The 144,179-nt window shown below is 42.2% G+C and overlaps 1 protein-coding gene and 2 pseudogenes across 2 annotated transcripts; 2 read left to right on the top strand and 1 right to left on the bottom strand.

Moving 5' to 3' along the window:
- The first annotated feature begins 40,850 nt into the window (after window positions 1–40,850).
- LOC145096167 (protein OPI10 homolog) lies at window positions 40,851–63,569 on the top strand (annotated as a pseudogene).
- A 23,422-nt stretch (window positions 63,570–86,991) lies between these two features.
- On the bottom strand, window positions 86,992–88,950 carry LOC145096166 (peroxisomal membrane protein PMP22-like). Its single transcript, XM_079033932.1, has 4 exons — window positions 88,879–88,950; window positions 87,575–87,676; window positions 87,397–87,472; window positions 86,992–87,115 (listed from the first exon to the last, which is right to left on the bottom strand). Exons 1-4 carry the CDS (start codon window positions 88,948–88,950, stop codon window positions 87,033–87,035), a joined length of 333 nt encoding a protein of 110 aa, XP_078890058.1. The 3' UTR covers window positions 86,992–87,032.
- A 7,173-nt stretch (window positions 88,951–96,123) lies between these two features.
- On the top strand, window positions 96,124–98,655 carry LOC145093866 (low affinity inorganic phosphate transporter 1 pseudogene; annotated as a pseudogene). Its single transcript, XR_013703119.1, has 2 exons — window positions 96,124–96,183; window positions 96,816–98,655. The product of XR_013703119.1 is annotated as a low affinity inorganic phosphate transporter 1 pseudogene (transcript).
- Window positions 98,656–144,179: the final 45,524 nt, after the last annotated feature.

Genomic DNA, 144,179 nt, shown 5'->3' with positions numbered 1-144,179 from the left:
GTTATTGTCATTTCGACATTCGTCAAATGGTTTTCTTTCGATTTATTTCATTCTGACGATTTGTTCATTTCGACGATCAGCTGTATCTAAATGGGCAACAAATAGTAATTTCTATCTATTACTCTTTATTTGGCAATGGACAACGATTATTTTCCTTTCAACGAATAATATTAAGATGATGGTAAATTTTCATTTTATTTGTTTCATTTCGAATTAAAAAGATAAAAAAAAAATATTATATTAAATATAAAATATTAAACTACGTTTAAAATAAAAATATTACATGTTTTTCAAAACTATAGATGATATGAAAATATAAAAAGTTAAATATTAAATTATATATTCTTTTTTCTTATTTTTTTCTCATTCTTTTGCAACACGCCAGTTAAATATTAAATTATATAACTAAAAGGATTTACATGTAAGATATCTTTTCAAATAAGTTTATGGGGATAGAGAAATTAAATTGATAAATTGATATTTTGTTCGCAATATCTATCTTTCTAATAAATGAAACTTAAAATTGACACGTGACATTTTCCTAGGCTTTATATTTGACACTTAGCAATTTTTTATTCACCTATGTTTTGAATTCCCGTTCATTTTCATTCTCAATTAGATCAATTCATATCCCAAATAATCAGGAAATATTTCTTTTATTATTTTCCAGTTTGTTTCGTAATCTCTAAAATTGGACTCCTTCAATCTATCCCACAAAATCAGGAATGATTTATCAATAACGATCTTCAATCTAATATCAATAAATCATTATTGAAATCAAAGTTATTAACAACCCCTTATTATGATCGTTTTCTTCCTTTACTTTGTCCTTCGACTCCCCTGTTACACCCATCAATTTAATCTCTCTCCATCTCTATGAAAATACTAGAAATTTCAGTGAACCACCACCTTACCTCCTACACCCATCAATGCCTTTGCTAATCTAAACCAATACCCAAAACATCACAACCAATTCTACCACACCACATCTCTTCCACCATCTCACGCCTTCCATCGCTCCTTGACTTTCTATTGTCGTTTGTATCACCTCCTTCTCAATCTCTTTTACTTCCGATTTGGTTCCCTTCTCAAGCATACAGCTATTGAAAAAATACAGAAAATAAGCAACAAATGATTGGGTTTGTGTAACATCCATAAAATTCACACCAAATTTAAACTTTTTCAATCATAAATAAAAACCACATAGCATTGCTTACAAAATGTTTTCAAATCATATTTCCATCAGAGTGTCCAAAAATCATAACATAAGGATGAGGAGTGATACGGTCACGCCTTCGCCTTTCCACGATCTCCTGAAGTACCGGAAACAGTAAACTGAAAACTGTAAGCCCGAGGGCTTAGTAAGCTACCCCAAAAATACCAACGCCACAATGACAATACCATAACAGTAACAATCAATCAATCAACATGCATACTGGGCCATTTGTAACACCGTAAAAATTAAAACAATTTTTAATTTTCAAAACACATTTATTAACAAAATCTCATTGTATCATATCTTTGTTTCACAAAAACATTTCCCAAGATCGAAATACATAAAATCCCATGTGTATGTACGAATCATGTCGGCGCCTTCCCGCGATCATCACTGGTACCTGAAACACATAACACATGACATTGTAAGCATAAAGCTTAGTGAGTTCCCCAAAATACTACATATAACACATGTTATCCACTCGAGGCTATAACTCTGTGGCCCCCCTGGCCCTAACTCTGTGGACCCTCTGGTCCTAACTCTGTGGACCTTCCGGTCCTAACTCTATAAACTCTGGAATACACACAACATAAATCACATAGAAATAATGCACTGCAACACATCACATACATAGCATACAAGATACTCTGTCACATAAACCTACTTACCACTCAAGGTAAAGTATAGTGAGAAGACTCACCTCAGATGTCTCGGTAAATCTCTGACTCTGTAGCAATACGGTCTAGCCTCCGCCTAATCACATAAAGTAAAATACTCTCATAAATATACCTCTAGAGACTAGACTCAACCCTCTCTTTACACGAAAACTCCATTGTTGACCAATCCTCAAAGTCAACAAAGTCAACGGTCAGACTTTGACCCGACTCGCCGAGTGCACTTAGGTGACTCGGCGAGTCTACGTGTGTCCAATAACCCTCTAGTCCCACATGACACGTCGAGTCTTTCCCCTGCTCGACTGGTCACACCTGGCATGAGTCACGGGGCCACACCGACTCAACTCACCAAGTCCCAATATGAACTCGACAAGTTCCGCCTTGAACTCCAGCCCTCTAATTCCTGCGGACTCACTGAATTATTCCCCCAACTCGGAAAATACTTGTTGAGTGAACTATGGGGAAACCCTAACCCTACTCGCCGAGTCTACTCTTGGTACTCGGCGAGTTCATGCCATGCTCGAGCTCAAATGAGCTCCTAAGGTCAGATCCGTTCCTCTAACTCATAGATCTGGCCTCCTTAAGCAAAATAAATACGTAAAGTTTGGATCTTGATGCCCATGTAAAGAACCAATGACTCTATTTGAAGAAATCGCCTCAATATGCCACCCTAAGCTCATAAATCTCCATGACACCCATAAAGATCAAGAAGTTAAGGTATCTGGACCTCTTTGGATCCAGATTCGAAGCCTCAACACAAGAAGGGACCAATTGCTTCACAAATCATACTCAAAAAGGGGCTAGAAACCCTAACTTTCAAAACTTACACCAAAACTAAAAGGGGATCGAATATATACCTCAAGATGAAGTCCCGAAGCTCTGAAATCCACAGATTAGCACCCTCTTCAGTTTCCTCTTTCCTTGGTCACCTTCTTCTTGCAAAATCACCCACACAAGGATCACAAATGGCTTCCTTTATCTCTCAAAACGTTCACACACTCTAGGGTCTCTCTATCAACTGGTAGCCACAAATGAAGGCCATAAGGGCCTTTAAATAGGTCTCAAACCTCGGAAATTAGGGTTTCATTAAACAGCGTGGACTCGCCGAGTCCACTAGTCGACTCGCCGAGTCCGGTCATTAACCCGGATGGAAAATCGCGACACTACTCGGCGAGTCTAAGCATCAACTCCCCGAGTCCCTCCCAAAATCTCCAAAAATGAATGAATAAATAATGTACCTGGAAATCTGGATGTTACAATTCTCCCCCACTAGAATCAAACTTCGCCTCGAAGTCTCTTTCCACAAATAACTCTGGATGCTGCTCGCGCATCTCCAACTCCGGCTCCCAGGTCATTTCGGAACCCTTCCGATGTTGCCACTGGACCTGAACCAATGGCACTTCCTTATTTCTCAAAGTCTTGATCCTTCTATCCTGAATCGCGATCGGCCTCTCAACATAGTTTAAGCTTGCATCCACCTGAATGTCCTCTAATGGGACCACTGCTGACTCATCAGCGATGCACTTTCTCAGCTGAGACACGTGGAAGGTATCGTGAATCTGATTCAACTCCGCAGGTAGCTCCAAACGGTACGCTACCCTGCCCACCCTGGCGGTCACCTTGAAAGGACCAATATACCGAGGCCCCAACTTGCCTCTCTTCCTGAATCGGATCACTCCTTTCCAAGGAGATACCTTCAGGAGTACGAAGTCACCAACTTGGAACTCGAGCTCCGAGCGACTCCTGTCTGCATAGCTCTTCTGACGACTCTAAGCCGTCAGTAACCTCTGTCGGACCTGCTGAATCTGCTCAGTCGTCTGAAGTACTATCTCTGTACTACCCATCACACACTGACCGACCTCACCCCAGCAAATAGGAGTCCGACACCTCCTTCCATACAACAGCTCAAAGGGTGGCATACTAATGCTCGAATGATGGCTGTTGTTATAGGAAAACTCAGTCAAAGGCAAAAATGTGTCCCAACTCCCTCCAAAGTCCAGTACACATGCCCGAAGCATGTCCTCGAGCATCTGAATTGTTCGCTCGCTCTGCCCATCTGTCTGTGGGTGGTATGTGGTGCTAAAATGCAGCCTCGTGCCCAACTCCTCATGAAATTTCTTCCAGAATCTGGATGTGAAACGCACATCTCGATCTGAGACGATCGAGATCGGCACCCCATGCCGTGATACCACCTCTTTCACGTACAACTCTGCTAACCTCTCATCGGAAGAGCTCTCACTGATAGCAAGGAAGTGAGCGCTCTTCGTCAACCTGTCCACAATCACCCAAATTGCATCGACGCCCCTAGCAGTCCTTGGTAATTTGGTGATAAAATCCATAGCAATTTGTTCCCACTCCACTCGGGAACCTCCAACGGCTGCAACTTACCATGCGGTCTCTCGTGCTCGGCCTTAACCCTGCGACAGGTCAAACACCTCTCAACGAACCATGCAACATCCCTCATCATACAGGGACACCAATAGTCTTTCTTCAGGTCCAAATACATCTTAGTGGCCCCGGGATGGATCGAAAACTTCGATCTATGCGCGTCCTCCATCAAGATGGTACGCGTTCCGCCCACAAACGGCACCCAAACCCGTCCCTGAAAGGTCATAAGCCCTCGGCTATCGGTGACGAACTCCGATACCTGCCCGATAACCCGCTCCCTCCTATAGTTCTCTGGTCTCATGACCTCAGCCTGGGCCCCTCGAATGGCGTTAAATACTGGGGTCATCACTGTCAGCCTCATACAAACATCCCGTATCGGGGCGCTCTCCGCCCTACGACTCAAGGCATCGGCTACAACGTAAGCCTTGCCCGGGTGGTACAAGATATCACAATCATAATCCTTCACCACATCCAACCATCTCCTCTGCCGCATGTTCAGGTTGGGTTGATCTATCAAATACTTCAGGCTCTTGTGGTCCATGTATATGGTACACCGAACCCCATACAGATAGTGACGCCAGATCTTGAGGGCGAACACTTGCCCCCAACTCCAGATCGTGGGTGGGATACCTCATCTCATGAGGCTTCAGTTGCCTCGATGCGTATGCTATCACATAACCCCTCTGCATAAGCACCGCTCCCAACCCCGATATCGACGCGTCACAATACACTATGAAGTCCTCCATCCCCTCCGGAAGGGCTAACACCGGGGCTTCGCATAGTCTTTGGCGAAGTGTCTCGAAGGAGGCCTGCTGCTCTGGGCCCCATGAAAAAGCAACACCCTTCCAGGTCAACTTGGTGAGTGGCACGGCGATCTTGGAGAAATCCCTGATGAATCTCCTATAATAGCCATCCAACCCTAGCAAACTTCTGATCTTAGTGGGGGATCTCGACACCTCCCAACTCATCACTGCCTCGATCTTGGCCGGATCGACCAATATCCCATTCTGGTTAACTAGGTGCCTTAAGAACTAGATCTCCCGTAACCAGAAATCACACTTGGAGAACTTGGCGTAAAGCCTCTCCGATCTCAGAACTCCAAGGATCTCCCTCAAGTGCTCCTCATGCTTCTCTCTGGATTTCGAATACACCAATATATCTGTAACACCGTGAATTTCAAAATAATTTTTCGCATAATATAAAAACATATTCATTTAATTTTCATAAAACATCAATGTTTGAAACTCCAATCCATGTCATACAAAAATCCCAAGATCACATATCATAAAAATCCCATGTGTGTGTACTGATCAAGTCGGCGCCTTCCCACGGTCATCACTAGTACCTGAAACAAATAACACCAACACTGTAAGCATAAAGCTTAGTGAGTTCCCCAAAATACCACGCATAACACATATTAACCACTCGAGGCTATAAATCTGTGGGTCCGTAGACCCTACTCTGTGAACCCTCTGGTTCTAACTCTGGGAACCTTCCGGTTCCAACTCTATAAACATGCACAGCATAAATCACATAAAAATAATGTAGTACAACACATAACATACATATAGCATACAAATACTCTGTCACATAACTCTGATTACCTACTCAAGGTAAAGTATAGTGAGAAGACTCACCTCGCGTATCTCGATAACTCGCAAATCCCGGAAATCACTCGCGCTCGATCCTCCGAGCTATAATCCTCCTATAACACAATATATCTCTAATTAACACTTTCTCAACTAAGGTTGACTACCCCTATCAAGTCAACACTGGTCAACTCTGGTCGACGGTCAACGGTCAACTTTGACCGGACTCGGCGAGTGCACTAGAGCGACTCGGCGAGTCTATACGTGTTCACTGACTCCCTAGGATCCTCTCTTGACACGTCGAGTACTTCCCTGACTCGACGAGTTCCACCTGGCATGAATTGCGGGGCCACCATGTCTCAACTTGCTGAGTCTCAAGAACAACTCGGCAAGTTCCAACTCGACTCAGTCCACCTGTCAACCCTCTCTAACTCTCCCTGACCCACTGAGTCAACCCCTTAACTCGGCAAGACCACTCGCTGAGTGGTTAGGGACAATTTTCATGCTACTCGCCGAGTCTGTTCTTCGGACTTGGCGAGTCTAAGCGATGCATGAACTCAAACTCACTCCTGAGGTCAGATCCGTTCCATTAACTCATAGATCCAGCCCTTCCAAGCACATTCATCACGTAAAGTTACAATCTTGGCTACCATGCGACGCCTACAAGGCTTCTTTTGGTGAAATGACATCTAAAATGGTAACCTAAGTCCCCAACTCAAAAGGAAAGGCATAAAGCAAAGCATTTGGGACTCTCTGGACCTACTAAGGTCCAGATCTAGGTACCATTTCCCCATGGGACCTCTCACATTCCAATTACAAGGCAAACAAGGCATGAAGAAACCCTAGATTTGACCATATCAATAAAAACACGAGAATAAGCTCTGAATATTACCTCAAATAGCTTCCTCTGCCGAAATGGAAGTAGATCCAAGCTCCCCAACTCTCCTAGCTTGGCCTTCCTCTTCCTTTCTTGTAAACACACACAAAGATGGTGAATAATGGCCTCTTATCTCACTCACAAGGACTCTCAGATGCTCTGGTGCTCTCAAGGTCGAAGGTAGCCACAATGAAGGCTTATAAGGTCCTTTAAATAGGGCTCAGGGCCGGGAAATTAGGGTTTCATTAAACAGCGTGGACTCGCCGAGTCCACTCTTGGACTTGTGGAGTCCGAACGCGAACCCGCGTCCAAATCCGCAATCATACTCGGCGAGTCTATGCTCCAACTCGCCGAGTCTCCTCACAAATTACCAAAATAAATAAATGAATAATACCTGGGAATCCGAGCTGTTACAATATCGTCGATGAACACGATCACCGAGCGGTCCAACATCGGCCTGCACACTCTGTTGATGAGATCCATGAATGCCGCCGGTGCATTGGTGAGCCCGAAAGGAATCACCACGAACTCGTAATGCCCGTAACGAGTCCTCAATGTTGTCTTCTGGATATCCGCATCTCGCACCCTCATTTGATGATATCCAGACCTCAAGTCAATCTTGGAGAACCAAGATGCTCCCTGTAATTGATCGAACAAATCGTCGATCCTTGGCAACGGGTAACGGTTCTTGACCGTCAACTTGTTCAACTCCCGGTAATCAATGCACATCCGGTGTGAACCATACTTTTTCTTGACAAAAATGATAGGCGCTCCCCACGGCGAACTGCTCGGCCGAATAAAACCCTTCCCCAACAGCTACTAAAGCTGCGAGGATAACTCCTGCATCTCTGGAGGTGGAAGGCGATAGGGCGCCTTGGCGATAGGTGCTGCCCCCGGAACCAAATTGATATAAAACTCTACCCGCCTCTCAGGAGGCACGCCCGACAAATCCTCCGGGAAAACATCCGGGAACTCTCGCACTATCAGAACCTCATCAACTATCCTCGGCCTCCCTGAATCAACCCTCGTATCCATCACATACGCCACAAACCCACTATAGTCCTGCTGTAGACTCTGTCTCGCTCTAGCGGCCGAAGAAAATGCTGACCCAGATCGTGTACCCTCGCCGTACACTGTAAGAACTCCCCCACTGGGGTCTCGTATAGTCACCAACTGTCTCTCGCAGTCAATGACCGCTACAAATTTGCTTAACCAGTCCATGCCCACGATGACACAGAAATTTCCCATCGCAATAGGAACTAAATCAATCGAAAACTCAACGCCGAAAATCTCAAGTACACACCCTCGGATCACTTCGGTGGCATACACCGTCCTCTCGCCAGCTATGGAAACTCTTAGAGGTCGACTCAACACCTCTCGGCTAATACTGATGTGCTGACTAAAAGCCAAAGATACAAAAGACCGACTCGCACCCAAGTCAAATAACACCAAGAAAGGTACAGAACTCACAAGAAAAGTACCTACGCATAACATAAAATAAACACAATATCCCAAACATCAAAATAAATACATGAAAGGATACATACCAGCCACGACATCAGGCACTGCACGGACCTCCACCGCAGTCAACTGAAAGGCTCTCCCTCGCGCCTACGGTACCTCGGCCTTCACTGGCCGACTCTCAGTAGCTCTGATAGCAGTAGGGGCAGATCCCTGAGATGCTCCCTGGGCTGTCCCTCGCAACTGTGGACACTCTGCCTTCCGGTGTCCGGTCTGGTTGTAGTGAGAGCATACTGCAAACCCCTTGGGGCAATCCTTGGCCATATGCCCCTCCTTGCCACATTGTAGCAAGACCCCGTCTTGCACACCCCATCATGGCTCTTGCCGCACTTGCCACAAGTGCGGCCCTTCTGACTCCCATATCTCAAATCAGCGGGCTTGGCCCACTTGGCTGTCGGCTGAGACTACGCCGGTCGCCGATCCCTCCCCTGAGACTCAGCCTCCTCCCTAGCCTGGGTCTCCAACTCTATCTCCCTCTTCTGAGCATTTGCCTGAAGCTCAAGAAATGTCCGGTACGTCGAGTTCGGCACGAACTCCCATATATCCCTCCTCAAAATGCTTAGATATCGGCTCATACATGCCTGCTCAGAGGACACGTGCTCTGGGTAGAACATCGCCCGCTCATGGAACATCCTCGTAATCACTGTGACAGAATCAGTACCCTGCTTGAGGGTCAGAAACTCCTGGGCCAAACGCTCCCTCTCTACCTGGGGAACGTACTCATCTCGGAACATAGCAGTGAACCTCTCCCAAGTCACTACATAAAGCTCAGCAGGTGAATAATGCGCCGTCACAAACTTCCACCAGTCCTTCGCTCCCAAGCGAAGCTGGTTCAACGCGAACCGGACTCTCAAATGCTCTGGAGATGAGCAGGTGAAGAAACACCCCTCAATGTCTGAAATCTACCTCATCGCTGCAATCGGGTCCTGGGTCCCATCAAACTCCGGTGGTTTTGTGTTGCTGAACTCCCGGAATAGCAACACATCACCACCCTATGGTCTAGCCGCAGCTATAGCTGCAGTGGCCGCAGTAACAGCAGCATCAGAAAGAGCAGTGTATCTCTCGTCAAATGTCTCTATCAGGGTGGTCTTGATAGACCCGAACATCTCCGGAATCTCAGCACGGCTGGCAGCAGCCACCACATTATGAATCATCTGGTGGAGCTCCTCGCCGCTCACACCCCCCACTAGTCCCTGGTCTGTGGCGTGTCCTCACCATGATGCCTCTATGAAATACAACACAAGATATTAGAGACTCGCTCGGGTGTACACACACTCGATATCCCAATCCTACTTGATCTCTGGTACCCTAAGGATTCTTACTTGGGCTGCGCACTGACCCGGTGCCTTCGGTAGTACGGGCCCAATACTACCGACCACACCGCCTCAACATTCATCCCAAGTCCTCCTCCTAGAGTTCCAAATTCCAAGCACTCTACTCTCTTAAATCATATGCTACTCACTAGCTGATCCCTCATAAGCTCCTCGCTGCTATCTAAACACTCTCAAGCATCCCTAGCAGCAAAACTCCTAGACTAAGTCATCATATATCAGGCCACTCTAGTCCTAATAAGGATACCTATTCTACTCTAGCATGCATAATATAGCTCATCATATAACATAACATAATATATCTCGTAACACGTATTACAAGGGTATTTTGGGAAATCACCGTTCGGGCGCTGGCTGGTCGTACACACGGCTCTGCTCTGTTTGTCTCGAAACTCGTTTTTACTCTTTAAAAATTGTTTTGTTAATAAAACTTTTCTCAAATCCTCGGTTTGAGTTCAAATACGGCCGAAGATGCAACCGAATCCCTCAAACCAAGGATCTGATACCAACTTGTAACACCGTAAAAATTAAAACAATTTTTAATTTTCAAAACACATTTTCCAAACAGATTTATTAACAAAATCTCATTGTATCATATCTTTGTTTCACAAAAACATTTCCCAAGATCGAAATACATAAAATCCCATGTGTGTACGAATCATGTCGGCGCCTTCCCGCGATCATCACTGGTACCTGAAACACATAACACATGACATTGTAAGCATAAAGCTTAGTGAGTTCCCCAAAATACCACATATAACACATGTTATCCACTCGAGGCTATAACTCTGTGGGCCCCCTGGCCCTAACTCTGTGGACCCTCTGGTCCTAACTCTGTGGACCTTCCGGTCCTAACTCTGTAAACTCTGGAATACACACAACATAAATCACATAGAAATAATGCACTGCAACACATCACATACATAGCATACAAGATACTCTGTCACATAACCCTACTTACCACTCAAGGTAAAGTATAGTGAGAAGACTCACCTCAGATGTCTCGGTAAATCTCTGACTCTGTAGCAATACGGTCTAGCCTCTGCCTAATCACATAAAGTAAAATACTCTCATAAATATAACTCTAGAGACTAGACTCAAGCCTTTCTTTACACGAAGACTCCATTGTTGACCAATCCTCAAAGTCAACAAAGTCAACGGTCAGACTCTGACCCGACTCGCCGAGTGCACTTAGGTGACTCGGCGAGTCTACGCATGTCCAATAACCCTCTAGTCCTGCATGACACGTCGAGTCTTTCCCCTGCTCGACGGGTCACACCTGGCATGAGTCACGGGGACACACCGACTCAACTCGCCAAGTCCCAATATGAACTCGGCAAGTTCCGCCTTGAACTCCAGCCCTCTATTTCCTTCGGACTCACTGAATTATTTCCCCAACTCGGCAAATACTCGCTGAGTGAACTATGGGGAAACCCTAACCCTACTCGCCGAGTCTGCTCTTGGTACTCGGCGAGTTCATGCCATGCTCGAGCTCAAATGAGCTCCTGAGGTTAGATCCGTTCCTCTAACTCATAGATCTGGCCTCCTTAAGCTAAATAAATACGTAAAGTTTGGATCTTGATGCCCATGTAAAGAACCAATGGCTCTATTTGAAGAAATGGCCTCAATATGCCACCCTAAGCTCATAACTCTCCATGACACCCATAAAGATCAAGAAGTTAAGGTCTCTGGACCTCTTTGGATCCAGATTCGAAGCCTCAACACAAGAAGGGACCAATTGCTTCACAAATCATACTCAAAAAGGGGCTAGAAACCCTAACTTTCAAAACTTACACAAAAACTGAAAGGGGATCGAATATATACCTCAAGATGAAGTCCCTAAGCTCTGAAATCCACAAATTAGCACCCTATTCAGTTTCCTCTTTCCTTGGTCACCTTCTTCTTGCAAAATCACCCACACAAGGATCACAAATGGCTTCCTTTATCTCTCAAAACGTTCACACACTCTAGGGTCTCTCTATCAACTGGTAGCCACAAATGAAGGCCATAAGGGCCTTTAAATAGGTCTCAAACCCCGGAAATTAGGGTTTCATTAAACAGCATGGACTCGCCGAGTCCACTAGTCGACTCGTCGAGTCCGGTCATTAACCCGGATGGAAAATCGCGACACTACTCGGCGAGTCTAAGCATCAACTCGCTGAGTCCCTCCCAAAATCTCCAAAAATGAATGAGTAAATAATGTACCTGGAAATCCGGATGTTACACCATCGGCCAGACTGGACCGCCCTACCGGGCATACAGTCTGTTTGGATCTCTCCCGAGCCTTCGACATGACTGATCAGCCACGTGGGCCTACAGTCTCCCCGGACCGCTCATAGGGTATGTTATGATATATGTCATAGTAGCAGTACGGGGTGGAATAGTCCCCGAGGGTCGGTTGTTAGGACCGACGGGTAGGATTTTGTAAAAGTTAAGATAAAAAAGGGTTCTGAGAAAGAACAAGTGTGTGATGTGCGCAACCGGCCATGCTCAAGTAAGTATTCCCCATAGTACCGATACCAGTTATCTTGTGCTTATCAGTTTCAGTAGAACAGCATGCTAGAATAGGACTACGAATCTAGGAATGATGCCTTATGTGCCTACTTTATGTGCTTCAGCTTATGAGAATTGCTTGCTTGTATTGAGTAGACAGTAGTAGGATAGCCTGTTAGGGTTATGCCTGGTAGTATGAGCTCAGAATTATATGCTAGTTCAGCTTCTCATTATAAGGACAGATTTGCTTGAGTAGTTTTCTTGCGTCCGAATGCTGCTTGCTTTGTGCCTTGTGGGACTTGAAGTGATGGGAGTTAGGCATTAGGTGAATACGTCATGTCACATGTGATCAGGGTTGAATAATCTCAGAGTGCTGGATTTGGCCCTATTGCGCAGCTCTCGTCTGAGTCTAACCGTTGTAGGGACGAATCTGTTACTCGAAGGATTATCTGAGCCTCATCACATGTGATGGTATTCAGGTAATGGCTAATTGGCATTAAAAAGAGGTCTTCTGCAGCTGAGGACCAGTTTGGATGGAGTTAGAGATTTTCCCTAGGGTAAGTCTAGAATGGGAATGACAGAGAATCAGCAGTGATGAAACGAACTTGGTGGAGTCAAGGCAGTCCTTGAGGAAGGTACGGATAGATGTGGAAGGTAGTATGGGCCCGAACTAATGAAAGTAGAGGATCCGTACCTAAATTGAGGAAGGCTGAGGCGAGACCAGGGAACTTGTAGTAAGTGTGATCCCTCTAGATGTATCCGTATCGCTAACGGTCGGTATTATGTTTTGCAGAATGGTGGTACTACGACAGAGGCAGGTAGTTGGCAGTTCAGGAGAGGGATCGGGTTCAGGTTTAGGCTCTGAACTAGTGGACGACAGGCTACAAGAGTACATCGCGTCTAAGATCACGAGAGGCATCCTTGAGTGGACCCCCATCATCTTCGGGTCGATCAAGGAAGGGATAGTTGAGCTGATGGAGGATCGCCTCAGGGCGTTCAGGAGTGATATGGCGACTGGCCAGTCAGGATCCCGCACACTGTCCTTTAAGGAATTCAGGAGCAGTGTTGCACCAGATTTCCATGGGGAGAAGGACCCCATTGCTGCCAGACGATAGATTGCAAACATTAAGTCCGCGCAGCTGACCAGCTTCTGCCTCGGGGGGTTGAAGGTACGATTTGCAGCAGGTTGTTTGAGGGACCGGGCTAGGGATTGGTGGGAGTCGGTTGGTGACTCTCTGAGAGCCTCGGCTGTTGAGGCTATGATATGGTCAGATTTTGTGACCCGGTTCCGAGTAGAGTTCGCGCCAGCTGTAGAGTTTCAGCAGTTGGCTAGGGAGTTTTTGGACATGAGACAGACTATAGAGACTGTGGCGGAGATCACCGCCAAGTTCCGGGAGAGGGCACTGCTGGTGCCCCAGTATGCGGGGGATGAGGATATGAGGAGGACCCGCTATCATGACATGCTGCGAGCCGACATTCGGGAGCATGTTAGTTTTTCAGCTTGACCTACCCTGGATTCCATGATTGCCAGGGCGAGGGAGAGGGAGATCCATCTGGAGCATGTCCGGAAGAGGAAGATGGAAGAGATTCAGACGACTGGGGCTTCGGGGAAGAAACCCAAGGGATCGGATAGTAGGCCGAAAGGCCAGTCAGGACCGGGCCGCTACAGGAAATGCGGCAGGCCACATGAGGGGGCATGTAGATTGGGATCGTCGCGCTGCTACAAGTGCGTCAAGATGGGGCACTTCAGCAAGGATTGTACTGCCCCTGCACCGGTTGTTCAGACGTTTGAGTTGCTATGTTTCCACTGCAACCAGAGAGGCCACAAAAAGGCCAATTGCCCCCAATTGACAGCAGTATCAGCGCCAGTGAAGGCGTCAGCTCCAGCGACCCTACAGATCACTGATGGCCAGAAGGGCAAGGCAGAGGCTCCAGTGGTAAGGATCAGGGCATTCCAGTTGACTACCAAGGAGGCATGCGCTGCACCCGATGTGGTGACGGGTATGATTTCTTGTCATTATGCTTTTATGATACGCTGCTGTGATTTTGATATGTTATGTATGTGCTCTGTTTAGGATCGTTCCATGTGAACGGTATCCAAGTTCAGGTCCTATTTGATTCAGGGGCTACCCGATCATTTGTCTCTCTTGCACTTAGCAAGAAGTTTCCTGAGTCTTCGGGCATGTTGGATTTCCCTTTAGAGGTAGAGATTGCAGATGAGCGAACGGTGCGAGCATCGATGGTATTCCGAGACTGCGTGCTGAGATTATTCGAGGAGCATTATCTAGTAGACCTGCTTCCTATTCCGTTGAGAGGAAACAAGGTGATTATAGGTATGGATTGGATGAGCCTCAATGGGGCAGTGATAGATTGCACGCAGCAGCTAGTTCGGATCAGGACCCCAAGTGGGGGAGAGTTGGTAGTTTAGGGCGAGAGGCCACAGCGAGGACCAGCGGTATGTTCGGCAACGAGAGCTAGGTGTTACCTTCAGTAGGGTTGCACAGGATATGTCGCTTATGTCATGGACACTTGGGAGGCGGGTAAGGCAACAGTGGGCGATGTGCCCGTGGTACGAGAGTCTACGGATGTATTCCCCGAGGAGTTGCCAGGGATACCTCTAGAGAGGCAGGTGGAGTTCAGGATCGACCTAGTCCCTGGTGCGGCTTTGATAGCCAAGTCACCATATCGGTTGGCTTGTCCTGAGATGTAGGAGTTGTCTACATAGCTGCAGGAGCTGTTAGACAAGGGATTCATTAGACTGAGTAGTTCTCCCTGGGGAGCCCCGATTCTGTTTGTGAGGAAGAAGGATGGGTCGCATCGGATGTGTATAGATTACCGGGAGCTGGACAAGGTAACGGTGAAGAACCGTTACCCACTCCCGAGGATTGATAACCTTTTTGATCAGTTACAGGGAGCATCTTGGTTCTACAAGATTGATTTGTGTTCAGGATATCATCAGATGAGGGTCAGAGAGGAGGATGTACAGAAGAACGCATTTCGGACATGCTATGGTCACTACGAGTTTGTTGTGATGCCCTTCGGGCTCACCAATGCTCATGTCGCATTCATGGACCTCATGAACCGCGTGTGTAGACCGATGTTAGATTGGTCTTTGATAGTGTTTATTGATGATATCTTGGTTTACTCCAAGACACAGGAAAAGCATGAGGAGCATCTACGACAGGTTCTAGAGACTTTGAGGATGGAGAACTTGTATGCTAAGTTCTCCAAGTGTGAGTTCTGGTTGCGCGAGGTGCAGTTCCTTGGACATCTTGTCAACCAGAATGGGATTTTAGTAGACCCGGCCAAAGTGGAGGCCGTGATGAGATGGGAGGTTCCGAAGTCTCCATCTGAGATTCGGAGTTTCCTAGGATTAGTCGGCTACTATCGGAGATTCATCCAGGATTTCTCCAAGATAGTCGTACCCCTGACCAGGCTAACAAGGAAGGTCATGGTCTTTTGTTGGGGGCCTGAGTAGCAGGCCGTGTTCGAGACTCTTAGACAGAGATTGTGCGAGGCGCCAATCTTAGCCCTACTAGAGGGCGTGGAGGATTTTGTTGTATACTGCGATGCGTCCATCTTAGGTTTGGGCATAGTATTGATGCAGAGAGGGCATGTCATCGCCTACGCATCCAGGCAGCTGAAGCCTCACGAGGTGAATTAACCGAAGCATGATTTGGAGCTGGGGGATGTTGTGTTCTCCCTCAATATTTGGCGTAATTACCTCTATGGGGTTCGCTGTACCATCTACACGGACCGTAAGAGTTTGAGGTACCTCATGAATCAGCCGAATCTGAACATGAGGCAGTGTCGGTGGATGGACGTGATAAAGGATTACGATTGCGAGATCCTTTACCACCCGGGTAAGGCCAATGTGGTGGTCGACGCGCTTAGCCACAAGGCAGCGCCGATCAGAGATGTCTGCCTGAGGATGATAGTGGTGACTCCGTTGTTGGAGCGAATTCGGGAGGCCCAGCAGGAGGCCATGAAGGAGGAACATCAGAAGAGTGAGCGGATCGTAGGGCATGTTTCCTCCTTCGACTATGACAACCGAGGATTACTGAAACTACACCATAGGGTGTGGGTGCCATACCACGGGGGTGTGCACCAGGTTCTGATGGAGGAGGCGCACAAATCTCGGTTCTCCATTCATCCCGGGGCGACGAAGATGTATATGGATCTTCGTATGGACTATTGGTGGCCCTGCATGAAGCGGGATGTAGCTGATGGGTTTTGGTCATAAGACATCCTATATGCTCATACAAACCCTAATGCTTGGATCTAGGTTTCTCTATTGTACATGCTTTGAATCCAAGACTATAAACCCTAATTCTAGCATATGGAAATCAGAATTCACATGTAAATAGGTTTAAGAACATACCTTGATTGTTATATAGCAATAACAATCCAACTCCTCCTTGAATTGACCTTGGAAAGCAGAGAGTCACAAGTGTCACTCCTCTAATGGCTTACAAACACCATAAGCAAGTGGAGAAGGTATAAAGAGAGAGGAGAGAGGTTAGAATTCGTATCTAGGACCTCTTGGGAAGGGTTACACGAATTCATGACCCTAGGGGTGTTTATATAGGTGTAGAGATAGGGTTTCAGTCATTATCCTTATCTAGTTGCTTATCCACCAAGCAACCAATAAGATAATCCTTGAATCCTTATCATACTCGAATTCTTATGGATTTACACCTCAAATTCGTTCACCATATATATAAGATAATCCTTACCTTATTTTGTAACTATCACATAATTACAATTCAGCCCCTCTAGTTTAATTAATTACACTTGATCACAAAATTAATTCTTAATTAATTATTGACCAATATTAATTAAACAAATATGATTTCTCCTTTAATATATTATTCTTATAACATATTAATAAATCATAATAACCTCTCTCTCTATTTATTTCTCCAATCAAGTTGCTTTGGCGAAGGCAACCCAAAAGGACCATGCACCATCGGGTCAAGTACATACCAAAATAGTTATGGACTTAGACACTAATCCAACAGTAGCATGGTTTGTGGAGCGGTGCTTGACCTGTAGGAAGGTCAAGGCTGAGCATCAGAGACCTCACGGAAAGATGCAGCCGTTGGATGTTCCGCTGTGGAAATGGGAAGACATCACGATGAATTTTATCACCAAGCTTCCTAGGACCGCACGGGGAGTGGATTCGATCTGGGTCATCGTCGATCGACTGACCAAGAGCGCCCATTTTATCTCGATTCAAGAGAGCATCTCGGCCTAGAAGTTGGCCGGCATCTATATCCGGGAGGTGGTGGCATGGCACGGTGTGCCAGTTTCAGACAGGGATGTACGGTTCACATCCAGGTTTTAGAGGAAGTTTCATGATGAGTTGAGTACTCGTCTGCATTTTAGCACCGCCTTTCACTCGCAGACGGATGGTCAGAGTGAGTGAACCATCCAGACCCTGGAGGACATGCTGCGAGCATGCGTATTAGACTTCGGAGGAAGTTGGGATACCTACCTTCCATTGGCAGAGTTCTCCTATAACAATAGTTATCATGCGAGTAGTGATCGTCCTCCCTTCGAGATGCTATATGGAAGGAAGTACTGGCCCCGATATGTTGGGGTGAGGTTGGACAAAGGGTAATGGGGAGCACTGAGGTAGTGCTCAAGACGACATAGAAGATTCAGCAGGTTCGGTGCAGGCTTCAGACTGCTCAGAGTTGGTAGAAAAGCTATGCCGATAAGCGTCGGTCAGACCTGGAGTTCTAGGTAGGGGATATGGTTCTCCTGAAGGTTTCGCCATTGAAAGGCGTTATTCGATTCAGGAAGCGGGGCAAGTTGGGCCCCAGGTACATTGGGCCATTCAGGGTTGTAGCCCGAGTGGGCAAGGTGGCATATAGGCTGGATCTACCAGCCGAACTCAGTCAAATTCATGGCACCTTTCACGTTTCCCAGTTGCAGAAATGTTTGGTGGATGATTCGGCAGTAGTGCCTTTAGAGGACATTCAGGTTGATGACAGCCTGAACTACATCGAGCGGCCAGTGGCGATCCTTGACAGGAAGTCAAAGGATCTGAGGAACAAGAGAGTGGAGCTGGTAAAGGTGCAGTAGCAGCACCGAAAGGGCTCGGAGTGGACCTGGGAGCCGGTGGATGAGATGATGGAGCATTACCCCGAGCTGTTTCAGGATTGATCCGTAGACTTTGAGGACAAAGTCTAAAATAAGTGGGGGAGATTTGTAACACCTGGTTCCTGGTACGTATTTGTAAATAAATTATTTTGCATTTTGGCCTGGGACTCGGTGAGTTGGTGGCCTAACTCGTCGAGTAGAAGCGCATTGGACACGAGAGTTAAGTGGATGACTCGGCGAGTCAGGGACTAGACTCGACGAGTTCGTGCTGTCTGGACAAAAACCCTAATATGAGGGTTTGTACCCCATATAAACACATTAACTCAGCCTCCCTTGTCCCTAACACTCTCCTAGAACTGCATAACGAAACCCTAGCTGTTTGTATGTGTGTTAAGGCCTTTTTGGTGCTTTTGTTGACTTGTGAAGCTTGGATGGAAGAAGAGGAGCTTGAGTATTCGACTTGGGGCTTGTAGATCCAGAAATCTCATTCCACCTTCAGCTTAATGAAGGTAAAATGCCCCTGCTTTGTGAAGACTTAAGGAACTCTTTGATCGTTTAGATCTTTGAACAGGTTAATCACAGAAATGTTAAACAGTAATATCAAGCACAAGAATGAATCAAAATATGTCAAATGATTCAATAGATTCAAGCCTCAGTAGAGCTCGATAAAGAACTTCCGCTATAGAGGCTATTAGGGTTACAAACGATAAAGATAATATCTTTGAAATAATCGACTTCTAAATCTTACGTACTAAGATGCATGCAAGCATCTATAAATACTAAACCCTAGAAATAACTCACGGATGGACAGGCCCAATCTGGAGACAAAATGGACTGAAGAGCGAGCCCAAGACGCAACACCTTTCAAACCCAACAATCTCCCCCTTTGCGTCAATTGGAGCGAGACTATTACTTCGGCTTGCTGGGACCAGCTGCAGGAACTTGCTTTGTGGTTTCAAACAAACGTGGAATGAGGGCAAGGATGGTCTGTCTAAAGCGAATGTACCACTGGATCATGTCGTCAAAATACTTCTTGTCATCTGCTGAATTCTGCTTGCATCGATGAATGATCCCCAGAACATGTTCCAAGCACGCAGTGGTGTATAGGTGCTTATCTGCCAAGGCGAACATGCATTTTTGGCCTTCGTTCCTGGTGAACATGACAGAATTCCGCTTCGGGTCAATTCTCCCCATCTGCATCATGTTCAAATCACTAGCAGAGCCAACAGGAGAGATAGTAGGCTTCTTCTTGAAGATACTTGCGATCTCCTGATCCATCTTGGCGACTTCCATGATGTAGCGTACAAGCATCCTTTTGAAGTGATCGATGATAGGCTCATACTCAGCTTCATTGGTGAAGAGGATGTTATGCAAAATAATCCAATCATGTTGATTCAGGTTGGGAAGATCAGCAAGTGATATAGCGTGTTCAGTTTTAGCAGAACCCCTCAGCACTTTGAACCGAACGTTCGTGAAGTTCCCCTCACAAAACGGTTTGAGGACCCGAACATTGATGATCTTCTGAGCACTCCATGTCTGATACTGAGGTTGAGCAGACCTCAGATAGAATTCAACAAGCTCCCTATCAACCTTTGGATGAGGATGAGGGACATCAGCAACATTATCAAAAGCATGGAAGATGAAGGCCTTTCGGGTCAGTGGCATATCGAACTGAGAGTCAACAGAATTGATTCGATCTAAGGAAATCACTGGTTCGAGCCACAAGATGCCGGGAGTTTCAATTGCTTCTTTTATAAGCTTCTCGAGAGTCCACAGAGGAAAAAGAGTTTTTCGACTCTCAAGAAGATCATAAGCCTCCTTCATTTTTCGTTCGTTCGCCTCGAACTCTCTGGCAACACGAGCGCTCATGTCAGCATCTTTTTCCCTGCCTTGTTTCTTCAAGAGATCAACGATGGTCTCTTTATCATCATCATCACTGTCTTCAATAATATTCTTTCCTTTGTCTTTGACACCTGAACCTGAGGCTTGACCTGCTGGAGGAGATTCGGTTGCTTTAGTTGCTGTGGAAGTGGGAGGCGGTTGAGACACATCTTCTCCCCCTTGTTTCGGATGGGCCACGAACTGAAGAAGCCCTTCAAGTTTGCTTAGTAGGGCAAGGGCAGGAGCAAGCTTCTCTGCTAGAGTACGCCTCACTGAGTAGTTCAGGATAGGATCATGTGCTTCGATGATGTTGGACAGGGCAGCGTGGACATCTGAAACACACGATGAGATAACCTCACGCTCAGATTGGAGAGATGCAACTTCCTTTTCAGATTGGAAAAGATGAAGACTCTTGACCTTGAGAGCAGTAGTCTTGCGAGCAAGATCATCCATCACTGGGTTTTCTGAAGCGAGATCTGCTTGCAGCTTTGTCAGGCGCTCCTCAACAGTCGCCTGGAATGATTTGTTGTCATTGTTGAAAGACTGACGAAGACTGGCAAAGGACTGCAGTTCGGAGGCAGTGGCCAGCTTGTTGACAAGAAAGTCAACCTTCTCTGCATTGGAGTTAGCGGCTCCCTGTAAAGACTGCAAAAGAGAATTAGCATCAACAAATAGTTTTTCGACTTTTTCGGTCGCAGCAGCACACGCCTTGGTAGAAGCGTCGATAGCGGCAGTGGCAGAGTTGATTGAGGCTTCATGAGCCTTGGTGAACGTATCAACAAGCCCCTGAATAGCAGCCTCTGAGATAGTGGACCGAGAGGAAGAGAAGGAGGAAGCAATGAGATTATCGATTTTCTCATGAAGCTCCTTGAGATGCTTCTTGGTGCTGGAGCATCATCGTCATCATCACTTTGCACTTGATGCGGACTGTAGTATACCAAGTCAAACGTCATGTCCTCTCCTCCAAGAAAAGTTTCAACATCTTCCGCTGAGTGATCACGAGATGAAGGCGAGGGTGGAGGCTCAGTTATGGTAGTAGGTTCGGGTGTGAATGTATGTTCGGTAATGGGAGTAGGTTCGGGTGCTGAAGTAGGAGCCCCCGTATCAGATATGTTGGTTCGAACACCAGCGGTGGTTGTTGTGGTAGCTTCGATGAAAATAGGAGGTGGTACAGGGATAGAGGGTGGTGGTATTTGAGTAGTGGAGGTTATGGGGGAATGGAAATAGAGATGGAGATTGATGGAGGAGAGACAGGTTTAGAGGAAATAGGTACCTCAGGGGAAGGCGAACGTGGAGGAGCATTACCTCGAAGTGACTCTTCTGAGTCTGAACTCTCTTCCTTAGATTCACTAGAGGAGGAGGCAAGAATAAGTTTACGCCTGGGTTGAGTCTTCCTCTTCTTTGGTGGAGGTGATTGAGGTACCTTGGAAGGTTTGCGCTTCTTTGGAGAAGGACCTTTTGCTCCTTTGACAACTTTCTTGTCTTTTCCCTTGTCTTGTTTCTTTCCCCTGGGATCATGCCTGTCAGCGTCATGGATTGATTGAATCATTTCAGGAGTGAGCTCTCTGGGACCTGAGCGACGAAACTCCTTGTAAGTTTTGATAATGCGACTGTCCTTTGGAACACACGCATACATTAACTCAAGGATTGAGCCAACGAACTGAAATTTGGAGGAATCAGACACTATGATCTTCGTAGTGTGGAAAGTTCCTATCGAGGTGAGTGGAGAATCAACAACAGGGACATGATACTTGTCCATTACCCACTTTGTGACCAACGTCCAGAATCTAGCATAAGAGATTTCAGAATGGCGAGAAGTGGAAACAAGGCTCTGAATCAGCTGTTGCCATAAAACCGATCCATAATCGAGATTGATGTCGTGGTATAACCCATAGAGAATTGTCATAAACAGTCGACTCGCCCCATCTGAATCTGCACTTCGTTCCGATAGCCCTTTGAACAACACAGTGAAGAAGCCATTCCACTGAGGAGGTAAGCATGATTTCTTGAACATTGTAACGGTGGTAAGAATTTCAGTGTAACCCATGTTGTAAAACATGGAGAACAGCTGTCCCACGAGAATAGATTCAGGGTTAACCCTAGACTCATCAGGTTCAAACCCTAAAAGCGAACATAATCGCTGTTTGGAGATGGAGGACTTGTTATCAAGAATGTCGAAGAAGATTCGATCGACAGACTTGTCATAGTGGGTTGTTGAGAAGATTTGTGACAAACACTCCGTTGGAACGAGTTCGACCTTGGTTAGTGCTGGAACCAGTGGAGAGTACTTGAGGCACTCCACGATTGGGAACATGAAAGCATCGTAGACTTGTGGGATGAGATCAATGATTAGGATTTGTTGAGGACGGATGGGCAGAATGTGGGAGGTAGCATGAACTGAAGAGGAGTCCGCCATTGAAGAGAAGTTTTTGGGGAAGATGATGAACAGTAGGAGAAAGTGATCGTTTCTTGCTCTCTGAATATTTGGTGCAGTAAAGAGGTAAAGGACTGTAGAATTTACCTTTTATGCCGTGGTTAGAAGAGAGAGAAGAATCTGTTCCCAAATCTTCAAAAAAAAAAAAACGAAGCGTTTCCTTAGGTGATTGACGCGTGACAGTTTAGAACCCCGATGATTACGCAGGAGAGAGAAAGATTGTTCCGTTTCACACGCCTTCCCATTAAGCGTCGTTTGAAATACCAAAAACGATTCCGCTTCACACGCCTTCCCATCAAGCGTCGTTTGAAATGTTAAAGCGATTAGACTTTCGGCTGAGTCAACAACTTATCCTTTTAGTATGACTTGTTGTCATAGATCAAGAGAGGCACGTGTAACATTACTAACCACGTCTCGTTTATAACATTAAATCCCATAGCTAAAAATAGCTTATAATTAACGAAACCGGATTTATGGAAAATCAAAAAGATTTTCGTGCATAGAGTGTCAAAGAAAAAGAAATAAAGCAACACATATGTGGGAAATTGTGATGTCAATAAAGACACGAAACAGTGGATCCCAGGCACGAATCTCTTCCTTCAAAGTCAAGAGAGACCTTAAAGTGTTTGTGTGGATTCCCGTTGAATTACGATCAGACACTAATTAAGAAGTGTTGAAAGGCATCTTTTAATAAGGCTAATTTGGTAGGCTTTCGCTTCAGTTCAGAATTTCTGATCTTGACATAAGACAGAAATCGACTGAAGTACTTGTGAGACCAATGTGTTCTGTTGAACAAGTAGGTGTGGAGAGAATTCAAGTGACATGTTGAAAATACTTTTAGGTGAAATCTCAAAAAAAAAAAAAACTAGATTCTAAGGGAAGAAATGTTATGGTATTTAGCAATTTCATAAGAATCACACAAAAAGAAAAATTAGAGATTTCATGGTACAACCACTTGGGTGAATTCGTTAATTCATGAGTGAAAACTAGAGCAAATTTAATTGTTCACCGTCAATGCATAGTACGTATTGAATTGTGGGTTTCACTTAGCACGTAGTGGCACGAAGCTAAGATTATAAACACTGGAATTGTGTAACCATAAACCTCAGTGGTAATTTCTGAGAGTCTCAAGGGTTACGTGTATGAAGCGAATAAGATGGAGAAAAATATAGGAGATGGTGTGAAGAAACCAAAGTACCTCTGTTATTAAAATAAGGACGAAGCAGAAAACTCTTATCTCATATGAGAAGAGAGTAAGGTAGCTCATGATTAGAATAAATGTAATAGCCTGATTGGGAAGACAAAGTTTGTATATACCAAGTCAGTAAGGCTTTATTCAGAATCAGTTGAGGCTTTGGACAACATGCAGCAGCATGCTTCTAGGGACACTTAACTATTAAAAAGTGTGAGAACAATACCTGCCCCATCGATCATCCAAAAATGATAAAAACGAACAGAAGTAAAAAAAATATTTTTGGAGTTTATGAAATTTTGATTCAAAGAGAAAAACAAAAATAAAACAAACAAAATTTTTTTTTGGAACCGAACCCGGAATAGACCGAACGCTCGATTCATTTCAGTTTCAAAAAAAATTGTTTGAAAAAGAAAAATAATTGGGAAATAAGTGTACAAAATAGTTTACAACCAAAGAAACTACCTTTTAGTGATAAGCGAAGACAAGTGCAATAGGACCGAACCCGAGCGCTCGGTTCATTTCGGTACCTATGCGAACCGAACCCGAAATAGACCGAACGTTCGGTTCATTTCGCTTCCAACTTTTAGTTTTGAGAAGGGGTTTTTGATACTGACTCTGATTCCATCATACCTAGTCCTTGTAGAATTTTATTGAAATTTGCTTCAGGAAGAGCTTTGGTGAAGATGTCAGCCAGTTGATCAGTAGTTCGAACAAAGTGAATCTCTACATTTCCGTCTTCCACGTGATCTTTAATGAAGTGATACCTCAATGCAATGTGTTTGGTTTTGGAATGTTGCACGGGGTTATGACATATCCTAATTGTACTTTCTGAGTCACAATATAGTGGGATCTTTTTCATATTGAGTCCATAATCCTGGAGTTGGCTTTGGATCCAAATCACTTGAGATGTGCAAGAAGCGGCTGCAATATACTCTGCTTCGGCTGTAGATAGAGAAACACATGTTTATTTCTTAGATTGCCAGCTCACCAACTTCCCGTCGAGGAATTGACAGCCTCTTGTAGTGTTTTTCCTGTCTAAACCACATCCTCCAAGGTCTGCATCTGAGTAGGCTTGAACAAAGAAACCTGAGTTTGAGGGATACCAGAGACCGAGAGAGGTGGTTCGCTTCAGATATCGGAGTATGTTTTTCACCGCTAGCATGTTTGGTTCACGAGGATTCGCTTGAAACCTAGCACAATAGCACACAGAAAACATTATATCAGGCATGCTAGTTGTGAGGTACATCAGGGAACCAATCATTTGGCAGTATAGCGTTATGTCGACTGCCGGTTTTTCCAAGGATGGTGTGAGCTTGGTGTCGAATGCCATAGGGACTTTGACCTTTGAATCTCCCATCATGCCGAATTTAGCAAGAAGAGTCTTGGTATATGCTTCTTGGTTGATAAAGATGCCTTCGGGTCCCTGTCTAATATTTAAACCAAGGAAAAAGTTAATCGGACCCATTGAGCTCATTTCAAATTTTGTCTCCATCAACTTTCTGAATTCAGCTGTTAACCTAGGATTCGTTGAGCCAAAGATGATATCATCGACAAAGATCTGAACAATCATAAGGTGGTTACCTTCCTTTTTACGAAAGAATGTTGGGTCAACCGAACCTTGTTTGAATTTAAACATCTTTAAAAACTTAGTTAGTGTTTCATACCATGCCCTAGGTCCTTGTTTCAGATCATAAACTGCCTTGTCTAGGATGTAGCAATGATTTGGATGCTTTTCATTCACGAAACCAGGAGGTTACTCCACGTAAACTGTTTCTTCAAGTTCCCCATTTAGAAAAGCGCACTTCACATCCATTTGGTAGACCTCGAAGTTCTTGTGTGCAGCAAAGGCAAGAAATATTCTAACAGATTCCAGCCTTGCTACCGGAGCAAATGTTTCTTCATAATCAATCCCTTCTTCCTGGCAGTATCCTTTTACCACAAGACGAGCTTTATTTCGAATCACATTACCCTCCTTATCCATTTTGTTTCTGAATACCCATTTGAGACCAACGACTAAGGCATCTTTCGGTGTTGGGATGAGATGCCATACCTTATTTCTTTCGAACTCATTGAGTTCATCCTGCATTGCTTGAACCCAATCAGAATGATCAAGAGCAATATTGACGGTCTTCGGCTCAATTTTGGACACGAAAGAATTAAACATGCAGAACTCTACTTTGGAGAATAGGGAAGTTTCCTTTGCCTTCACTTGAGATCGAGTAAGGACCTTTTCAGATAAATTACCCACTATCTGAGATACAGGATGACCTCTAGTCCATTTGGTGAGTGGAGGATAGTTTGGATCGTAGGATGGATCTAATTCAGCATTGACCATTTCTTCCAACTGTGATTGAATATCATCATCATAGAACATATCGGAATTCTCCCCCTTGATAGATGATGAATCATTTGGACCTTCAGGTTGATTTGGGCTTGCGGGTGCTACAGGACTTTCGGGTGCTACAGAACTTTCGGGTGTACTCGGGCTTTCGAGTGCTACAGGACTTTCGGGTGTAGCCAGGCTTTTAGGTGCTTCAGGGATTGGATTCTCCCCCTGAATTTGTGAGTCATGTTGTTTTGAAGAGAATTGATTCTCCCCCTCAACCGAAGTGTCGTGTTGAGCTTCTTCTTCTCCCATTTGTTTGGCTGCATCTTCAACAATTTGCTTCAAATGATCGATTTTGTTGTCTGCTGCCTTGGCTTCCGAGAGAGTGGCTTTGTCAGGTTCATCAAATAAGTCTACGAAATGATCAAATAAATTATCAATTGAGGATGTGACTTGACCTGTTTGAGAGAAAATCTCTCCAATTGCTTCTACAGAAGTTTTTAGTTTCTTGACGTAATTTTCGTCGAACGTCACATAATAGGTTTCTTCAATTCGTCTAGAACGTTTATTTAAAACCCTGAATGCCTTTGAAGTAAGAGAATATCCCAGAAAGATTCCTTCATTAGCTTTAACATCAAACTTGTTGCGATGTTATTTGGACTTGAAAATGAAGCACCTGGAACCGAACACATGGAAGAATTTCACATTCGGCTTCCTGTTGTTGATGATCTCATAAGGAGTGAGAGAGAAACGCTTGTTGAGATAAGACCTATTCTGCGTAAAACATGCTGCAGCAATAGCATCAGCCTAGAAATATAAGGGAAGAGAAGCAAAACTTAGCATGGTTCGGGCCGCCTCACACAAGGATCGGTTTCGCCTTTCGACAATTCCATTCTGTTGAGGTGTATAAGGGGCTGAGAAGTTGTGACTGGTTCCTTTTTCTGCCAAGAAGTCTTCGAATTCTTTGTTCTTGAATTCCAGTCCATTGTCGCTCCTAATGTTTCGAACGACTTTCCTCAGTTGCACTTCGACCTGCTTGATAAAGATTTTCAGTTTGGGAGTCGCTTCAGATTTGTGCTTTAGAAAGAATACCCAAGTAAAACGTGAGAAGTCATCAACAACAACAAGAATATACTTCTTACCGCCAATGCTCTCGATTGATGATGGACCACATAAGTCAATGTGAAGCAACTCAAGTGGTTCAACAACTTTTGTGTTTATAATCGATGGGTGACTTTGACGACTCTGTTTCCCCATTTCACATGCATCGCACAAGTGTTCACGATCAAACTTGAGCAATGGAAGACCCCGAACATGACCGCCGGTGACAAGCTTGTTGATGTCTTTGAAGTTGAGATATGAAAGCCTTCGGTGCCATAACCAACTTTCGTGTGAATGAGCTTTGAACAAAAGACATATGGCTGGATTCCCTTTGATTGGTCTGAGATTCAGAGGAAACATTTCGCCTTTTCGATCTGATTTGAGAATGACCTTGTTGGATTTCTTCTCTATAATTTCTGAACCTTCGTCGTCGAATGATACTTTGAGACCGGTACCTCCCACCAGTTGAGATACACTGATGAGATTATGTTGCAACCCTTCTACATACGCCACCATCCTTATTGTGAAATCTCCATTGGTTATCATCCCATAACCCTTTATTGTTCCATAGGAGTTGTTACCGAACTTGACATTGCCACCATTTTGAAGTGATCGAAACTCCCTTAGCTCTTCCTTCCTTCCTGTCATGTGACGTGAGCAGCCACTGTCAATGTACCATTCTTCGCCAAACTGCTCGTCACTAATAACCTGCAAAAATTAAGCAGATTTAGGAACCCAAAGTTTCTTGGGTCCACGTGAGCCTTTCACAGAAACAGGAATGGTAAGAGAAACATCAACGAGATATATTCGTTTTATTAAGGTTGTTTCATCTTTTCTTTTAATAGTAAACACTTTGATTTTATTAGAATTAGTTGCAGGCGTTTTGGATTCAGATTCTGGCATTTGGACTTTAGCCTGCTTTCGGTCTTCCTTAGCTGAGGAAATAACCCTTTTTCCTTTCAAATCCCTTGACGATTTTGAATTTTGTGTAGGAACAGAATTGGGCTTAGAAAAAGATTGTGAACGAGAAGAATTAGAGGAAAAGAAATTAGAATTAGAATCTTTCCTGACTTGATGTTCGGAATGACCCTTTCGGTTGTGGTCATTTGGGGGACCGAACTTGGACCTTCGGTAGCCGTTTGATGATGAACCGAAGTTGGATTTTTGGGTGTTGTTGGTTGGTGGTCCGAAACTGGGCCTTTTATTGTAAAAGCTTGATAGACTGAAATCAGGTCTTTGCCTGTTGTTATTTGGCGGACCGAAACTAGCTTTTCGGTTGTTGTTGCTTTCGGGACCGAACCTATCCTTTCGGTTCTGCTCTTCGTGTGGCCCGAAAGTCTTCCTCTGGCTCCTTTTAATCGGAGATCCGAAGTTCCTTTGACTTTTGTTCTTCTCCTTTTGACTTAGAATCTTTATCAAGGTAAGTGTAGTGAGGATTTTGTGAGCGCCAAAATTGCTTTCGCTCTGAGAGATTTTTCTTGTATCTCAAGTTTCTCTGCTGCTTTTGATTTTTCACCTGTTTCGGTTGTCTATGAATATTTGCCTTTTGTTTCAACTTCTTAGAAATCAGTTCACTCTTCATGGATGAGGTTTCGCTTGTGGAGGTGACTTCTTCCACTGGAATCTCTTTTGTGCCACTGGTACTTGGTACGTCAAAGTTGGTAGGCTTATTCAGAGGTTCGGGCACATATCTACCTTTGGCCTTCCAGGATGTTCGCTCCGACAGACCAACTGTTTCTTCTGCGTTGTCTATCGGTGCTGACCAGAAAAACTCATCACAGCCATCTGCATTATCTTCGTTCACTATGGCAGTGAGTTCGGCTGTCTGATGTTCAGTTACTCCTGTGACCTTATACACCTGATTGGGAGTTGTTCTAACCTTCTGAAACACGACGGCCTTTTCTTTAAGGAATGGGGACTTAGTTTTGGACAAACGAGCGAATTCCACAGAATTTTCAGAAATCAGCTTTTTGTGGTTTTCGGGTTCGCTCCCGACGAACTCGGAACAGTCAACTTCGTCCTCTACAGAAATTTCACTCATATCATCGTCCTCATTAAGTTCAGATGCGTTTTCAACATCAATTTTGTTTTCTGAACTCAAATTGGTACTCAATGACTCGAATTTTTGTATGGTTTCGGTCCTGAGTTTCAACTTATCATTTTCATCCAAGAGATTTTTAAGCATGTCCTTATGGTCTTTGGACTTTATAAAAGATTCTATTTTGTCCAGACCATACATGTATGTAGGATTAATACCATTGGAAGATACAACACTTTCATAGTTGTATGCTTCGACATCAATTTCATCCTCCTTAAACTCAAGGAAGGGCAGAATCATGCGATGTATCTTCTGTCCTATTTCAAAATTTAGATGTAGTTGAGTAATGTTAGCATAAAGCCTTTTGGCAATCAAACAAAAAACATTCCTTTGTTTTAACAATTTGAGATTGTCTCTTTGCAAATAAATGTTTTCATCCCTAGACTTAATCAGCTCCAACTCTTTCTGCTCTATCCACATCCTTCGCTCCTCACTCTTGGATGACACCCTGCTTATTTCGTCAGTTAGATTAGAATTTGTGACCCGTGTTTGCGTTAAACAACTATCTAGATTTGAAATTCTTGAATTCAAGTTATTTAATTCCTTTTCATATGATTTTTGTGGAATTTTAAATGAAACAAAAACAGATTGTACCTTCTTGATCAGTTCATCAAGTTCACTGATCTGCACACTGAGAGGTTTTGCTGTAAAGCATAAGTGCACTCGCTCCTTGGCCTCTTCATTTCCACCATCAGTGTTGTATCCCCTCACCTGAGATACATCGGTCACCATAAGACATCTTCCATCAGTTTCACCACCTTTTGCAACATAAGCCTTTCCATGAGAAGGCTTTCTCACTTCATCGTCTTCTGATTCAGTCGACCACACCTGCACGCCACCGAACTCATCATCATCTACCGAACCCTGCACAATAAGTGCATTTATAGAGGAATTAGTAGCATCTTTCTTCCTTTTTATCTCTTCCAGTCTTTTCATAAGACTTTCTTCTTCATCTTTCTCTTCATTTTTCTCTGTCATCTTCTTCAGCACGCAATCTTTTGCGTAGTGATTCTTCCCACCACAGTAGAAGCAACTGGCACCAGAGTCAGCTTCACCCTTCGCTTCCTTTTTCGATTCCTCAACCTTTGGTTCATCTTTCACCTTTTCAGAACTATAGCTCCCCTACCAATTATGATTTTTGTTGGAAGGGAACCTTTTTCTTGATGAACCTTCTAGGATTTGACACCATCGTAGCATAGTCTTCGGCTGTCAGATCGTGATCTCCCAGATTTAGATCCTCTTCGTCTTCTTCTACACTTTTACCCTTGGACAGAAGCGCCAGAGACCCCAGATTTGAAACCACGCTTTTCTCTTGCAGCACTATCTTTTCTTGGGATTTCAAAATCCCCATCAGTTTCGCCAGCGAGTACGATTTGAACTACTCGTGTGCTTTAACCGTTGACACAACAGCTCTCCATTCGGATCTTAGACCATTCAGAAAAGTGACCTTTTGTTCGATGAGCTTCCTTTCAATATCATGTTTGATCATCTTGCTGAGAAGATGTTTGAAGCGATCAAATGTCTGCGTAACAGACTCATCAGGATTATGCTTGAACTCTCCAAATTCAGATAGAAGTAAGGTCTGAATTGAGTGCTCCATATCTTCATCTGTGGAATACAGCTCTCGCAGCCGATCCCAGATTTCCTTTGTTGTACTGCAAGAACTCACCAATCTAAATGTGTCAGATTGAAGAGAGAATAGAATTAGTCTCAATGCCTTAATGTTGCACTGAAACTTCTCCTTTTCGTCCTGAGCAACATCTTTCACATCTTTCAACAAATCATTATACTCCTTTTGATTTTTTATGATTATGGATGTTCCTGAATGAGCAAATGGGCCAGATATAATAGCTTCCCATATCAGATATCCATTATCTTCAGATGCAATGACGTAGTCTTCAAAGTGGTGCGTCCAAACCTCGTAATCTTGAGTGTAGAGAATTTGAATCTTGGTTGTAGATCCTATACTGTTTGAGATGTTAATAGGATTAGATTGAGAATCATCCATGCTTGATCGTATAACCTGTTATAAGATCAGACTTTGTAATACGTAATATTTGGGCAAGATGAATAAATAATGAGATACGTCAATTATGGAGTGACGGCTCAATAAATATCAATAAATGCGGAATAAACCCTAATCATTTCTTTCACAGAAGAGATGTGTATGAATTACACAGTCTCCTGCTCTGATACCAATTAAAGAGTTAAGGAACTCTTTGATCGTTTAGATCTTTGAACAGGTTAATCACAGAAATGTTAAACAGTAATATCAAGCACAAGAATGAATCAAAATATGTCGAATGATTCAATAGATTCAAGCCTCAGCAGAGCTCGATAAAGAACTTCCGCTGTAGAGGCTATTAGGGTTACAAACGATAAAGATAATATCTTTGAAATAATCGACTTCTAAATCTTACGTACTAAGATGCATGCAAGCATCTATAAATACTAAACCCTAGAAATAACTCACGGATGGACAGGCCCAATCCGGAGACAAAATGGACTTAAGAGCGAGCCCAAGACACAACACCTTTTAGACCCAACACTTTGGTCTTTCATTTGGTTTTTCATCTTTAGAATGTGGATCTTGGGTGCATTTAGGGATTTTCAAGCCATTTTCGGACTTAAGGAGTGTTATGTGGACTTTAGCTTTAGATCTGGGCCTTAAAAGGGGTCTCATGGCATAAAGGTGCCAACTTTAGGGCCATAAGAGCCCCATGCACATTGTAAGACACTTTATATGGATTTTTGAGCTAAAAACCCCATGCATGTGCATCAAGTTTGGAACTTTACGTATAAAATGGACATTAACACACCAGATCTATGGTTTTGGTGTGTTAGACCTCATTTAAATCGACTGTATGGAGTTGGTCAAACTTGGACTCGGGGAGTTGCTCTTGGCACTCGACGAGTTAGTGACCATTGTGCATCAAACCTTTCCTGTGAATGGGTAAATGATAGGAAGGAAGTCCCTTGTGGGTTTAGACGCGAAAAGGGACCTGGAAGCCATGAGACTCGGCGAGTCCATAGCAATCTACCAATCTTTGAAGATGGACTCGATGAGTTGTTCATACAACTCGGTGAGTCATAGACTGGACAAGTTCTTATGTTGGAGATGAACTCAACGGGTTGAAGAAGGAACTCGGCGAGTTGGATGAAGATAGTCCTGATATTATGATTGAAGGAGAACCCATCGAGTTTTTGCTAGACTGGACGAGTGGAGCCGGGGTTTTGTGTGGGATTGGTGAAGCATGGACTCGACGAGTTGGTAGGCCAACTCCCCGAGTCAAGTCACTAGAAGTTGACTTTGACTTTGACCTTGACTTTGACTTGGTCCGGGGTAAAATGGTCATTTTACCCTAAGAGTAAATATCAGTTCTGACTAATTTTTTTGTGGGAATTATAGCCGGAGGATTTACGGAGCAGCAGCGGCAGCAGTTAGAGGATTCCCACGCAGATCAACAGCTACTACGAGGTGAGTTATCTTCCAGTAGTGGTGGATCTACGGCCACAATGTCGGCCCACCTGTAGGAGTCATATGATTAGATGATTGTCTTTGTGATATCATCTAGGTTTGCTACTACCTGATATGTTATATGCTAGCATGATATGTTATATGAGATGGTAGTAGAGTTCGGTTGTTAGGACCGAAGGGTAGGCCAGACACCCCAGATATGTCTGATAATATGTGCTGATATGTTTATATGCTGGCATGATATATTATATGAGATAGTGGTAGTTGGAGGGGAATAGTCTCCAAGTTTGGTTGTTAGGACCGAAGGGTAGTTCGGACACCCCAGATATGTCTGATAGTATGTTTATGTTATGATATATGTGATAGTAGCAGTACGGGGTGGAATAGTCCCCGAGGGTCGGTTGTTAGGACCGACGGGTAGGTCAACACCCCAGAATGGCTTGACATGGGTAGGACGGCACCCCAGAATGGCCGCATGGGTTAGGTCGGCACCCCAGAATGGCCGTACCCGGTAGGTCGGGCACCCCAGAATTGCCTGACAGTATGTATGTTATGTGATTGTGTGTTATGTGGTACGATGGGGGAACTCACTAAGCTTCGTGCTTACAGTTTACAGTTTTGGTTTTAGGTACCTCTTGAACGAAGGGGAAGGAGCTGGCGCGGTAGTGGCACATCATACACACACTCTTGTTTTCCGCATCATGAGTTATTCTGGGATTTGTACTCTGACATTATTATGATTTTATGTTTTCGGTTTGTAGACACGAAATATGTTTTAAGAAATGATATAATCGAATGTCGTTTATTTACAAATGTTTTACAAAGTGTTTAATTAAAAATGAAATTTTTTGGACTCGAAAATTGGGTCGTTACATGGACTTAGAGACCCAGATCTATTGTTTGGAGTAAAGGAGTAGCTCTGTGACTCGATATTATGGGAATGCACGTATGGACTCGGCGAGTCTGGGAGATGACTCAGCGAGCCGGGCTAGACATCAGACATTGAGTCGCGTAGTAACTCGCCGAGTCGTATGGGTGACTCGGCGAGTCTTATGATGATGAGCTTTGACTCGACGAGTTGGAAGAACAACTCGGCGAGTCTATTGAAGATTGTCGTGAACTCGGTGAGTCTGTTCATGGACTCGGCGAGTCTGCTCGCAGAACCTAACCTCTTTCAGTTAAAGCCTTCGATTAGTGATTCGGTTGGGGACTTAGTGATTTGGTCAGGATGATACTCAGAGATCGTTGGACTTGACGAGTCTTGGGGCGACTCGGCGAGTTAAGTCGTGTTATGAGAGTTTTCTGAATATGAGAACTCGGCGAGTCGGCAGGCTGACTGGACTTTGACTTTGACCATCAAGGGTATTATGGTAAACTGGATATTTATGTCAATGGTTATTAATGGATATAGGTGTTGGAGTTTGAGGCAGTGCTTCGGGATTTTGCTCTTGTGATTCGGTTCGGCAGTTACGAGGTGAGTTATCCTCACTATATCGACAGGGTCTACGGCACCAAGGCCGGCCCTTTATCGGATGGAAATTCGGGTATTATTTGTTATGTTATTGCCTTGCTAGATCTGCATCCTGGTATTTAGGATGGTGTTATGTTAGTGACATGGTTAAGGTCGGTACCTGGTATATAGGGTAATGTTATGCTAGTGACCGGTTAGGTCGGAATCCTGGTTAGGATGTTGATATGCTATGTGATATGTTAGACTGTTTGTCTGGTTAAGGCTTTGTCATGTGATTAATTGTTTTATGTGCACATGTTTGTTTGATGGGGGTTGGGTTGAGGTGGGTCCTGCTGTGTGTTGTAGGCCAACATACCCAGGGCGGACCGGATATTCAGAAGGCCCAGCGAGCGGTCCGGATAGGCTGAAGGCCCTAAGAGGGCAGACCAGTCGTGCCGAGGCTCGGAGAGTGGACCAGGTGGACTGAAGGCCCAGTGCGGACGGACCAGTCACACGGTGGACCCGATGTACATGGTTGTTCTATTTGTGCTATGTTATGAGTATGTTTTTGTGTGGTTGGTATTTTGGGGGTAACTCACTAAGCTTTCAGGCTTACAGTTCAGTGTTTTGTTTAAGGTACTTCAGGAAATCGTGGCAAGGCGAAGGCGTGATCGTACCACTCCTCATGTTTTATGATTTATGTGATATGGTTCTGGGAAATACTCTGATGTTTAAACTATTTTGAAAACAAGATGTATGAACTTAATGGTTTTTGAAAGAATTAAAATGTTTTGATTTGGCTCGAATTTTATGGTCGTTACAATAAGGCTCTCAAGGGTTCTTTGGAACTGTAAGGAGGTCCAAGGGAGGCTAAGGTCCCTTTAAATAGGGGTGCAAACCCCGACAATTAGGGTTTCACTTGCCAGCTCCCACTCGCCGAGTCCCATTATAGACTCGTCGAGTACGTCACTTAACCCGCGATCCTTCTCACTGCTACTCGACGAGTAGGTAAATCAACTCGTCGAGTAGGGCCTAATCCAAAAACTCATATTAACAATACCTAAGAATCGGGGCGTTACAGTTTAAAGATAAGGTATCTATGTTTCCAAATTTTCATATAAGGTATTTGTTAGAAATTTTATAAAAAGAGGGTGTGTACAATGATTCAACATAAGAAACTTGCAATTAGTTGCTTAATTAACTGGATACCATTTTTATATAAGAAATTATTGTACGAAGCTAGCTTCAACATGCGTATATATAATTTGTTACCCTTTTATCTAATTAGTTTTTTGTATAGTTAATCTATATTTATATTCAAAGAAGAAGTCGGTGAAGGTTAGTATTGTATATGTTCTTTTTCCTTTCCTCCAAACAGTTAGTGTATTGACATATGGAATTATGTTAATTATGCAACCCTTTTAACATGACTATTGTGGCATAACAACAGGTTCTTGATTTGAGCTTTACATGACTATTGTGGCCTAACAACATGTTCTTGATTTGAGCTTTACAAATTCAATGGGACGGTAATCATGGGATTTCTACTCATGTTTTAAGTAATTGTCGAAAGAAAGGTGCTCATTGGTGGAGATTTTGAGACCTATATTGGTAAACTTTCACCTCCATTAAGCAATTACTTAGTTTTTCTACACTGTAAAATTTCATAATACAACATGAAGACACTATAGAGAAATTGGTTAGTTCAGAAGATAGGATCCGCCAGCTGGAATCCAACTTTCTCACAAGCAACATGTTTCTTTTGTTGGTAAGAGTATGAAAATATTCTAGAACTGCTGTTAAGATATATTTTATTTTGGATTCTCATTTATATTTAGTTTTTCTATGTATTAAGTGGTTTATAATTATACAATATGTGATTTTGCATTTACAGAAAGTACAAGAATTTGAAAATGAAACTACCAATTTAGAAAAGAACTTGAATGTGAAAAAGGTAAGGATCAGTCTATAATTTTTAGTTTGCTTTCTTTTTATTCTCTTATGAAGTTCTCGTGCTATTAGACAATGCATTATAATATTTTCTTTGAACCATTTATGAAGGGTTGAATACATGAAAGATACAATGTTCCAGTTTTAAACTTCTTTGTATGAATAACATTTAGCTTTAATTTTTCAGAGTACATTGATGTTATAGAAGTAAAGGAAAGTAAGACGCATTGATAAATGATTGGAAGTATGATGTGATTTCTTTGGACTTATTTTGATTAAATACTTTTAAATACAAAATAATTTTACTTTTATGAAGAATTCAAACACAGTCAACACGGTTTCAAAAAGCAAAGTTTGATGCATGGGATGTGACTTCATGATGAAAGAATGGGATAATATGTACTTTGGAGGATATTGGTCCAGACATTTTTAGACAATTTATTGAAAATTATACTTTAATATGCATTTTTTAGAAAAAGAACGAAGAAGATGAAAAAGCTGCAACATTTTTAAGAGGATATACAATATAAAGGTGATAAGATATTAAGATTATATATGTAATCTCAAATATAAATTATGCTAAACGACTAAAATAGTGAAATGCCATTAATATGGATGTTTTAGTAATTTGTTTTTTTTTAATAAAAATATTGTCATCTATTAAAATAGCTCATTCTTGAAATCATAATCTTGACATTTTTTTATCTATATAATTTTTTTAAAATACTAACCGTAGTTTCCATGGGTTATAACCTAGTCTTTCCAATATAAATTGATAGAATATAAAACATTTAAATTAATTTTATATTTTAATCCCAACAAAATCCTAGACACATAATGTCAATTTGTCATAATAATTGGTAAGAAAATATATTACCAAGTATGTGAAATATTGATTTTAAACCAAAGAGCTTGTAGCCCAGCGGTATCAGGTGGTGCCCTCCCTTTTTAAGGTCGAGGGTTCAAGTCTAGTTGTGGACATAAATGGAATAGGTGTTGTTAGCTTAGGAGTAGATAAGATTTGCCGGTTAAAAAAAAAAAAAAAAAAAAAAAACTAAGTGTGTGTAAGTCTACTAAAAGAATCCAACCGGATCATTAAACCCACTTTTTCCAAATTTATAATAAAAGTTTTGATATTATTTTTAGTTAAAAACAGTAAATATATATATTTTTTATCTTTTTAAAATGATTATGAAAAAAGATATTTAGATCCAAAGGGATATTAATAGTCTCAAAGTTAATAAAACTCTTAAATCAATATTGTAACGTAAAAGCAATCATTTACGAATAGTAAATAATATGACAAATTAAGTATTTTCTTACCTTTTATTCCTACAAACCCTGCTAATCATTTAAATAAAAACATACATTTTATTCCTACAAATTCAGTTACTTATTTAAATAACAACATGTGTCATATTATTATCCTAAAATATCTTTAAATTTTATTAAATGAACATTAAATGTTACACGTCCATTTAATTGAGTATGATGATATATAGGAACAAAAGGTACCAGCATATTTAATTTCTCAAATAATATAGATAGTAAATAATACAAATCACAAGGATCAAATGGTAATTTAGATATATTGTTATACTGTTATAGTAACCCTAACCCTAATACCATTTCCTTCTCCATGTGTAGAGCCGCCTTAAGCACCTTCCACTGCCATCATCATCAGTTACCACCTCTTCCGAGTTCTGCCTCCATTACCGGTGTTGCCACATACTCAACCTCTAACAAATGGACGCCACACTTCCTCCACCTCTATAACTGATGCTACCACTTCCTTCCCCTTTAACAGACGATACCACCATATATTCTACATGCATCGCCGATGCAACTACCTCTTCTGCCTCGCTAACTGAAGACACCATCTGCTCCCCGATCCTTGTCTTTTTACATCTTCAGTCCCCTTTCTTTATTTTACAACATTAAAAATATATCATCGAAATTGAAGTCCCTGGTTTGACGACGCCAACACATACATCAACACTGCAAATATTTGTATTTGACGTCTTTGTATCTACCCGACTACCCCTAGAACCAATCTCGCTCCAGCCGCACTGAATTTACTCCATATGGGTTCTCACCAACCTGGTCTAAAAGAAGGCGGAAACAACCAGCGATAAACATAAGTATTTTTTTATATATATTTATTTGAGGAGATCAATCAAAATTTTCTATATTTTTAGTAAAGAATCTTTAGACAATAATCATTCTTATGCATGTTTTCTTATGTTTTTTTATTTGGTTGAGGTTCTCATGTTTTTTGTATTTCGAGAAAATCAAAGTTTTATTTAAAGATTACCTTTTCTACCTTTTTTTTTTTCTGTTTAGTTTAGTGTTGAATTGTTATTGTTTTATTAATTAATTTTTTATATATCAGGGTTTGTCATATCCGATCGAAGCAACTACTTTTTTTCATTCAAATCAACTTTCAAAATGTAGAAGATAAGGTTTCTTTCATATTTTAACCTTTTGGTTCTTCATATCTAAAAGAAACTATGTATGAACAAAAAAAGGAGTTTTGAAATAAAAAAATAAGTGGGTTTAGATATTTATTTTAAAAGATTGTTCAATAAAGAATAATTTAATAAATTGTTGTAACTCAACATAAAAATAAGAATGTGTAAATTAAAAGAAGACAAGATAAAGCATGATGATCTCTTTTTGAAAACTTTCAGATGATAAAGAACATTAAATAAAATCAAAGCAAATGAAGGGTAGAAAAATACTGCCAACATGAAGCGCCGATTAGAATTCATGCGTTCTTTTTCTAGAATTTAATCACAACAACTTATAAATACCAATTTATATGCACTGATTTACATGTATTTGTAATATTCCTTATTATTTAGCCTTCTACAAGGGACAAAGCAAATGAATGAAAGAAACGATGATTCAAGAAGCTTTTTTAGTTTACAAATTTTCGCCTAGAAAATAAATAAAGAAAAACATGAAAAATCAAAAGAAAAAAAAAATATATAAATCAAATACACATGAAGCAAAAATACATAAGTGTTCAACTCTGGGTCTGCAAATATGAGATTCGAAAATACAAGAAAGCGACGACTACCAAATAATCAAGCTTTAAGATTTACAACAATTTGTAAGAGTGTGGGTTTTTGTTTTGAATAAAAATGAATGCTTAAAAAGAGAGTTTATAAGGCTACCCGGTATTTGGGGCTTCTTCACGCGTCTTGGGTTGAGGTGGCAACCTCTCCAACGCGTGAAAACCGCCGTGTGAGGCTGAAGACGGACGAAGACGGACTATTTGATTGGCTAATAAAATTCGAACGTTACAATCGAACGTTATCTTGCATTAACAAAAAAAAAAAAAAAAAAAAAAAACTTTTTTTTTATTTTTTCAAATTCTCTATATATACATCCACTTTATTCACAATTTCCACTAAACCACACCTACATTTTTTCAAAACAAACACACACATCAAACCAAAAAATGGATAATTTTCCACCTCCAATTATTTCGTCTTCCAATGATAACGATTCCGATGACGATTTTATTTTGTATACGCAGTTATCCGCGGCACGAGACGTGGTATGTGAGAGGGGCGAAAGTTCAAACGTCGACAAGAAGCATAGAAAATGGATCAACCGGGATCGAGAGGCGGCACATGAACTTTTGGTACGTGATTATTTTTCCGTTCATAGTTTATATGATCTATTTAAATTCGAAGAACGTTTTCGTATTAGTAGAACTTTATTTTTACGTATAGCTAGAGATTTGACACGTAATTATGAATTTTTTTCAACTACGATGGGATGCAAGAGGTAAACGCGGTTTTACTACAATACAAAAATGTACGGCTGATCTTAGACAGTGGGGATATGGTATAACCGCAAACGCATCAGATGATTATCTGAAAATGTCTGAGAGGACGGGTCGAGAGTGTACATATTTATTTTGTGAGTATGTCATAGAGTTTTACCGTGACATATACTTGCGACATCCGACTAAAAGCGAGGTCGAACAGTTGTATGCCGCACATCAAGCGAAACATCGTTTTCCAAGGATGCTTGGTAGCATTGATTGTACACATTGGGAGTGGGAAAATTGTCCCAACACGTGGCGTGGCCAGTTCACGCGAGGTGATCATGGGGTGTCGACTGTTATTTTGGAGGCGGTGGTTTCAAATGACCTATGATTTTAGCATGCATTCTTTGGTATGACCGGGTCAAACAATGACTTGAATGTGCTCCAAGCGTCTCCGATATTTAACGATATTTTATAGGGCAAAGCACCATAAATGCCATATGTTGTCAATGGAAATGAATAGAAATATGGGTATTACCTAGGTGATGGGATATATCCAGAATACGCTACATTTGTCAAGTCATACACATTTCCGGCCGACGACAAACGGAAAATGTTCAAGTTAGCACAAGAATCTGCAAGGAAGGATGTAGAACGGGCGTTTGGAGTCCTCAAACAAAGGTGGCACATAATCAAACATCCGACATGAACATGGGACAGAGAAAAATTGAGGACGGTGTTGACTGTTTGTGTTATTTTACATAACATGATAATAGAAGAAGAGCGTAGGGCTATTTGCTCATATACCACAAACGATATACTTAACCCACCCACAGTAATACAAGTTGGCAGTCCGGCATACTTCTCAAGGGTTTTGGAAATACAAAACCGTGAAACACATCACAATCTACGATATGATTTAACCGAATACATATGGTAACGACAATTTCAAGGGCAAAATGACGGTGAAGACGACGATGGTGACGATGGTGACGATGGTGACGATGAGGAGGATGATGATGGTGGAGACGAGCTGTCACACCCCCGAACCAGACGGCGGAAACGTCCGGGGGCTGTCGTGACTCAATTGAATACCATAACATTGAATATATATGAAACAAACAACATTCGTCACCATTCATCAACATAATACAACCAGTAGTGTTTACATGTCATACATTGTTTGAGATATTACATTTCCAAAAATTAATATTGTTTGGTTCATTCAAAAATAAACTGCAACCGTCACTGAGCATGATTTCCCTTGACTCACTGGTTTCCTGAGAATACAAGTATTTTGAAAAACGTCAACATATGAAATGTTGGTGAGTTCATAAGTAGTGTTTGAAATCGAATGTTTATATTGCTTGAAAAACCACCAGAAAATCCGATATTTTCTGAAAAGAACAGCTTTCGAAAACGTTTGTGAAGATCCATGGGTATGCTTGTTTGTTTCTATACTTGTAAAAAAAAATGTTCATTGAAGATGTATGCATTTCAAATCTGTATGTATTGAAAACCCTAGGAAAACCCGATGTTCTCCTAGTTCCTTGAATTACATGAAGTTACATTGAAACCATTGCATAGCGTATAGTGTCAGTCACAGGCGACGTTGGAAGGTTCTCGAGCAGGATTATTTACTACAAACCCGCGTTACACAAACGCCCAGTTTATAGTTATACTAACGAACCCGAAGGCGTCGTCAGTACTAATCGCGTTATCCAATCGCCCTGACTAGGTGTAGTCCCACATCCGAAGAGAAAGAGGTCACGAAGACCCCGGTGACTCCATTAACCGGTTGGGGATATAGTGTACGAGGGGTCCCAGACCCGCCTCGCAAAAAGGCAGACTCCACTGGCGACACTAAAGGACCCTTGGGGACCAGTAGTCTACAGCCATTGAAGGTCCGGTTACGTCGTGTCGGAGTGGTAAAACCCAACACTTCGTAAGATAGAGGTCTTCGGGCCTTAAGATCAGGTCATTGGGCTAGCTAGGCTCAACGAACAAGATTTTACACTTTTGGGGCCCGAAGATGGTGCGTAGACGTCTGTGCACACTCGTATGTATAGTGAATTCCAAATCGTTAGTTGTATGAATCGTAGTGTCGTAGTGTCATAGCGTCGTAGTGTTAGTAGTTTTCGGATTTTATTGGTTCGAGACCGAACCAATTCGTTTAACAACGACTTTTGGTATTGTAGTGTACTGAATTTCGTCGATAGCCGCGATGCCATTATTTAATCAAGTTGTGTATATTGAATTAGCCTTGAAATATTCCTGTTTTCAGCCCCTCATTATTTGTAAAATTTATATTTTCAACCCTTTTATTTAAGTATTTTCCGGTTTGGTCCTTAAACTATTTTTCTTGACATTTTAACACCAAAAATTATTGAAATTAATATTTTTCAGCATATTTTTCATAGAAAACAGTTTAAGACCCTAAAAATGCAGTTTTCTCGGTTTTAATCCCTTATTTTCGCAACTTTGACAATTTTGGCCCAAATTGGAAAATTTTTGCAACTTTGGTCCTTTTTAAATTTAAAAAGCATTTTAAACCTTTGAAAAGGATTTGGGACACTTATAGTCCACTGTTTTGCAGAAATTCACAGTTTTGACCCTCCAAAACAGAAAAATTCGCATAATGGGCCTTATTGGGCCGAAATTTTCATTTTTAGCCCATTAAGCTTGGAATTTGTATTTTTAATCCCCCAAATGAGTATAATTACAGAAATTTATTTATAGAAACTGTTTTGGCACACTTCATCCATCAGAATCTGTGAAATGTCAATTTGGGCCCTTATTTTTGCATTTTTCTCATTTTAGGCCCAAAATTTGTGTTTTTAACCCAAAGAAAATTATTACTAAACCACTTAGCCATTTTTCTTGAAGCACTTAGTGTTTAGAAATATATTTGAAGTTAAAATCATTTAGCACAAGTTATATCTCGGTTTTGATGGGTTTTGAGGCTAGATCCAACATAAAAACACATAAAAGCATACATATAAGCATGGAAATCATACAAGGCATACAAACACATATAGATCTACACTTTCACTTGTATTCCCCCCCACAAAAACTCTTAAAAACAGAAAATAGGGGTATGAATCTCACCTTGGGGTGTTGGTTCGGTTTTTGCAAGGAAAATGGAAGGAAAAATGAAGTGTTTTTGGCCTTGGCTCCCTTTGGTGAAGATCTTGAGTTTTGAGATGATTCTAGGGTGTAAGATCACGATTTTTGTATAGATTAGGAAAGGATTTTAATAACAAAAGAATTTAAACCATAGATCTATGCATAATCTTACCTTAGATGATGATTTACTTGCAAAATCCTCTTGGAAAGTCCCTAAATTTCGAGATTTTTGGAGAGGGGAGGGAAGGAGAGTTCTTTGAGTGTTCTAGAGAGAAAGTTGAGATATTTTGGTGTGTGTGATGATGCTTGGCCGAGAGTGAGAGAGGAGAGAAGAAGAAATGACTTTTGAAGTGATTTGCATGGAGATATGGACTAAGATGCATGGAGACATGTTGGGTAATAATGAGGTGGCAAGCAAATAGTCAACCCTTCTTCTTGGGCTTTTCTTTTGGGCCGAAAATGGGAAGGAAAAAAAAGGTTTTTGGGCTTTTTGCTCCTAAGCCCAACATTAGTGTTAATTAGGGTATTTATTGGACTTATAAAATAAAATTGTGATTTTTGTGCTTTATTAAGCTAGGTTAGGTTTAATTATGGATCAAAACTTGTGTTTTATTTCCTTCTAGGTTCTACCTAGCCCAAAATATTGAAATAGACGAATGTGGGTCCAATTAGAGCCCAATTAGGGTCCTAAACCCATGATAGTCCAATTGGAAGCTTATTGGTCCATTTGGATCCAATAAAGAAGTCTTAGTCCAAAATGGACTTAACCAAAACTTCTAGGGTCTCCAATTGTTTGATGACTATCTATAGTACTTGTATCTTGTATTTGGTTAAAGTTTTTGATTCACATTAACTTGAATGTATAGATTACATAGCTTAAAATTCACAGTTGTGACATCATCCCCCCCGTTAGAGGGAATTTCGTCCCGAAATTCTGTTTGAAAGCTAGATTTGAGAATTATTAGAATAGGTGAGGGTACTTTTGCTTCATTTGATCCTCGCGTTCCCACGTGAATTCTGGCCCACGCTTTGCGTTCCACCGTACCTTCACGATCGGGATGCGACTTTGTTTAGTACGCTTCACCTCCCTGTCCATGATTTCGATTGGCTCTTCGACGAACAGGAGATTCTCATTGATTTCGATTTCGTCAAGAGGAATGACAAGGGTTTCATCTGATAGGCACTTTTTCAGATTAGAGACGTGAAACACGGGGTGTACACCGTTTAGCTCCGCGGGTAGTTGTAGTCTGTAGGCTACCGGACCTATTCGGGCGACGATTTCGAAAGGTCCAATGTACCGTGGGTTTAGCTTTCCTCGTTTTCCGAAACGTATAACCCCTTTCCAGGGTGAGACCTTCAATAATACTCGATCACCGACCTGGAACTCTAAGGGCTTTCGCCGTTTATCAGCGTAGCTCTTTTGCCGGTCACGCGATGCCTGTAATCGAGCTTTGATCTGGACAATCTTTTCTGTGGTCTCGCGAATGATTTCCGGTCCTGTCATTGCCCTATCCGACGTATGTGTTCTTGCTAGCTGGGTGTCACCTACTTCAGCCCAACATAACGGTGATCTACATTTACGCCCGTACAGTGCTTCGAAAGGGGCCACCTTAATGCTCGAATGATAACTATTGTTATATGAAAACTCGATCAACGGTAGGTGGGTATCCCAAGACTTTCCGAAGTCTATCACGCATGCACGAAGCATGTCTTCAAGCGTCTGAATGGTTCGTTCGCTTTGACCGTCCGTCTGTGGGTGATACGCGGTGCTCATATCAAGATGAGTTCCCATTGCCTTGTGGAGCGACTGCCAAAAGCGTGACGTGAACCTACTGTCCCTATCCGAGATGATAGATTTTGGCACTCCATGAAGTCTTACAATCTCTCGTAGGTACAAACGTGTCAGCCTTTCCATCTTGTAGGACTCTTTGATGGGCAGGAAATGGGCAGATTTCGTCAGTCGGTCGATTATTACCCATATGGTGTCCAATCCGTCCGACGTCTTGGGCAGCTTGGTCACGAAGTCCATAGAAATCCCCTCCCATTTCCACTCAGGGATTGCCGGTTGTTGTAACAATCCGGAAGGTTTCTGGTATTCCACTTTTACTTTGGCACACGTAAGGCACTTACTAACATAAGTTGCGATTTCCGCCTTCATGTTAGGCCACCAATAGTGCTGTTTAATGTCCAAATACATCTTGTCCGAACCAGGATGAATGGAGTATCGTGTCTTGTGGGCTTCCTTCATAACGATCTCCCTGAATCCTCCGATTTTTGGAACCCAAATACGGTTCATGAAGTAGTATACCCCATTCTCTTTGACTTCCAGGTTCTTCTCCATTCCGCGTAATGCCTCGTTAGTTCTGTTTTCCGTTTTCATAGCCTCTGCCTGGGCTGATGCAATTTGAGTGGTCAGATGAGACTGAATGGTTATCGAGTGCGTTTTCGTACGGCGATTTGTGTATTCCTTCCGACTTAATGCGTCAGCTACCACGTTGGCCTTGCCTGGATGGTACTTGATCTCGCATTCGTAGTCGTTTAACAATTCCACCCATCTTCGTTGTCTCATGTTCAGTTCCTTCTGATTCAAGATGTGCTGGAGGCTCTTGTGGTCCGTAAAGATGGTGCACTTTGTACCGTACAGGTAGTGCCTCCAAATTTTTAGAGCGAAGACCACAGCTCCCAGTTCTAGGTCATGGGTTGTGTAATTTACTTCGTGCGTCTTTAGTTGACGGGACGCATATGCTATTACTCTTCCACGTTGCATGAGAACGCAACCTAAGCCCTGATTTGACGCGTCACAGTAAACTACAAAATCTTCCGTTCCTTCGGGTAGAGATAATACAGGAGCGCTACAAAGAGCTTGCTTCAAGGTTCGAAACGCAATCTCTTGTCTGTCTGTCCACTTGAATGGCACACTCTTTTGCGTAAGCAAGGTAAGTGGCTTGGCGATTTTAGAGAAGTTTTGGATGAATCTCCTATAGTAGCCTGCTAGGCCTAAGAACTGACGAATTTCTGTGGGCGTAGTCGGAGTTGCCCATCCTTCCACAGCTTTGACCTTAGAGGGATCCACATGAATTCCATCTTGGCTAACTACGTGACCTAGAAAATTCACGCTCCGTAGCCAAAACTCACACTTAGAGAGTTTGGCGTAAAGCCTTTCCGATCGCAGCGTCTCTAGGACTTGTCGAAGATGTTGGCCATGCTCCTCTTTGCTTCGAGAATAGACGAGGATGTCATCGATAAACACAATGACGAAGTTGTCCAAGAACGGTCGACAGATTCGGTTCATTAGGTCCATAAATGCGGCGGGTGCATTTGTTAGACCGAAGGGCATTACGACGAATTCATAATGTCCATAGCGGGTTCGGAAAGCGGTTTTAGGAATATCCTCTTCTCGGACTTTGAGTTGGTGGTATCCGGACCGTAAGTCTATTTTAGAAAAGTAGCTAGCTCCTTGGAGCTGGTCGAATAGATCATCGATTCGCGGGAGTGGGTAGCGGTTTTTAACAGTGAGTTTATTCAACTCTCTGTAATCGATGCACATTCTGAAAGATCCGTCCTTCTTTTTGACAAAGAGCACCGGAGCTCCCCATGGCGAGTAGCTAGGTCGGATAAATCCCTTGTCCAGAAGCTCACTGAGTTGGCTGGACAATTCCTGCATTTCCGCAGGAGCCAGTCGATATGGTGATTTAGCGAGAGGAGTTGCTCCTGGAACGAGGTCGATTCGGAACTCAACCTGTCTCTCTGGGGGTACTCCCGGAAGATCTTCGGGAAATACGTCCGGATATTCACACGCTACCGGAATGTCTTGGATGTTAGTTTCTTCTTTGGCCTTGTCCACTATGTGGGCCAAGAATGCCAAATTGTTCTTTCGCAAGTGTTTTTGCGCTTTGATGCACGAGATGAGGCGGAGATTCGTACTGGGTTTGTCTCCGTAAATTACTAGGGTTTCGTGATTTGGGAGACGAAGGCGAACGGCCTTCTCGTGGCACATAATCTCAGCATGGTAGAGGCTTAACCAATCCATGCCGATAATCACATCGAAACTCCTAATTGATACTGGCATTAGGTCTATTCGAAAGACGTGTTGGTTAAGGGTTAGGGTACATCCGATGTAGATCTCCCTAGTGGATTCGGTTTTCCCATTGGCCATTTCCACCGTATAGGTTTCATTTAGCTTCTGGGGTTGTTGTTTTAGTAAATGTTTAAACTTCTCGCTTACGAAACTTCGCTCCGCTCCGGTATCAAATAAGATGCATGCATAAGTGTGGTTTAGGAGAAACGTACCGGTCACAACTGCGGGGTCCTGGACTGCATCACTCTGACCCATAGTCAGCATTCTTCCTGCTCCTCTGTTTCCTGAGTTGTTGTTAGGGCATTCTCGGCGAAAATGTCCCGTCCTTCCACACCCGTAGCAGGTGTGGCTAGACCCTGCATTACTGCCGCCGGCATTGGTGTTGTTGTTATTGCGGTAGTTGTTGTTGTTGTTGTTGTTCTGGTTGTTCCCCTGACTCTGGTTCTGAGAAGGATAAGTCCTACAGAACCTTGCAGTGTGTCCCCTTCGGTTGCAACTGGTGCAATGGAGTTCCCGGCATTCTCCTTGGTGATGGAAACTGCACTTGTTGCATTTGGGAAGACTACCGGAATAGGGCCTTGAAGCATTTGAAGCAGCTGAGGCTGGAGCATGTGGGGTGACTGGAACCGGCGCAGTGACAGCGTGAACTGCCACCGTTTGTTGCTTTTTAGAGGTCTCGGGGCCTTGACGCCCCTTCCTCTTATTGTTCCATCCTTTCTTACCATCGCTCTCCTTCTTCTTCTCGGTCTCTACCGGTTTCTCGCTCTTTTTGTGGTTATGATCATACAGCCTCTTTGCCAATCTCTTCGCACTGTCAAAAGTTTCAGGGTTCGCAGCTATCACATTCCCTTGAATGGGGGATGTCAGTCCCCAAATGAATCGTTCAATCTTCTTCCCCTCTGATGTGATCATTCCCGGGCACAACAGAGATAGTTCGCTGAATCTCGATATGTAAGCATCGATGTTCCCATTCTGCACCGTGAGATTCCATAGTTCCTGCTCCATCTTCTGTATTTCACCTCGGGGGCAGTACTCAGCCGTCAACATCTCTTTCATTTCCGTCCAGGGAATAGAGTTGGCGACAGGGAGTGTCATAGCTTCTATGTGACCATTCCACCAAGTGAGTGCTTGGTCCACAAAAGTGCAGGCCGCGAACTTCACCTTCATCTGCTCGGGGCACTCGCATATCTCGAACACCGACTCTACCTTCTCGATCCATCGCTTTAGGGCGATCACTCCCCCAGTGCCGTTGAAAGATCGGGGTTTAGCGTTCGCAAAATCTTTGTAGGTGCACGTTTTAGTGGGTCCTTGGTTCGTCCCGTTGTTCGAACTTCCGGATCCTTGCCCGTTACCTCCTCCGTTGTTCCCTCGGTGAAGTTGTGCCATAGCTGCCGTGACCGCAGCAGACACGGCTGCCTGGAAAGCAGTGGAGTCAACTTCCGGCGGGGTTGGTTCGGGATTTCCGCGAGTAGCTGGGCGAGGCATCTTTCTGTCATGAAACGGAAAGATGTTGAGTGTGCGTGCTTTCCGTGAGGTTGTGGTCCTACTGACTAGGGGTATGGTACGGACTTAAGAACTCCTATCATTTAGCACACAATCCTAGATTCGCAACACATAGCAAACACGTAAAAGTTCACTAATATTATCCTATGTCTCTTTCACTATTGCAGACCAAACATACGTTCTCTTTTTGGTGCTAGAAGGGTATAGTTTTAGGTTCCCTTGCTATCCCGATCTCATCAAGACGTGTTTTAGTTTTACTTTGGAGGGAATGTAGTTGATCAGGCTACATTCACTCCTTGGTATCACTAAGAACAGTCCCGAATTAACCGAGATACCAGTGTTATTGTGTTTGATTCAGCGTTGGGTCTTTATTCCTAATGCAAGCAAGTATGTTTTATTTATTTGTTTTGTTCAGAGTTATGTTAGTCCTTCTTTTTGGTTTATAGTTGCATATCAATGTATGGCTCGACATGCTAGTTCACTATAAACAAAGCTCTGATACCAACCTGTCACACCCCCGAACCAGACGGCGGAAACGTCCGGGGGCTGTCGTGACTCAATTGAATACCATAACATTGAATATATATGAAACAAACAACATTCGTCACCATTCATCAACATAATACAACCAGTAGTGTTTACATGTCATACATTGTTTGAGATATTACATTTCCAAAAATTAATATTGTTTGGTTCATTCAAAAATAAACTGCAACCGTCACTGAGCATGATTTCCCTTGACTCACTGGTTTCCTGAGAATACAAGTATTTTGAAAAACGTCAACATATGAAATGTTGGTGAGTTCATAAGTAGTGTTTGAAATCGAATGTTTATATTGCTTGAAAAACCACCAGAAAATCCGATATTTTCTGAAAAGAACAGCTTTCGAAAACGTTTGTGAAGATCCATGGGTATGCTTGTTTGTTTCTATACTTGTAAAAAAAAATGTTCATTGAAGATGTATGCATTTCAAATCTGTATGTATTGAAAACCCTAGGAAAACCCGATGTTCTCCTAGTTCCTTGAATTACATGAAGTTACATTGAAACCATTGCATAGCGTATAGTGTCAGTCACAGGCGACGTTGGAAGGTTCTCGAGCAGGATTATTTACTACAAACCCGCGTTACACAAACGCCCAGTTTATAGTTATACTAACGAACCCGAAGGCGTCGTCAGTACTAATCGCGTTATCCAATCGCCCTGACTAGGTGTAGTCCCACATCCGAAGAGAAAGAGGTCACGAAGACCCCGGTGACTCCATTAACCGGTTGGGGATATAGTGTACGAGGGGTCCCAGACCCGCCTCGCAAAAAGGCAGACTCCACTGGCGACACTAAAGGACCCTTGGGGACCAGTAGTCTACAGCCATTGAAGGTCCGGTTACGTCGTGTCGGAGTGGTAAAACCCAACACTTCGTAAGATAGAGGTCTTCGGGCCTTAAGATCAGGTCATTGGGCTAGCTAGGCTCAACGAACAAGATTTTACACTTTTGGGGCCCGAAGATGGTGCGTAGACGTCTGTGCACACTCGTATGTATAGTGAATTCCAAATCGTTAGTTGTATGAATCGTAGTGTCGTAGTGTCATAGCGTCGTAGTGTTAGTAGTTTTCGGATTTTATTGGTTCGAGACCGAACCAATTCGTTTAACAACGACTTTTGGTATTGTAGTGTACTGAATTTCGTCGATAGCCGCGATGCCATTATTTAATCAAGTTGTGTATATTGAATTAGCCTTGAAATATTCCTGTTTTCAGCCCCTCATTATTTGTAAAATTTATATTTTCAACCCTTTTATTTAAGTATTTTCCGGTTTGGTCCTTAAACTATTTTTCTTGACATTTTAACACCAAAAATTATTGAAATTAATATTTTTCAGCATATTTTTCATAGAAAACAGTTTAAGACCCTAAAAATGCAGTTTTCTCGGTTTTAATCCCTTATTTTCGCAACTTTGACAATTTTGGCCCAAATTGGAAAATTTTTGCAACTTTGGTCCTTTTTAAATTTAAAAAGCATTTTAAACCTTTGAAAAGGATTTGGGACACTTATAGTCCACTGTTTTGCAGAAATTCACAGTTTTGACCCTCCAAAACAGAAAAATTCGCATAATGGGCCTTATTGGGCCGAAATTTTCATTTTTAGCCCATTAAGCTTGGAATTTGTATTTTTAATCCCCCAAATGAGTATAATTACAGAAATTTATTTATAGAAACTGTTTTGGCACACTTCATCCATCAGAATCTGTGAAATGTCAATTTGGGCCCTTATTTTTGCATTTTTCTCATTTTAGGCCCAAAATTTGTGTTTTTAACCCAAAGAAAATTATTACTAAACCACTTAGCCATTTTTCTTGAAGCACTTAGTGTTTAGAAATATATTTGAAGTTAAAATCATTTAGCACAAGTTATATCTCGGTTTTGATGGGTTTTGAGGCTAGATCCAACATAAAAACACATAAAAGCATACATATAAGCATGGAAATCATACAAGGCATACAAACACATATAGATCTACACTTTCACTTGTATTCCCCCCCACAAAAACTCTTAAAAACAGAAAATAGGGGTATGAATCTCACCTTGGGGTGTTGGTTCGGTTTTTGCAAGGAAAATGGAAGGAAAAATGAAGTGTTTTTGGCCTTGGCTCCCTTTGGTGAAGATCTTGAGTTTTGAGATGATTCTAGGGTGTAAGATCACGATTTTTGTATAGATTAGGAAAGGATTTTAATAACAAAAGAATTTAAACCATAGATCTATGCATAATCTTACCTTAGATGATGATTTACTTGCAAAATCCTCTTGGAAAGTCCCTAAATTTCGAGATTTTTGGAGAGGGGAGGGAAGGAGAGTTCTTTGAGTGTTCTAGAGAGAAAGTTGAGATATTTTGGTGTGTGTGATGATGCTTGGCCGAGAGTGAGAGAGGAGAGAAGAAGAAATGACTTTTGAAGTGATTTGCATGGAGATATGGACTAAGATGCATGGAGACATGTTGGGTAATAATGAGGTGGCAAGCAAATAGTCAACCCTTCTTCTTGGGCTTTTCTTTTGGGCCGAAAATGGGAAGGAAAAAAAAGGTTTTTGGGCTTTTTGCTCCTAAGCCCAACATTAGTGTTAATTAGGGTATTTATTGGACTTATAAAATAAAATTGTGATTTTTGTGCTTTATTAAGCTAGGTTAGGTTTAATTATGGATCAAAACTTGTGTTTTATTTCCTTCTAGGTTCTACCTAGCCCAAAATATTGAAATAGACGAATGTGGGTCCAATTAGAGCCCAATTAGGGTCCTAAACCCATGATAGTCCAATTGGAAGCTTATTGGTCCATTTGGATCCAATAAAGAAGTCTTAGTCCAAAATGGACTTAACCAAAACTTCTAGGGTCTCCAATTGTTTGATGACTATCTATAGTACTTGTATCTTGTATTTGGTTAAAGTTTTTGATTCACATTAACTTGAATGTATAGATTACATAGCTTAAAATTCACAGTTGTGACACGAGCGGGGTGATACCGGTGACGACAACGACGACGATTAGAATTTTTCTATGTTTTTTAATTTTTATTTTATTTAGACAATGTAATGTTATTTTTCTACGTTTTTAAATTTTTATTTTATTTAGACAATGTAATGTTTAATTTTACTAATTTAAGTTTTAAATTTCTATGTTTTAATTAATGAAATGTGCTCTTATTTTTTATGTTTTAAAAAATTAATGTATGTTATAAATTATGCTTTTTAATTAATATAATGTTCAAAAAAAAAAAAAAAATTTGTGGAGTGGTAACCATTTCCAGTCTTTAGTGGGTTGGTGGTGGGTTGGGTGTGAACTGTGAAGCAGACATGGTGCACATGTGGCAACACTTTTCCAGTGGGGTGAGTGTGACCACTCCCTATAGCCTAAATACAGGGACAAAAGGGAACACTCAAAATTACGATCGTGTGATGCAGGGCCGGTTCATTGATTTTTCATGCGCAGGGCTAAACAATAGAATAATGCCCTTATGTTTTATCCTGGATTTAACAGCTCGGAATTCCAAGTATTGTAATAATTATGATTTTCGGGGTGTTTTAAGAGGGGACTCGGCGAGTTGGAGCCTAGACTCGCCGAGTAGGATCGCAGACCGGGTCGCGGGTTCGCGACTAGACTCGACGAGTCCAGATATGGACTCGGCGAGTCTGCGCTGTTTAGCGAAAACCCTAACCGTTCAGGTTTGGGACGTATAAGAGGCACTTATTGGCCGTCATTGTTCATTTTAGCCTTCTGAGAAGAACCCTAAATCGATTGGGTGCATCTGGAAAAAGTTTAAGGGCCATTGTTGATCTTGGAAGAGTTGTTGTGCGAGGAAGAGAAGGGCTTGGCTAAAGGAGCAGCAAGGGAGTCACCTTCTGAGGATTGGGGACACAGAGAATACATCATCCAGGTAAGAATTCGAGTATACTCTGCTATGTTGATGTGTTTATGGAATTAGGGTTTGTGGAACCCTTTTGTGACTAGATTAAATGTTACCCTAGTCCCCCAAACGATTGTAACCCTGTATTGGGACCTTTGTAGGTCCAGATTGTCCCATGCCTGTGCATTTCGGGAATTGATGAAGGCTTTGGATTGGAATCCTTATGCCTTAGGTCAAAATGTGAATTATGAATCATGGGGTGTATCATGAGCACTGAAATGAGGACCTTACGTGGTGGATCAGTCTAGGAAGGCCAGACTTATGAATGGTCGGAGTAGTTCTGACCTTAGAAGGCAGTTTGAGCGGTTGCATGGCATGGACTCGCCGAGTCCGATGAGCAGACTCGGCGAGTAGCTTGAAGATTTACTGGGACTCGTCGAGTTGTTCTTCAGAGTCGGCGAGTTGAGTCGGGGTGGCCCCGCGATTCTTCCAGGAGGAACTCGTCGAGTAAAAAGGGGATACTCGACGTGTAGAAAGGGTGTCTTAAGGAATCGGTGAGTTAAGGGCGAGTGGACTCAGAGTCGTTGAACTCGGCGAGTCTTGGGGTGACTCGGCGAGTTAGATCGCGGGTTGAGTGAAGTTCTGAGTATGGGGACTCGGCGAGTCATAGGGTTGACTCGGCGAGTAGGGTCAGTCAGGGGTTGACTTTGACCTTATCTTTGACCAAGGATTTACCAGTGGTTCCAGGGGTATTTTGGTAATTGTTGTTATTGTTTGAGTTCAGTGCATTGGTGACTATCCAGAGGTGGAGATCGTATCAGTGATCGGAGCAGCTTGAGCTATCTGTTCAGTCGGCAGTTTCGAGGTGAGTTATCCTCACTATATCGCTAGGGTTTATGGCACCAATGCCAACCCTTTTATCGGATGGAAATCCGGGTAGTTGTCAGTTGTTATATGTTATGGGCCGGAAGGCAATACATGTTATGGGCCGGAAGGCATTACTATGTGGACCGGAAGGTCATGGCCTGGAAAGGCGTATGTATGCATTTAGTATGTTGACTGATTCATAGGGTAATGTTATGATAGTGACCGGCTAGACCGGTATCTTGTTAGAGTAATGCTATGATATGTAATCTGTTGATCGATTGCTGTCTATGAACTGCTATATGATTATTCGTTATGTTGTATATGCATTCTATGCTTATGGGCCGGAAGGCAATATATGTTATGGGCCGGAAGGCAATATGTTATGGGCCGGAAGGCAATATGTTATGGGCCGGAAGGCGATTATGTTGTGTGATGGACCGGAAGGTCGGCGTGGGTAGGACCGGAAGGTTTACCCAGCAGGGACGGAAGTCCCCTGAGACACATGGACCGGAAGGTCAGGGCCTGGAAAGGCGTATATGTGGTTGGTATTCTGGGGGTATCTCACTAAGCTTTCGGGCTTACAGTTGTGGTTTTATGTTTCATGTTCTCAAGAGTCTGTGGCAAGGAAAAGGCGTGATCGTACCGTTCCACACGTTGGTGTTTTATGATATGAACCTGGGAAATTACTCTGTTTAATAATGTATTGAAAACCTTTTTGCAACAATGTTAATAAAATGGGTGATTTTGAAAAGTTTTAATTGTTTTGAAATTTTGGATGTTACAAGTTGGTATCAGAGCTTTGGTTTGAGTGAATTGGGGAAACATTCGTGTGACTCCAGTCTCAAATCGAGGAGGATTTTAAAAAAAGAGAAATTAAAATGGTTTTCAAATTTAGTAAAAGGAGGACGCAGAGGTACGATCAGCCGGAGCCAGTAAGTAACCCCAAGATACCATACGTGATATTTGTTTTATTGAGCTTGATAGAACAGCATGCTAGAGTTAGGCTAGGGATCTTCAGGAATTCATGATAATGTTGCCTGATTTGTGATACCTGTAGCCTAGGGTCCCTTATGGGATAATCTCAGTGTTCCTCTAGTGGTGAGGGTTGATAGTTGTTATGCATGTTCTCTAGGGTATTGTGGTAGTACTTCATACAAATATGGGTAGGTGTGGAAGGTAGTATGGGCCCGTACTACTGAAAGCACAGGACCCATATGCGTATCAGGGAAACCATGGTCTCTAGGGTAGGGTTGCGAGAGTTGGATCCCATGATTGTGGGAAGTGTCTGAGATTGGTAGGGTGCCTTCAGTATGGAGATTTCGAGGCATGATGATAGTGGATCCGGATCAGGATCGGGAGCGGGAGAGCGAGTTCCGGGTGAATCGGTGCCGTCGGAGGTTATCGATCGGATGAGCACGAGCGAGCGGGATGCGAGGATTCGCGAGATCTTGCGTGATGAGGTTGCTGCATTGTTACGGGCTGAGTTGCCAGAATGGTTTGGGTCGATCAGGACCGCCATGGTTGAGTAGTTTGATGAGCGATATGCGGCTCTCGCAGAGACGGCTGCCGCGGCGGTTACAGCGGCTGTAGCAACGGCAAAGAGAGGAGCTAGTTGGGGTTTTCAGTATCGGGACTTCTATTATACGAAGCCTCCCACATTCGATGGAGTTCAGGACCCGATTGCTGCTATGAGATGGTTATCAGACATGGAGGGGTGTTTCTCCACGAGTTTATGCCCTGCTGATCAGAGGGTGAGGTGTGCTCTGAACCTATTGAGGCTCGGGGCGAAGGATTGGTGGAGATTGACCACGGGGTCATATTTCGACGCGCAGAGGGCTGCGGTTTCAGGGGATCAGTTCAGAGAGATGTTCAGTACTCGCTATGTTCCGCGAGATAAGAGGGAGAGATTGGCTCGGGAGTTCCTTGAGCTGAAGCAGGATTTGGAGTCGGTGACTGAGAGCACCAGGATGTTTATTGAGAGGGCAAATTTTTGCCCTGAGTTCGCTTCGGAGCAGGCTCAGATGTCCCGATATCTGAGTACGCTCAAGGGGGATATCAGACAATTCGTGTCTGCGCAGAGGTGAGAGACCTTGTTGGGGTTGCAGGAGGCCGCCATGTGGCGTGAGTTAGAGGTTGAGTTGCAGTTGCGTGAGCTGAGGCAGGCCCCGATGCAGTTGCAGTCGGCGCCGAAACGGTCCAGGACCGTAGATGTTAGAATGGGGGATCGGAGCGACCACACTTGTGGGAAGTGTGGGAGGGGTTACACCGGAGCTTGCTGGTCTGGTGGTGCATGCCGCAAGTGCGGAAAGGAGGGGCACGGTGCACGGGATTGTCGGCAGTCAGTGCCAATTCGGGATTTGAGGATTTGTTATCAGTGTCGGCAGGTTGGACATTTGAGGGTCAACTGTCCACAGCTTTCTGCAGGACCGGTGCAGGCTCTAGCACCGGCCACCTTGAGGAGTTCAGGAGGAGGACAGGATGGAGCGGAGCCCCAAGGGCTCAGGGTCGTGCTTATCGGCTTGCGGCAGAGGGAGACGGAGCAGTGCCGGAGGCAGCTGCGGGTATGATGCTTTCTTGATATCCTGATTGCCTTGCGTTGATTGTGGCGTATTGTTTGTGCTGGTATCTTGTGTGGATTTCGATGCGGTATTCGTTGTTTCGCGGGTTTGGCATGGTTATGGATTGGTGCTTCAGGTCTTCGCTTTGGCATTCGTTGTTCCCTGATGGTTTGGTATGGTTATAGTTTGGTGTTTTGGTGCCGGTAGCCTTGTGCGGTTTTCGATGCGGTATTCATCCTTTGGCAGGTGGTGGGTTTGGTTACGGGTTATTGTTGGGAATTCCGTTGGTTATCGTTCGTGAGGGTTGTTAGTGGAGATGCGGCACTGGGTTGAATGTCGGGTAGCATCTGCAGTCGTAGAGTGGACAATTGAAAGACCGGATTCTTTTGAGTGGATTGATCAGGGAGGAGATGTGTTTTGCTGAGGGTTGCTTGTGCTTGTGGGAAGCAGTCAGTGGGTAAATGTTCTCTTTGTGCAGGATTGTTCTGAAAGGTCGTTAATGACGATCGGTGGCAGTTAGTCAGTGCTTTAGTGGGGGAGAATTGGAGAATTCTCCGGGAGATCGATGAGTATGTGAGGGTGCTTAGCTGTTGGGATTCAGCAGTGTTTGTCAGCTCATAATATAGGCCGACGAGAGCGAGTGTCGGGTATGCGGGGCGGGATACAGACCTAGGGCATTTGATTGTGGAGGCCTAAGAGAAGGCCGGGATCAAGCTTGAGTAAGTAACCGGGGTTATGCGATCAGAGTATTTGTATGTTTGAGGTACGTGATGGGTTGTACTGCATTAATCCCACGGGATTATGTTGTGCATGTTTCTAGAGCTGGAACCGGAAGGTTCCCGGAGTTAGAACCTGAGGGTTCGCAGAGTTTGGGTGTACGGACCCACAGAGATATAGCCTCGAGTGGCTAGTATGTGTTATGAGAGTCGGTCCAGTCATGCTGGAAACTCTGTTGGTATTGCTGGATCAGTTTGAGATTGCGGATCGTGTATGTTGCAGTGTGATTGCATTGGAAGGTCTGGCCCCGGGTTAGTGATCTTGTTTAGCTGAGGCAGTGATTTTGATGAGTGGAGAGAGTGCATGAGATTGAGAGCCCCTGCAATGAGAACCAGAGTATGTGAATAGCGGTTACGCAAAAAGGGTGGTGTCGCTTGGGGCAAGCACCGTGGCACCGGTTGGAGTGGCATTATGGCCAAGGGGGTCCCTTGGAAGGAAAAGAGAAAGGTGTGTAACTCCGAAGGGGAGTGCAAGTTCACGAGAATGAAAGCTGCGGAGCAGAGTTATGGTTAGAGTATTTCGAGTATGGCTTCGAGCATCGTGTTCGCGGCAGCGAAGTAGGAACCCATCCGGTTTGGGATGTCTGTTGAGGCTCAGAAGGGATGCAGGGGGAGAGAGAATCTTAAATTCTCAGTGTGATTCTGATCAGAGTGTAGGGTGGATGTAGTGGTTCATCTTGGGAGATGTTCGAGGATATCATTAGTGTATCGGGTCTTCCAACCTGCGGGTGTTGGGACTAGTTCAGTATGTGTATGTGATGGCAAGAGGAGAACTTGTGAGAGTTGCTCTGAGAGTGAGAATGGATCTCTCAGTCAGTCCAGAATGGACAAAGCGGGCTTTGGATTGGGGATCTGGTGGTTCATGGTTTCCTAACCCTTATGGGTCGAGTGATTGTTGAGATTTAGAGCAGAGTTGCATCTTGGGTAATTTTCGGTTACAGAGAGTGATATGCAGTACAGAGATCGTGCTTCAGTCGGCAGAGCCGATTCAGCAGGTTAGACAGAGGTTATTGACCGCCCAGAGCCGACAGGGAAAGTTATGCAGACAGACGCCGGTCCGAGCTTGAGTTTCAGGTCGGCGACCTCGTACTCCTGAAGGCCTCTCCTTGGAGAGGAGTGATTCGATTCAGAAAGAGGGGCAAGTTGGGGCCCCGGTATATTGGGCCTTTTCATGTGATTGCGGGGGTAGGCCGGGTGGCCTAACGTTTGGAGTTGCCCACGGATTTGAGACAAATCCACGATATTTTTCATGTGTCGCAATTGAGGAAGTATATAGCCGATGAGTCGGCAGTGGTTCCATTAGAAGACATTCAGGGGGATGCAAGCCTGAATTATGCCAAGAAGCCAGTGGTCATCAGAGAACGGAAGATCGAGGTTCTGAGGAATAAGGAGATACCTCTGGTGTTAGTTTAGTGGCAGCACCGGAGGGGATCGGAAATGAACTGTGATCTGGAACGTGATATGTGGGAGCAGCATCCGGGGCTATTTTCAGAGTGAGACTTCGAGGGCGAAGTCTAGTTCTAGTGGGGGAGAATTGTAACAGCCCGGAATTCCAAGTATTGTAATAATTATGATTTTGGGGGTGTTTTAAGAGGGGACTCGGCGAGTTGGAGCCTAGACTCGCCGAGTAGGATCGCAGACCGGGTCGCGGGTTCGCGACTAGACTCGACGAGTCCAGATATGGACTCGGCGAGTCTGCGCTGTTTAGCGAAAACCCTAACCGTTCAGGTTTGGGACGTATAAGAGGCACTTATTGGCCGTCATTGTTCATTTTAGCCTTCTGAGAAGAACCCTAAATCGATTGGGTGCATCTGGAAAAAGTTTAAGGGCCATTGTTGATCTTGGAAGAGTTGTTGTGCGAGGAAGAGAAGGGCTTGGCTAAAGGAGCAGCAAGGGAGTCACCTTCTGAGGATTGGGGACACAGAGAATACATCATCCAGGTAAGAATTCGAGTATACTCTGCTATGTTGATGTGTTTATGGAATTAGGGTTTGTGGAACCCTTTTGTGACTAGATTAAATGTTACCCTAGTCCCCCAAACGATTGTAACCCTGTATTGGGACCTTTGTAGGTCCAGATTGTCCCATGCCTGTGCATTTCGGGAATTGATGAAGGCTTTGGATTGGAATCCTTATGCCTTAGGTCAAAATGTGAATTATGAATCATGGGGTGTATCATGAGCACTGAAATGAGGACCTTACGTGGTGGATCAGTCTAGGAAGGCCAGACTTATGAATGGTCGGAGTAGTTCTGACCTTAGAAGGCAGTTTGAGCGGTTGCATGGCATGGACTCGCCGAGTCCGATGAGCAGACTCGGCGAGTAGCTTGAAGATTTACTGGGACTCGTCGAGTTGTTCTTCAGAGTCGGCGAGTTGAGTCGGGGTGGCCCCGCGATTCTTCCAGGAGGAACTCGTCGAGTAAAAAGGGGATACTCGACGTGTAGAAAGGGTGTCTTAAGGAATCGGTGAGTTAAGGGCGAGTGGACTCAGAGTCGTTGAACTCGGCGAGTCTTGGGGTGACTCGGCGAGTTAGATCGCGGGTTGAGTGAAGTTCTGAGTATGGGGACTCGGCGAGTCATAGGGTTGACTCGGCGAGTAGGGTCAGTCAGGGGTTGACTTTGACCTTATCTTTGACCAAGGATTTACCAGTGGTTCCAGGGGTATTTTGGTAATTGTTGTTATTGTTTGAGTTCAGTGCATTGGTGACTATCCAGAGGTGGAGATCGTATCAGTGATCGGAGCAGCTTGAGCTATCTGTTCAGTCGGCAGTTTCGAGGTGAGTTATCCTCACTATATCGCTAGGGTTTATGGCACCAATGCCAACCCTTTTATCGGATGGAAATCCGGGTAGTTGTCAGTTGTTATATGTTATGGGCCGGAAGGCAATACATGTTATGGGCCGGAAGGCATTACTATGTGGACCGGAAGGTCATGGCCTGGAAAGGCGTATGTATGCATTTAGTATGTTGACTGATTCATAGGGTAATGTTATGATAGTGACCGGCTAGACCGGTATCTTGTTAGAGTAATGCTATGATATGTAATCTGTTGATCGATTGTTGTCTATGAACTGCTATATGATTATTCGTTATGTTGTATATGCATTCTATGCTTATGGGCCGGAAGGCAATATATGTTATGGGCCGGAAGGCAATATGTTATGGGCCGGAAGGCGATTATGTTGTGTGATGGACCGGAAGGTCGGCGTGGGTAGGACCGGAAGGTTTACCCAGCAGGGACGGAAGTCCCCTGAGACACATGGACCGAAAGGTCAGGGCCTGGAAAGGCGTATATGTGGTTGGTATTCTGGGGGTATCTCACTAAGCTTTCGGGCTTACAGTTGTGGTTTTATGTTTCAGGTTCTCAAGAGTCTGTGGCAAGGCAAAGGCGTGATTGTACCGTTCCACACGTTGGTGTTTTATGATATGAACCTGGGAAATTACTCTGTTTAATAATGTATTGAAAACCTTTTTGCAACAATGTTAATAAAATGGGTGATTTTGAAAAGTTTTAATTGTTTTGAAATTTTGGATGTTACACTGGAAAATGGACCAAATCACATATATAAAAATGTTGTTGGTTGATAAGGTTGGTAAATGAATGTTTTGAATAAAAAAACGTCCTTATGACCATCTAACAAACCAATCTATTCAAAACTATTATCTAATGAACAGATTAAGGATTACTGAAATAGATAAACTTCTAACATACAAATCAAGTTTCTTACGATTTACAAGTTTAAAAATATAACACTCCTAAAATACTTAAAACAGATATATAGAGATGTATAAACTTGTTGAATCAAAGATGCATGAACAAAGTTATGAAGAAACCGTCAAATATCTAGCTGGGAAAATTTAGAGACGAGAAAAGAGAATTGTAAAATGAGTTATATTAATCTCCCTCTCTCTCTCTCTCTGTCTCTCTCTCTCTCTGATTATGAGTTATTTACTCACAAATCCGGGTTAAACCCATAACAACTTGCATAAAGAATTATTACTGCAACATATTAACAGACGATTAATATGGAATTTATTTAATTATTAACATTAAAACAAGAATAAATAAAGGTAGAGATTGCTTAACTTTTTGATAGAGATTTCATTACATCAAGAAGTTGAAAATATCATACATGATCACATACAACTTAGAATCACATACAAAATCAAAATAATCATTACACATTCCAAGCTTTTAATATTTCACGGTTTTCAAATAACTTGTTTCAAATCATTCTTTTCACAAAAGTTTTCTATGAATCTTTTCCCATTGTCCTTTAATCTTCAGTCTTTGAACTTGATGGACACATTACAATTTCTACTTCTCTGTAATGTCAAATGAGTTGTTTAAAATTTCAGACCTCATATTTCCTGTTTTGTATGGATATTTGACTCAAGCTCACAATTACATATTTGAATGGACCATAAGATTTCAAGTTCATAGGGATACACATAGATTGGTTCAACACTTATAGAATACATTTAATAGAAATAAATAGATTATTTTAATCTTAATATCAAAAAACTCAAATCACCAATACTGAGAAGGAGAACATAATATCAGAAAACTAATAATCGAAAGCATGATTAGGATTTAGGTTAAAGGTTAATAATCGAAAGCCAAGAAGGAGAAGATAATATCAGAAAACTAATAAGTTCACAATACTGCAGTTCATAATATCAGAAAACTAATATCACTATAAGAATTTCAGAATAATTACCTTAATTTGAAATCATAATCGAAAGCCAAGAAGGAGAACATCATAAATAAATAAAAAAGCTGATAGTTATGAGGAACACTTAGAATTCATAACTCAAATACCAAACTTAATGGTGATTTCTAAAACTAGAAGCCAAAAACCCGAGAAGGAGAAGAACTCAGAACTCAAAAAGTATACAAGGAGAATGAGACTTGTTTTGGGTTTAATTTATGAAAACGGGAAGGAGAACTGAATTAAGAATCGTATAATCATAAGCATCTCCAGCGAGTCTACTCGTCTAATGTGCCCGCGACTCCTCGATTTTGATTTAAGCTTGTGAGTTTACAATACCAAGAAGATGCCTGCTGTATTTTTTGATTATCGCAGCCAATCTCACATCCTTATTCCCTTATGTTGCCGTTTCAAAAAAAAAAAACCTACCCAATACCTATTACCCATTACAGCTATTGAAAAACTGATGCCCCTCAGCCCACTGCTACCCTGGGCCATAGCCCAGGTCGCCCTACCCTTGGGCCGGGCCTGGTGTGATGTTTTAAATATTAACAATTTGTTTTTTTATATTGGTTTGCAGCCGTTGATTAATGTTATGTTTGTTGGAGTTCTTCTTATCCGTTGAATGAGAAAGATAATAGAGAATAGATTGTGATCCGTGTGATGAGTTGTGATTGAGTAAGAGTTTTGTCTTCCTATTTTTTTTCAACGCGTCAGCAAAATTCATGGCCAACTCATGCATAAATGGCTAGTGCTAAGTGTTCAACAATTTGTACCTCTTAATTAAGACTTATAGCATTCATATGTTGTACATCAAGCTTGATGAGTTGTGTTTAAGACTTTTTATGGATGTATTATATATATATATATATATATATATATATATATATATATATATATATATATATATATATATAGAGAGAGAGAGAGAGAGAAAAATAAGTTCAAGTATTCTAATTAATTATTGTGTGGATGTGAGAATGATTGTGAGCCAACCAAAATTAAATAAAAAAATTAAATAATTAAATAAATCAATAAGGGTTATTTAGTAATTTGGTAAGTAAATTACATAAATACTTCCTATAATCATGGTAGCATTGACTTGTAACCTAATTTATCCCCTGTTTATCTACAGGGCGTCCCTATAACACCACCACCCGTTTCGCTTAATACAATAAACACCCACCTCTTTGCAAGTGAGGCTTATGATTCAATTCGCCAATTGTGTATCTTCCTCCTCAATAGCTTCAATCTTCCACCCGATAAAGCCCTAGTTGTCTACATCTTATAGCATGACTCCCCTTTCCAATTCATCGGCGTAGTAACCGTAGCCCACCCTTTCGCCATCGCCTCCCTGCTCTAGCCTGATCTAGGTGGCGAAGAACTTCGAAAAGAGCTCACCAACCTTGATGTCTCCACTCTCTCAGAAAAAATTGGCATTTCCGTTGAACACCTGGCCTTTTTCCTATCACTTGATATGGCATCAAAGAAAAGATCGATAGGATGGTTGTAAAGGTTCGCGAGAATTTGTTTAATTTTATGCAATCTTTTTATGGAGTTGATGGAATCAAATTGGTAGTACCAATGGATATCTTGGATCGGTGGTTTAAGAAGTTTCAAGAATGGGCAAAACGAGATCCAGAATACTTGAGGGGATTTGCAAGGTAGTTTGAACTAAGGTTCATTTCCTTTACTTTTTTTTTTCAAACAAGTGTGTATTTCACACTCAAAGTGTTTGATCAAATGTCTATGTCATAAAAGCTTGATTTTTAGTGCCTGTTTAATTTAATTTGTGAGTGAGATTCTTATTTAAACATAATATTTAGAAGTGTGAACATGTTATGCTTCTTAAGAGCAAATTAGGCACATCAATCATCCCAAATCTTTTCAAGGGCAAATTATTGCAGAAGTTACTGGAAGCAATGCTTTTTTTGTTGAAGAAGATGAACTTATTGTTGGATTAGTGTCTAAGTCCATAACTATATTTGGTATGTACTTGACCCGGTTGTAGCATGGTCCTTTTGTGTTGCCTTCACCGGAGCAACTCGACTGGATGATTAGTGGAGAAAGAGGATATTATGGTTTATTAATATATTATATGAATAATATATTAAAAGAGAAATCATGTTGATTAATTAATATTGGTCAAGAATTAATTAAGAAATTAATTTTGTGATTAAAAGATATTAATTAAACTTAGCGGATTGGAATTGCAATTATAAGATAATTAGATTTTGGGTTGTAGATCATATGGATAAAGGGGTGGACGAAATTAGGGTGGAAGCCCACCTTGAAATCGTTCAAGGCCTTATTCCAGAAGGTTCCATTGGACTGCTTAAGGCCTAAGCTATCCAATTAGGGTTTTGGATGAAATCCTAACAACTCCACTATATAAGGACCCCTAGGGCTTCAGAAATCGGCGGCCATAAACCCTAAGAAGTCTTAAAGCCGATTTTGAACCTCTCATCCCCTCTTTCCAAGATCATCCAATTTGCTTTGGTGTTTGTCATCCATTAGAGGCATCACATTTGAGGTGCTAGGTTCTCATAAGCTAAAGATCTTCAAGCAACAATCAAGGTAACATTCTTATTGGTTATTTATGTTATCTTCAATTTTTTTGTATTCTAGATTAGGGTTTGTATGCTTTGGATGATTTGCATGTACAATAGATAAACCTAGATCTAAAGCTTTAGGGTTTGCATGTGCACCATATGACTGATGTATTGCTCCAAACCCATCAGTGGTATCAGAGCCTTGATTGGTTTCTATTTTATTTGATGCATTGTATGATTATGCATTGCTTAAAATCAAAAAATTTTGCTTTCTGCCTGACAAACTCGTCGAGTTACATGATGAACTCGATGAGTCCAGATGGTGACTCGGCGAGTCAGAGAGTCAGACATTGGAAATTTCGGGATTTTGGACAATTTTGACTTGGGATAATTACCAAAAACGTTTTGGATTGATAAAATCCGAATTTTATTCATATGATGTGATTATCCTTATCAAAATAGAAGATAATTGTCAACTAATTAGATAATATTGCCTTATATGATAAAATTTAATTATTTGAATTATTTGAAAGAATTATCTTGCCATATAATTGGATTAGGTCAAAATTAGATGATCACCAATTAATTGTTTAATTAAATTATTTGAATTTTGATCTAGAAAGTTTTGAAAAGTTTCAAAACTTGCCCTCAAGTTTTGGAATTTAAATTTTGATTAAAAAGTTTAATTTTGAAATATTTAAATTCTAAACCCTAGAATTTTACAAGTTTAAAATTCAACCCTTATACTATTATAATATTATAAGAATAGTGATTATATATATATACATATCTACATATATATATATATATATATATATATATATATATATATATATATATATATATGTATGTATAAGATTAATGCTAGTCTTACGGATAGTAGGCCTCATTCACGAAGCCGATCTATAAAGGGGGTATAAGGTTGATGCCTATAAAATGACAGTTTAATGGGTGTCCACTCTCAACCACTGCTTCCTTGATTGGTGGAGGGCGTTAGCCGAATTGGTAGGATAAGGCAACTAATTACTCATTAAAAGTATAATGGTTAATAAAGTAACTAAATGTTCTTTATAAAATTCCCAATCGTAGTTACTTTAGGAAAAATATGAAAATGATGCTATTCCATGAAATTACACTTTGTACCCTTGCCAAGACGTTAGTGGAGCATGTGTGGTTAACCTACACACTAATTTAGGACTAGGAAAGGTGGAAAAGGGTGACTCGATGTTTGTCATAGATCAATGGAGCGTGTGTAGCTAACCGGCACATTGATTAGGTGACTGTAACATTGAGGGCACCAAGTACATTTGCATGGTTATTCACACCTTATTTGTGATCCTTGGTATCCCAGTCACAAACTTGAAGGGCATATCGAGATTTAAAAATGCCATTGAAAAGTTCAGTGATTCTGAAAAGATCTAAGAGTTTCAGTACATTTAAAACTTAATCTTTTTCGTTTTTCATGGTGGAAATTAGTGAATCATCATTGACTTACCTTCAAATTATTTGCGATTTAGATACGACATCCCTTTTCTAAATTGTGAATAATGTTGTTGGATCCTAGCCCTAATTTCTCATTTGGGTGTTTAATTGGGGATTCTTATCTAATCAAACTTTGTCTCTCTTCTTTTTTAGATGCCTACCTCAAACAAAAACTACGCTTCCGCCTCGAACTCTTCCGGCTCATTTTCACTCATGAATTTTTGTGGGAGGGTGATTTTTGATGGGTCCAATTTCAATGATTGGATCTGCAACATTCGAATGGTTACCTTCTATGAGGACGATTATGTCCTCGACAAGGAGCTGAAAGAAGTGTATGTCAACACTGCTACTCCCAAGGAGATCACTGCCTTTGAGGCTTGTGAGGGCGATGCTACGAAAGTCCATTGCATCATGCTCGCGACTATGACTGCCGAACTCCAAAAGTCCTACGAGGACTACTACCCCTATGAGATGCATTAGGATTTACTGGACAGGTAACACCAAAGTGCCACACATGAGAGGTACAAGATCATCACTTCGATGATCACTACCAAGATGAAGGATGAAGAGTCCGTCACAACCCACCTGTAGAAAATGCAGAGATATGTCGACGGCCTACTAAAGTTAAATGTTAACTTCGATGAGGAGCTGTCGATTGATATCATTCTTCAGTCCTTACCTCCTTGTTACAATCAGTTCTGCATGACCTACCACATGAACAATGAGGAGATTACTTTGATCAAGCTTCAAGGCCTGATGAGGACTGCTGAGAGAAACCTCAAGGACAAATTTGTTGCATCAACTCCTACTGTCACTGCCCCCATCTTGGCTATTGGGCATGGGGAGGGTAAGAAGTGGAAGGCTCCTTCCAAGAGCCACCATAAGGGAAAGTCCCAAGATGACACCTCTTCTATTGGAGGCAAGGGTGGTCCCACTGCACGCTCCTCCAACCTGAAGGATGCATAGTGCTACTACTGCCATGAGAAAGGGCATTGGAAATGAAGCTACCCGAAGTATTTGCAGGACATCAATGATGGAAAGATAAAACCATCATTCGCATGTACTTATACTATTCAATATAATAACTCATCACATGATATTTATTGGGTTCTTGATACAGGATGTGGTTTTTACATTTGTTCGGATTTGCAGGGCCTAAGAAGAAGTAGGGATGTGGAGCATGGGAAGATAAACTTGATCATGGGGAATAGAGGAGCATCGCCTGTCACCAATATTGGAGTTTACTCTTTAGTGCATAGTAGTGGGTTAGGACTAGATTTGAATAATTGTTGCTATTTGCCAGAAATGGCAAGAAACATCATTTCTTTTCATGGTTTATATAAACAAGGTTTTAGATTTTTTTTTGATAATTAAAAGGGTTCTATTAATGCTTTCTTTAATGGTATTTTCTATTTTGAAGCACTGCCTTGTAATGGAATATATGAAACTGTGATGGCTATAGACAACTTATGAAATGATGTGTTGTATATCGATTCTTCCAATGATTTGGATAAAGCATGCTTATGGCATTTTCGTCTTGGACATGTCAACAAGAAACACATAGCCCAACTCCAAAAGGATGGAGTGTTGGAGTCATTCGACCTTAGGGGCGATGACGTGTGTGGGTCTTGTTTACTTGGAAAGATGACCAAGCCACCCTTCACTGGTACTTGTGAAAGGGGTGAGGGTTTATTGGATCTCATACACACCGATGTGTGTGGGCCCTTTAGATCCACCACGAAGGATGCAAGCCGCGTGTATGTGACTTTCACCGATGATTATAGCAGATATGGGTATATCTACTTAATCAAGCACAAGTCAAAAACATTTGAAAAGTTCAAAGAGTTTAAGCAAGAATTGGAGAATCAACTGGGCAGGAAAATTAAGATGCTCCAATCCGATCGAGGTGGTGAGTATCTTAGTCTTGAATTCAACGACTACCTCAAGGAATACGAAATCGTTTCGCAATTGATGCCACCCAAGACACCGCAGTTGAACAGTGTGGCTGAGAGGCATAATCGAACCTTGTTGGACATGGTTGATTCCATGATGAGTCTTGCTTCATTACCTATCTCATTCTGGGGGTATGCCTTAGAGAATGCCGCCCATATCCTTAACCTGGTCCCTACGAAGAAGGTTGCCAAAACACCTCACGAGATGTGGAGAGGGAAAAATCCCCCATTGGCACATATCAAGGTTTGGGGTTGCGAGGTTTTCGTAAGATGAGAGACTCACGACACGCTCGAACCTTGTAGTGAGCTGTGTATTTTCATCGGCTATCCATAGAAGTCCTTTGGATATCTGTTCTATAGACCGAGTGACAATGTTGTCTTCGTTGCGAGGAGATGGGTTTTCTGAGAGCGAGAACTCATAAGCCAAGGGGACTGTGGGAGGCAAATCGATCTTGAAGAGCTTCAAGAATCGAACGATGAAGGAACCTCTAACACTAGAGTTTAACATAAGGAGGAAACTCCTGTTGATCCTATTGACGAGTCCCTACCTATTGGATGTTCAAGTAGAGTTAGTGTTCCACCGGAGTTTTATGGTTTTCATATTACTACTAAAGGTGATATGTTTATTAGTGATAGTACACTAGAAAATTTGGATGAACCTAACAGCTACAAGGAAGCCATGGCAGGCCTGGAGTCTGCAAAATGGAAAGAGGATATGGATAGCTGTAACGCCAGTGTTTCTGGGCCTGTCATTAATGTTGATATAATAGTCTAGGTTAACCTTTGTAACCCGTTTTGAAATAATAGAAGTGTATTATTTGAGTATTATGTGTTTTGTGCTTAATTTCTTAATTATGTGGTTGGATTAATTAAGAATAAAAATAAGCGTCAAATATTAAGTGTAAAATAAACTTGATATCTTTGGTTAATGTTGTAGTAGTTGAAACGAGGTTTCCGAATATATAAAGAACGCCCAAATCTGACTTCGTATGAGGAAGTTATGATTTATCGAAGTTTCGGCTTAGCGGTGTGCAACCTGAAATACTCGATTTAAGATCAAGCGGTTTTTAGCCGAGGCAAGCTAAACGAGAATCGAAGGTCTCATTGTTGGTATCGAAGCGATGAAAAGTTAGGCGAGAACGGACGTCAAACGAAGAAGTTATGAATTTATAGCGAAGTTTTTCTGTCCCGGCCTATTAAAAATAAATAATAAAAATAAAGTTAAAATTAGCCGACGGAGTCTAAACGAAAGTTGTAGAGCGTAGTCTCACCTACGCGTGGATATAAAGAACGTCGAAAACGGAGTTCGTATAAAGAAGATATGAATTTTCGAAGTTTATTAAATAATTAATAATTAAATTTAATTATTAAACCCGACATTATCCGAAGGGGAGTCACCGGGCTTATCCGAAGTACGCCCAGCGTACTGCTGTACTCCCCACGTACAACAAAGCATGACGACCCTCGTACTCGAGTTCCTCGGATGACGAACGCAGTGACGAATTCGGACGCGTACGCCCCGTGTACTCCGAGGCTCTAGCCTCCTATAAATAGGATGCGAGGGCAGCCGGTTCTTTTGTTCATTTTTCTCTTCTCTCTCCCGTTTTACCTCGATTTGCATGCCAGAAGTACCCCGAAGCCCCGATATTATTCTCGAGCCCCGAAGCAAGTCCCGAGATCCTGAAGATCCCGAAAAGTGCGGTTCCCGAGCCGAAGCTCTGCCCGCGAGAAGTTCGATTTTTGTAGAGATCTTCCAGATCTGCTGAGGATTACTACTTCTGCAAGTCGTAGTGCTGTCTGATCATCTTCTGATCAAGTGAGTGTATACTACCTTTCATAAACACGATAATAATACAAGTATGGTTTGAGTGTATTAAGTGTATTGTTGTTTATGTATATAATTTTGTTGTTATATGTGTGAATGTATATTCATTCTCTTCTATCTCATAGATCTGATTTACTTTGTATGAAATATGTGTTATGTGGGTGTGCCTCATCTGTTATGTGGAATATGTATTAAATGAAAATGATATACAGGTTTTAAACTATGTATGAAAATATATATTTTTATCTACTAATATGTTGGGTAGAACATGGGTAGATAGTTGGTGTGTAATAAACAGATGAGAGGCCTCGATGTTGTTGTTGTCGTTGATCTAGTTATTCAGCGGAGTATGGATAACGACCACAGACTCTTTCTAGACAGTCCAGTGGAACGCTAGCAGGTTCATAACCTGTAGGTGTTGTGAACGATGTGTTCACCGGTGTACTCTATCCCCCTCATGGTTGCCTTTAGGATATCTATTGTTGAGGAAACCCCTTGGCAGTAATGTCCGTCCCGATGAAAATCCTAGATTAGGTCCCTTGAGATAGATGTTATTTTAGGGACGTAAAGTGAGGATAACAGGAATGGGTAATCGGGATAGTGATTGGTTGGTGAAATTAAATATAATTATTTATTGTGGGTTGAAAACCCTATATGCTCACCAGGCTCCCAAGCCTGACCCACTCAGTTTTATTTGTATTACAGGAAGTGGCGCAAGGGCGTAAGATGGATGAATCATCGAGTTGTTTTGTTTACAAGTCTGTATATGTATATATTTGTTGAATGACTTGTAATGTTATCGTTTATGCTTTATGGTCTGTATCGGAACATGACATCCCGAGTTTTGATTATATAATGAAAATGCATCTCTTGATGAAATGCTTTGATAAATATTATTTTATCATGTTTTGTTTTGGGAACAAATTCCGCAACACTTTTAAATCAAAAGGATTTACTCTGAAATTATTTTAAAAAAAAGCATAAATGAAATCGGTCTTTTCTGGCCGTGATTTTGGGGATGTCACAGTTGGTATCAGAGCATTAGTTTAAGCGAACTAGGAATTTGTAGGATTTCTAGACTTAAACTTAGAATGCTAAGTGGAATTTTGAGATGTGTGTCTGTTGGATTTTTGACACGAGCACTAGTTTATTTTAGGAAAGTTGCCTAAAATGCTTTGATGTGCTAAATATTATATGTTGCCATATATGATATTAATTGTTCGGATCTACGGTCTGTTGCCGACCGGATCTGGAAACCTTATGTGTGTAGGATTCTAAGCGTATGTCTACGTTATTAGAACTAGCATGTAAACGTTTCGGAGTAATAATGATGATTTGAATATCGATCGTGAATGAGGATCTAATTTCACCTTATTCGGTGTGTAGATCAAAAATGGTGAGAACAAGGAGTGGCGTTGGAAACGCAGATGAAAACAGGAATCAACCGCCAGTGATTGAGCAAATACCTGTTGTAGCAGCAGCACCAGAACCAATAACAATGGCTGGGGTGCAAGCCATGATTCAGACTATGTTAGCCGAACAAAGGGAGGAGATGCGACAGATGTTGCATGATAATAGGGACGAACCTATCATACCTATTGAGGAACCTGAATTGATTCCCGAGCAATCGGAGGAATTGAAGGGAACAATAGTCGCATTATGATTCAAGTTGGGACTCAAGGAGAACGAAGGAACGATCCGGAAAGGAGAAACAACAAGGATGGGCGAATGTACAAGAATTTATTGGGTGCCAAACCGCCAAGTCTTTCTGGGAGCCCAAAGCCTGTTGAGATAATGGAATGGATCTCCGAAATGGAGATGGTATTTGAAAGTTGCGACTGTAGCAACAAACAGAAGACTGTCTTTGCAGTTAGACAACTGAAGATCGGAGTCTTAAGTTGGTGGAAGTTGTTCGCAGATACTATGCCACGAGGAGAAGCCCTGAAAATGTCATGGGAGGAGTTCTTAGAACAACTAAGGGTGCAGTATTGTTCAGAGATAGATCTGATTGATCTGAACAATGAGTTCCAAAACTTAAAGAAGGGGAGGATGAGCATAGATGACTATGCTACGACATTCACTGAGAAAATGAAGTTATTTCCGTACCTAGTGCCAACGGAACTCTCGAAGATTGAGAGGTTTTCTAATGGACTGCCTGCCGACTTTGGTCCGACAGTCAAGATGGCAACTACTCTAAAAACGGCTGTTCGTGCAGCTAAGAATGTGGAGGCCCAACAGAAGGAAAAGGGTCTGGAAAGGATAGATGTTGGTGAAAAGAGGAAATATGACGAACCTTCAGGGTCCAACAAGAAAAACAAGTTCTCGAAGTCTGGTTCGAGAGGAAGTGGAGGAGGTGAAGCGAAATGGTGCGAAAAATGTAAGAAGAAGCATCATGGAAAATGTGAGGTAGCGACCACGTGCTACAAGTGTGGAAAGCCAGGGCACTATGCCAATGAATGTACCCTCTCTAAGAAGGTTTGCTATGGTTGTGGTGAGGAGGGACACATGTCGAGGGACTGCCCGAAGAAGAAGGAGGCAGCTAGACCCAACATTCTGCCAAAGCCAAAGGCGAGAGCATTCCAGATGACACTGGAAGCTGCTAAAGATGAAGCTGATGTCGCTTCAGGTGCCTTTCTCGTTAACAAATTGCCTGCCCAAAATTTGTTTGATTCTGGAGCCAACTACTCCTTTATTTCGCATGAGTTTGATAGAAAACTAGCTTTGCCTGTTGATAGACTAGATAATGCCTTATTAGTCGAAGTTGCTAGTGGCAAGTTTGTACCTGTTAGCCATCGTATGAAAAACATCTTAACTGATCTGAATGGGAATAAGTTCCACGAGGAATTATTGCCTATCGAACTTAATGGTTTCGACATCGTGCTTGGAATGGATTGGCTTAGCGCCAATGATGCCGAAATTTTATGCAAGAGGAAGATAGTTAAAGTAAACCCGCCTGGGAAAGATTCGTTTATGGTGTATCGGGACAAACGCAGAGTGAATTCTGGAATCATTTCCCTAATGAAAGCCAGAAAATGTTTGACCAAGGGATGTACATCATATTTAGCATTCGTGATTGATGCTAAGAAGGAAAAGAAGGTGATGCAGAGTATTCTAGTGGTGTGTGATTATCCGGAAGTATTTCCCGAAGATCTTCCTGGATTACCACCTGATATACAAGTGGAGTTCAGAATAGACTTGTTACCAGGAACAACGCCAATAGCAAAAGCACCTTATCGATTAGCACCGACGGAGATGAAGGAGCTGATGATGCAACTTCAGGAGTTATTGGACTAGGGTTTCATTAGACCTAGTTCATCGCCCTGGGGAGCTCCGGTGTTATTTGTGAAGAAGAAAGATGGAAGTATGAGAATGTGCATCGATTACAGAGAGCTGAACAAGGCAACAATAAAGAATAGATATCCGTTGCCAAGGATTGATGACCTGTTTGATCAATTGCAAGGTTCGAGCTATTTCTCGAAGATCGATCTAAGGTCAGGATATCATCAGCTGAAAGTAAGAGAGCAGGATATAGAGAAGACTGCATTCAGAACCCGATATGGACACTACGAGTTTTTGGTTATGTCGTTTGGACTAACCAATGCTCCAGCAGCATTCATGGATTTAATGAACAAAGTTTGTAATCCGTTCCTAGATAAATTTGTGATAGTGTTCATAGATGACATTCTGATTTATTCGAAAAGCCAAGAAGAGCATGGCAGACACTTGCGAGAAGTGTTAGAAGTCTTGAAGAAGGAGAAGCTGTATGCAAAGTTCTCCAAATGTGATTTTTGGATTCATGAAGTCCAATTCTTGGGTCATGTGGTCAACCAAGAAGGGATAATGGTTGATCCAGCGAAAATCGAAGCTGTGATGAAATGGGAACAACCGAAAAGTCCCACGGAGATCCGAAGCTTTTTGGGATTAGCCGTATATTACCGAAGGTTTATCCAAGGTTTTTCTTCGATCGCTAGTCCATTAACAGCTTTGACCCACAAAGGAGCTACTTATGCTTGGAGTGATAAGCATAAAGAAGCATTCGAGAAGCTAAAGAAGAAACTATGCGAGGCACCGATACTTTATCTACCCGATGGAGTTGAAGACTTCGCTGTCTATAGCGATGCGTCTGGGGTTGGATTGGGTTGTGTTTTGACCCAAAGAGAAAAGGTGATAGCATATGTGTCTCGATAGCTGAAGGAGCATGAAAAGAATTACCCGACTCATGATTTGGAGTTGGCAGTGGTAGTTTTCGCTCTGAAAATATGGAGGCATTACCTCTATGGAACGAAGTGCAAACTTTTCACTGATCATAAGAGTCTCCAATATCTCTTTAATCAGAAGGAATTGAATATGAGGCAACGACGCTGGCTAGAATTACTCAAGGACTACGATTGTGAGATACTTTACCACCCTGGTAAGGCTAATGTTGTTGCTGATGCTCTCAGTCGGAAGGTCAATCTTGAAAGGAAAAGGCCAAGAGAGTTGAGAATTGAAGTTGTCTCGACTATTTTGGAAAGTATACAGAAAGCTCAAAGCGAAGCTTCTGAGAAGAATGACCGAAAGGAGGAACGTTTGGGAAAAACGTTGGTGTTCGGTGAAAACAGTCATGGACTGAAGGTGTTCCAAGATCGGATTTGGGTACCTAAGTCCGGAGGGATAAGAGATCTTCTGATGGAAGAGGCTCACAATACCATGTACTCAATTCATCCCGGTAGCACTAAAATGTATAGGGACCTAAAACCCTACTACTGGTGGCCGACGATGAAGCTTGATGTTGCAAAGTATGTGGCTGAGTGTGTGACTTGTGCGAGAGTAAAGACGCAACATCAGAAACCGTATGGGAGTTTAGAACCATTGCCTGTGCCTATGGGTAAGTGGGAAGACATTGCTATGGATTTTGTCACTAAACTACCCAGAACAAAGAATGGTCACGACATGATTTGGGTGGTCGTTGATCGATTCACTAAGAGTGCGCATTTCATAGCAGCCAAGGAAAAATGGTCTATGGAAAAGCTTGCAAATTCTTACGTGAAGGAGATTGTGAGGCTTCACGGTGTTCCGTTAACGATTTTGTCGGATCGTGATAGCCGTTTAACCTCAAGGTTTTGGAAAAGTCTACAAGAGGAATTGGGTACCAAGTTGTGTTTAAGTACAGCTTACCATCCGCAGACTGATGGTCAGAGCGAACGAACGATACAAACACTTGAAGATATGCTGAGATCATGTGCCTTGGAATTCCTAGGTAATTGGGATGAACATTTACCTTTGGTAGAATTTTCCTACAATAATAGTTTCCACTCGAGCATTAAGATGGCACCTTACCAAGCTTTGTATGGACAGAAGTGTCGTACGCCGTCTTGTTGGCTTGAGGCTGGGGAAAAGCAGTTTATGGGACCCGAGTTGGTTCATCAAACTGCTGAAAAGTTGAAAATAATTAGGGAAAGAATGTTAGCAGCTCAGGATCGTCAAAAGAGCTATGCTGACAAAAAGCGAAGACCGATGACTTTTGAAATTTGAGATTCGGTTTTGCTTAAAGTCTCGTCGTGGAAGGGACTTATAAGATTTGGTAAAAGGGGAAAGTTGAGTCCAAGGTTTATTGGACCGTTTAAAGTTCTTCAGAGGATTGGGAACCAAGCTTACAAGCTCGAACTACCAGAAGAACTGAATGGAATTCATAACACTTTTCATGTGTGTTATTTGAGGAAGTTCACGGGAGAAGTTCCCGACATAATTCGAATTTCCGAGTTGAGAATCGATGAGAACAAAAGGTTGATTGAAGAACCAGAGGAAATCGTTGACTGAAAGACTAAGAAGTTGCGACGCAAGATGGTCGAGTTAGTGCTTGTCCGATGGAAACACACGAATGGGCCGAATCTCACCTGGCAGACGGAGAGTGACATGATGGGTCGCTATCCGCAGTTGTTTGTTGATGTGTGATTCCGGGGACGGAATCATTCTAAGGCGGAGAGAATTGTAATGCCTGTGTTTTTGGGCCTGTCATTAATGTTGATATAATAGTCTAGGTTAACCTTTGTAACCCGTTTTGAAATAATAGAAGTGTATTATTTGAGTATTATGTGTTTTGTGCTTAATTGCTTAATTATGTGGTTGGATTAATTAAGAATAAAAATAAGCGTCAAAAATTAAGTGTAAAATAAACTTGATATCTTTGGTTAATGTTGTAGTAGTTGAAACGAGGTTTCCGAATATATAAAGAACGCCCAAATCTGACTTCGTATGAGGAAGTTATGATTTATCGAAGTTTCGGCTTAGCGGTGTGCAGCCTGAAATACTCGATTTAAGATCGAGCGGTTTTTAGCCGAAGCAAGCTAAACGAGAATCGAAGGTCTCGTTGTTGGTATCGAAGCAATGAAAAGTTAGGCGAGAACGGACGTCAAACGAAGAAGTTATGAATTTATAGCGAAGTTTTTCTGTCCCGGCCTATTAAAAATAAATAATAAAAATAAAGTTAAAATTAGCCGACGAAGTCTAAACGAAAGTTGTAGAGCGTAGTCTCACCTACGCGTGGATATAAAGAACGTCGAAAACGGAGTTCGTATGAAGAAGATATGAATTTTCAAAGTTTATTAAATAATTAATAATTAAATTTAATTATTAAACCCGACATTATCCGAAAGGGAGTCACCGGGCTTATCCGAAGTACGCCCATAGTACTGCTGTACGCCCCGCGTGCAGCGAAGCATGACGAACGCAGTGACGAATTCGGACGCATACGCCCTGCGTACGCCTGTACACCCCGCGTACTCCGAGGCTCCAGCCTCCTATAAATAGGATGCGAGGGCAGCCGGTTATTTTGTTCATTTTCTCTCTTCTCTCCCGTTTTACCTCGATTTGCATGCCAGAAGTACCCCAAAGCCCTGGTATTATTCTCGAGCCCCGAAGCAAGTCCCGAGATCCCGAAGATCCCTAGAAGTGCGGTTCCTGAGCCGAAGCTCTGCCCGCGAGAAGTTCGATTTTTGTAGAGATCTTCCAGATCTACTGAGGATTACTACTTCTGCAAGTCGTAGTGCTGTCCGATCATCTTCTGATCAAGTGAGTGTATACTACCTTTCATAAACACGATAATAATACAAGTATGGTTTGAGTGTATTAAGTGTATTGTTGTTTATGTGTATAATTTTGTTGTTATATGTGTGAATGTATATTCATTCTCTTCTATCTCATAGATCTGATTTACTTTCTATGAAATATGTGTTATGTGGGTGTGCCTCATCTGTTATGTGGAATATGTATTGAATGAAAATGATATACAGGTTTTAAACTATGTATGAAAATATATATTTTTATCTACTAATATGTTGGGTAGAACATGGGTAGATAGTTGGTGTGTAATAAACAGATGAGAGGCCTCGATGTTGTTGTTGTTGTTGATCTAGTTATTCAGCGGAGTATGGATAACGACCACGGACTCTTTCTAGACAGTCCAGTGGAACGCTAGCAGGTTCATAACCTGTAGGTGTTGTGAACGATGTGTTCACCGGTGTACTCTATCCCCCGCATGGTTGCCTTTAGGATATCTATTGTTGAGGAAACCCCTTGGCAGGAATGTTCGTCCCGATGAAAATCCTAGATTAGGTCCCTTGAGATAGATGTTATTTTAGGGACGTAAAGTGAGGATAACAGGAATGGGTAATCGGGATAGTGATTGGTTGGTGAAATTAAATATAATTATTTATTGTGGGTTGAAAATCCTATATGCTCACCAGGCTCCCAAGCCTAACCCACTCAGTTTTATTTGTATTACAGGAAGTGGCGCAAGCGCGTAAGATGGATGAATCATCGAGTTGTTTTGTTTACAAGTCTCTATATGTATATATTTGATGAATGACATGTAATGTTATCGTTTATGCTTTATGGTCTGTATCGGAACATGACATCCCGAGTTTTGATTATATAATGAAAATGCATCTCTTGATGAAATGCTTTGATAAATATTATTTTATCATGTTTTGTTTTGGGAACAAATTCCGCAACACTTTTAAATCAAAAGGATTTACTCTGAAATTATTTAAAAAAAAAAGCATAAATGAAATCGGTCTTTTCTGGCCGTGATTTTAGGGATGTCACAAAAGCAAGATTCAGTCCATGTATGACAACCACGTTTGGAATTTGGTTGACAATATGTCAGGTCGTAAGACGGTCGGGTGAAAATGGATCTTCAAGAAGAAGATCGACATGGATGGGAAGGTACACACTTATAAGTCGCGATTGGTTGCGAAGGGCTTTACTCAAACTCCTGGAGTTGACTATGATGAGACCTTCTCACCAGTTGCAAAGATAAAATCTATTAGGGTTATGCTAGCCATAACTACATTTCATGATTATGAAATATGGAAGATGGATGTCAAAACCGCTTTCCTTAATGGGAAGTTGGCTGAGGATGTTTACATGAGTCAGCCAGAGGGTTTTGTCGATGCGAAACATCCTAAGAGAGTGTGTAAGCTTCAGAAATCCATTTATGGATTGAAACAAGCATCTCGTAGATGGAATATTTGTTTCGATGAGAAAGTCAAAGAGTTTGGCTTCTTGCAAAGCGAGGATGAGTCCTGTATATATGTCAAATCCAGTGGGAGTATAGTTAGCTTCATCGTATTGTATGTCGATGACATACTGCTCATAGGAAACGACATCCCAACCCTGCAGGAGGTTAAGTCCTGGCTTGGGAAGTGCTTCGCTATGAAGGACCTCGTAGAGGCTGCCTATATTCTGGGAATAAGGATAGTGAGAAACAGTTGTAAAAGGATAATAAGACTTAGTCAAAATACTTACTTGGATAAGGTACTAAAACGTTTTAGTATAGAGAATTCCAAGAGGGGGAGTTGCTGATCTAAAGCAATACCAAGTTGAGTAAGACTCAAAGCCCGAGTACTGAAGCAGAGATAACAGAGACGAGGCGAGTACCTTACGCTTCCACAGTTGGATCGATCATGTATGCTATGACTTGTACTCGCCCTGATGTGGTCTTCGCATTGAGCATGGTCAACAGATATCAAGGAACCCTGGTAGAGCGCATTGGACCATAATCAAGAATATTCTTAAGTACCTTCGAAGGACCAAGGAATGGTTTCTTATGCTCAGTCGTGTTGGGTCTTTACCCTGAATGGAGGAGCAATGACTTGAAAAAGTTCCAAGCAAGAGACCGTGGCTGATTCAACGTGTGAATCATAGTACATAGCAGCGAGTGAAGCGTCGAAGGAGGCAATATGGTTGAAGAACTTCATCGGAGATCTTGGAGTTGTACCACCCATAAAGGAGCCTATGGAAATTTTATGTGATAACGAAGGTGCGGTTTCCTTACCCAAGGAACCGAGGGATCATGGCAGATCTAGGCATATCGACAGGAAATATCACATTATTAGATATCGGGTAGAAGATGGACTCCTCGTAGTAAAGAGGGTATAATTAGAAGAGGACCCAGTAGATCCCCTTACGAATGGACTGAGTAGGGTTAAGCACTTGCAGCATGCTAGGCGCATTGGGCTGAAGGACGATATAAGTTTTAGTGATTAGAGAGTTTTGAAACGTGTAATAGATAAATTGTAATTAACATTTGATGAATAATAAGATTATTCGAACAGTCCACAGTCGTTCATATGTTGGAAGTAGATATGAAAGAATACGATCGTGACTTGGTTTATAGACTATCTAAAGTGTATTAGACATAACAAAATTTTGTTGCAATGTTCATGAATGCTTATGAATTAGAATTTGAGCATTTGATTAAACCCACGCTTACTTGTATCACTTCATGGAATTTATCATGAGTGATCGTAAGACGATAATATCATAAAGTCTTTAAACCTATATATATGGTTTATTGTTTGCGAGTTGGTTATGCATTGATAGTGGGTAAACGCATCAGTTACTTGATGTTATAAAATGCATTGTTGTGTCTGATTTGATGAGTGAATAGTAAATGTATATAAGTCGAAGTTTATCTTTTCCTTTTATCCTAAGAGAGTAAAAGCAATATTTGGGCCCCTCAATGATTTGGTTTGACTTATGTGTCGGCCCGGTCAGGACTGAGTTGGTGTGTTCAATTAAGTTCTATGTCAGACAAATCAGAGATCGAGAAACAAACTGCTGTACAATAAGTATGACTATGTTCCATGTAATTGTCCGCACAATATCTTGAGAACGGAGGACTATACAATCCCTTATCTAAAGGACGAGTCATAGTTTGACAACGGCTTTTGAGAATCGGATTTTGAAGTCATACTTGCATCTATAGTTATTACACTTATCTAAGTGGGAGGCTGTGGGATTAATGTCTAAGTCCATAACTATATTTGGTATGTACCTAACCCGGTTGTAGCATAGTCCTTTTGGGTTGCCTTCACCTAAGCAACTTGACTGGATGATTAGTCGAGAAAGAGGATATTATGGTTTATTAATATATTATATGAATAATATATTAATAGAGAAATCATGTTGATTAATTAATATTGGTAAAAGAATTAATTAAGAAATTAATTTTGTGATCAAAATATATTAATTAAACTTAGGGGACTGGAATTGCAATTATAAGATAATTGGATTTTGGGCTGTGGATCATATGGATAAAGGGGTGGACGAAATTAGTGGAAGCCCACCTTGAAATCGTTCAAGTCCTTATTGCAGAAGGTTCCATTGGACTGCTTAAGGCTTAAGCTATCCAATTAGGGTTTTATATGAAACCCTAGCAGCTCCACTATATAAGGACCCCTAGGGCTTCAGAAATCGGCGACCATAAACCCTAAGAAGTGTTAGATCCGACTTTGAGCCTCTCATCCCCTCTCTCCAAGATCATCCAATTTTCTTTGGTGTTTGTGATCCATTAGAGGCATCACATTTGAGGTGATAGGTTCTCATAAGCTAAAGATCATCAAGCAACAATCAAGGTAAAATTCTTATTGGTTATTTATGTTATTTTCAAGTTTTGTTGTATGCTAGATTAGGGTTTTTAAGCTTTGGATGATTTGCATCTACTATAGAGAAACCTAGATCTAAAGCTTTAGGGTTTGCATGTGCACCATAGGACTGATGTATTACTTAAAACCCATCACTTATGAGTATCCTTATTATTGTTCGTAAGTTCTTACCTGGGCATCATCAGGTTATCTCTGGTAATTGGAATGTTGCAGGTATTACTTACAGAGCTTATGATCTTGAAGGACAAACAGCAGGAACATTAGGTTGTGGGCGTATTAGTAGGATTTTACTTTAACGATTGAATCCTTTTAGGTGTAATCTTCTTTACCAGATCGGATTAAAATGGAATCGGAATTGGAGAATCAAATTGGTGCAACATTTGAGGAAGATCTTGATAAGATGCTTCCTAAAGGTGACATTATCCTCATCAATGCCCCTTTAACAGAGAAAACAAAGTGAGTGTTTCTTTTGTTAAAGTTGAGATGTTTTTATATTAATTTGCAGTATTGATGTGTATGTTTGAGATGAATGAAGAAGGTTAGGAACAATCATCAATTAACCTCCTTTCTATTATTTAGTTATTGATTTTTGTCACAACTAGCCTTTTTGGCTAGGAAATTATGTCCTTAGGTAAGCAAGGACTATTGTGGGACTTGTGATAACACATTTAAGTATACAATATGAGTTCCTAATGAGTCATGTAGTATTAGAATGTAAATCTCTCCAAGTATATGAAATCTCTCCCAAATCTCTTCAAGTATATGGAATCTCTCCCAAATCTCTCCAAGCATGTGAAATCTCTCCAAGTATATCCAATCCCTCCTAAATCTCTCCAAGAATGTGAAATATCTCCCAACTCTCTCCAAGTATGTGAAATCTCTCCAAGTATATTGAATCTCTCCCAAATCTCTCCAAGTATGTGAAATCCCTCCCAAATCTCTCCAAGAATGTGAAATCTCTCCTAAATCTCTCCATGTATCTCAAATCTCTCTAAGCACCTTCCTCAGTCGAAAACAGCCGAAAACCTAAGGAGAGAACCCAAAAGGACCCTCTTGGTCCGGAACTCTCTTGGTCCGGAACCCTCTTAGTCTAGAAGACCTTCTAAGGAAGCAAGAGGAAATCACTTAGGAACCTCCTTTGCTTTGGAACCTCCCATGATCGGACCCTTCGGATCTGCTTCGGACATCTAGCTGCCTCGCACCTCAGTCCGGACTTACCCGTTTCGCACCTGACTCCGGAAGTGAGGATTGACTTCGAAACTCGCCCAGTACCTCCGGAACCCCCTTGTACTCACTTCGGACCATCACAAGTATGAAGCTCCACTCCGGAAATTGAGATATAGCTTCAGAATTCACCCTATGACTCCGGAATTCACCTTTTAGCCTCTCATTTTGGACTATTTCAAACCTTTTCTCCATTTTGGGGTATTTTGAGATCGGGAATCCCACCAAACTCGTGTTTTTCTTAACTAAGACCCGTAAAACCTCTATTTTATGCCAAATTTAATTATTTAAATCATATTTTCATAAAATAAAAGTTTAGGATTTAGGAAGATCCTATCCTAAATCAAGATAAGGACAAAGAGTGTGACTTGGTGATTTGATGAAACTCCTATTCCCCATGCAAATCACAGTATCCCATGCTTTACCCATCAAATATCCATGCATGGACCAGCAGATCCCCATGCACCAAAGATTCCTCCTTTTTTCTTATACTCTTAAAACAACTACAATAGAAGAAAGATTGGGCTATCCATTTCCTCTCACTCCTCTCATTTCCTCTTAAAAGCTTATCCCAAAGGCAAGAACAAGGATCTTGCTTGAAGCAAAATTTCTCAAATCTTACCTGGAGTTTTTCTAAAGTAAGTTCTCCACTCATCTAAGATTTTACATAATTTTCAAGATGAATCCATATTATTTTATTCATAATAATATGTGATAATCAACCTTAGGATAACATTCTTCCCATAGGAGTTCTTCATCTCAGCCAAAAGTTTAAGCTTAAGATCTTCACTCCATAACTCCAAACAACTCCTCAACCAACTCAAGGTAAGCTTCATACCCCCATTTTTTGTAAGATTTTATTGTTTTTGGGGGGAGAATACAAGTCAGAGCCTTGTGTAATTATGATCTAATTACTTATTGTGTATGCATGCCATCTTACATGTGCTGAAGTATGAAATTCCTTACTCTTAGTCCAAAAACTCGAGATCGATTTTGGTTAAGTCTGAAGAGTTTGGATTATATTTCACAAAATACGTTTAGAAACAAGAACTAGTACATACCAAGTATAAGTCACAAATTTTTATAACAACAACTATAAGGAATTGCTTCAAGTTTCACTTAATCAAGTTGTTAGATAAAATATTTTGGGAAGTGATTAAAATATGAAAATAATAATATTTTGAAATCACTGTTGGTTAAACATAAATATAAAGGTTATCTTGGAGTATTATTTCATGCTTATGACTTTTACCAGATCCACTGACTAGTTGAGTTTATTTATAAATATTTTAATATAAATAGTTTTATCAAGAAAAATATACGAAAATAGAGTTTTCTTGACAAAAATATTTGCATGTCATAAACTGTTGTCGTAAAACCTTTAGGAACATAAGTAGTGTTCTATATGTCATAAAACAGAAAATGCGTGTCAGAACCGACAGTCATAACTTTTCATAGATTATGACTTGGCACTATTCTTCTGTCTCATATGGGTCTGAGTCGTCAATTCATAGTAACGAAAGACCATATTTGCTAATTCCGATAATCTAGGGTCATTTTGACAAGAGTTCAAAATGGCTTATTTTTCAATAAACGAAATGGAACGAACATGAAGTACCCGAATAATAAGTACAAATAACGATATGGAACGAGAACAATATTTCTATTCAGTGAGCACTACTATCATTATTTATCTAACCAATAATGAATCCCGAACGATTACTCGAAAGGTTGTTGATATTCTAGTCAGGCAAATCTCAAAAGTACTTAGATATAAAAATATTAGTGTACGCCTAAAGTCCTGTAAGGAGTTATAGCCAGAGTCTCCTGGAGGGAGAGCGGGAATTTGTGTATAGATATATACGGGGTTGACACCCCGCACCTTCGCTATTCTCTACAGCTAGACCGGCCAGTCTAGGGTAACAAATGTCTTTATCAAACCGAGGGCGCTTGAGAAACGCCAAAACAGGTCTCCGTCATGATTAGTATGGTTATAACGACTCACTAGAATATGTTATTTTGACTAAAAATTTATGTAAGGTAAACCTCATAAATAAATTTTGGCTCATTGTGTTGACTGTCCTACGCATGGTAGTGATGGTCCGCATTTGTTGTGTTGACTGTCCTTGTTCATTGCGTAGAATGTCCACGATCACCATGATTGATTTCTTTCACCTAACAAGTATTAGAGTCTTACCACTGCTATTTTTACAAATCAGAAAACGTAAGACTTTATAGAGAATGTTTGTATACAATTTTGAAAACGATAAACCTACACACTCACATATGCAAGTTTACACAGTTGGAAATAGAACTTACGGATATTTTATAACAGAAAATATATGATTTTCTGAATAAAACGATTTTATACGATTTCGGTAACGATGAACTAGAACACACACACACACACACTCAATTATACCCGATAAGAAAAACAAGATTTACAACTTTATTCTCTATTTGAAAATGGGAGATTTTCTGGAAACGGTTGGCTAATATTTTTCAAAAAAAGAGCTATTCTCGAACACAACCCGCCTTTACAAATTTCACTACTTTTCAAAATCACTCCATTTAAGGATGAACAAAAAGTAACGACATGCACACATATATCCATCATTTTCAAAGCAAGGCTTAAAATGATTTAATAGAAAATATCGGATTTTCTGAAAGTACAATAAGAACGATTCTAAACAAGTCACTACTAGAAAAAAGGCCTTTTACGACGCTCATTGCGCGTCGTAAAACGCTTAGACGACGCGCAAATGCGTGTCAAGGAAGGCCCTGTCATAAAGAGAGACGACGCGCATTTACGACGCGCATTTATGACGCGCATTTACGACGCGCGTTTACGACACGCAATGCGTATCAAGGAAGGCCCTGTCATAAAGGAAGACGACACGCATTCGCGTGTCGTAACCTTACGACACGCGTGTTAATGACACGCAATGCGTATCAAGAAAGCCCCTATCAAGAAAGGCCATGTCATAAATGAAGATGACACACATTTTTGCGTATCGTAAATTTAAATGTTTAAAAAATATATATTTATATATTTATTAATTTTTAAGTGAAATTTGCATTTAATGTCTCATAATAGAAATAAAATACCATATACAAAAAATACAATCCATTGCATAAAATTTAATGTCATACAATTCTATTTCTTACAATATATAAATTTTCATTCATCTAATCTACTGTGTTTCATACTAATAATTTAAATGAAGAATGCAACACTTGCATTTGTAGCATCTTATCTCTTTTAGCTTGAGCTTTCTTTTCCTCTTCTAATTCCAGAGTTATTCGGTTTCATCAACCCTGTAAACACAACACAAAATCACTTGTCATTTTCATTCTACATTTAAAATTATCTCTTATTAGGACATTCTACTTTTAAACCTACCAATCTAGCAATTTTTTCGAAGAATATAATTTATAATTTTTTTGTGGAAAGTACATTGTTATTTCTTGAATACAAGATGTTACAAAACTTACCTTTGCAGCCATACATGAATCAATTATTTTCTTAGCTTCAGAAAGAACCTGAAACAAAAAGCTTATGTTCCATATTAATACTAAAAGAAAAAAAGGCTTTGATTATTTGAAGGGAAAAATGCATACATCAATGAGGATATCAAGTAGGAAGTATACTGATGAACAAAAGAGTGAATGTGATCAAAAGTCAATATGTACGACACCTGTGACTTGTGATCTCACTTAAACCATTCCCCTGTCAAATTTATTAAAAAATAATTCAAATTTGAGATAAATAAATATGAAAAGGAAGGATATTATAATTATGTATAATAATCTAACTCTATGAAAGGTTTCTTATCTTTTCCAGCAGTTGAAGCAACCTCCAAAAACTCCTTATACTCCTGTGTCCACCTTCTAACTGGCAACTCAGTGATGTGGAGGGTACTTTCGTCCTCATCTTTAATTCCTCAACAATTCCAATGGTTATGTATCCAGTGTCATTTGAATCAAAATATGTCCTAGCCTGTATAAAGAAAAGTAAATAAATTATCATTTACTAAATGGGGTAAATGCAAGAATAACTTCAAACAAACTGTAATAATACACAAAAAACTTCACAAGAAATGATTTTATTTTGAAATCTTTTGAAATTTTTTGCTCTTGCACTAGATTGAAGAATTGGGATCTCAACATTCTTCCTGATAATATTTGTCAAATTTTATTCATCTTTCATAAAAATCAACAATTTGGAGATGAAATTAAGATTGAAACTTACATTTGATGTCTTGCCCTACAATAATGTGCTCTACTCCATGAAATCTTGACATTTATTCTTGAATTATTATTTTAATAAATAAAATCAAGATTATGGAAATAAACTTACTTAGGGGAGGAAGAAATTGAGTAGTATCTGGGTTGTAAGCGAGGGGCAACAGATGCAAAGAAAACACCAAATGGAGGTTTAGCTGAAGGGAAAGCCTCTATGACTTCAACAAGGCTTATTTGGCTTGACACTATCCACTGAGCATATTCATCCTGAACAATATTTATCCAACAAATAAATAAATAAATAAATATATAACATCAATTTTCATATTAAGAAAAAGAAATCCCAAACGTTTGGGGGAAAGTTGTTGTGGATATGTTGGCTACTTCTGAGCCCTGTTAACATGAATAAGAAAAATATGAGAAGTTGACCAAATTTCATGTTGTTAATTTAAGAGAAAAACAAGTGATGCTAATCAGTTTGTCTTTATCCTGAAGATGTCCACAAAAAAATAAACTTTTAACTATCCAAGTTAATATACAACTCAAAGTGAAAAAGACACATCCTTATATAATTAGAAATAAGTTAAAAGAAAAAAAAACATTCTACCTTGATTGGATATTTGCTGAATTTACGTGTAGATATCCACTCTTCTATAAGTTTGCAAGTATTTGGAAGCACTGCAAATATGAAAAACGAACCCATTGGCATAAACTGTACCTGGAACCCCACATCTCCAAGCAACTTGATGTGGCAGCTATCCAGGAACAGGAGGCTTACTTACATTGCTAAGATTCAAGCAATTATACTTTGGAAGAATGATAATACCTCAAAAATAGTACCTCATATAGTTTAAAAACAAATTGCTATTTCTTTAAAAGATTTGTACAATAGAAATTTATAAAAATATGAGTAAAAACTGAAATTATGGATTTACCGTCCATGCTGCGTATTGTACTGTGGGGTATTCCTTCTTGATTTTAGATTTCACTTGGATCCATGATCTTCCTGCATATATATACATGACCATAAATTATTATATGACTTTAAAGTTGAAAAATGATATCAACTTTAAAAAGGTTAAATGCAAGAAAACTTATTTACAGATTATATAGAAAAACTTATTTCTATCATTACTCATGATTTTGTTATTTTTCAAAACAAAATAATAACTTTCAAATCATACATCCAAACACCCCCATTAGCATTAAACCAATTCATAATCGTTTATCTACTAAAATAATTATAGTCAACATATTTATTCAAACAAGGAACCAAAAAGACCTTACCCTCGATAACAAGCCCATAGTAAAGCATAAAAATCAAGTTGTTCCATGGAGAAGATGTCACTTGTTCAAGCAACACCTACAAATATATAGATCAAATCGCGAATTAGGTTTCATATAATTCAGTTGTAAGATTGTAAATTTCCATTGTTATCCTTATTATCAAAGGTTCTTAGGATACCTTTTTGGCAACTGTTGTCGTGTCTTTTTTTCCCTTGAACAACTTATCCAACAATAAGTGGTAGAAATGCCCAAATGGTCCAAGATATGCACACCCAAAAAACTACAAACACTCTCGCATTAATATTCTATACTGATTCTTATATATATATATATATATATATATATATATATATATATATATATATTTGACTGGTGCTTTTTCATTTATTGCAGAGAGAATAAGTTATGTGACTTTCATATCCTGATATTTTATATGTGACACCCCGACCTTACGGATACTGTCATTTATTCTTAGTATTCTTTAATTCATTAGGAATGGTGAAAAGTTTAACAACAGAACATGGTAACCTGCTATCTGGTAACACCAATGGTTCCTAAGTGCAAATCAAGAAAATAAGAGCAACAAATATCGCAGGTTTCTCTCCCTCCTTGAAATTGAGCACAAGTCTAAAACAAAAGAAATATGATGAAATTGAACACAGGGCCTAAATTCTTTGAGAAATTTTCAGAATTCAATGAAGAACCATACATGTTCAACAGAAAAATCATAAATCAAAACCTATATATTATCAAAAAATCGGACCTGATGAGAAGAGGAAAAAGGAAGAAGCGTACCTGATGAGAAGGGGAAGGAGACTTCAAAAAATTGGAATAGATGAGAAGAGGATCGTCGACGATTGGTTGTTGCAGGAGAAGAAAATTAGCGTTGAAGTAGGAGAAGAAACGAAGGTGTCGCTGATTTCTTCCTTTGGTAGGGCAAGGGTATAATTGGAAACCCTTCTCCCTTTCTTCCTCCTTTCTCAGTCAGTCGATTTTTTCCATCTTACCCGATTAGATTAAGCTTTCCGAGTCAGATAGACAAATTTAGTTCATCAAACGTCTTTATCTGACCGGGTCATCAAAAAAAGTCGTTGATGTCTGAGATTCGATACCTTGAACCAAGAAATCCCTAAATCTCTATGAGATAGGAGCGCCGACACCTCGATCGATTTTGTTGAGAAGCATCGAGCATAACACTAAATCTTTTGGGAGTCGCAGTCGCATGGCAGGAGAAGTGAATGTGATGTTGCAGTGGTCTGTTAGAGATAGACAGAAAGGAGGGACATGGATGGAGGAAAAGGGTGGCCTGGTGGTTCTAGGGTTTTTATACAAATGGTGGTGTTAGTAACCAACGATGGTGATTGACCATGGAGTTTCGAGACCTTGACTTTAATGGAGCTATTGTTCTACTTGATATGGAAATCACTCTAAATTTGTAGTTGTAATACAACTCTTCTATTGATTGAGAGGCTAAGAAAGTACTTGAGGAACTGAAGATCGAGGGAAGTAGATGAAGGGCTTTTGAACTGAAACCCTAGTTCCAACAATAGTCATGGTTCCAAAAACTGTACCCCTTTGATCAATTTCATGGCCTGGTGACCAAAAAACCTTCGATTTCACTAAGAACCGGAACCCTAGTTCCAACAATAGTCGATTTTTGGTATTTGATTGAGAGAGAGAGAGAGAGAGAAAGAGAGAAGAACGATTGAAAGAAGGTAGAGGAGAGCTTGGCGGGGTTTTTAATTTTTTCAGAATTTCATTTCCCCCTTTCCCCCACTATTAAAGGATGGAACGCGCGTTCCATTAAAAAATATAAAGCGACATCCTTAGACGACGCGCATTTTATTATAGGTGCCCTCCGTGTTTTTTTTAGACACTAATTTAAGGGCGCGCAATAATGCGTGTCTTCTATCCTAAATTTTTTTGAAGAGATGACATTTTTCTAATGTCACTCTCCTTTGCGTAACATAGATCAATGAGCGTCGTATTTTGTGCGTCGTAAAAGGCCTTTTTTCTTGTAGTGAGTGTAAATGATTTTGTACAAAATGCTTATGAACCTACCAACTTTTTAGTTGACGCTTTTCAAAACGACTTGTATTCTCAGGGATCTAGTAAGCAGGAAATAAGGGACGTAGATGCAGGACTATTTAGCTGTAATTTGAAGTTTTCTACTTATGTATCTTTTGTGTAACTCGAAGAACAAATACAATATGTAAACCATGTAAGTTTGTTATCTCAATGTATGATGTTTGGATTGCTCTGTTTCATTTATATTAAATTGTTATGATACTGTACAATGAAGCCACCCGCCTCCGGACGTTTCCGCCGTCTGGTCCGGGGTGTGACAATTTTTTTATGTATTTTATTTACTCGTCAGTTATTTTTAGCATCATTCAAAATCAGAGCAAGTATACATATGTGGTATGCATTCTATTAGAATTACTAAATCTTGTTTTATTATATGTCATATAAAAGCATTCTAATTTTGACATGATTCTTACAGAATGTTATTATTACATAACTTGATTTCATAGAAGTTATTCTCATTGAATTTGTGAAGGACATATGGTGATCAAGGACACGAAGGTTGGATGATGGTGTGTGTAATGGAGATGAATAGTGGTCACCAAAGAATGAACTATACATCATGATATTCTGGAAGAATAATCTACAATAGAATGATAAGATTATATGTAATAGTATATTTTAGTAGAATAATCTAGAAATTGTGTTTATTTTTATATTAGTGGGTGTTTCATTATCATAGAATTGAATATAAAGTTTTTTTTTAAGATTGTGACAGAAAAATTTAACTTGTATCCAAAAATTTGTTATTCTTCGAGAAGTAAGACTTTTATTTGTTTATGACTTGCATTTTCATAGAATAGCATTATAAAAGAATGTTATTCGGACAAGACAAAATAAAACCGGGTATGATTAAAAATTATGTTAGAATTCTTTAAATTGAATTAATTAAAAAAAAATCAGAATTCAATATTAAGATAATTGTTAGGAATAAAACCCTAATTGAGATTTGATGAACAAGATGCGGAAAATAAGAACAAACACAAATATGAAGATTATGTCGAATGATCACTCGATTTATTGAATTATGAGGAACAAATTACACTTAAAGAATAAGAATCTAACTCTACAAGAAACCTCACAATGTGACGGCTACATTTTGTCTCACTCTTAACCCTAATTATGGATAATACATGACTATTTATAGGGAAAAGACACGTCTTGGGCTTTTAACCTACACTTCATCAAGGGCGCCTATTGCCATCATCCATGGAGTACTTTGAAACCCTACAATCTTCCCCTCAGAGTAAGGAATGGATGACAATGCTTCAACTTCCAAAACAAGCATCTAGCAAATAAAAAGATCTTGCAATGAGGAGTATTTGAAGCAATCCACGAATCTTGATTCGTCAATAGTCTTCAAAAATGGGCTCTAGGATATATAAACCAAGAACTGAAGTATTGTCTTTAAACTTCATTTTTGAATGTAATCCCAAAAATCTTCAAGAAAGCCAAACCCGCCATAAAAACCCATTTGAGAACAAAGAAACCAAATCACTTCTTGTCTTTGAAGAGCTCCCCCCAAGCCACAATGATCTTCAAATAAGCTAATGATATAAGCCACCAAAATTATCATGTAACAACCCAAAATTTAAGATTCGTAACGCCACTTGATCGAGAAAAGACTAGAAGTCGGAGATATAACAAGTACTTAGAAGATCTCGATGAAGAACTGCTATTGTAAAGGATACTTCTCTGCAAAAGCTTTAGAAGAGCTCGATGAAGAACTGCTACTGTAAAACCTACCTTCATAATTCTACCACAAGCTTTATAAAAAATCTTCAAATTTGAAAAGTCACAAATCCAATTTTGAATGACCATACCAAATTCTCCCCCGATTTATAATAAAAAACGTGATTATAAAGCCTTCAAATGTTCATGAGAATGATCTTGAATGGATAAAAAAATTACCGTGTTCCCCCGCGACAAAATGATATACACAATGAAGTATAAAATCCGAAAAAGTCATGAAAATTTTGTCGTTATCACGATAAACGACTTTCCAAACCGCCAAGACTTGATGGAATCTTTATTTTTCTGTTCACGAAAAAATATGTGCGATAAAAAATCCAAAACTGTTCACTGGTCCTCAAATTTGCAAACTTTTCTGAATATTGGGCATAAATTGTCATTTGCTGAAAGACAGGGGCTGGAATGGTAAATCTGCATCATTTTCTCTTTGATTTGAAACAAGTTCCAAAAATGATCCGAAATTGCGAAGATGCTAAAGATATAGGGACCAAAAGTGTAAGTTTATGTCATCTTCCCCATATACCCCTGATGTACGAACCCGACAATAACTTCGAATACCACCACTTCAGTGCACTTTCGTTTCAAGCACAAGCAACCGAATCCAAGTTTGTTCCAAGATCGTTGATACAAAAACGAAACCATGTTCGTTTCAAGCATCGCGATTCGAACAAATGCAAAACCTTAGCCAAACCAAATCATAGGTTCGCTTTCCCCTCTTTCGTTCCAAGGCTAACAAACGAACCCAATCATAGGTTAGCTTCCAATTCGGTCGAATACAGCCCAAAGTGAATCCATGTAACCGAATGTTAGTTTGAACCCAGAAAAAAATTCCACATCTGAACGTTTGCAGGTATGATGTTCGTTCCAAATCCGTCATTCATGATCCTGATGCGAATCACAGTAAAATTTTGATTTTTGTTTGACCGGTGTTCTTTTAATTTAGTCCCGATTTCATTCGCAAGTGGTCAAGCCCCATCCAAACACATGGTTGATTCCGAGCGTTGATGTGAGTTACGATTCCAAGACCTGCACTTCAATTCCGAAAATGTCCATTCTCGTGAGAAACAGTTCCGAAATTAACTTCATATCCCCTCAATTCTGATTGTTCTAAGCACCGATTGAAAGACCTGTTTCACAAATGTTTAACAAAGCAACCTGTGAGTTAAATTAACCAACCGAACCCAGTACATCACAAACACCAAATCCCACTTCTTCACATCAATTTCAAGATCAAATGACTCTTCTAATTAAATTCATCACAATCATCATCTGTTCTTGACTTCTAACATATGCTGGTACACACAAAAACCCAAAATAATTAATTTTGTGGATTAAGACTTCACAGATTCAGCATAAAACCTTCATCGGAAACCAAAACCCAAGAATAGTGACTTATCTAGTTTGACCATCCAAATCGAAATTCAACTCTGTAAATCTTTAACTTTACAAAACGATATAATCAAAATCGGTATTCGATATTTGAACATGAATGAATAGATTGACTTTGTTCAAACATAAAATAATAAATTGAAATCGATTTTGATAATGGAATCCATCATAAATTATGATTTAAGAACCGAAGAACAAAAGATTTTAAGATACAACGATTTCGAATTAGAGATGAATTGACTTGTGTAACCCAGATCATACAATTTCAAAGAATAAGATACGGCTGAACCAATGAAAAATAATTGGCAATAATGGGCTCAAGTATAAATAAATGGTATTTGATCGGTTGAATGAATAATAATCAGATCCAAAAAAAAAGAATAACAATGGAACTCGTGATTTGGACTTAAGCGTGGATTTATAGAAAAATAACTGAATCAAAAGATTTTGATCTCAAAACACATCAGATCCAAAGATCAGAATAAAACCACGATGACAGTAGAATACACCATAAATCTTCATGAACAGTAGCTTGAACATAATTTTGATTCCAAAACACCAATAATCTTCAATAACTTGTGTAGAAAATCATCAAATCAAGAACCGCTACTTCAAAAATAATAGATCTTCAAAGACCCGCTCTGATATCACTTGTTAGGAATAAAACCCTAATTGAGATTTGATGAACAAGATGCAGAAAATAAGAACAAACACAAATATGAAGATTATGTCGAACGATCACTCGATTTATTGAATTATGAGGAACAAATTACATTTAAAGAATAAGAATCTAACTCTACAAGAAACCTCACAATGTGACGGCTACATTTTGTCTCACTCTTAACCCTAATTATGGATAATACATGACTATTTATAGGGAAAAGACACGTCTTGGGCTTTTAACCTACACTTCATCAAGGGCGCCCATTGCCATCATCCATGGAGTACTTTGAAACCCTACAATAATCAAATATCCCTTAAAATCCGAAAATTTTGCTTTATAAATTTGTGTTTCCTAATTTTAAGGCAACGTAAATGTACAATATTTCCTTTTTTAATTAAATGGTAATATTCTATTTTTCTTTAATTTAAAAAGTATAGATAAATCGTTTCTTAAAATAACTAAAATGATTGGTCTATATTCATCCTTACATCCACACAATAATTAGTTAGAACACAATAATCTAAGCATATATATATATATATATATATATATATATATATATATATATATAAACATCTGTATTTTATATTTAGTGCAACTAACAAAAGTAGAATGGGGAGCATGGTTATTATGTCTCAAAGTAGATGCATGAAACGGTTTTTGTATAAACAATAGATAATGAGGATTTCCTAGAGTAAGTAGTTTTTTGAATTTTATAAATTAAACCTTAATTTTTATTAAATTAAGAAAATTTATATTACTTTGTATGTAGAACTTTTGAAATGATAAAACACCGTTGATGGGTGAGGAGTTGGATGATTTTGTTGAGTTCTCGATGACATCTTTTTATAATAGCTATTTAAAGTGAAGGTATGTTACTTTTGTTAGTTGTTATTACTTATTATTTCAATATCAAATTATTTATGTTAAATGATTCTTGCAAACTATAAGTTAATTGTGTATATTATCAATGTGTTCTATTAATATTATTCTTTTTCAGCAGATTATTGCAATGTGATATGGTACTGACCAAAGATACCTCAAGAGCTATACACAAAACAGGTTAGGCATGGAAATGGAAAAAAAGTTGCAAATGTATTAAGATTAATTGAACATAAAAATACATTATTTAGTTGATTTGTATCATATTGAACATAACAATTACCTATTTAAGTGTATATATATATATATATATATATATATATATATATATATATATATATATATATATATATATATATATATATATATATATATATATACCAAATTTTAATTTTTTTAACTTGTATATTGCTATTTACGTCTTTGATGAAAGAATGGTTGGTTGATAAATATGACGGGATTAACTTGTTAGCATAAAGGTTCAATATACTAATAATATATGTACTAATTAACAACAATAATACACCACATCAGATACAAATCAATAGGATACACCATAGAGTACACACAAAAATCATCAAATCAATAGGATACATCGAATACACCCAAAAATCATCACATCAATAGAATACACCATACAGATACAACAAAAATCCGCAAAAATAAATAGAATACACAATATAGGATACACTCGTATAGATACGGCGAAAATCTCATCCTTAAATGATACAACATAAATAAATAGTGTTTTAACCGTATTCTATTTCATTTGTAATATGATACATCCCCAATAGAATACGACTGATTATCCATATTATATTAGCAAAAGAAGTTGTATGTAACTCCTTGTTTTCTATGTAAAACTATAGAAAAGAAACAAAAAATCCACGATAATGCTCAATTTATCAAAATAGCATCAAATTTCTCTACGCACAAATATAGCATTTCAACCTCTTAATTCACTTAATAACTAAGAAAACCAAACCAATAGCAACTAACTAAAAAAATCATCGCAATACGTTGTTGAAGAGTGACGACGCGAGAAACTTTCGAAGACATAGTTTATTGACTTCTCTCACTTCCTATAATTAGATGAAGTAACGAGCACAATACGATGCATTTAACTTTGATAGAATGTGTTACCTCATATTTTTCGACATTTTCTACAGCCTTGTTTTGAAGAGGCGACATCGTATATTAAAAACTGATTCTTGTTAAGTATGTACTCGATTTTTTAATAGACAACTTAAATTTACGACAGACAGTTATGTTTGTCCTAAATCCTGAGGATTTCATGAAATGCTATGATATTATTTTTATGATAGATTCGATGACATATTACCAACTAATTCGTGTGTTATTAAATGTGTTTTCTCTAGTAGTTGGCTGATTTCACACTGATCACATGACATATTACCAACTGATTAAATAAACTATGTTTGTTAGTGACAGATTTTTGATAGATTGATTTAGTGATGGATTCCGACTGGCAATTTTCCAATCAAATAAAATATAACATTATTTCTGGCAGATTCCGTGACATATTATATATTACCAACTAAAAATAGAACCATTTGATTCCTGTTTTAACCTACAATGGACCAAAGCGAGAATTGTTTTTAAAAAAAAAAAAAAACTATGGGGCCAAGAATGGAAATTAAAACCTAAAAATCTGAAGCCAAAACCGTACGTACTGAATAAAGCCAGATCCTATTACATCATGTTTACTCGATCGGGAATAAGTGTTGTATACCCTAATATTTTAGTGAAGAAATCTATCAAGCTGGAGGCGCTGACCGGATAGGTGATTAATTTGATCATTAGATAAGCAATGTGCAAGCGTTGACCTAAGCTAGCATTTGAGAGCATATGCTTATATGCTTCCACTGATTCTGTGTCTTTTGTCTTTAAATACCCCATGACTTCAGTACATGTTCTTCTCATCTCCTTTTCTTCCTTCACATTCGTTATCTCCCTAAAGCACCACCGCAGAGCAAGAAACCCTCTTCACAAAGGTATACATATAAACTAATAATATGCTCTCTCCCTCTAAATATTTCACCAAATGTTTTTCTATTTTCTTTATTTTTTAGATCTCGTTGTTTCCTATTTTTTTTTGTAAGACAATGTTGCTTTTCTTAAAATATAGTACAAATTAAGTAAAATATCCCAAGATGCATCTTAGTGACCACCCGGAAAATATAGTACAATGTAGCTTTTCATATGAAGCTTTTTACCTTCCATATACTTAGTGATCACCCGGATAATTCATAGAGTAAGATCTCATTAAGTTATCTTAAAACACAATTCACACACTTGTCTGTTATGCATGCATGCATGGCTTTTAGTTAACAACCAAACAAAAGCAGTTACGTTGGCCAATCAATTAGGTCACCATTCGTGACAGCCGGCAAGCATGCATTTTTAATATCTCATTTAACAGTTTAATGACAATTTCTTCATTTGTTTTTTGGAATTTTATTTGATTTTTCAGCGTCAATAAAGCAAATATTAAATTCTCCATAGATATTTCTATTAGAAAGACTATTTATAAATTATAGTTATTACAGTAATTATTATTATCCAATAGAATATGTATTTTGATCTTTTCTAAATTAACATTCACTTTCTATATACTTGAGTGTAGGTGTAGTTTTGGAAGAAAAGAGTAGCCATGCCTCGCGAGCAACTGCAAGTGCTCAATGCACTTGATACTGCGAAGACCCAGTTATACCATTTCACGGCAATTGTCATCGCCGGAATGGGTTTCTTCACCGACGCATACGATCTCTTCGCAATTTCCCTCGTCACCAAATTGCTTGGTCGTATCTACTACCACAGAGAGGGTGCACTGAAGCCCGGAACTCTACCCCCTGGTGTGAACTCTTCGGTCACTGCTGTTGCTCTTGTCGGAACCTTAGCCGGTCAACTCTTCTTCGGGTGGCTTGGTGATAAAATGGGCCGAAAAAAAGTCTACGGTATGACTTTGGCTGTCATGGTGATATGCTCCCTAGCTTCGGGGCTCTCGTTTGGGAGGGAACGCAGATCTGTTATGGCTGGCCTTTGTTTCTTTAGATTCTGGCTTGGGTTTGGTATCGGTGGTGATTATCCTCTCTCTGCAACGATTATGTCGGAATACGCTAACAAAAAGACACGTGGTGCCTTTATCGCTGCAGTTTTCGCCATGCAAGGGTTTGGGATTTTGGCCAGTGGGATTGTTGCGCTAGTCGTGTCGGCTGCTTTTGACCATGCATTTAGTGCTCCTTCGTATGCGACCAACGCTTTATTGTCAACTCCGGTACAAGCCGACTACGTCTGGCGTATCATACTCATGTTTGGTGCTATTCCGGCAGCGATGACTTATTACTGGCGTATGAAGATGCCCGAAACTGCACGTTACACCGCTCTGGTTGCAAAAAACGCAAAACAAGCCGCATCAGATATGGCTCGAGTTTTGCAAGTTGACATTGAAGCCGAAGAACAGAAGGTAGAGACAATTACACAGGATAAAAGAAACTCATTCGGATTGTTTTCAAAAGCATTCCTCCGTCGCCATGGACTCCACTTGCTCGGAACCACTAGTACTTGGTTTTTACTTGACATCGCTTTCTACTCACAAAATCTCTTCCAAAAAGACGTCTTCACTGCCATCGGATGGATCCCTCCGGCAGCAACAATGAACGCCATTGGAGAGGTTTTCAGGGTGGCCAGAGCTCAAACGCTTATCGCACTTTGCAGTACTGTTCCCGGATACTGGTTCACAGTTGCATTTATCGATATCATCGGTCGTTTCGCAATCCAACTCATGGGATTTTTCTTTATGACGGTTTTCATGTTCGCTCTCGCCATTCCTTACCACCATTGGACCTTACATGACAACCGTATCGGCTTCATCATCATCTATTCTTTGACGTTTTTCTTTGCTAACTTTGGTCCTAATGCCACCACATTTGTCGTTCCTGCCGAAATCTTTCCGGCTAGGCTCAGGTCCACTTGCCACGGTATCTCTGCAGCCGCAGGCAAAGCAGGCGCGATAGTTGGTGCTTATGGATTTCTGTACGCTTCTCAGAGCGCTGACCCTAAGAAGACCGATGCTGGTTACCCACCAGGTATTGGAATCAAGAACTCGCTCATCGTTCTTGGTGTAATCAACTTTTTAGGGATGCTGTTCACGTTTTTAGTCCCTGAACCAAATGGCAAATCGCTTGAAGAACTGTCTGGTGAGAATGAGCAAGATGACGATGTCGAGCAAACTACATCTAACCGAACTGTTCCTGTCTGATTTGGAACTATTACACAATTACGGGGTTTCAAGAAACTGATTTACTTTTGTTGGACACAGATGTTTGCTTTATAAATCCTAAAAAGATTTATAAAGGATAACCAAGGATAGCATGTTGTTTTGTTTGTTTGTCGTCAATGCTTACCTTTAATGTACGTATTTATTTGCTTGTTTTCCTATTCTATATTTGTAATATAAATTGTTCCAATTTCATAAAGTTGTAAAAATTTGGTTTTGATTATACAATGAAAATTGTAGTTCAAATTACAACTAAAAAAGTTTGAATATATTCGCGTGTTGTAATACCATGTTCATATATTATATTTTTTTTCGAACAACTTAATTATTATTTGGGGAGTCGCTAGTAGCTAGCAAAATTTTTTTTAGAGAGATGTAGCTAGAAAAGGGTTGTGGAGCCAATCACTCCAAAAAAAACTCTAACCTTATTATTCATTTTAAAAACCACATAAAAGAGAAATCAACTATGCTATGAAATAAAGTTTCTTTTTGGGGAATCTTTTCTGCAAACACCGAGTCGTTCCTAAAGTACCACATGACTCGGAGAGTAACACAAAAGATAACATCAAGAGTAGAATTCTTGATCGGGTTGAGGTTGGAGTCATCGAGCCATCAAAAAATGTCAACAATCTTATCTGTGTCTGGAGGCACAAAGTCTACATATTTAAAGATCCGGTCCAATAAAGAAGCCGAGAGCATACATAACCAAAGGACACGGTTAATCTTTCTAAGGGAATTCGAGAAAAATGGACACATTAAAGAGTTAACTTCAACTCCCTTCCGACTTAAGTTCCATCTAGTGGGTAAACGATCCAAAAACACCTGCCAACAATGAACATTGTAACGCCTCAAATTTCAAACCAAAATTTTCATTTTCAAATTACACAAATTTTTCTTCATAAACCGAATCATTAGAAAATCACAAGTATCAAATACAAATCATCACTGCAAATATCAGAGTACCACAAAATGCCCAGTAACAAAATCTCCCAACGAGTGTGTACAATCAGACATTCGCTTCCCCGTGATCCTCAGAAGTACTTGCAACACATATAATCAACTACTATAAACACAAAGCTTAGTGAGTTCCTTAAAATACACATATAGCTCAACATAAATACACAACTATAGGTTATCAGCAACCCTAGAGACTACTCGAAGTCTCAGTGGGCAAACAAGACACCCAGTGGGTTATCAGCAACCTTGTAGATTACTCGAAGTCTCAACACACACAATATTACATATCGCAATAGCAACAGTTAGACCCAGCTGGTCATCACATATATAACTACAAATCTATCATACCACACAAGTAAGAATAAGTAATGAGACTCACCTGACAGATGACTGATAAAACTCACACTCGAACTGTCGGAACTAGATTCCGCCTAATTAACACACCAAATAACCTTAACTAATAATTAAGGTTGCTAACTTGAATCACAAGTTGATAAACTATAACTAAGTCTCTAAGAGGTGATAAGACCATTTTACCCCTCCATGGCCCAAAACTCACAAGGTTTGACCAAAAGTCAAAAGTCAGCAAAAGTCAACAGTCCGGCACATATGCGGGGCGTGCTGCTCAAACTAGAAAAATCGAGGATAGGCCTAGCAACGCGGGGCGTAGCAAGGAGTGTGCCCAATGTACTCTACGTAGTCCCTAAATTCCAACTTTTATAGCTTAAACCTTAAAGACACTAATTCCAACTTCAAATTTGACCATTATAGAATGTCTTAAACCATAAAGTCACTGACTTTAAACCTTTGCATGGCTAGATATTGCTCAAAACAAAAATCCTTAACTTTTACATCACTTAATGAAACTTAACTCATGCATGGGCCAAAGGAAAAGATCAAGCAACCATTTTTATGACTCAAGGCACTCCCAAACATCTAAAAGGACAACCAAAATGCTCTGGAGTACCCATACTCCCAAAGGTCGAAGCTTTGGGGAAAAAACCTCATAAATACCCATATTAAGAGATCTAGAAAGAACATTAGCAAGGTATGGAATTTACACCTTCAAAAGATGCACGAGATAAAGTAGCTTCTGGATCTACAAACTTGCATGCAACACTACCTTCTTCAAGGACCTTCTTCCTCAACAAGAATGCACAAAATCACCAAAAAGACTCGAAGATCCTCACTCTCAAGGCTAGGGTTCGATATCTAGGGTTTAGAAGGAAGGGAGGTTGTCGAAGAAATGTCCAAGGGAGGCTTAAGGTGTTTAAATAGAGGCCACAACTCAAATTTAGGGTTTTGCCATCTACATATATATGCCCGGCGTACCTACTCGTATGCCCATCATACACCGCCTCCACCTTGATCCTTGATAAGGGTTACGCCTAGCATATATGGCTAGTATGCCCCATGTAAGCCGGAAATCCTCACTTCTTAGTAAAATATTATTAATAATATCAACAACATAAATACATTCGTACCTCAGGATTTGGGATGTTACAATTCTCCCCCATTTGGATCAGACTTTTCCCTCGAAGTTAACCTTAGAAAACTAATCAAGGTGGTGCTCACGCATCTTAGGCTCGGGTTCCCACGTCTACTCTGAGCCTTTCCGGTGTTGCCACTAAACTTTGACCAAGTTCAATACCTTGTTCTTCATGGTATTCACTCTCCTATCGAGAATTGTTACGGGTCTCTCGATGTAATTCAGACGATCATCAAACTGAATGTCCTCCAAAGGATCCACAACTGTCTCATCGGCTATACACTTCCTCAATTTGGAAACATGGAAGGTATCATGAACCTGACTCAACTCCTCAAGTAGCTCCAACCGGCAAGCCACCATGCCCACACAATCCAAATACTCTGAAAGGGCCAATAAACCTAGGGCCCAACTTGCACCGCTTCCTAAAGTGGATAACACCATTCCAGGGTGATACCTTAAGAAGCACCAAATATCCTACCTGAAACTCTAGCTCATAGTGCTACCGATCCGCATAACTCTTCTGATGGCTCTGGGTCATTAGCAACCTCTGCCTGACTTGCTGAATAAGATCGGTCATCTTGAGCATTATCTCAGTGCTCCCCATGACCTTCTGTCCGACCTCACCCTAGCAAATAGGAGTCTGACACCTCCTCCCATACATAAGCTCAAAGAGAGGCATGCTAATGATGGCATGATGGCTGTTGTTATAACAAAACTTGGCCAAATGAAGGTTGGAGTCCCATCTCCCGCCGAAATCAATGATGCAGACACGCAACATATCCTCGAGTGTCTGAATAGTTCGCTCGCTCTACTCGTCTATCTCTAGATGATATGCAGTACTGAAATGTAACCAGGTACACAACTCCTCGTGAAATCTCTTCCAAGACATGGAAGTAAAACGAATATCCCTGTCCGACACAACAGAATTCGGCACCCCATGTTGAGCCACCACCTCCCGAACATAAATCTCAACTAACTTCTCTACCGAAGAGCCCTCACTTATGGCTACGAACTGAGTAGTCTTTATCAAACAATCCACTATCACCCAAATAGCATCAAAACCCCTTGCAGTCTTTGGCAATTTTGTAATAAAATCAATCATGATATGCTCCTACTTCCACAGTGGAACCTCCAAGGGCTGCAACTTGTCATGAGGGCGTTGGTGCTTGACCTTGACCTTTTAGCATGTCTAGCATCGTTCTACAAATCATACCACATCCCTCTACATACACGAAAATTAATAACTATGCTTCAGGTCAAGGTACATCTTGGTAGCCCCCCCCCCCCGGGATGAATGGAGAATCTCGACTTGTAGGCCTCCTCCATCAATACTCATCGAGCCCCACCAACATATGGCACTGAAACCCACCCGTGAAGAGTCAAAAACTCCTGTTGTCGATATCAAAGGCTGAAGTCTGACCAATCATGCATTCACTTTTCCCATTTTCTTCCTTTATGACCTCTGAATGCGCTTCTTTTATCATTTCCAAAACTGGGGTCATCACAATCATCCTCATACACATATCCTAAATCTAGGTACTGACGGCCCTTCACCCAAGGCGTCGACCACCACATTGGCCTTGCCTGGGTGATATAGAATCTCACTATTATAATATTTCACCACATCTAGCCACCTCCTCAGCCTCATGTTCAGGTTGGCTGATCCATAAGATATCTAAGGCTCTGATGGTCCTTGTAGATGGTACATCAAACTCCATAAATATAGCGGCACCAAATATTGAGAGAGAAAACCACCAGCCCCCAAGTCTAATTAATGAGTGGGATACTTCGATTCATATGGCTTTAATTGCCTCGAAGCGTATGCAATCACATGCCCCCTCCGCATCAACACTACACCCAACCCTGAAATGTATGCATCGTAGTAGACCACAAAATCCTCCACTCCCTTAGGGAGGGACAACAATGGTGCCTCAAAAAGTATTTGGCGAAGAGTCTCGATTGATGACTGTTGCTTAGGCCCCTATCTGAACACAACATCCTTCCTCGTCAACATACTGACAGGAACAACAATCTTGGAGAAGTCTCAAATGAATCTCCAATAATATCCTGCCAAACCAAGGAAACCTTGAATCTTAGATGGAGACTTCGACACTTCCCAACGCATCACCACCTCTATCTTGGCTGGATTAACCAAGATACCATTCAGGTTGATGAGGTGTCCTAGAAACTGAGCATCGTGCAACTAGAAATTACACTTGGAGAACTTGGCATAGAGCCTCTCCGTCCTCAAAATTCTGAGAATCTCAGGAAAATGCTCCTTATGAATCTCGCTGGTCTTCGAATAGACTAGTATGTTATCGATGAAGATGATCAGCGATTGCTCCAACATGGGCCTACATACTCGGTTCATGAGATCCATGAACGTCGTTGTTTATTAGTGAGTCCAAAAGACATCACTAGAAACTCATAATGTTCGTAACGAGTTTGGAAGCCATCTTCTGAATATCCTCCTCTCGCACCCTCATCTGATGGTAACCAGACCTCGAATCGATCTTGGAAAACCAAGATGCCCCATGAAAATGATCGAAAAGGTCATCCATCCTCAGCAATGGATAACTGTTCTTCACTGTCAACTTGTTCAACTACCGTAAATCAATGCACATCCGATGTGTTGGGACATGATTTTTAGTTTATACTTTACTTTACATAGCTTTTAGAGTTCTAGGTCTAGGACTGAAAAATCCATGAATTCGGTGATGTTTGGACCAATATCATTAAGTGATTTTGATTGGGCTTTGGGTTGGGCATTTGTAATTAGGTATAGGTATATATATTGTGTTGATTCAGCCCTGTTTTACAGTTAGTCATTTTCTAGTTGTTGATTTCCAGATTTGAGAGAGACGGAGAGAACCGAGATACATATAAAGTTTTATGTACCAAACTATTGATTAATATAGTGTGCATTGAAGATTCAACATTGTGTTCTTATTTCATATTTACGATTTGGGTCATTCACTTAATTGGGATTCCACACAAATCTAGTGATTTGGATTGATACCTAGATCAGGTTTTATAATTGGTATAAGAGCTTGAAAAACGACTTAAAGTTGTTTTGGTATCAATTTGTTTTAAATCAATCCATAAAATTTTCGACGTTTTTGGGACTCCTTTTGCGAAAAATCACCTTTGTTGCTCATAAGTGTTCATCGTGTTGTTTGTTTATTTGGAAATTGCGATCAAAATCACCACTTTTAGTACCAAGGAGGTAAGTGAAACCTCATGCTCTTAGTCCTGCGCAGATAAAGTTAATAAATATCGTGAGCAAAATGAGTTATTAGTTAGAGAAGTTTTTGATCTTAAAAATGAAATCTATGAAATTAAGAAAGTCAATAAACCACTTAAAAAAAAAATAGAAGCACAAGCTAAAGATTTAAGCGGAATTAAAGAAGAATATAACATCAAATGTGTTCACTATTGTTTTGCCAAAGAGAAAATTGCAAACTTAACTGCCAAACTTGATGCGTTAAAAGCTAAATTTAAAGATGCTGAATTTAACTTTGAGAAATTTGATGTGTCAAGTGAGATAGTTGAATCTCTGATAGAAAAACAATTGAAATGGAAAAATAAGAGAAAGAGGGTCTGGGGTATCACAGTGTACCACCTCCTTTCAACGATAACTATACTCCAACTTCTGAAACCATAGAGATAGAAAAATCTGTTCAATATGTTCAGCCTACTATAATTGTTTCAGTTAAGACTGAATAATATGACAAAACTGAGAATATTGAGGTGAACGATACTAATGTTTCTACTTCATGAGTAGAGAAAGTAACAGTGGAAGACGAGTGCGAGAAAAACAAAGATAATTCTAGTTTCAATGAAAACTCTTCAAAAACTAGCATTTTATCTTCTGTTGCTTCAAAAGCTTGTGATAATGCTACTAACAATTTTAAGCCACATAAAGTTGTGAAACAATTTGTTAAATGTGCTTGTACTTGTGGAAATTTAGTTGGTCAGGGACCAAGTTCTGAACATATTCCTTTTAAAAGAAAAACCTGCTTTAACTGTGGGATTCCTGGTCTCATTGCCAGAAATTGTCCAAATCGTGCATATATTCCCTATTATGCCCAAGGTAGGTAAAACGTCTCTCGAGGAAGATCTTTCAAGAGAAACTCCTCGAAATCACGTTATGGTAACTGAAATACTGCCAAGACAAAAATCAGACTCTCAAGAACAAAAAGGTCATGTCTGACAAGAGATCTGATGTGAAAAATAGTTTAGTCAAACCAAGATCGGTAAGGTCGACGTTTTCTCGACGATCGGTCTCAAGCTCCAAAACAAGTGCTGAAGCATCCATCCGATTAAACAAGACCCAAATCACCAAAAAAAATCTAATATCTCTTCAATTTCTGTGTTTGATAAACAGGATATGACTTGGGAACGTGTATCACGTGTACATGGAAAAGGTCAACCCAGTTTCAAAATGGATTAGGTTCCCAAAACCAATTAATCTGGCACTCTGTGCCGGAGCAGCTATGAAGGAATATCATCAGACTTCGGTATGTTGATAGTGGCTGTTCCATGCATATTATAGGAGACATCTCTCATCTACATGACATTCATAATTTTAATGGAGAGCATGTGTCCTTTGCGGGAAAGGAAAAGGAAATATCACAAATGGGGATTACGTCAACTACTGGATTATGGTTTGAATTTTCTTGACACTCCTATCCTCTATGATAATGATGCTTCTATTCAAATTGTTAAAAATCCAATTCAACATTCTAAAACCAAGCACATAGATATTAAAGTTCATTTTATACGAGATTGTTTTCAGCGCAAACTTGTTCATTTGGAACAAATCCATACTGATAATAATGTGGCCGATTTATTTACAAAACCTTTTGGAAAAGCTCGTTTTGATGTGCTTATGAGTTTTCTTAAAATGATTCGTTTTGAAGATTGACATATTTTTTGTACATTTTGTATTTTATTTTTGTTTACGATAAATTTGATCCTATATATATATATATATATATATATATATATATATATATATATATATATATATATATATATATATATATATATATATATATATATATATATATATATATATTCTTTCTCCTCTATGCATAAATTTAGGGGTAGAATTAAAACCAAACAAAAATCATAAAATTCAAAAATTCCAAATAATATGTTTATTTCTGTTATATATATATATATATATATATATATATATATATATATATATATATATATATATTCTTTTTCCTCTATGCACAAAGTTAGGGGGGAATTAAAACCAAACAAAAATTCTAAAATTCTAAAATTCCAAATAATATGTTTATTTTTGTTTTTATTTCTTTTTTAGAAAAATAAAAAATCCAAAAATATTGTATTGTATTTGAGTGTATTTTAATCTTATTTTTATTCTTAGTTATTTGTTTTGTTTTGTGTGTACTAAGTTTATTTTATTTTTATTTTTATTTATAAAATTTCTTTGTGTTGAAACGTGGATGAGCAAGGAGAATAGACCTGGAAAGAAATTGACCGTCATTACATTTCACACTACTTTCCCAAGGAATTGACGGCGTGCGGATCTAATCTGTTTAAGTTTCTTGATCTCGTTGTTACAAATTGCTCTGGATGTCCGAGCTTAACTGCCTTGGTTAATCCAACTCAACTGAAAGGCGCGTACTCACTCTCAATAAGCCAGAGAAGATGGGAACTTTTTATGTTCTAGTCAGTTAGGCATTATCTCTCTAAGAACTATCGTATTCAAGGAATTGAAGGCATGAAACTGTACAAACTGTCAGTTAGGTAGTATCTTTCTAAGAACTGTCGTATTTAAGGAATTGAAAGTTTGAAACTGTACGGTTAGTCAAAATTGGTCTTGACAGTTATCTTTACCTAAAAACTGTCATGGCACCAGGGCGATTCACCCAACTGGGAAATAGATACCGCTGAACATCCCGCCCAGGGTGTTGACATTCTTTTGGTCATGCAAAACTATGGAGATTCAAAGGTATTCTTGGATACATTCTCCGCGGGTAAAGAATTAATGGTTATTGGCACTAGGGTGATGCACCTCGCAAGGCACGATTATCGTTGAATGTCCCACCAAAGGGTCTTGACCTCGTGTCATGCTAAACTGTCGAAATATGTCTTTAGATACATTTGTCTCAGGAATAGATTTGTGAGTTATTGCTCATTAATCTCACTGGCACTAGAATGGTACACTCAACTGAGATTCAGAAACCATTAAACGTCTCGCCAAGGGCCAAGTTAACTTGTTAACTTGAAAAAATGTATTGAGATCTTTGATCGAGGATACGTAGGGGCTAACATCAAAAATAGCTACAAGTAGTTCTCTGATACTCAACAAATCGCAGTGCGTTTGTCCGTGTTCACACAGATACTGCGAATAGTCTCCATCTGAGCCAAGGCTTGGTCCTTGAACAACTATGGTGAGAAAGGTCTTTATGACTCTGTGATCCATAGGGACTTTTAGTCATGCTTACTTTTCAAGACGCATCTATGATCGATGAAGAATATTCGTTCAAAGGAACAAGAAGTGAAGATTATTTTTCAACACACAACTTTTCAACCCCATAATCAAGGAGAAACTGTATTTGAAGTTATGTGACGAATTGCATTGAAGCATCCTCAATCAATTTGCTGCTATCTATGAACCTGCTGAAGTGATCCAGAAGAATCAGTCTCTCTGTAATTATCTCTGAAGTTTTTAAAAGCTGAAAGTGCTGGTTTTCAAGAACCTATATAAGAAGCCTCTATACCCAATGTGCGTTCAAAGTCACAATTTAAATGAAGTTCAACTATTCAAGATGAAGTCATTCATGTGGAAATTCATATGTTCATCTTGAAGTCGTGAAGAAATCAAAGATAAAAGCTGAAAGTCAAGAATAAAGGGAAGATTGAAAAGAAAAGAAAGCTATAAACCAAGGGGGAGATTGTTGGGACACGATTTGTGGTTTATACTTTACTTTACATAGATTTTAGAGTTCTCGGTCTTGGACCGAAAACTCCATGAAATCGGTGGTGTTTGGACTGAAATCATTAAGTGATTTCGGTTGGGCTTTGGGCTGGGCATTTGTAATTAGGTCTAGGTATATATAATCTATTGATTCAATCGTGTTTTACAGTTAGTCATTTTCTAGTTGTTGATTTCGAGATTTGAGTGAGACAAAGAGAATCGAGAGACATAGAGAGTCTTATATACCAGACTATTGATTAATATAGTATGCATTGAAGATTCAACATTGTGTTCTTATTTCATATGTACGATTTGTTTCACTTGATTGGGATTCCGCACCAATCTAGTGATTTGGATTGATACATAGATGTGATAACCGTCAAATTCTGGTCAAGTCAAAGTCAAACAAAGTCAACAAGTCAAACTGGTCACCTCTGTTAACCCTTGTATACTAGGATTTACGTTCTGTAATTACTGTACAACTTACTATTCTAATGAGAAATCAACAATTGAAAAGTTCGTATATCTAGATTTCCTTAACCTTAAACTGTGGTAAATAATGAAGCAAAGCGGTAAAACAATATTGCATACTCATCGGGAGTGTGTAAGATCCTTAAACATGGGTTAACGGGGTTTACAGACCTTGCATTGTGAAGCCAAACACTCAAAAAGGTCACAAAAGAAGCCTCTCCCAATCTCTTTCACTCTATCTCTCTCTATTAAAAATCTCTCCCAAATCTCTCTCAAAAGTTCCTTTAACTTTTTGTAATCATTCAGGTCATCCCGACCCTTAATCGGGTCAAAAAACCACTTAAAACGGGGTAAAAATGGGCAAAATAGCCTTAAGGAACCGAAACCCCTCTTTATGGGGCGAACCCTCTTAGAACCGAAGGTCCCTATAGGGACCGAACTGCTGAGGAACCGAAACCATTAGGACCGAACCCGAACCTTGCACTTGGGACCGAACCGAACTTCTAGCCTTTGAACCGAACCTCCTCTCGCCTAAGTTCGCTTCTGACCACCTTCTCCTTCGATTCCCACCAAGTAACCGAACCCTCGCACCTTCGGTCCCCCATGCGAGAAGCCTCGTAGACTTTGCCTTTCTTCCCAGTTTTCGACTAGTTTTGAGTTCTAAGCCCGATTTTAATTATTTTAGCGTGGGGTTTTCAACCAAAAACATATTTTAACATATAAAACCCCTTATTTCATAATTAATCACGTTTTGAGGCATAATCCTTATCCAAGAAGAGTGGGTGGGATATTATTGGTGGAGTGTTGACTTTGCTTTAGTGTATGACTCAAGCAACCACCCCATGCCCACTCAATGACCAACTCTTGTCCTTCCACCATACCTAGTCATTGCATAGTACTTTTCCTACCATTTTCCAGCCACACACTTGGTCAAGGGCTAGAAAACCCTCCTCCCTCCTCTCTCCTCACATTTCTCTCATTTTCCACCAAAGAACAAACTTTATTCTCTCTCACTTTCTCTCACTAAATTTTGAGATTCAAGGCTATTCTCCAAGCTTTTCTTCTACTTTTGGTAAGTATTATCATCCTTCATATGATTATTCTACCTTTTTCTATTCAAATCATAGATTGCTTACACAAACTTCATCATATGTGTGTTAGTTCTTCGAATCTTCAAGCTATCTTCTAAGTGTTCTTGAGTTGAACACTTCTTTTCGTCATCATCCATCTACTGAAATCACTCAAGGTGAGTTCATACCCCTACATTTTCATGTTTTCTTCATGTTTGAGAGGGAGGGGGGGGGGATACAAATTAAAACACCAAAAACTTAACTAAACTCAAACAACAGCTTTCATCTGAAAAGTCGAGTCTTATTCACGGACTGTTTTGACTACCTTAAACTTAATATCTTTCAAAGCTGTTTAATATGAAAATAGTTGAGGTTCATACCTTTAAAATGACAACTTTAAAATCTCCATAAGATTTTTCTACGATTTATGGTGATTTTTACAAAACTTCCTATTATTTCAGAAACGAATTCGGACCAGTCTGCGAATATGAACACTTTAACACAAGTTAAAGACTTCTAAAAATCATAATACAAATTATGACTAAACTAGACACATTTTATGAACTCCCAGAATTTACGGATTCAGTTTTCGACTTCGTATGATTTTTTCTATGACTTTTCTAAAACAGTGCCGAAAGGCTAAAACCAGATAATAGCCTATAACTTTCATAACACTTTGTATTATGTTGAGCAAAGTGTATAACAGTAAGTTCTAAATATTTAATGTATTTTATTGTTAGTTTATCATCATGAAATGAAATTTAGTCATTCATGATAAGGATTATTCATTCATTCGAACACATATAATAAGCTATAATAAGCATAGTTTATGGATTTTTACTACACGAGAAAGGTTTTACTCTCAAAACAAACGGTTTTTCATATACTACATAATAGTAATAGTTTATGGACTCATAGAACTAATGTATTTTCATAAAAGGGGTTCTATTACATTACAAACGTTTCAGATAAACTATAATAAGTATAGTTTATGTACCAATTATATTTCAAACTTATTTACCAAAGAATTTTAGTTCAGTTCACGTAAATCTGTTAATGAATAAATTTGTGAGACATTCGCTTCATGTTACCTTCATAGTAACAAAGTCAAAAGTCCTGTAAATTGTAACCAGAGTCTCTTGTAGGGAGAGCCTGATAGTTGTGTATAGATCTATATTGGGTCTGACAAGCCCGCACCTGAGCTGCATGCAACTGCTAGACCGGCAGGTCTGAGGTGACAAGTGTCATTTAACTTGTGACGCCTGAAGAACGTCGTATTACGAGGCCGTCCGAGTCTTAGCATGGTTATAATAGCTCTCATGTGGTATTAACAAATCATAAGATTTACGGGTTTTACTTTTAAATTAGCGAGTTATATCAATTTAACACACATGAATTACTTTAAGTATGGAAAAATACTTGTATATTTCGGTAAGGACATCTAAGGCTACTTAACTTTTATAAGGAAAATATTGGATTTTCTTTGGAAACATATTTCTGTTAAATTTCATTTCATCAAGAATTGTTAGACTTCAGATATAATCGCTAAGTGTATATGCTAGGGTTATATAAGAATGTAGTCACAATCGACTTAGAATTGGTTGGCCCGCCTTATCTCCTGTTCCTTGTTTGGTTATGGACCTAGGGTAGGCCCATTATATCCAATAGTTTATTTAACTTAAAATTTATATAGCTTATATATGTTGGGCGATTATAGAAGGAATCTACGGGTCCTTCTAGGGTACGTTATCGTATAACATAGAAGCATTCATTTTCTACTTAATAAAGAAAATATTGGATTTTCTGCAAACTTACTCTGTCGCTTTTTCAAAGAAAACGGTTTCTTTCTCAAACAAAACTCTTATGAACTCACCAACTTAATTGTTGAAACTTTTTCAAAACTACTTGTATTCTTAGGAAATTAGTGAAACAGGAAAACCAACAGCATTTTGAGGATGGGACGATAAATCGTCAAGCAGTTCATTTTGTCATCATAATGTAATTGATTTTGAAACATGTAAACTTAATCCATGGTGTAACCTTTTCAATTATATTTATGATGGTTGTATTTACTTTGAACACTATTATAATCGTTGTTGTGATACTATACATGAAGTCCGCCACCCCCGGACGTTTCCCCAATCCTTGGTTTGGGGGTGTGATAGATTGGTATCAGAGTATTGTTTATAGTGAACTAAGTATATCGAACCACATAAGATATACAAACTATAAATTCATTGGGACTAAGGTCTCTGATTTAACATTTTCAAATAACTATACTTTTAGAAATAAATAGTTTCTTGTTAAAAGTATACATGCATGCATACATACAAAGGTCAACATCATACTAGAAAAAAACAAAAGTAATTATTGTTGAATGGCACAAGTAGGCTTGGGGATGTATAGTCAGGTCTAGGAATGACATAGCCTGATCAACTATGTCTATCCCAGAAGTGATTAGCATGTGCCCGGGAATGGTTGTGTTATTACAACAAGTCTAAAAAGTTACCAACTCTATCTACAAAGAAACACTGAAACACATAAGACAAACATTAAAATACTATAGGAGTATTTGGGATACTATAATCAACTTATGTGAAAACTAAAGATCCCTATTAGTGGGTCTATAATGACTGAGTGCATACACAAAGGTTATACATAATTAAGGATATTATAGACTAAGAATCTATGACTATTGCTCTACTTCCTGTTCCTTGTTTGGTTGTGGACTTAGAGCAGAGTCATTTATTCGAAGGTCTATTCTATCTCAGATTGTGTATAATTTGTATGCACTATGTGATTATAGAGGTGACTGATAAGAATCACCCCTATAAGTAATTCTAGGATTAGACGTCTATTAATTATCTCTTTCACCCCTATTCTCGCACGGACATCACGACAAGATCTTACATACCAGGAGACCCCTACTTTCCGAACCCGGAGAGTTAGTGAGTGATGAGGAAAGGAGTCAGAGGTGGTGCCAGTGGTCGACAACTCTCCTCACATAGCTTGGGCTCTCGCGAACCGTCTCGACTCCATCAAACCTGTGCCCCGTTGGGCAGCATTGATCGAGGGATGGAGTCGCCATCAGCAACAACAACTCGCCATTTGGGGACGTATTATCGTAAGCAGAGTTCATTTTACTCACAAGACCTTGTAGATTAGGTCTATGAGTATGCGTTGGTGTTACTCCCCTCCATGTGTAGGCCCGACCCCACAAGTTAGTGATTACACTAGTCGAGAGATTCATTTGCGGTCCAAACTTTTATTGCAATGATGTGGTGTGGACCTGCATTAGGCTCAAAACCTTCCTCTAAAAACTAAATATGCTGGAATAATACAAATAAAAGGGGCATGAGTATTATTTCTTTGGGAGCAATACTACTAAAATTCATAAGTTTATCATATATAGACTCTCATTATGAACTGTTTTCAGAACACCATAAACAACCGGAACATGATACACTCAGAGCTAAGATAAATAACTCCCGGTGTATAAACCCTTATTCAAGACTCACTATCACCTCACCTTTTAAGCCTCATAGTTAAAAGGTGCCCTTTTCATAGACCTATGAGGGTGCGATCATACTAGTACTAATGCATCGGGTCCCATCAAAACTCCTCAGCCAGGTATGTTTGGACAAACATGATCCCAAGATGAGTAAAGCATAACTCCTGTATGAAACCTACTTCTACCCACTACCATAACTCTGTCTTAGGGACGTTAGCAGAAACACCGAGAATAGTTCAGTAAAGTGAGAAATTTATATATGTGTATATAAATGGTAAGGATATCACTAGAGATAATCATCCCTACTCACGACATCGTTTCTCTCCATGCAACATGATTATGTCTTCACAAGAAGGTAACCAGCCAACAAGCAAGGCAGCAATCCTGCAGATACACCCTGCTACCTTTCAAACTACAGTCATGACAGCAGTGACAGCCGTCATGGCGCAACTCAATGCTAACAATGCCAACAGAGATAGAAGCGGTATCGACAATACAAATTGTTGTAACAATCAGGAACACCGGCGGGTGTCTGCCCATGAAGGCGCCTCAGGCCACAAACCTACGAACAAGAAGTAAAAGTTTTGGAACAAAAAGGAACGCAACCGATCCCAAGGATTCGCTAAAAGACAACAGCCCATGGCCACCCCTGCCATTACAATAGCAGTCACGACACATGCCTCGACACTAGCCACAAGGTCTGTCACCCAAGCACCGGCCAGACCATATAAGGGATCACTCCCAAGGTGTAACAAGTGTGGCTACCATCTGTAACAACGTAAATTTTCAAACAAATTTTTTATTTCAAAATAAAGTATTTTCATTCAAAACAAGGCATAAATATTCCAAGTGTCATGTCAAAATACAAATCATAGAATTCCCAAGATCACAAAACATCTATCAGTGTGTACAGATCACGCCGGCGCCTTCCCACGGTCCTCGCTAGTACCTGAAACACATACATAACAACTATAAGCATAAATGCTTAGTGAGTTCCCCAATAAACAACTTACGCACATACGCCTTTCCAGGCCCTGACCTTCCGGTCCATGTGTCTCAGGGGACTTCCGTCCCTGCTGGGTAAACCTTCCGGTCCTACCCACACCGACCTTCCGGTCCACACACAACGCCTTCCGGCCCATAACATAATCGCCTTCCGGCCCATAACATAATGCCTTCCGGCCCATAATATAATGCCTTCCGGCCCATAACATAATGCCTTCCGGCCACATAACATACATAGCACGTATAACAAATAACTTACCACAAATAGCACATATATCACATATCATATCTGACCTTCCGGTCACACAGTCAAACCCTTCCGGGTACAGTATAGTGAGAAGACTCACCTCGTGAATATCGAAAGCTAGCAAGTCCCGAAATCACTCATGCTCGATCCATCGAGCTACAATCTCCCTATAACATCATATATCTCTTATTAACACTTTTATCTTCTAAGTTTGACTATCCCTAAGAAGTCAGACATAGGTCAACTCTGGTCAACGGTCAACGGTCAACTTGACCGGACTCGGCGAGTGCTAGGGCGACTCGGCGAGTCTAGACGTCCTCACCAATTCTCTAAGATTCCCTTTCTACTCGTCGAGTATCCTCCTTGACTCGACGAGTTCCTCCTGGAAGAATCGCGGGGCCACCCCGACTCAACTCGCCGAGTCTGAAGAACAACTCGGCGAGTCCCAGTTAATCTTCAAGCTACTCGCCGAGTCTGTTCATCGGACTCGGCGAGTCCATGCCATGCAACCGCTCAAACTGCTTTCTAAGGTCAGAACTGCTCCGACCATTCATAGGTCTGGCCTTCCTAGACTGATTCATCACGTAAGGTCCTCATTTTGGTGCTCATAATACACCCCATGACTCATAATTTACATTTTGACCTAAGGCATAAGGATTCCAATCCAAAACCTCTATTGATTCCCGAAAAGCTCAGGCATGGGACATTCTGGACTTCCAAAGGTCCCAATACAGGGTTCCAATCGCTTGGGGGACTAAGGTAACACTCAATCTAGCCACAAAAGGGTTCAATAAACCCTAAATCCATATACACATCAACATAGAAGAATGTAACTCGAAATATTACCTGAATAACGTGCTCTCTGTGTCCCCAATCCTTAGAACGTGACTTCTCTTGTTGTTCCCTTAACCAAGCCTCCTCTTCCTTGCAAAACAACACTTCCAAAATCAACAATGGTCTTCTACCTTGCTCCAGATGCTCACAATCGAATTAGGGTTTCTCTCAGAGGACTAGGGGGAACAATGACGGCCATAAGGTCCCTCATATACGTCCCAACCCTGAACGGTTAGGGTTTTCGCTAAACAGCGCAGACTCGCCGAGTCCATATCCGGACTCGTCGAGTCCAGTCGCAGACCCGCGACCAGATCCGCGATCCTACTCGGCGAGTCTAGGCTCCAACTTGCCGAGTCCCCTCTTAAAACACCCAAAATCATAAATATAACAATACCTGGAATTCCGGGCTGTTACAACTCTCCCCCACTAGGACTAGACTTCGCCCTCGAAGTCTCACTCTGAAAATAGCTCCGGATGCTGCTCCCGCATCTCACGCTCCGGCTCCCAAGTCATTTCCGATCCCTTCCGGTGTTGCCACTGAACCAACACCAGAGGTACCTCCTTGTTCCTTAGAACCTTGATCTTCCGATCCCTGATGGCCACTGGTCTCTTGGCATAATTCAGGCTCGCATCCACCTGAATATCCTCTAATGGAACCACTGCCGACTCGTCGGCTATACACTTCCTCAATTGCGACACATGAAAAGTGTCGTGGATCTGCCCCAACTCTGCTGGCAACTCCAAACGATAGGCTACCCGACCTATCCTTGCAATCACACAAAATGGCCCAATATACCGGGGTCCTTACTTGCCCCTCTTCCTGAATCGAATCACTCCTTTCCAAGGAGAGACCTTCAGGAGAACGAAGTCGCCGACTTGAAACTCAAGCTCGGATCGGCGTCTGTCTGCATAACTCTTCTGTCGACTCTGGGCGGTCAATAACCTCTGTCTAACCTGCTGAATCTGCTCTGTCGTCTGAAGCACGATCTCTGTACTGCCCATCACTCTCTGTCCCACCTCTCCCTAGCAAATGGGGGTCCGACACCTCCTACCATACAACAGCTCAAAGGGTGGCATACCAATGCTCGAATGATGGCTGTTGTTGTAGGAAAACTCTGCCAAGGGTAAATACGCGTCCCAGCTACCCCCGAAATCTAACACACACGCTCGAAGCATGTCCTCCAGTGTCTGAATCGTTCGCTCGCTCTGGCTGTCTGTCTGGGGATGGTATGCGGTACTAAAATGCAATTTAGTACCCAGCTCCTCATGGAATTTCTTCCAGAATCTGGAAGTGAAGCGCACATCACGGTCTGAAACAATCGAGATCGGCACCCCATGCCGAGATACCACTTCTCTCACATATATCTCCGCCAACTTCTCCGCTGAAGAACTCTCACTGATGGCAAGGAAGTGAGCGCTCTTCGTCAATCTGTCTACAATCACCCAAATTGCATCAACTCCTCTGGCAGTCTTCGGCAATTTGGTGATGAAATCCATAGTGATCTGTTCCCACTTCCACTCGGGAACCTCCAATGGCTGCAACTTGCCATGCGGTCTCTGGTGCTCGGCCTTAACCCTACGGCAGGTCAAGCACCTCTCAACGAACCATGCGACGTCCCTCTTCATACAGGGCCACCAATACTCTTTCCTCAAATCCAAATACATCTTCGTAGCCCCGGGATGGATCGAGAATTTCGATCGATGAGCCTCTTCCATCAAAGTAATACGCGTACCGCCCACGAACGGTACCCAAATCTGACCCTGAAACGTCATAAGCCCTCGTCCATCCGTAACGAACTCTGAAACCAACCCAACGACCTGCTCTCTCTTCTGAATCTCTGGTCGTACAGCCTCGGCCTGTGCCCCACGAATAGCATCCAATACTGGAGCTATCACAGTCAATCTCAAACATACATCTCGCAGTGGAGTGCTCTCCGCCCTGCGGCTCAATGCATCGGCTACCACATTAGCCTTGCCTGGGTGGTACAGGATCTCACAATCATAATCCTTGAACACATCCAACCACCTCCTATGAAGCATATTTAGGTTGGGCTGATCCATCAAATACTTCAAGCTCTTATGGTCCGTGTATATCGTACATCGAACCCCATACAAGTAGTGACGCCAAATCTTGAGAGCGAACACTACTGCCCCCAACTCTAAATCATGCGTGGGATATCTCGCCTCATGAGGTTTCAGCTGCCTCGACGCATAAGCTATCACATGACCCCTCTGCATCAACACTGCACCCAGCCCCGAAATCAATGCATCGCAATATACTATAAAATCCTCCATCCCCTCCGGGAGAGCTAATACCGGGGCTTCGCACAACCTTTGGCGAAGTGTCTCAAAGGAGGACTGCTGCTCGGGTCCCCATGAGAATGCAACACCCTTCCGGGTCAATCTGGTGAGCGGCACTGCGATCTTGGAGAAATCCTTAATAAATCTCCGATAATACCCTGCCAACCCAAGGAAGCTCCTGATCTCAGAGGGTGACTTCGGCACCTCCCAACTCATCACCGCCTCAACCTTAGCCGGATCGACCAATATCCCTTCCTAATTAACAACATGTCCTAGGAATTGGACCTCCCGCAACCAGAAGTCACATTTGGAGAACTTTGCATAAAGCTTCTCCGATCTCAATACCTCAAGGACCTCCCTCAAATGCTCCTCATGCTGCTCTCTAGATCTCGAATACACTAGAATATCGTCGATAAATACAATCACTGACCGATCCAACATCGGCCTACATACCCTGTTCATGAGATCCATGAACACAGTCGGGGCATTGGTGAGCCCGAAAGGCATCACCACAAACTCATAATGCCCATATCGCGTCCTAAACGTTGTCTTCTGGACGTCCTCATCCCGCACTCTCACCTGATGGTACCCTGACCTCAGATCGATCTTGGAAAACCAAGATGCTCCCTGCAACTGATCGAATAAATCATCGATCCTCGGTAACGGGTAACGGTTCTTGACCGTCAACTTGTTCAACTCCCGGTAATCAATGCACATCCGGTGTGAACCATCCTTCTTCTTGACGAACAGAATAGGCGCTCCCCACGGCGAGCTGCTCGGCCGAATGAATCCCTTCCCCAGCAACTCCTGAAGCTGCGAGGACAACTCTTGCATCTCTGGAGGTGCAAGACGATAAGGCACCTTAGCAATAGGCGCGACCCCCGGAACCAGATCGATACCAAACTCTACTTGCCTCACAGGAGGTACTCCCGGCAGCTCCTCGGGGAAAACATCTGGAAACTCACGCACCACTGGGACCTCCTCAACTAATCTCGGTCTCTCGGAAACCTCCCACGTATCCATCACATACGCCACAAAACCCTTATAGCCCTGCTGTAGACACTGCCTCGCCCTAGCGGCCGAACAAAAAGCTGATCCCGAACGGGTACCCTCGCCGTACACTGAAAGAACTCCGCCACTAGGGTCTCGTATAGTCACCAGCTGACGCTCACAGTCGATGACAGCGCCGAACCGGCTCAACCAGTCCATGCCCACAATGACACAGACATCACCCATCGCAATAGGAATCCGGTCAATCGGAAACTCAACCCCGAAAATCTCTAGCACGCATCCCCGGAGAACCTCCGTGACACAAATCACTCTCTCGTCAGCTATAGAAACTCTCAGAGGCCGACTCAACGACTCACGACTAATGCTGATATGCTGACTAAAAGCTAAAGATACAAAGGACCTACTCGCACCCGAGTCAAATAACACTAAAGCAGGCACAAAGTTCACAAGGAAAGTACCTACGCATATCATAACATAAGCATAACATCTCGACATCAAAATAAATAAATGAAATACAGCATACCTGCCACAACATCGGGCGCAGCGCGGACCTCCTCCGCAGTCAGTTGAAAGGCTCTCCCACGAGCCCTCGGGGCCTCGGCCTTCACCGGTCGAGTCGCAGTAGCCCTGGCAGTAGGTGCAGATCCCTGAAGAAGCTGAGGGCACTCGGCCTTCCGATGGCCTGTCTGGTTGCAATGAAAGCAAACCGTGAACCCATTGGAGCAATCCCTAGCAATGTGCCCCTCCTTGCCACACTTGTAGCAAGCACCAGATCGACATGCCCCATCATGACCCTTGCCGCACCTTCCGCAAGTGCGGCCCTTTGGACCTCCCGTCCTCGAATCGGCGGACTTAGTCCGCTTGGCTGCCGGCTGAGACTGAGCCGGCCGCCGGTCCACCCGCTGAGACTCGGCCTCCTCCCTGGCCTGGGTCTCCAACTCAATCTCGCGCTTCCTGGCATTCGCCTGAAGCTCAGCAAAGGTATGATAGGTGGAGTTTGACACAAACTCCTGGATATCCCTCCTCAAAACACCCAAGTACCGGCTCATCCGAGCCTGCTCTGTGGACACCAGCTCGGGGCAGAACATCGCCCTCTCATGAAACTTCCGCGTGATCACCGCAACCGAATCAGTACCCTGCTTGAGGGTCAAGAACTCCTGAACCAATCGTTCCCTCTCCACTGGGGGAACGTACTCGTCTCTGAACATAGAGGTAAACCCCTCCCATGTCACTGCTGAAATCTCTGCCAAAGTGAAGTTCGCCGTCACGAACTTCCACCAATCCTTTGCTCCCAGACGGAGCTGGTTCAAAGCGAACCGTACCCTCAGATGCTCCGGACATGAACAAGTGTAGAAGCACCCCTCAATATCAGCGATCCACCTCATCGCAGCAATCGGATCCTGCGTCCCATCAAACTCAGGTGGCTTCGTGCTGCTGAACTCCCGAAACAGCAACGAGTCACCCCCCTGTGGCCTGGCAGCGGCCACAGCTGCGGTAGCTGCAGCGGCTGCAGCCTCAGTCAATGCGGCGTACCGCTCTTCAAAAGTCTCCATCAAGGTGGTCTTAATAGACCCAAACATCTCCGGAATCTCAGCCCGGATCGCTGCAGCCACCTCCTCATGAATCATCTGACGAATTTCCTCGTCACTCACACCGCTCGAACTCGCTCCGTGGCGTGGTCTAACCATAATGTCTCTGAAATACAACATAAAACTATCAGAGACTCCATCGAGTATAATCGCACTCGATAACGCAACCCTACTCAGTCTCCGATATCTAGGGATTTTTACTTGGGTCTCCCACTGACCCGGTGTCTTCGGTAGTACGGGCCCAATACTACCGACCACACCGCATCAGCATTCATCCCAAGTCTTCCTCCCCAAACCCCGGATAGTGAGCACTCTACTTTTGTTATGCACTATCTACCCGCACACTATCAAAGCATCTCATATCGGCAACCTCCCTAGACTAAGGCATCACAAATCAGGACACTCTAGTCCTATCATGAATACCTAGTCTTCTAGCATGCATAACAATTCATATCATAACTTATCTCATAACATAACAATGTAAGGTATTTTGGGGATCTTTACCGTTCGGGCGCTGACTGATCGTACACACTGTTTCTTTCTTGTTTACCACAAAATCATTTACAAAAGTTTATGCCTTTATTTTAAAAGTATTCCTCAAATCCTCGGTTTGAGTTCAGTTACGCCCGAAGGTGCACCCGAATCCCTCAAACCAAGGCTCTGATACCAATTGTAACAACGTAAATTTTCAAACAAAATTTTCATTTCAAAATAAAGTATTTTCATTCAAAACAAGGCATAAATATTCCAAGTGTCATGTCAAAATACAAATCATAGAATTCCCAAGATCACAAAACATCTATCAGTGTGTACAGATCACGCCGGCGCCTTCCCACGGTCCTCGCTAGTACCTGAAACACATACATAACAACTGTAAGCATAAATGCTTAGTGAGTTCCCCAATATACAACTTATGCACATACGCCTTTCCAGGCCCTGACCTTCCGGTCCATGTGTCTCAGGGGACTTCCGTCCCTACTGGGTAAACCTTCCGGTCCAACCACGCCGACCTTCCGGTCCACACACAACGCCTTCCGGCCCATAACATAATCGCCTTCCGGCCCATAACATAATGCCTTCCGGCCCATAATATAATGCCTTCCGGCCCATAACATAATGCCTTCCGGCCCATAATATAATGCCTTCCGGCCCATAACATAATGCCTTCCGGCCACATAACATACATAACACGTATAACAAATAACTTACCACATATAGCACATATATCACATATCATATCTGACCTTCCGGTCACACAGTCAAACCCTTCCGAATACAGTATAGTGAGAAGACTCACCTCGTGAATATCGAAAGCTAGCAAGTCCCGAACTCACTCGTGCTCGATCTGCCGAGCTACAGTCTCCCTATAACATAATATATCTCTTATTAACACTTTTATCTTCTAAGTTTGACTATCCCTAAGAAGTCAGACATAGGTCAACTCTGGTCAACGGTCAACGGTCAACTTGACCGGACTCGGCGAGTGCTAGGGCGACTCGGCGAGTCTAGACGTCCTCACCAATTCTCTAAGATTCCCTTTATACTCGTCGAGTATCCTCCTTGACTCGACGAGTTCCTCCTGGAAGAATCGCGGGGCCACCCCGACTCAACTCGCCGAGTCTGAAGAACAACTCGGCGAGTCCCAGTTAATCTTCAAGCTACTCGCCGATTCTGTTCATCGGACTCGGCGAGTCCATGCCATGCAACCGCTCAAACTGCTTTCTAAGGTCAGAACTGCTCCGACCATTCATAGGTCTGGCCTTCCTAGACTGATTCATCACGTAAGGTCCTCATTTTGGTGCTCATAATACACCCCATGACTCATAATTTACATTTTGACCTAAGGCATAAGGATTCCAATCCAAAACCTCTATTGATTCCCGAAATGCTCAGGCATGGGACATTCTGGACTTCCAAAGGTCCCAATACAGGGTTCCAATCGCTTGGGGGACTAAGGTAACACTCAATCTAGCCACAAAAGGGTTCAATAAACCCTAAATCCATATACACATCAACATAGAAGAATGTAACTCGAAATATTACCTGAATAACGTGCTCTCTGTGTCCCCAATCCTCAGAACGTGACTTCTCTTGTTGTTCCCTTAACCAAGCCTCCTCTTCCTTGCAAAACAACACTTCCAAAATCAACAATGGTCTTCTACCTTGCTCCAGATGCTCACAATCGAATTAGGGTTTCTCTCAGAGGACTAGGGGGAACAATGACGGCCATAAGGTCCCTCATATACGTCCCAACCCTGAACGGTTAGGGTTTTCGCTAAACAGCGCAGACTCGCCGAGTCCATATCCGGACTCGTCGAGTCCAGTCGCAGACCCGCGACCAGATCCGCGATCCTACTCGGCGAGTCTAGGCTCCAACTTGCCGAGTCCCCTCTTAAAACACCCAAAATCATAAATATAACAATACCTGGAATTCCGGGCTGTTACAACTCTCCCCCACTAGGACTAGACTTCACCCTCGAAGTCTCACTCTGAAAATAGCTCCGGATGCTGCTCCCGCATCTCACGCTCCGGCTCCCAAGTCATTTCCGATCCCTTCCGGTGTTGCCACTGAACCAACACCAGAGGTACCTCCTTGTTCCTTAGAACCTTGATCTTCCGATCCCTGATGGCCACTGGTCTCTTGGCATAATTCAGGCTCGCATCCACCTGAATATCCTCTAATGGAACCACTGCCGACTCGTCGGCTATACACTTCCTCAATTGCGACACATGAAAATTGTCGTGGATCTGCCCCAACTCTGCTGGCAACTCCAAACGATAGGCTACCCGGCCTATCCTTGCAATCACACGAAATGGCCCAATATACCGGGGTCCCAACTTGCCCCTCTTCCTGAATCGAATCACTCCTTTCCAAGGAGAGACCTTCAGGAGAACGAAGTCGCCGACTTGAAACTCAAGCTCGGATCGGCGTCTGTCTGCATAACTCTTCTGTCGACTCTGGGCGGTCAATAACCTCTGTCTAACCTGCTGAATCTGCTCTGTCGTCTGAAGCACGATCTCTGTACTGCCCATCACTCTCTGTCACACCTCTCCCTAGCAAATGGGGGTCCGACACCTCCTACCATACAACAGCTCAAAGGGTGGCATACCAATGCTCGAATGATGGCTGTTGTTGTAGGAAAACTCTGCCAAGGGTAAATACGCGTCCCAGCTACCCCCGAAATCTAACACACACGCTCGAAGCATGTCCTCCAGTGTCTGAATCGTTCGCTCGCTCTGGCTGTCTGTCTGGGGATGGTATGCGTTACTAAAATGCAATTTAGTACCCAGCTCCTCATGGAATTTCTTCCAGAATCTGGAAGTGAAGCGCACATCACGGTCTGAAACAATCGAGATCGGCACCCCATGCCGAGATACCACTTCTCTCACATATATCTCCGCCAACTTCTCCGCTGAAGAACTCTCACTGATGGCAAGGAAGTGAGCGCTCTTCGTCAATCTGTCTACAATCACCCAAATTGCATCAACTCCTCTGGCAGTCTTCGGCAATTTGGTGATGAAATCCATAGTGATCTGTTCCCACTTCCACTCGGGAACCTCCAATGGCTGCAACTTGCCATGCGGTCTCTGGTGCTCGGCCTTAACCCTACGGCAGGTCAAGCACCTCTCAACGAACCATGCGACGTCCCTCTTCATACAGGGCCACCAATACTCTTTCCTCAAATCCAAATACATCTTCGTAGCCCCGGGATGGATCGAGAATTTCGATCGATGAGCCTCTTCCATCAAAGTAATACGCGTACCGCCCACGAACGGTACCCAAATCTGACCCTGAAACGTCATAAGCCCTCGTCCATCCGTAACGAACTCTGAAACCAACCCAACGACCTGCTCTCTCTTCTGAATCTCTGGTCGTACAGCCTCGGCCTGTGCCCCACGAATAGCATCCAATACTGGAGCTATCACAGTCAATCTCAAACATACATCTCGCAGTGGAGTGCTCTCCGCCCTGCGGCTCAATGCATCGGCTACCACATTAGCCTTGCCTGGGTGGTACAGGATCTCACAATCATAATCCTTGACCACATCCAACCACCTCCTATGACGCATATTTAGGTTGGGCTGATCCATCAAATACTTCAAGCTCTTATGGTCCGTGTATATCGTACATCGAACCCCATACAAGTAGTGACGCCAAATCTTGAGAGCGAACACTACTGCCCCCAACTCTAAATCATGCGTGGGATATCTCGCCTCATGAGGTTTCAGCTGCCTCGACGCATAAGCTATCACATGACCCCTCTGCATCAACACTGCACCCAGCCCCGAAATCAATGCATCTCAATATACTATAAAATCCTCCATCCCCTCCGGGAGAGCTAATACCTGGGCTTCGCACAACCTTTGGCGATGTGTCTCAAAGGAGGTCTGCTGCTCGGGTCCCCATGAGAATGCAACACCCTTCCGGGTCAATCTGGTGAGCGGCACTGCGATCTTGGAGAAATCCTTAATAAATCTCCGATAATACCCTGCCAACCCAAGGAAGCTCCTGATCTCAGAGGGTGACTTCGGCACCTCCCAACTCATCACCGCCTCAACCTTGGCCGAATCGACCAATATCCCTTCCTAATTAACAACATGTCCTAGGAATTGGACCTCCCGCAACCAGAAGTCACATTTGGAGAACTTTTCATAAAGCTTCTCCGATCTCAATACCTCAAGGACCTCCCTCAAATGCTCCTCATGCTGCTCTCTAGATCTCGAATACACTAGAATATCGTCGATAAATACAATCACTGACCGATCCAACATCGGCCTACATACCCTGTTCATGAGATCCATGAACACAGTCGGGGCATTGGTGAGCCCGAAAGGCATCACCACAAACTCATAATGCCCATATCGCGTCCTAAACGTTGTCTTCTGGACGTCCTCATCCCGCACTCTCACCTGATGGTACCCTGACCTCAGATCGATCTTGGAAAACCAAGATGCTCCCTGCAACTGATCGAATAAATCATCGATCCTCGGTAACGGGTAACGGTTCTTGACCGTCAACTTGTTCAACTCCCGGTAATCAATGCACATCCGGTGTGAACCATCCTTCTTCTTGACGAACAGAATAGGCGCTCCCCACGGCGAGCTGCTCGGCCGAATGAATCCCTTCCCCAGCAACTCCTGAAGCTGCGAGGACAACTCTTGCATCTCTGGAGGTGCAAGACGATAAGGCACCTTAGCAATAGGCGCGGCCCCCGGAACCAGATCGATACCAAACTCTACTTGCCTCACAGGAGGTACTCCCGGCAGCTCCTCGGGGAAAACATCTGGAAACTCACGCACCACTGGGACCTCCTCAACTAATCTCGGTCTCTCGGAAACCTCCCACGTATCCATCACATACGCCACAAAACCCTTATAGCCCTGCTGTAGACACTGCCTCGCCCTAGCGGCCGAACAAAAAGCTGATCCCGAACGGGTACCCTCGCCGTACACTGAAAGAACTCCGCCACTAGGGTCTCGTATAGTCACCAGCTGACGCTCACAGTCGATGACGGCGCCGAACCGGCTCAACCAGTCCATGCCCACAATGACACAGACATCACCCATCGCAATAGGAATCAGGTCAATCGGAAACTCAACCCCGAAAATCTCTAGCACGCATCCCCGGAGAACCTCCGTGACACAAATCACTCTCTCGTCAGCTATAGAAACTCTCAGAGGCCGACTCAACGACTCACGACTAATGCTGATATGCTGACTAAAAGCTAAAGATACAAAGGACCTACTCGCACCCGAGTCAAATAACACTAAAGCAGGCACAAAGTTCACAAGGAAAGTACCTACGCATATCATAACATAAGCATAACATCTCGACATCAAAATAAATAAATGAAATACAGCATACCTGCCACAACATCGGGCGCAGCGCGGACCTCCTCCCCAGTCAGCTGAAAGGCTCTCCCACGAGCCCTCGGGGCCTCGGCCTTCACCGGTCGAGTCGCAGTAGCCCTGGCAGTAGGTGCAGATCCCTGAAGAAGCTGAGGGCACTCGGCCTTCCGATGGCCTGTCTGGTTGCAATGAAAGCAAACCGTGAACCCATTGGAGCAATCCCTAGCAATGTGCCCCTCCTTGCCACACTTGTAGCAAGCACCAGATCGACATGCCCCATCATGACCCTTGCCACACCTTCCGCAAGTGCGGCCCTTTGGACCTCCCGTCCTCGAATCGGCGGACTTAGTCCGCTTGGCTGCCGGCTGAGACTGAGCCGGCCGCCGGTCCACCCGCTGAGACTCGGCCTCCTCCCTGGCCTGGGTCTCCAACTCAATCTCGCGCTTCCTGGCATTCGCCTGAAGCTCAGCAAAGGTATGATAGGTGGAGTTTGACACAAACTCCCGGATATCCCTCCTCAAAACACCCAAGTACCGGCTCATCCGAGCCTGCTCTGTGGACACCAGCTCGGGGCAGAACATCGCCCTCTCATGAAACTTCCGCGTGATCACCGCAACCGAATCAGTACCCTGCTTGAGGGTCAAGAACTCCTGAACCAATCGTTCCCTCTCCACTGGGGGAACGTACTCGTCTCTGAACATAGAGGTAAACCCCTCCCATGTCACTGCTGAAATCTCTGCCAAAGTGAAGTTCGCCGTCACGAACTTCCACCAATCCTTCGCTCCCAGACGGAGCTGGTTCAAAGCGAACCGTACCCTCAGATGCTCCGGACATGAACAAGTGTAGAAGCACCCCTCAATATCAGCGATCCACCTCATCGCAGCAATCAGATCCTGCGTCCCATCAAACTCAGGTGGCTTCGTGCTGCTGAACTCCCGAAACAGCAACGAGTCACCCCCCTGTGGCCTGGCAGCGGCCACAGCTGCGGTAGCTGCAGCGGCTGCAGCCTCAGTCAATGCGGCGTACCGCTCTTCAAAAGTCTCCATCAAGGTGGTCTTAATAGACCCAAACATCTCCGGAATCTCAGCCCGGATCGCTGCAGCCACCTCCTCATGAATCATCTGACGAATTTCCTCGTCACTCACACCGCTCGAACTCGCTCCGTGGCGTGGTCTAACCATAATGTCTCTGAAATACAACATAAAACTATCAGAGACTCCATCGAGTATAATCGCACTCGATAACGCAACCCTACTCAGTCTCCGATATCTAGGGATTTTTACTTGGGTCTCCCACTGACCCGGTGTCTTCGGTAGTACGGGCCCAATACTACCGACCACACCGCATCAGCATTCATCCCAAGTCTTCCTCCCCAAACCCCGGATAGTGAGCACTCTACTTTTGTTATGCACTATCTACCCGCACACTATCAAAGCATCTCATATCGGCAACCTCCCTAGACTAAGGCATCACAAATCAGGCCACTCTAGTCCTATCATGAATACCTAGTCTTCTAGCATGCATAACAATTCATATCATAACTTATCTCATAACATAACAATGTAAGGTATTTTGGGGATCTTTACCGTTCGGGCGCTGACTGATCGTACACACTGTTTCTTTCTTGTTTACCACAAAATCATTTACAAAAGTTTATGCCTTTATTTTAAAAGTTTTCCTCAAATCCTCGGTTTGAGTTCAGTTACGCCCGAAGGTGCACCCGAATCCCTCAAACCAAGGCTCTGATACCAATTGTAACAACGTAAATTTTCAAACAAAATTTTCATTTCAAAATAAAGTATTTTCATTCAAAACAAGGCATAAATATTCCAAGTGTCATGTCAAAATACAAATCATAGAATTCCCAAGATCACAAAACATCTATCAGTGTGTACAGATCACGCCGACGCCTTCCCACGGTCCTCGCTAGTACCTGAAACACATACATAACAACTGTAAGCATAAATGCTTAGTGAGTTCCCCAATATACAACTTATGCACATACGCCTTTCCAGGCCCTGACCTTCCGGTCCATGTGTCTCAGGGGACTTCCGTCCCTACTGGGTAAACCTTCCGGTCCAACCACGCCGACCTTCCGGTCCACACACAACGCCTTCCGGCCCATAACATAATCGCCTTCCGGCCCATAACATAATGCCTTCCGGCCCATAATATAATGCATTCCGGCCCATAACATAATGCCTTCCGGCCCATAATATAATGCCTTCTGGCCCATAACATAATGCCTTCCGGCCACATAACATACATAGCACGTATAACAAATAACTTACCACATATAGCACATATATCACATATCATATCTGACCTTCCGGTCACACAGTCAAACCCTTCTGAATACAGTATAGTGAGAAGACTCACCTCGTGAATATCGAAAGCTAGCAAGTCCCGAACTCACTCGTGCTCGATCTGCCGAGCTACAGTCTCCCTATAACATAATATATCTCTTATTAACACTTTTATCTTCTAAGTTTGACTATCCCTAAGAAGTCAGACATAGGTCAACTCTGGTCAACGGTCAACGGTCAACTTGACCGGACTCGGCGAGTGCTAGGGCGACTCGGCGAGTGTAGACGTCCTCACCAATTCTCTAAGATTCCCTTTATACTCATCGAGTATCCTCCTTGACTCGACGAGTTCCTCCTAGAAGAATCGCGGGGCCACCCCGACTCAACTCGCCGAGTCTGAAGAACAACTCGGCGAGTCCCAGTTAATCTTCAAGCTACTCGCCGATTCTGTTCATCGGACTCGGCGAGTCCATGCCATGCAACCGCTCAAACTGCTTTCTAAGGTCAGAACTGCTCCGACCATTCATAGGTCTGGCCTTCCTAGACTGATTCATCACGTAAGGTCCTCATTTTGGTGCTCATAATACACCCCATGACTCATAATTTACATTTTGACCTAAGGCATAAGGATTCCAATCCAAAACCTCTATTGATTCCCGAAATGCTCAGGCATGGGACATTCTGGACTTCCAAAGGTCCCAATACAGGGTTCCAATCGCTTGGGGGACTAAGGTAACACTCAATCTAGCCACAAAAGGGTTCAATAAACCCTAAATCCATATACACATCAACATAGAAGAATGTAACTCGAAATATTACCTGAATAACGTGCTCTCTGTGTCCCCAATCCTCAGAACGTGACTTCTCTTGTTGTTCCCTTAACCAAGCCTCCTCTTCCTTGCAAAACAACACTTCCAAAATCAACAATGGTCTTCTACCTTGCTCCAGATGCTCACAATCGAATTAGGGTTTCTCTCAGAGGACTAGGGGGAACAATGACGGCCATAAGGTCCCTCATATACGTCCCAACCCTGAACGGTTAGGGTTTTCGCTAAACAGCGCAGACTCGCCGAGTCCATATCCGGACTCGTCGAGTCCAGTCGCAGACCCGCGACCAGATCCGCGATCCTACTCGGCGAGTCTAGGCTCCAACTTGCCGAGTCCCCTCTTAAAACACCCAAAATCATAAATATAACAATACCTGGAATTCCGGGCTGTTACAACTCTCCCCCACTAGGACTAGACTTCGCCCTCGAAGTCTCACTCTGAAAATAGCTCCGGATGCTGCTCCCGCATCTCACGCTCCGGCTCCCAAGTCATTTCCGATCCCTTCCGGTGTTGCCACTGAACCAACACCAGAGGTACCTCCTTGTTCCTTAGAACCTTGATCTTCCGATCCCTGATGGCCACTGGTCTCTTGGCATAATTCAGGCTCGCATCCACCTGAATATCCTCTAATGGAACCACTGCCGACTCGTCGGCTATACACTTCCTCAATTGCGACACATGAAAAGTGTCGTGGATCTGCCCCAACTCTGTTGGCAACTCCAAACGATAGGCTACCCGACCTATCCTTGCAATCACACGAAATGGCCCAATATACCGGGGTCCCAACTTGCCCCTCTTCCTGAATCGAATCACTCCTTTCCAAGGAGAGACCTTCAGGAGAACGAAGTCGCCGACTTGAAACTCAAGCTCGGATCGGCGTCTGTCTGCATAACTCTTCTGTCGACTCTGGGCGGTCAATAACCTCTGTCTAACCTGCTGAATCTGCTCTGTCGTCTGAAGCACGATCTCTGTACTGCCCATCACTCTCTGTGCCACCTCTCCCTAGCAAATGGGGGTCCGACACCTCCTACCATACAACAGCTCAAAGGGTGGCATACCAATGCTCGAATGATGGCTGTTGTTGTAGGAAAACTCTGCCAAGGGTAAATACGCGTCCCAGCTACCCCCAAAATCTAACACACACGCTCGAAGCATGTCCTCCAGTGTCTGAATCGTTCGCTCGCTCTGGCTGTCTGTTGGGGATGGTATGCGGTACTAAAATGCAATTTAGTACCCAGCTCCTCATGGAATTTCTTCCAGAATCTGGAGGTGAAGCGCACATCACGGTCTGAAACAATCGAGATCGGCACCCCATGCCGAGATACCACTTCTCTCACATATATCTCCGCCAACTTCTCCGCTGAAGAACTCTCACTGATGGCAAGGAAGTGAGCGCTCTTCGTCAATCTGTCTACAATCATCCAAATTGCATCAACTCCTCTGGCAGTCTTCGGCAATTTGGTGATGAAATCCATAGTGATCTGTTCCCACTTCCACTCGGGAACCTCCAATGGCTGCAACTTGCCATGCGGTCTCTGGTGCTCGGCCTTAACCCTACGGCAGGTCAAGCACCTCTCAACGAACCATGCGACGTCCCTCTTCATACAGGGCCACCAATACTCTTTCCTCAAATCCAAATACATCTTCGTAGCCCCGGGATGGATCGAGAATTTCGATCGATGAGCCTCTTCCATCAAAGTAATACGCGTACCGCCCACGAACGGTACCCAAATCTGACCCTGAAACGTCATAAGCCCTCGTCCATCCGTAACGAACTCTGAAACCAACCCAACGACCTGCTCTCTCTTCTGAATCTCTGGTCGTACAGCCTCGGCCTGTGCCCCACGAATAGCATCCAATACTGGAGCTATCACAGTCAATCTCAAACATACATCTCGCAGTGGAGTGCTCTCCGCCCTGCGGCTCAATGCATCGGCTACCACATTAGCCTTGCCTGGGTGGTACAGGATCTCACAATCATAATCCTTGACCACATCCAACCACCTCCTATGACGCATATTTAGGTTGGGCTGATCCATCAAATACTTCAAGCTCTTATGGTCCGTGTATATCGTACATCGAACCCCATACAAGTAGTGACGCCAAATCTTGAGAGCGAACACTACTGCCCCCAACTCTAAATCATGCGTGGGATATCTCGCCTCATGAGGTTTCAGCTGCCTCGACGCATAAGCTATCACATGACCCCTCTGCATCAACACTGCACCCAGCCCCGAAATCAATGCATCGCAATATACTATAAAATCGTCCATCCCCTCCGGGAGAGCTAATATCGGGGCTTCGCACAACCTTTGGCGAAGTGTCTCAAAGGAGGTCTGCTGCTCGGGTCCCCATGAGAATGCAACACCCTTCCGGGTCAATCTGGTGAGCGGCACTGCGATCTTGGAGAAATCCTTAATAAATCTCCGATAATACCCTGCCAACCCAAGGAAGCTCCTGATCTCAGAGGGTGACTTCGGCACCTCCCAACTCATCACCGCCTCAACCTTGGCCGGATCGACCAATATCCCTTCCTAATTAACAACATGTCCTAGGAATTGGACCTCCCGCAACCAGAAGTCACATTTGGAGAACTTTGCATAAAGCTTCTCCGATCTCAATACCTCAAGGACCTCCCTCAAATGCTCCTCATGCTGCTCTCTAGATCTCGAATACACTAGAATATCGTCGATAAATACAATCACTGACCGATCCAACATCGGCCTACATACCCTGTTCATGAGATCCATGAACACAGTCGGGGCATTGGTGAGCCCGAAAGGCATCACCACAAACTCATAATGCCCATATCGCGTCCTAAACGTTGTCTTCTGGACGTCCTCATCCCGCACTCTCACCTGATGGTAGCCTGACCTCAGATCGATCTTGGAAAACCAAGATGCTCCCTGCAACTGATCGAATAAATCATCGATCCTCGGTAACGGGTAACGGTTCTTGACCGTCAACTTGTTCAACTCCCGGTAATCAATGCACATCCGGTGTGAACCATCCTTCTTCTTGACGAACAGAATAGGCGCTCCCCACGGCGAGCTGCTCGGCCGAATGAATCCCTTCCCCAGCAACTCCTGAAGCTGCGAGGACAACTCTTGCATCTCTGGAGGTGCAAGACGATAAGGCACCTTAGCAATAGGCGCGGCCCCCGGAACCAGATCGATACCAAACTCTACTTGCCTCACAGGAGGTACTCCCGGCAGCTCCTCGGGGAAAACATCTGGAAACTCACGCACCACTGGGACCTCCTCAACTAATCTCGGTCTCTCGGAAACCTCCCACGTATCCATCACATACGCCACAAAACCCTTATAGCCCTGCTGTAGACACTGCCTCGCCCTAGCGGCCGAACAAAAAGCTGATCCCGAACGGGTACCCTCGCCGTACACTGAAAGAACTCCGCCACTAGGGTCTCGTATAGTCACCAGCTGACGCTCACAGTCGATGACGGCGCCGAACCGGCTCAACCAGTCCATGCCCACAATGACACAGACATCACCCATCGCAATAGGAATCAGGTCAATCGGAAACTCAACCCCGAAAATCTCTAGCACGCATCCCCGGAGAACCTCCGTGACACAAATCACTCTCTCGTCAGCTATAGAAACTCTCAGAGGCCGACTCAACGACTCACGACTAATGCTGATATGCTGACTAAAAGCTAAAGATACAAAGGACCTACTCGCACCCGAGTCAAATAACACTAAAGCAGGCACAAAGTTCACAAGGAAAGTACCTACGCTTATCATAACATAAGCATAACATCTCGACATCAAAATAAATAAATGAAATACAGCATACCTGCCACAACATCGGGCGCAGCGCGGACCTCCTCCGCAGTCAGTTGAAAGGCTCTCCCACGAGCCCTCGGGGCCTCGGCCTTCACCGGTCGAGTCGCAGTAGCCCTGGCAGTAGGTGCAGATCCCTGAAGAAGCTGAGGGCACTCGGCCTTCCGATGGCCTGTCTGGTTGCAATGAAAGCAAACCGTGAACCCATTGGAGCAATCCCTAGCAATGTGCCCCTCCTTGCCACACTTGTAGCAAGCACCAGATCGACATGCCCCATCATGACCCTTGCCGCACCTTCCGCAAGTGCGGCCCTTTGGACCTCCCGTCCTCGAATCGGCGGACTTAGTCCGCTTGGCTGCCGGCTGAGACTGAGCCGGCCGCCGGTCCACCCGCTGAGACTCGGCCTCCTCCCTGGCCTGGGTCTCCAACTCAATCTCGCGCTTCCTGGCATTCGCCTGAAGCTCAGCAAAGGTATGATAGGTGGAGTTTGACACAAACTCCCGGATATCCCTCCTCAAAACACCCAAGTACCGGCTCATCCGAGCCTGCTCTGTGGACACCAGCTCGGGGCAGAACATCGCCCTCTCATGAAACTTCCGCGTGATCACCGCAACCGAATCAGTACCCTGCTTGAGGGTCAAGAACTCCTGAACCAATCGTTCCCTCTCCACTGGGGGAACGTACTCGTCTCTGAACATAGAGGTAAACCCCTCCCATGTCACTGCTGAAATCTCTGCCAAAGTGAAGTTCGCCGTCACGAACTTCCACCAATCCTTCGCTCCCAGACGGAGCTGGTTCAAAGCGAACCGTACCCTCAGATGCTCCGGACATGAACAAGTGTAGAAGCACCCCTCAATATCAGCGATCCACCTCATCGCAGCAATCGGATCCTGCGTCCCATCAAACTCAGGTGGCTTCGTGCTGCTGAACTCCCGAAACAGCAACGAGTCACCCCCCTGTGGCCTGGCAGCGGCCACAGCTGCGGTAGCTGCAGCGGCTGCAGCCTCAGTCAATGCGGCGTACCGCTCTTCAAAAGTCTCCATCAAGGTGGTCTTAATAGACCCAAACATCTCCAGAATCTCAGCCCGGATCGCTGCAGCCACCTCCTCATGAATCATCTGACGAATTTCCTCGTCACTCACACCGCTCGAACTCGCTCCGTGGCGTGGTCTAACCATAATGTCTCTGAAATACAACATAAAACTATCAGAGACTCCATCGAGTATAATCGCACTCGATAACGCAACCCTACTCAGTCTCCGATATCTAGGGATTTTTACTTGGGTCTCCCACTGACCCGGTGTCTTCGGTAGTACGGGCCCAATACTACCGACCACACCGCATCAGCATTCATCCCAAGTCTTCCTCCCCAAACCCCGGATAGTGAGCACTCTACTTTTGTTATGCACTATCTACCCGCACACTATCAAAGCATCTCATATCGGCAACCTCCCTAGACTAAGGCATCACAAATCAGGCCACTCTAGTCCTATCATGAATACCTAGTCTTCTAGCATGCATAACAATTCATATCATAACTTATCTCATAACATAACAATGTAAGGTATTTTGGGGATCTTTACCGTTCGGGCGCTGACTGATCGTACACACTGTTTCTTTCTTGTTTACCACAAAATCATTTACAAAAGTTTATGCCTTTATATTAAAAGTATTCCTCAAATCCTCGGTTTGAGTTCAGTTACGCCCGAAGGTGCACCCGAATCCCTCAAACCAAGGCTCTGATACCAATTGTAACAACGTAAATTTTCAAACAAAATTTTCATTTCAAAATAAAGTATTTTCATTCAAAACAAGGCATAAATATTCCAAGTGTCATGTCAAAATACAAATCATAGAATTCCCAAGATCACAAAACATCTATCAGTGTGTACAGATCACGCCGGCGCCTTCCCACGGTCCTCGCTAGTACCTGAAACACATACATAACAACTGTAAGCATAAATGCTTAGTGAGTTCCCCAATATACAACTTATGCACATACGCCTTTCCAGGCCCTGACCTTCCGGTCCATGTGTCTCAGGGGACTTCCGTCCCTACTGGGTAAACCTTCCGGTCCAACCACGCCGACCTTCCGGTCCACACACAACGCCTTCCGGCCCATAACATAATCGCCTTCCGGCCCATAACATAATGCCTTCCGGCCCATAATATAATGCCTTTCGGCCCATAACATAATGCCTTCCGGCCCATAATATAATGCCTTCCGGCCCATAACATAATGCCTTCCGGTCACATAACATACATAGCACGTATAACAAATAACTTACCACATATAGCACATATATCACATATCATATCTGACCTTCCGGTCACACAGTCAAACCCTTCCGAATACAGTATAGTGAGAAGACTCACCTCGTGAATATCGAAAGCTAGCAAGTCCCGAACTCACTCGTGCTCGATCTGCCGAGCTACAGTCTCCCTATAACATAATATATCTCTTATTAACACTTTTATCTTCTAAGTTTGACTATCCCTAAGAAGTCAGACATAGGTCAACTCTGGTCAACGGTCAACGGTCAACTTGACCGGACTCGGCGAGTGCTAGGGCGACTCGGCGAGTCTAGACGTCCTCACCAATTCTCTAAGATTCCCTTTATACTCGTCGAGTATCCTCCTTGACTCGACGAGTTCCTCCTGGAAGAATCGCGGGGCCATCCCGACTCAACTCGCCGAGTCTGAAGAACAACTCGGCGAGTCCCAGTTAATCTTCAAGCTACTCGCCGATTCTGTTCATCGGACTCGGCGAGTCCATGCCATGCAACCGCTCAAACTGCTTTCTAAGGTCAGAACTGCTCCGACCATTCATAGGTCTGGCCTTCCTAGACTGATTCATCACGTAAGGTCCTCATTTTGGTGCTCATAATACACCCCATGACTCATAATTTACATTTTGACCTAAGGCATAAGGATTCCAATCCAAAACCTCTATTGATTCCCGAAATGCTCAGGCATGGGACATTCTGGACTTCCAAAGGTCCCAATACAGGGTTCCAATCGCTTGGGGGACTAAGGTAACACTCAATCTAGCCACAAAAGGGTTCAATAAACCCTAAATCCATATACACATCAACATAGAAGAATGTAACTCGAAATATTACCTGAATAACGTGCTCTCTGTGTCCCCAATCCTCAGAACGTGACTTCTCTTGTTGTTCCCTTAACCAAGCCTCCTCTTCCTTGCAAAACAACACTTCCAAAATCAACAATGGTCTTCTACCTTGCTCCAGATGCTCACAATCGAATTAGGGTTTCTCTCAGAGGACTAGGGGGAACAATGACGGCCATAAGGTCCCTCATATACGTCCCAACCCTGAACGGTTAGGGTTTTCGCTAAACAGCGCAGACTCGCCGAGTCCATATCCGGACTCGTCGAGTCCAGTCGCAGACCCGCGACCAGATCTGCGATCCTACTCGGCGAGTCTAGGCTCCAACTTGCCGAGTCCCCTCTTAAAACACCCAAAATCATAAATATAACAATACCTGGAATTCCGGGCTGTTACAACTCTCCCCCACTAGGACTAGACTTCGCCCTCGAAGTCTCACTCTGAAAATAGCTCCGGATGCTGCTCCCGCATCTCACGCTCCGGCTCCCAAGTCATTTCCGATCCCTTCCGGTGTTGCCACTGAACCAACACCAGAGGTACCTCCTTGTTCCTTAGAACCTTGATCTTCCGATCCCTGATGGCCACTGGTCTCTTGGCATAATTCAGGCTCGCATCCACCTGAATATCCTCTAATGGAACCACTGCCGACTCGTCGGCTATACACTTCCTCAATTGCGACACATGAAAAGTGTCGTGGATCTGCCCCAACTCTGCTGGCAACTCCAAACGATAGGCTACCCGGCCTATCCTTGCAATCACACGAAATGGCCCAATATACCGGGGTCCCAACTTGCCCCTCTTCCTGAATCGAATCACTCCTTTCCAAGGAGAGACCTTCAGGAGAACGAAGTCGCCGACTTGAAACTCAAGCTCGGATCGGCGTCTGTCTGCATAACTCTTCTGTCGACTCTTGGCGGTCAATAACCTCTGTCTAACCTGTTGAATCTGCTCTGTCGTCTGAAGCACGATCTCTGTACTGCCCATCACTCTCTGTCCCACCTCTCCCCAGCAAATGGGGGTCCGACACCTCCTACCATACAACAGCTCAAAGGGTGGCATACCAATGCTCGAATGATGGCTGTTGTTGTAGGAAAACTCTGCCAAGGGTAAATACGCGTCCCAGCTACCCCCGAAATCTAACACACACGCTCGAAGCATGTCCTCCAGCGTCTGAATCGTTCGCTCGCTCTGGCTGTCTGTCTGGGGATGGTATGCGGTACTAAAATGCAATTTAGTACCCAGCTCCTCATGGAATTTCTTCCAGAATCTGGAAGTGAAGCGCACATCACGGTCTGAAACAATCGAGATCGGCACCCCATGCCGAGATACCACTTCTCTCACATATATCTCCGCCAACTTCTCCGTTGAAGAACTCTCACTGATGGCAAGGAAGTGAGCGCTCTTCGTCAATCTGTCTACAATCACCCAAATTGCATCAACTCCTCTGGCAGTCTTCGGCAATTTGGTGATGAAATCCATAGTGATATGTTCCCACTTCCACTCGGGAACCTCCAATGGCTGCAACTTGCCATGCGGTCTCTGGTGCTCGGCCTTAACCCTACGGCAGGTCAAGCACCTCTCAACGAACCATGCGACGTCCCTCTTCATACAGGGCCACCAATACTCTTTCCTCAAATCCAAATACATCTTCGTAGCCCCGGGATGGATCGAGAATTTCGATCGATGAGCCTCTTCCATCAAAGTAATACGCGTACCGCCCACGAACGGTACCCAAATCTGACCCTGAAACGTCATAAGCCCTCGTCCATCCGTAACGAACTCTGAAACCAACCCAACGACCCGCTCTCTCTTCTGAATCTCTGGTCGTACAGCCTCGGCCTGTGCCCCACGAATAGCATCCAATACTGGAGCTATCACAGTCAATCTCAAACATACATCTCGCAGTGGAGTGCTCTCCGCCCTGCGGCTCAATGCATCGGCTACCACATTAGCCTTGCCTGGGTGGTACAGGATCTCACAATCATAATCCTTGACCACATCCAACCACCTCCTCTGACGCATATTTAGGTTGGGCTGATCCATCAAATACTTCAAGCTCTTATGGTCCGTGTATATCGTACATCGAACCCCATACAAGTAGTGACGCCAAATCTTGAGATCGAACACTACTGCCCCCAACTCTAAATCATGTGTGTGATAGCTCGCCTCATGAGGTTTCAGCTGCCTCGACGCATAAGCTATCACATGACCCCTCTACATCAACACTGCACCCAGCCCCGAAATCGATGCATCCCAATATACTACAAAATCCTCCATCCCCTCCGGGAGAGCTAATACCGGGGCTTCGCACAACCTTTGGCGAAGTGTCTCAAAGGAGGTCTGCTGCTCGGGTCCCCATGAGAATGGAACACCCTTCCGGGTCAATCTGGTGAGTGGCACTGCGATCTTGGAGAAATCCTTAATAAATCTCCAATAATACCCTGCCAACCCAAGGAAGCTCCTGATCTCAGAGGGTGACTTCGGCACCTCCCAACTCATCACCGCCTCAACCTTGGCCGGATCGACCAATATCCCTTCCTGATTAACAACATGTCCTAGGAATTGGACCTCCCGCAACCAGAAGTCACATTTGGAGAACTTTGCATAAAGCTTCTCCGATCTCAATACCTCAAGGACCTCCCTCAAATGCTCCTCATGCTGCTCTCTAGATCTCGAATACACTAGAATATCGTCGATAAATACAATCACTGACCGATCCAACATCGGCCTACATACCCTGTTCATGAGATCCATGAACACAGCCGGGGCATTGGTGAGCCCGAAAGGCATCACCACAAACTCATAATGCCCATATCGCGTCCTAAACGTTGTCTTCTGGACGTCCTCATCCCGCACTCTCACCTGATGGTAGCCTGACCTCAGATCGATCTTGGAAAACCAAGATGCTCCCTGCAACTGATCGAATAAATCATCGATCCTCGGTAACGGGTAACGGTTCTTGACCGTCAACATGTTCAACTCCCGGTAATCAATGCACATCCGGTGTGAACCATCCTTCTTCTTGACGAACAGAATAGGCGCTCCCCACGGCGAGCTGCTCGGCCGAATGAATCCCTTCCCCAGCAACTCCTGAAGCTGCGAGGACAACTCTTGCATCTCTGGAGGTGCAAGACGATAAGGCACCTTAGCAATAGGCGCAGCCCCCGGAACCAGATCGATACCAAACTCTACTTGCCTCACAGGAGGTACTCCCGGCAGCTCCTCGGGGAAAACATCTGGAAACTCACGCACCACTGGAACTCCTCAACTAATCTCGGTCTCTCGGAAACCTCCCGCGTATCCATCACATACGCCACAAAACCCTTATAGCCCTGCTGTAGACACTGCCTCGCCCTAGCGGCCGAACAAAAAGCTGATCCCGAACGGGTACCCTCGCCGTACACCGAAAGAACTCCCCCACTAGGGTCTCGTATAGTCACCAGCTGACGCTCACAGTCGATGACGGCGCCGAACCGGCTCAACCAGTCCATGCCCACAATGACACAGACATCACCCATCGCAATAGGAATCAGGTCAATCGGAAACTCAACCCCGAAAATCTCTAGCACGCATCCCCGGAGAACCTCCGTGGCACAAATCACTCTCTTGTCAGCTATAGAAACTCTCAGAGGCCGACTCAACGACTCACGACTAACGCTGATATGCTGACTAAAAGCTAAAGATACAAAGGACCTACTCGCACCCGAGTCAAATAACACTAAAGCAGGCACAAAGTTCACAAGGAAAGTACCTACGCATATCATAACATAAGCATAACATCTCGACATCAAAATAAATAAATGAAATACAGCATACCTACCACAACATCGGGCGCAACGCGGACCTCCTCCGCAGTCAGCAGAAAGGCTCTCCCACGAGCCCTCGGGGCCTCGGCCTTCACCGGTCGAGTCGCAGTAGCCCTGGCAGTAGGTGCAGATCCCTGAAGAAGCTGAGGGCACTCGGCCTTCCGATGGCCTGTCTGGTTGCAATGAAAGCAAACCGTGAACCCATTGGGGAAATCCCTAGCAATGTGCCCCTCCTTGCCACACTTGTAGCAAGCACCAGATCGACATGCCCCATCATGACCCTTGCCGCACCTTCCGCAAGTGCGGCCCTTTGGACCTCCCGTCCTCGAATCGGCGGACTTAGTACGCTTGGCTGCCGGCTGAGACTGAGCCGGCCGCCGGTCCACCCGCTGAGACTCGGCCTCCTCCCTGGCCTGGGTCTCCAACTCAATCTCGCGCTTCCTGGCATTCGCCTGAAGCTCAGCAAAGGTATGATAGGTGGAGTTTGACACAAACTCCCGGATATCCCTCCTCAAAACACCCAAGTACCGGCTCATCCGAGCCTGCTCTGTGGACACCAGCTCGGGGCAGAACATTGCCCTCTCATGAAACTTCCGCGTGATCACCGCAACCGAATCAGTACCCTGCTTGAGGGTCAAGAACTCCTGAACCAATCGTTCCCTCTCCACTGGGGGAACGTACTCGTCTCTGAACATAGAGGTAAACCCCTCCCATGTCACTGCTGAAATCTCTGCCAAAGTGAAGTTCGCCGTCACGAACTTCCACCAATCCTTCGCTCCCAGACGGAGCTGGTTCAAAGCGAACCGTACCCTCAGATGCTCCGGACATGAACAAGTGTAGAAGCACCCCTCAATATCAGCGATCCACCTCATCGCAGCAATCAGATCCTGCGTCCCATCAAACTCAGGTGGCTTCGTGTTGCTGAACTCCCGAAACAGCAACGAGTCACCCCCCTGTGGCCTGGCAGCGGCCACAGCTGCGGTAGCTGCAGCGGCTGCAATCTCAGTCAATGCGGCGTACCGCTCTTCAAAAGTCTCCATCAAGGTGGTCTTAATAGACCCAAACATCTCCGGAATCTCAGCCCGGATCGCTGCAGCCACCTCCTCATGAATCATCTGACGAATTTCCTCGTCACTCACACCGCTTGAACTCGCTCCGTGGCGTGGTCTAACCATAATGTCTCTGAAATACACCATAAAACTATCAGAGACTCCATCGAGTATAATCGCACTCGATAACGCAACCCTACTCAGTCTCCGATATCCAGGGATTTTTACTTGGGTCTCCCACTGACCCGGTGTCTTCGGTAGTACGGGCCCAATACTACCGACCACACCGCATCAGCATTCATCCCAAGTCTTCCTCCCTAAACCCCGGATAGTGAGCACTCTACTTTTGTTATGCACTATCTACCCGCACACTATCAAAGCATCTCATATCGGCAACCTCCCTAGACTAAGGCATCACAAATCAGGCCACTCTAGTCCTATCATGAATACCTAGTCTTCTAGCATGCATAACAATTCATATCATAACTTATCTCATAACATAACATTATAAGGTATTTTGGGGATCTTTACCGTTCGGGCGCTGACTGATCGTACACACTGTTTCTTTCTTGTTTACCACAAAATCATTTACAAAAGTTTATGCCTTTATTTTAAAAGTTTTCCTCAAATCCTCGGTTTGAGTTCAGTTACGCCCGAAGGTGCACCCGAATCCCTCAAACCAAGGCTCTAATACCAATTGTAACAACGTAAATTTTCAAACAAATTTTTCATTTCAAAATAAAGAATTTTCATTCAAAACAAGGCACAAATATTCCAAGTGTCATGTCAAAATACAAATCATAGAATTCCCAAGATCACAAAACATCTATCAGTGTGTACAGATCACGCCGGCGCCTTCCCACGGTCCTCGCTAGTACCTGAAACACATACATAACAACTGTAAGCATAAATGCTTAGTGAGTTCCCCAATATACAACTTACGCACATACGCCTCTCCAGGCCCTGACCTTCCGGTCCATGTGTCTCACGGGACTTCCGTCCCTGCTGGGTAAACTTTCCGGTCCTACCCACGCCGACCTTCCGGTCCACACACAACGCCTTCCGGCCCATAACATAATCGCCTTCCGGCCCATAACATAATGCCTTCCGGCCCATAATATAATGCCTTCCGGCCCATAACATAATGCCTTCCGGCCCATAATATAATGCCTTCCGGCCCATAACATAATGCCTTCCGGCCACATAACATACATAGCACGTATAACAAATAACTCACCACATATAGCACATATATCACATATCATATCTGACCTTCCGGTCACACAGTCAAACCCTTCCGAGTACAGTATAGTGAGAAGACTCACCTCGTGAATATCGAAAGCTAGCAAGTCCCGAAATCACTCGTGCTCGATCCACCGAGTTACAATCTCCCTATAACATCATATATCTCTTATTAACACTTTTATATTCTAAGTTTGACTATCCCTAAGAAGTCAGACATAGGTCAACTCTGGTCAACGGTCAACGGTCAACTTGACCGGACTCGGCGAGTGCTAGGGCGACTCGGCGAGTCTAGACGTCCTCACCAATTCTCTAATATTCCCTTTATACTCGTCGAGTATCCTCCTTGACTCGACGAGTTCCTCCTGGAAGAATCGCGGGGCCACCCCGACTCAACTCGCCGAGTCTGAAGAACAACTCGGCGAGTCCCAGTTAATCTTCAAGCTACTCGCCGAGTCTGTTCATCGGACTCGGCGAGTCCATGCCATGCAACCGCTCAAACTGCTTTCTAAGGTCAGAACTGCTCCGACCATTCATAGGTCTGGCCTTCCTAGACTGATTCATCACGTAAGGTCCTCATTTCGGTGCTCATAATACACCCCATGACTCATAATTTACATTTTGACCTAAGGCATAAGGATTCCAATCCAAAACCTCTATTGATTCCCGAAATGCTCAGGCATGGGACATTCTGGACTTCCAAAGGTCCCAATACAGGGTTCCAATCGCTTGGGGGACTAAGGTAACACTCATTCTAGCCACAAAAGGGTTCAATAAACCCTAAATCCATATACACATCAACATAGAAGAATGTAACTCGAAATATTACCTGAATAACGTGCTCTCTGTGTCCCCAATCCTCAGAACGTGACTTCTCTTGTTGTTCCCTTAACCAAGCCTCCTCTTCCTTGCAAAATAACACTTCCAAAATCAACAATGGTCTTCTACCTTGCTCCAGATGCTCACAATCGAATTAGGGTTTCTCTCAGAGGACTAGGGGGAACAATGACGACCATAAGGTCCCTCATATACGTCCCAACCCTGAACGGTTAGGGTTTTCGCTAAACAGCGCAGACTCGCCGAGTCCATATCCGGACTCGTCGAGTCCAGTCGCAGACCCGCGACCAGATTCGCGATCCTACTCGGCGAGTCTAGGCTCCAACTTGCCGAGTCCCCTCTTAAAACACCCAAAATCATAAATATAACAATACCTGGAATTCCGGGCTGTTACACCATCACAATGGGGTTTTTCGGGTGATGCACTGTAAAAACTGCAACAAGAATGAACATACTTCCCGCTTTTGCAGAAACCAGACCCAACACCTCGCTTCAACCACCAACACCTGGGTAGGCCCATGATGCTACCTATGCGGTGAAACGGGACACTTCAAGAGAGAATGTCCAACTAAGAAGAATGACGGGGGAGCAGGAGGAGTGTGATGAACAAACCAGCAGGAGCACCAAGGGAACGCTATTAGGGCTTTTGTAATATTCCCAAAGACAAAACGTTTAAGTACCATATATTTGTAATGAATTTGGTATGCTTGCTAAAATTACCGTCTTTCTAAAAGTAGTTAAAATACTCTCTCATTCAAATCAAATCAAAGACACTCATATATGACCTTAGGATCATTACCTGTAAGCTGTGATGACTTTGTACATACATCGGGGTTAATTATAATCAAAATACTAAAGACTTAAAGCAAATAATTCCATCCTGACTCCTATTCCATGTCTAGTAGTGGGATTAGGATGGAGCCACCACTCGATGATTTCACCAATATCAAATTACATGCGACGTACATATATCGCTCGATCATAGAGTGACCTGTCAGGGATCATGATATAAAGTATCATTGCTAGCTATCAGAACAAACTCACTACTAGTGCTAGACACTGTGGTATGAATCATCTGCAGTAATAATAACATCGAACAAAATGGAGCACACTGAAAAGAAACACAAGATACTCAATCACCCTAATGAGCACTTCTTACGAATACAACTTAACACATGTTTTACCTAAAAAGATATTGTTGTCACCATTCAATTTCGATTGGTATAGTCCTCATCTTCCCGATTTAACGGCTATGAAAGGACCCTTCACCTAACCCACCGAATATCGAAACCGTCATCTCTCACGACCCTAAATCTGACTTTGACTCTCTGGTCATCCTTCATTGCGAAACCCCAAAACACTCTCTGGAGTTGTGTTATACCTTCTGTAACCTTTTTAATTTATTCCTAGTAAAACCATCGA

This window comes from Lactuca serriola, chromosome 3 (genome assembly GCF_051521515.1).
Source record: "Lactuca serriola cultivar US96UC23 chromosome 3, Lser_US96UC23_V15, whole genome shotgun sequence".
NCBI classification, from domain to species: domain Eukaryota; kingdom Viridiplantae; phylum Streptophyta; class Magnoliopsida; order Asterales; family Asteraceae; genus Lactuca; species Lactuca serriola.
Note: the sequence above shows the minus strand (reverse complement) of the source record. Positions and strands in the feature narration are given on the sequence as shown.

Bases quoted from the DNA above. Each gene is read 5' to 3' on its own strand.
- LOC145096166 (XM_079033932.1), bottom strand. From the start codon at position 88,950: ATGACTATTGTTGGAACTAGGGTTTCAGTTCAAAAGCCCTTCATCTAC. The intron at 87,677-88,878 runs GTACTTTCTTAG...GAGTGTTTGTAG, and splicing joins CTCGATCTTCAGTTCCTCAA to TTTTTTGGGTGTGCATATCT. The intron at 87,116-87,396 runs GTAAGGTCTTTT...ATATATATGCAG, and splicing joins CTATGGGCTTGTTATCGAGG to GAAGATCATGGATCCAAGTG.